The sequence below is a fragment of the Thamnophis sirtalis genome, unplaced genomic scaffold (genome assembly GCF_051295495.1).
Source record: "Thamnophis sirtalis isolate CommonGarterSnake01/CBP01778 unplaced genomic scaffold, rThaSir2_p1.2 scaffold_7, whole genome shotgun sequence".
NCBI classification, from domain to species: domain Eukaryota; kingdom Metazoa; phylum Chordata; class Lepidosauria; order Squamata; family Natricidae; genus Thamnophis; species Thamnophis sirtalis.
The window spans coordinates 64264765-64394641 of NW_028261387.1; the positions used below are offsets into that span (position 1 = coordinate 64264765).

The 129877-nt window shown below is 40.2% G+C and overlaps 1 protein-coding gene across 3 annotated transcripts; it reads left to right on the forward strand.

The window, feature by feature from the left end:
• Positions 1-43495: 43495 nt before the first annotated feature.
• MTCL2 (microtubule crosslinking factor 2) lies at positions 43496-120576 on the forward strand. 3 transcript variants are annotated; one of them, XM_014061103.2, is made up of 15 exons: positions 43496-44493; positions 69659-69883; positions 80485-80643; positions 89921-89983; positions 95464-96693; positions 97846-98013; positions 98517-98642; positions 99169-99420; positions 100641-100748; positions 104122-104289; positions 109704-109955; positions 111309-111380; positions 112235-112305; positions 112885-114307; positions 114975-120576. In XM_014061103.2, exons 1-15 carry the CDS (start codon positions 43732-43734, stop codon positions 115122-115124), a joined length of 5229 nt encoding a protein of 1742 aa, XP_013916578.2. In that variant the 5' UTR covers positions 43496-43731; the 3' UTR covers positions 115125-120576. The 3 variants fall into 3 exon arrangements, with proteins under 3 accessions (XP_013916578.2, XP_013916579.2, XP_013916580.2); XM_014061104.2 differs by having other exon boundaries at positions 43497-44493; positions 97843-98013; XM_014061105.2 differs by having other exon boundaries at positions 43497-44493; positions 97843-98013; positions 99190-99420.
• Positions 120577-129877: the final 9301 nt, after the last annotated feature.

A 129877-nucleotide genomic window follows, 5' to 3' on the forward strand; every position in this document is an offset into this window, starting at 1 on the left:
GTGAAGGGAAATCCACCGCCTATCTTATCAATTGGTTCTACTGACAAACTGCTCTTACTGTGAAGGAGAAAGTTAAGCTATCCTTTCAGATAGCTGGAGCACGGCATTACATACCCTCTATGTTCAGTAGATCTTCAAAGGACTTTATTTCTGATTTTCTAATCATCTTCATTTCTCTTCTCTGAAACTGGAATAATTTCTCCAAATCCATCTTAAAGGGTAGTGCCAAGATCTGGACACTATATTCAGGGTGGATCTTACCAAAACAGAATAAAGTAGAACTATTATATCCCATGATTTGAAAATTACAACTCTGATAACTGCCTTTTTTTGCAGTTCCATCACACTGCTAATTCATATTCTATTTCCAATCTATTTACTATTCCAAAATTGTTTTCATATCTACTACTCCCTGTTCTATACCTGCATCTTGTTTTTTGTTTTTGAAATATATAAGTTTATGATTTTATAAGACAACTGTGACCCATTGGGTCACCCTTTGAGAGAAAGATAATACAGAACGAACATTAAATTTTAGGCTGACCATATTACTCCAATGCTGGATGGCCCCATGATCATTATGAAGGGTATATATCATAAATATAAAAATAATTGTAGTGGCAGATGAATTTCAATAAGAAATCAATATTTACTTCCTGAACAGATGAACTGAAAGACCACAGATGGGCAAAAAAGCAGTGGGAAGAAGAATGACTTTTGACTTCCTGCTGGTTTCCTATTGACTTAACTGGTCGTAATCTGGCAGGGAGCATCAGCAATAACAATCACATGATTGAGGAGATGCTGCAGCAGCTAAAAATTTGCAAATAAAACTTATCTGAACATTGTGGACACTTCAATCCTACAGGAGTCTTATGTCCCAGATGTCAGGGTTCCAAATAGCATCTAAAATTAAATCAGAGTCCAAGGCAAAGTATTGCTAAAAGTTCCAATTTATTAAGAGAGCCATGTTGGCACATCTGGGAAAACCCAAATCTGAAAGCTTCCTGGTTTCCCCACACCGATGGAAATTCATGATCTTGCCCCCACACCCACAAGTTCATCACATGGTCCAATCTTCCACTGCCACGCTGGCAGTTCCACCCATCCAGTTCTGGTCAGGTGCAGAGGGGTAGAGACAAAGGATGACCTTGGCTTTCTAGAAAGGAATTTTATTTTGGCTACATAACATTTACTCCATACAATCCCATCTCCCATTTTCCCACAATAGAAAAGGCATAGTAGAATAATAAAAAGTATGACTGGCCAAAGATCCAAAAGGAATATGGCTGCAGGCCTGACACCAGATTCTTTTTACTCATTCTTTAAGACAGTGGGATTCAGACAGATACCTTGATTCAAAAATTGTTGCCCTAAAATGCACCATTAGAATTAACTTGAGGGTACAAATAAACAGTGAGAATTTTAGCAGTATATAATTCTGAACCCTTACCTCCCATGCCTTAATCTTCTTTTGAATTTGATTTCTTTCTCTAGAATATTCAAACTACTTTTGAATACTTTACAATATTAGGTATCCTACCAAACTTTGTATTACCTGAAAATCCAATAGTTATTCACTTCTCCTCTAAGGCACTGTAAAAATATTAAAGATTATAGGGCCCAGACACCTCTTTCTGCAGTTTGATAAGAACCATTAATACACTCTCTTTAGGCATGGTTTTTGAGTCAGGTATGCATCTATTTGATTGCCATGCCAACTAGCCTTCACATGACTAGCTTGCCACCTTAGCCCAAATTATATACAAAGAAAAGTTAAATTTATGAAACTAGTAAATTTTGAAAAATTAAGCAATAATTGGCTTGGGCACCATCTATTCTAATACTTACCTGTCTGGATATTAAGATCTGCAAGCTGGGGAGACTGAGGATTCTGTTTATTTCAGCAATTACCTGAGTAAACACTCCCTCATCTGTCAATCATTCCTAAATTGTCCCTATTCTGCTTTTCCAAAGGCTGTTTAAAGAAATCATTTATATTTATTGCAGACTTTGGTTTTGGTTTTGGTGGATAAGTTCATTTTAAAAATGGATTTTGTCATTTTAATAATGTACTACTTTTTTTAATTGTCATATTTTCAAACAGGCAGTAGAATATCTTTCTCTATATATAAACAGCATACCGTATTTACATGTGTCTGCTTTAGTGGAGCATTTGTTCTTCTTTGTGACAAATGTAAATATTTACAGTGTATAAAGAATTATAAACAGAATGTGTGTCTGCTATAGTTTGTACAGATTATGATCATTTAATAGTTTTGCATACATATACATACATACATCAGTCTGTGTGTGTGTGTGTGTATGTGTGTGTGTGTAATCTGATGCCTTTCAAATGATTTTCTTAAAACAAGAATTTCACAAACTCTTGTTTAATACACACACATGTACATGCCTATAGTTCTACTCCATAAGTAACTTTATAGCTAAGCACTGAAAAAGAGTGTTTAGCAAGCACAAGTGAAAGGCAAGTGAAGAGAAGACACATCTTACCAGATGGGGCCATAAATATTTATCTCCATTACTCACATCTGGAGAATTCAGCAAGTCCTGCCCACAGTCACATCTGCCCTAATCACCTCCCATTTGGACTACCGTAAGACTCCTTCCATGGGGTTGACTTTGAAGAGCATTTGGACGTTACAGCTGGTACAAAATGCTTTGGGAGATGCATTGGTGGCCAGTTGGCATGTAGGTGTGATTCAAGGTACTTCGCTTTTAGAAAGCATTGCAAGTGTGATGTTTCATTTCCATCACAAGAACCTTTAATCCTTTAATCTTAACACTCGAACGGTAAATACATCCTTCAGCTGAATGAACTCAGGACTGTAGATCTATCTTTCTAACTTTCACTAGATGGCAGCAAAGGCTATAAGATAACCCATCAATTGCATTCTCAAGCCTTGGCACTTGTACAATTCTGATCCGGATTCTTAAGTCAATTGACAATATATAAAGTTGGGTATCGTTAGCCTATTGATGGGTTATCTTTTTTCAGTGGTTTCATGTAAATGTTGAAAAAGTAACAAGGACAAGACAGAACCTTGGGGCATCTCAGGCACACACACTTATCTGACCCTTCCTTAAAAGCACCAACTGAAACTACCCAGTAAGAAAGAAACAGAATCACAGGACAATAGGGACTCCAATGCAGGGCTGAAATCCAGCAGGTTCTCAAAGGTTCTGGAGAACCGGTAGTGGAAATTTTGAGTAGTTCAGAGAACCAGCAAATACCACCTCTGGCTGGCCCCAGAGTGGGGTGGGAATGGAGATTTTGCAGTATTATTTCCCTGGAATGGAATGGGAATGGAGATTTTGCAGCATCCTTCCCCTGCCATGTCCACCAAGACACACCCACAGAACCGATAGTAAAAAAAAATGCACCAATGCCCAATTTTCACAGGGAGCCCAGAAGAACACTATGGTCAGTGGTACTGAACACCAGTAAAAGGTCTAATATGACCAAGAGTGGATATTTCCCTGGCCTAGTGGAATACCAATGTTGCCAAGTATGAACAGAATCTGAAAAAGGTCCAGATAATATGCTTCCTCTATGACAGGGGTGTCAAGCTCGCAGCCCACAGGGTAGATGCATCACATGCTGGCTCCACCCCCACCCAGTTTAGCAAAGAGGAAAAAAGTCCCGATATGTTATGAGATGATGCCTTGACGACGTGAGTTTGACATCCCTTGCTCTATGACATTGTATAGTTTTTCCCACCACCATCTCAGCAATTCAGCCACTACAGCTCAGCCCCTAATTCTGAGGCCCATTGAATAATCCTGGTGGGGTGGTGAGCAACGTGATGCCTGCAGGCAACGTAACCCATATGATTCTCACAGAAAATTTTAAAAATTTTTTTTAAATACCTAGCTAAAATGTCTAAAATATTTGGAGATTTTAGTTATCTCCTGAAATTCTGCAAAAGTCTAGATGAAAAAAAAAATCCATCATGTGAGATTGAATAATTGCATGAGATTTTGACTTTTGGTTAAAAAAATAAAAACCTTTGGCATGTACATGAGCCGAGGTGGCACAGTGGTTAAATGCAGCACTGCAGGCTACTTCAGCTGACTGCAGTTCTGCAGTTCGGCTGTTCAAATCTCACCGGCTCAGGGTTGACTCAGCCTTCCATCCTTCCAAGGTGGGTAAAATGAGGACCCAGATTGTTGTTGGGGGCATTATGCTGACTCTGTAAACCGCTTAGAGAGGGCTGAAAGCCCTATGAAGCGGTATATAAGTCTAACTGCTATTGCTACATGAAAGACTACAGTGATTCTTAAAATTCAGGAGGCAAACTATTTTTGTAGCAATCCAAGAACAATGGTTTTTAAATAGGTTTGTTTAGACTGTGTAGGCTAAATTGGGGATGGCATCCAGGAAAAAAGAGGAATCCTTATAAAATGGGTCCCTTCGGTTACAAAGTCAGAAAATGATGCTATTCATTCAATTTTAATGTAAGCAAAGTAAGGGCAGTGATTGGTTGCTGCATTTCCTTTCTCACCAGTATTTGCACTTCCACTTTGTGGATCGGAAAAATATCTTTCACTCTTAATGTTGTTATGTGTGTGTGTGTGTGTGTGTGTGAGAGAGAGAGAGAGAGAGACATAAACCTGGGCCTCAGAGGCTTGGCACCATTCCAGTTTTAGAGGGAATGGGACAGGGGTGGGTTTCAAAAATTTTTGGAACCTCTTCTGTAGGTGTGGCCTGCTTTCCGGGTCCACTGGTGGAACCTCTTCTAACTGGTTCGGTAGATTTGACGAACTGGTTCTACCGAATAGGTGCAAACTGGTAGGAACCTACCTCTGGAATGGGACAACCTGCAGCAGCCAAATCACCATGGCTAACTTTCCACTAGATAAGTCGCTATGGCCAACTTGCCATGGGATAACTTGCTGTGGGACAATTTAACAATTCTATTTAATTATTTAAAATAAATAAACCTAATTTTAATTTTTGCTACTCGCATTTCATTCTGTCCCTCCTTTTGCATCCTTTCTTTGATATTAGCGTAACTCATGTACCACAGCAAGCTGTCCTGTGGTGAAATGGCTGTGGCAAATTGTCCTGCAGTGAGTTGTGGCAGGTTAGCCATGGTGAATTGTCATAGACCAGGAGTGGGCTCCAGCAGGCACTACTGCCGGTTCGCTTGCGTGTGCATGCACTTGATGCGAGCCGCCCGCACATGCTCAATGCAATAAAAATTGTTCTGCTCATGGTCAGAAGCAAAGAACAAGATGGCGGTGCCTATGGCACCACCCAGAGAACCAATTCAGGGGCGTGGCAGGCCTGGGTCGCTGTTGGTTCCAGTGACCCAGGCCACCAAGCCACTACCAGTTTGCCCGAACTGGTCTGAACCAGTAGGAACCCACCCATTCTAGACCCATTCTAGAAGCTATTATATACTGTTGCTAGTTTAATAACCATATTCAGAACAAAAGAAATATCCTCTGCCATCTTTCAAATCACTCATGTAATAGGTGTGGAATTGCTTTGCACATGAACTGTCCTTGTTCTAAACAAGTACCTACTGCTAGCTTTAGATATATGTCCCAACCCCCCCTCACCTGTTTGATAGGTTGGTGGTTCAGCAAAGGGCGCAGGATGATGCAGGAGGAAGCGTAACAAGCGTCTGGTAAACTTCCTTTCTCTTTGTACTCAGGTGCCCTCTTTTTGTGGACAGATTGCTATGAAGATTAATTGCAAGCTTGCTATAAGTTTGCTGTTCCCTTCGTTGTTGTTCCTGTGACATGCAATGGGAACAGCAGGAGAGAGTGAACTTTGTGGTGATATTGTTGATGATTTGTGTAGCTAATATGCTGCTATGCTGCTAAGAGCTGAGTTGGCAGAACTGAGGCAGAGAAGGTAATCTTTCAAACCTCACAAACAGCAGCTGGAAATACTCAATGAGCCACCGTAAAATTCAAGACTAGCCAAGTATTCGGGCAGCTGGGATAGAAAAGGCTCTTTAATCAATAGTAATAAATAGGAATAGTAATTACTAGCCATTCAACACACCTCAAATCAGAAGCCTAAGGTAGCCAGCTCGCTCACTCACTCAGATGGTGAGGCTGGGCCCGCAACAGTTCACAAGCAGAGCGCTGAGCTAGCTGTTTTATCTTTCAAAAAAGCTCCCCCAGGGCTACCTTGCCATCTGGTAAAAGTGTAGATTCAACCTGCTTCCTGCCCTCCTGATTTGCTTCCTTGTTTCATTATGTATCCCAGAGTTATTCAGAAACGCCATATGCTTTGAAATAGTTGTTGTGGGTTTTATGAAGTATTATGGGAAAGACGTCTTGGCAACAAATATCCATGGTCCTTAATTATATTTTGGATGCGAGCAGTCAGTCAGAGCAGATGTAAAAAGGAAATAGGAACAGGATGTTACAACTCTTCTGGGCTGGTACTAAGCAATCCACTTAAAAGGCACCATGAAGAACGTGGAAAGTTTCCTAGAAAAAATAAATATTGATTAGCATCTCTGCCCTGGCCTGACTAAGGATCTCTAAATTCCAAACCAGGGGAAAGATGTATGTCTTGTTCAGTGGTGGATGCTGCTGGTTTAACTATCGGTTTGATGAGCGCGTGCTTTGTGCAGGCGCATGCCTAAAGCGCTCAAGTGTAACACTGAAAATGGAGCATTTAGAAGCTCAGCTGCTTACCTCACAAGTCAGCAACGGTAAGTAGAACAGTGAGGGGGCAGAGGTGGGTTGCTCTCAGTTCGGCCCGGATTGGGCGAACCAGTAGTAGTGGCAGTGGGAGGTGCAGAAGTGTCACACGCATGTGCGAACACGCCTGTACTGGTAGCAAAAAAGTTGGCAACTCACCACTTCAAGGGGGGTGAGGGGGTGGGATTAGCTGTGCCGTATGATTGAGATGAGCTAGAAAGCAGGAAATAAAGGACGGGGGGGGGCAACTGATCATCAGAGCTACTTGTTTGACTGAACTGCTTCAAACTGGGTGAATACCACCTCTGGTCTTGTTGTGAGACTTCAGCTTTACAATAACGTTTAGGACATTAAAGTGACTAGTCTCTTCCAGAGAATTTTGGAAAGTTTTTCATTGCCTGACATGAATGTTAGTTCACCCTGCAGAGATGAAAGTTTGACCTTAGAATGCAATGTGAAATCCAAATGACTGCCTATCACATTGCCCATAGTCCCTACCATTCCAATAGCTTGTGTCCCATTGCATACAACCTGAGCCTGCAATGGCAGGCCCGCATCCTTGGAATGGAGCTTCACTTCATGCATAGGAAGCACTGTGCTCTGAAAGGATGACTCATTAAGTGCAGAAAGGAAGGGAAGAGGGAGTATGAAGTATCTCAGGAGCCCCGTTATTGTTAGTTTCTAAATTCCAGTTGTCCAATATTCAGATTTGTATAAATGGACGCAAAATTCCTTCAATAGGTACTCGTGTACTGGACCGGACTACCTGAAACCCACCTCTGCTTTAGCCATGGTGGCACAGTGCTTAGAATGCAGTATTACAGGCTAATTCAGTTCATTGCAAGGTTCCTGAGCAGCTCAAGGTTGACTCAGCCTTCCATCCTTCCAAGGTTGGTAAAACGAGGACTCAGATTGTTGGGAGCCATATGTTGACTTTGTAAAGCACTTAGAGAAGGCTGTAAAGCACTATGAAGTGGTATATAAGTTTAAGTGGTATTGCTAAGTGCTGTTGCTATTTACCTTTAAACTATTGAAGCAGCCATGCTGCCTTATAGTCAGGTAGTAGGAGGAACTATTTTAACATTTTAATGCCAGGATTCATGTATATTTTTTTGTCATGGACTCTTAAATTAGACCTGCCCTCCCAAAATGTATTGTCCTCCCTGGTGTGAGAGCAACACTACATGAAGAATATGATCGACTGATAAACAGTCAATTCTATATTCAGTCTTCCATCCCTCCTAAAATAAAGATACTTCCCTGGGAATTCCCATTGACCTATTAAGGCTGACTGAGTCACCCTCTTGAAAGTGGGGGAGGGAAGTGCAGTAAAGTTGTCACACCATGGCTGTGTTAGGGCTAAGGCAGAAAACAAAAACTAGTTATTTTTCCACAAGAAGTGTAGCATAACATTGTTTAAGTCTTGGGTTGGGGGCAAATTTTATGGGGACAAAAGGCAGCCCTAAGTAACAAGGACATTCTGGTTCTGAAAGAAAGTAGCCTTGCTCTGCAATCGGTTCCACCACAAAACCGCGTTCGACTAAAGCGCGCTCGATGAAACCGCGTAGCTGACGTCATCACAGCACGACAACAGCGCGGAGAAAAAAGCACGCTGTAAACGCTAAACCTAAAATTAACCCCTAAACCTAAACCTAACCCCCTAAACCTAATCCTAAACCTAACCCTAAACCTAACCCTTAACCTAACCCTAAACCTAACCCTAAACCTAACCCTTAACCTAACGCTAAACTTAATCCTAACCCTTAACCTAACCCTAACCCTTAACCTAACCCTTAACCTAACCCTAAACCTAACCCTAACCCTAACCCTTAACCTAACCCTAACCCTAACCCTAACCCTTACCTTAACTTGAATCGGCTTGCTTTCAAAGTGCTATTTAAAGCGCCCTTCTTTCTCCGCGCTCGCTGTTGTCGCCCTGCTGATGACGTCAGCGACGTGGTTTAATCGGGCATGCTTTAGTCGAGCGCGGTTTTGTCGTGCCACGCTGCAATCAGCACTGGGGAAGACAGGCGGCCATCTCCCATTTGATGCCTCTACTTTTGGTGGTCTTGCTTAGGGATTGTGGGAGTTGAAATTCAGCACATTTGAAAGGCACAATTGTCCTTCCTCATTTGGTTTCTCCCTTAGACATCCATGATTGTGGTAGCACACGGGTGTCAAACTCACGACATCACGTTGCCGTCATGTGATGCTACACAACGTTTTTCCCATTTGCTGAGCTGGGATGGGCGTGATCTGCGTGTGACGCATCTGGCCCGCAGGCTGCCAATTTGACATCCTGGTCTAGCAGTAGCTTTTAGGTGCACAAATCTTCTCAAAGCTGATGTTGTCCAGGCGTGGTACATTCTGGCATTTTGAGCCAGAAATGCAGCCAATTTTAGTGTGAGTTTTACTTCCAACTAGGCAGGATGAACAAGATACTATTTTTATGGGGAACAATGAGAATTAATATGATAAAAATGAATAATCTCCATTCTCTCAGTCTTATCTTTTTAATTTACAGTATATCTCTCTTCTTTTACTTCTCAAACTGGCTGCTTTCCTAACACTGCTTTTATATTGTTCTACAGTATATATGCAGGTAGTCCTTGATTTACAACCACAATTGTGACCAGAATCTCTGTTCCTAAGCAAAGCAGTTGTTAAGGGAGTCATGCCTAATTTTAAACCCTTTTATTACCATGGTTGTTAAGTGAATCATTGCATTTCATTGAATCTTGCGGTCATTAAGCAAATTCAGCTTCTCCTATTGCTTGTTGGGAGCTGAATGGGAACATCACAAATGGAGCTCGCATGATTTTGTAATTCTGCAACTGTTGTAAATAGATGTCACTTGCCAAATGCTGGGATTTTGATCATATGACCATGGGGATGCTGTGATGGTTATAAGTGCGAGGACTCGTCATAAGTCGTTTTTAAAATGTTACTTTACTTAACTTTATGTAACTTCAAAGGGTCAATGAACGATGGTTTTAAGCCAAGGACTATCTGTACTTCATCTCCTCCACTAGGCAGTGGGTCTCAACCTTCCTAATGCCGCGACCCTTTAATACAGTTCCTCATGTTGTGGTGACCCCCAAGCATAAAATTATTTTATGTTTTTCATATTTTTTCAAAAATATGTATTTTCCGATGGTCTTAGGCGACCATCCAAAGGGGTCCTGACCCACAGGTTGAGAACCACTGCACTAGGGGAATCCTCATCTTTTATCTTTTTCAAGCACTTTTAAATTCCCAAAACATATCCCAAATCTAGTTCATTACAGAATCCTAATAATTGAAATGTCCTGCTCTCCAACTGCATTTTCCAAGCAATTCTTCTGTAAGCTCCTCTAAGCTGAACAGCCTCTTTTTCCAGTTAACATACATGGGATAAGGCCACATATCTGCATTTAAGGTAACTTAGCTTATTGCTTAGCAGTGAATGGTCCTATACTTTCCCCCTTTTTATATAAATAACACTGTTTCCTCAGTTATGGCAAGATTCTGGAGAAAGCATAGCCTTAAATGGTTTCTTAGATCAATCTTCTCCAACAGGATGCCCTTCCACATGTATTGTGCCATCCTGGCTAAAATTTCAGGGAGCTGCAATCCCACAAAATCTGGAAGGTGCTAGGGTTAGGGTGGCTAATTCAAACTTGGTGTCTCTTCAATGTTTCTCTTCTGGTTTGAACTACTATAAAGAGTCTAAGGAAAAAATATATTTATATCTTAAAGTCCCTGGAGAAATACATGTAATAATTTGGTAGTAACTACTCAGTTGATTCCTGTCTCTGTGTGTGTGGTTCATGTGTGAGTAAAATGATCACTAACAACTTCCATGGCAAAGATAATTTAAATCAAATTATAGAATATGTGACTGTGTTTCAGTTGAATATTTATTAGTGTCTTGATTGCCTGTTGTACTGAATAGGCATGATAACATCTCTAATTACATGCTTATACAGTATTCTGTTTTTTCCATTATTTGCTGGAGGCATAAAAATTCCCTTCCAGCCTACTGAAAATTAGACCTGTTTTAAGCATCCAAATACTCATTCACTACTAACCACAGAAAAACAAACCTTAACACTTTGGGGATTGCTCTTAGTAACACTAGAGAGTCACAGGAGGATTCATAGAGGCCAAAACTATATCACCTAGATTTGAATTTTAGTACACAGAGCAGATACAATAATCTTCAGGATCTAGACTTTTTACATGTGATCCCATAATACCCCTCCTATCATAACCACTAAGCTTGCTGTTTGGAATTTATAGAATACCCCAATACATCCTGATGGAATGTATGGAAAAGGCTTAGTGTAGGCTTTATGCTAGCTCAATTATTTCATGCTATCTTGAACTTTTTTTTTAAAGAAAAGCAAGGTATCACCAGGTTAAATAAGACAAAATCCAGATGAAAACATGTGGTAAACTGATTACAGCTGGTCAGCTGTTTGTTATGTATGTGAGTAGCAATTCAGATCAGTTTGCTCATTTACTAAATTCATGACAAAAGTAATTTAAAACCTATTAGAATTCTAGAATTAGAATGTTCTATACCTTGAAGCAGATCCTCAGGTGGTAAGCTGATGATAATGGGGATATAAGATCTAGTTCCTTGTAGGGACTGCTTCCTTTCTGATGACAAGTCACAACTTCCTAAATGAAAATTGGATTAATGCAAACATTATGCCTCAAGTGTGTGATGGGCCCAAATAAGTTTCAGAGGCCCTTGAGAAATTTCTAAGTAATTGAGAGGGCAGGTCTTTTGAGACCTTAGTCAACCTCTAGGACAGTGGTTCTCAACCTTCCCAATGCCGCGACCCTTTAATACAGTTCCTCATGTTGTGGTGACCCCCAAACATAAATTGGTGTCTCGGTTTCTAAAATATATTTTGAAAATATGTGTTTTCCAATGGTCTTAGGCGACCCCTGTGGAAGGGTCGTTTGAACCCCAAAGGGGTCCCGACCCACAGGTTGAGAACCTCTGCTCTAGGAGAAGGAACTGATGGGGCCTCTTACAAGGATTGTTTGCACATAGCTTCTGCTTATGCCCAGTCTAAGTGATCACCTTGGTTTACTAAGGTACTGCACGAGATAAAGATGAAGAATAAATCTGACTGGCATGAATGTGTACCCAAATTCAGGCTATTCTACATTGTGATAGTCACAATATACTTCTCCACTTGAATTTTGGGAGCTGCATTGTCTACCAATCTGTTTTCAGTGCAATCAAGATGATTTGCAATAATTTAGAAATCCTAATAGCTTGACATCAGTCCTGATAGCTTGACATTGGAATATCAGCAGGACAACTCACTTTGGGTAGAATCTCCTTGTCAAAGCAAGTGACTTGAGAACCTAGGCCAAGAGTCTCCAACCCTGTGAGGTAGCAGGGGGGGGGGGGAATTCATAATGGTAGAATTTGGACTGGCATCATATAAACAAGATTGTGGGAATTTGCAAATTCTCCATCAGTTTCTGTCCTCTTTTCACACAAGCAACATAACATGGGATAAAAACTAGAATAGTAATAGAAACAGAGTGCATTGTCAGTTACTCATCATCAACAACTGGGATTACATTGCTGACTGGAGGGAACTACTTAAACCTTATCCTCTCATAGATAATTAATCCACCATTCCATTTTTCCTGTTTCTATTACAAATTACCTCAGTTAATCAGGGTTATTATTGTGAATCTGTGAATTTCTATATAATACAGAGACATTGTGTAGGTCGCTTGCTTTTAACCTGGTGCATACCTTGTTTGTATCATAGTATATATAAAACTATTGGTCTTGAGTTGTTCGAGAAACCATAGTTTAAAAATCCAGTCTTAGCTTGAACCCCACCACAACAGCTTATTAAGGAAGTGCTTATTGCTTTTCCATGGAATGCTTTAAGAAGAAAATGTCATCAGCTGATGTATAGTTAAAGCTAAGACTGGATTTTTAAACTATATATCACAAAAAAAACTAGGCGGGGAGGGGAGGATCATAGGGTAAATGACAGAATGTGATAGACTAACTTTACCTCTAAAGCTCAGAATTCTGAAACATTGGATTGGCTGAAAACCAGCACATCGTTCAAGAGACCCTTGAAAAATGTGGAGTCTTGTTGCTAGGCACAGATGTTGCTATGATAAGAATGAAGAGTGTGCAGAATCTGTATAGTAACACATCCCGTCTTGTTGCTAGGCATAAATGTTACTAGGGCAAGACAAATGGGAAAAGCATAGTAACGGAATAGTCTAAAATTCATATTCACTTGCTGAGTGACTTAAATGTTCTGAAACATTTTTTTTATATTGGGGTTACAGCTGACTGATCATGCATGTTGAATAAATATCTTGACACCTATCAAGATCCTGTTGTGGCTGCTGCTGCTGTCAGCCCTGGAAGTTTTTTTTTTTTTTAAGCAGGTTTCTTTTTCAGAAATCCACATCTCATTGGCTTAAAAAAGATGCATAGATAAGTAGATTACAACAGATATGACAGTTTTTAAATGACATTTCAAGCTTTGGGACTACAGTTGCTACTACCGTAGTTGAAAATTAAAAAAGTTTCCAGCCTTATTATAGCATTTCTTCAAAACAATCACAGAAAAAAATAACCTTGTTTAAATTCAGAGGTTTTTTTTGACTGAAATATTGGAGTAAATGCAGGAGACACATAATTTGCCTCCAGCCATTTGCCCTAGGTGTTTAATGGGCTTTAATGGTTGTAGGAAGTTAAAACCCACCCCTCTCCTAGAAAAATGAATGAATATCCGGGGAAATATTGAAAAGGCAGAATATTGTATTTCCCTGGATCAGAAATGGAGAAGCATGTTTTTAGATAGGAAACAGACTCACTCTTAATATCACCCACCTTTGTCAATGAGCCATTAAAATGCCTGAGTCAGTCTATTCTACATAACAAAGATCCCCACTCAACTCCAGGGTGATGGGATTAAGGCATGATAGTATTATCCCTTTACCCATCTCACCACAGGGCACTTGGGAAGAAGCAATGCTCAACCAAACTTGGACTCAAGATAGTCTACAGAGTTGCTCCTCCATGGCCCCATGGGAGTCTGAAAACCAATCAAAATACAAGATCCATTTTAAAGGCCAGAGACAGCATAAAGCCAGGAACTTTCAGCATCTTGCTCTCTTTTCTTTTTCACCCAACATCTGAAAGCATGTGATACCCATTTTCTGTTCAGGAACTCAGGCCATGTGATCCTGTTCACCATTAAACCATCTTTCCAAGCAGCCTCCATGTTTCCAGTGTCTTTTTCCCTACTTGGAACTGAACCCAGAAGGACATTTGTTCCAACATGGTGAAAGATCAGTGGTACCATCAAAGCATAATTTTAGCTCAAATTCCTGTGCCCATTCAGCTGGATGGAAAGGAAAGGTTTATCACATATTAAAGTAAATACAAGTAAAGCTCATTCCATCTAAAAAATAATCCTTCAGAAGAGAGGGATGGAGGGAGGGGTGGTTTACAAGTGAAGTTAATACCTTTCACTTGGTTGAAACTGGTATTAGTCATGAACTAGAATAAGTGATGGTTGCAATTCTGGGATAGATTAGTAGCAGTGATCCAGGATTGAACACTCTTAAAATAATCAATTCCTGATGTAATTCTTCTTGGGAAGCAGTTTGGAGAGATCCTAGTGAAAAAAAGCCACAAGTATAAAAATAACAAGTAATTACATGTAGGCCTAACTCTTCCTTGTTATTTCTAATTCTGACAACTATTTTATTCTTTTCATTGTTTTTGTGGTTTCCAATGCTATATACTGAAGAACCTCAGAAGCTGCTTTTGATTAAGTCGCTTAAGTTCTGTTAACAATTTATTTTAACAATGGCAGCTCATTCAAATCACCATTCACACATAATCAATTTTATTGTGAGCTGGCGTAATTGCTGAAATGTTGCCAGCAAATTTTCTGTGAAATAATAACAAATAAAAACAATAGTTTATGTATCCATTATGTCCAAACATGGACATAAAATTAGGATATAAGCAACTCAGCTGTTTCACACATTTCATGCAAGTAGTAAGCAAGACATAGAATACACATTTACACAGTATCATTGTTCAAATCACAAGATACCATGTTGGAAGCTATCCACACTCAGTACATTTGTTTTTGTTGTGACATACTATAATAACAACTGGTAATAAAAGATGCCAAGTCCTGAAAAATAAGTTAAAGCTAATGTATAGTAATAAAAATACATATTTACTAAAGAGATGCCAGTCTTGGTTGTGAAGCTGCTGAAAAATTATGCAAGGTATCATAGCACCAATAGGGATAAGTACATCAATCAAGAATAGATCAATAGATTTATAGATCAAGTGATGGACACTGACTGGCAGATATTTAAGAAGCTACATCATTTTAAGCAGAATCACACCATGTTAAGCAACAGTTTGATTAATCGTGGCTTGCTTAAACTACAGTTGGGTAAGTTCACACAAAACCCAGGAAAAGCCATGTGGCAGAGGCCTCTCTTTAGTTGAGAAGCAGGAAGCAGTCAAGCAGGTTCAAGAGTTAGAAGACAATTTCAAGAGATGCCAGAGGAGCACACTTTGTTCACACCATCCCTTTAAGCTCTCAGGGCTGCAGCATTTTTTTAATGGCCTCTCTTTGAAGCTTCGGTCTGTCAAACTATAAATCAAATTATACCATCAAGAAAAAAGATAAGCCAGCTGTGGAGTCCAGTCCTTTTGGTCTTCCCTCTTCAAAGTGGCAAGTCTCAAATGTCAACCTCAGCTGAGGAAGCCCCTGTAGTTTATTTGTTTGTTTTTAACTTTCCAGCTGGCATTCCTCCGAGCCATGGCTGGCTCTCTTTAAAGGATGAGGAACTTTTCCTATAAGGCCTGAGTGGAAATCTCCCTGGCTGAATGACATTATATGACTGCAAACCACCTAGAGACACTTTGGCAAGATGGGCAGCGAAGACATCAAGTAAGTAAGTAAGTAACTAGGAAAATAAGTAATCAAGCAAGCAAACAAGTAAAATCCCCCCCCCAGACTTCAAAGGCTGAAACAGATGCTGCAACAACTGACATCCCAACTAACTCTTCATTCCTGGTCTCTGATTTATGGAAGAACCTGGCTAGTTGGGAAAAAGCGTGACCCGTCAAAACCGCGGTCCACAAAAGCGCGATCGACGAAAGCGCGCATTTGACGTCATCACAACACGACGAAAAAAATTAAAAATTCAAATAAAAATTAAATTAAAGCAAGCAGATTCACATAAAGGTAAGGGTTAGGTTTAGGGTTAGGGTTAGGGTTAGGTTAAGGGTTAGGGTTAGGTTTAGAGCGTTAGGGTTACGTTTAGCGTTAGGTTAAGAGTTAGCGTTAGGTTTAGCATTACGTTAACGGTTAGGTTTAGGGTTAGATTTAGGGTTAGGTTTAGGGTTAGGTTTAGGGTTAGGTTTGGGGGTGTTAGGGTAAGGTTTTTGCTTTATTTTTACATTTTTCGATCACAGCGCGATGTTTTCGTCACGCTGTGATGACGTCAAATGCACGCTTTCGTCAACCACGATTTTGTCATCCGCGGTTTTGTGGTGGAACCGGGAAAAAGTTGGTACAAAGGACAACCACCCTATTTAGGCAAAGCACTCCTTGGGGGAGATGACCTCTTTATGCCTCCCCAAAGTTGCAATTGATTTCCTGATGGAACCTTGTTATTATTGGACTTCAAGTGGGAAATGTAGTACCTACTTCCCTTCCTTCTGTGAGAAAACCCAGGGAGTTTTTTATTCTTTCCATGAATGTCTTTGGAGACTCTTAAGCAGTAGATAATAGCCTAAAGGAGATATTCAGCAGGTTCTGACCAGTTCTGGAGAACCGGTAGCGGAAATTTTGAGTAGTTCGGAGAACCAATAAATACCACCTCGGACTGGCCTCGTTCCCATCTATTCTCTGTCTTCCGAGTCCCAGCTGATCAGGAGAGAATGGGAATTTTGCAGTAACCTTTCCCTGGATTGGGGAGGGAATGGAGATTTTGCAGTTACCTTCCCCTGCCACGCCCACCAACCCACACCCCACCACGCCCACCAAGCCACGCCCACAGAACTGATAGTAAAAAAAAATGAATCACTTGGACCACTGTAATACTCCTCTTTTTAGTACAGTTCCCCCTTCCCATACCAGTATTTCCCAGTGGAGCTTCTTCAGGTTGGATGATCCTCCCCATGCCCCAGGCCTTTTACATTGATCTAGAAACAACAGGATCGCAAGCAAACATCAGCAACTATATACAGCCACGGATTCACATTATGAAGAACAATCTTCCTAGCCCATTCTAAATACCCTTTTGAGATTGTCATTGCCTTCATTGGATTGATTTCAAGGTTATAATTGTTTGTTGGTTATTCATTGTTAGGCTTTGTTCCATAATTTGCTTTTTGATGTTCTTGTTCACTGCCTTGCTGAATCATGGGAATGAATAAATAGAAAAGGTTCATGGTCTAGATGTAAGAAGTTATCACCCAGCCCTCTCCCAGAAAAATGAAATATCCTAGGAAATATTGAAAAGGCAGAATATTTCTCTGGATGTGAAAAGGAAGAAACATGTTTCAAAAAGACAAAGTAACTCTCTATGCAGCTTCCTGCCTCCACCCACTTTGCCTATGAGCCATTAAAGCCTGAGCTAGTCCATTTACATAATAAAGAGTTCTCCCCGTCAGCTCCAGGGGATGGGATTAAGGCATGATAATATTGGCCCTTTAGTACTCAACTGACCACATGGCATCTGAGAATTCAACCAAATCTGAACTCAGCCTAGAGACTTGCCCCTGCATGGACCCATGTGAGTCTGACAACCAATCAGAATACATTTCTGACACAGGAACTGGAGGCAGATAGGTGGAGCCGAACAGATTATAAAAAGTCCTGCAAGCCCCTCCCTCGACCCTTCTTCTTCTTCACCCAACAAGTGGAAGCATGTGATCACCTTTCCCCCCCCCCAGGACCTCCAGCCGTGCGGTCCACCATTAAAAACCATCTTTCTAAGCAGCCTCCATGCCTCCAGTATCTTTTTTCCCCACTTGGAGCCAAACCCAGAAGGACATTTCTTCCAACATAGACTCTGTTATTTATTTATTTTCCACAGTGTATCAGTTGCTCCAATTGAAATTAACCCTCAGCAGCTTCTAGTTCCCATCTTTCTAAACTTACTGAAATGAAACAGGTAACTGTTCTGAACCCCCTCTTCATACACCAAAGCACGCCAAGAAAAAGATACTTCAAGGATTTATTAACACACAGACTAGACCATGGCAGCAATCCAGCACAGACTGACCTTGGCAGCAATCCAGCCTGCCAAGATAGCCACGATAGCTTCTCCAGCTCTAGTAAATACGTTGATTCCTGCGACGAGCTTGTGGAAAGCCATTCCTTTTATAGTCTTGAGAGGAGCCTAATTACCACCAGCTGAGTTCAATTATCTCCTGTGACTGCATAATTGTTCTTTACACCTATTAGCCATCCGTTGCTGGGCATCCAGAACCAACTCCCTTGTCTCCTCCCCACTGCTTCAATGCATGACATCAGGATCACACTCCCTTGTCTCTCCCCACTGCTCCAAGACTTGACCTCGGGAGTACGCTCCCTTTGGTTCTCACCGCTGCTCCAGGCCTCAGGTGCCTCCTGGTGGTCAACGAGCCTCTCTGCGCCCTGCTCGGAGTCGAAACCCTGTCCAGGGTCCTCCACATCCTCCAGAGTTGACTCATAGGGCCCCTCGCTGTCGGAGTCTGGTGGCAGCTCCAATGGCTCCTGCTGGGCCACAACAGTTAACACAGGAAGAAAGTAGTAATAATACAAAAAACAATCAACAAACAATATATAAAAACTAGAAATAAACAAAGAAACATTATGGTAATTGTTGATTACGTTTGATATCGTCCCAAAGGTGCTTTTTCAAGAGGCAACTGGACTTTCTGGGTTTTTTTTAAATGTTATGTCTTCAAAGAAAAACTGGAAAGTCCAGTTGCCTCTTGAAAAAGCACCTTTGGGACAATGATGACCTGGATACAGGAGTGGGTTCTGGCTTCTTCTACTGCCAGTTTGCTCAGGGATGCGCTTTGCGCACGCTTGATGTGCACTATGCACGTATGTGCAGCAGGTTTTTTAAAATGCTTCTGCACATGTGCGGAAGCAAAAAACAAGATGGCGGCACCTATGGCGGTGCCTGGATGACTGAGAATCTCCATAGACATTTGTTTCATATTGTACTGGCCAATGAGTGAAATAAATACCCTGTCCCGCCCAAAAAGAGTTTGTCTACTTTGTCAAGATATAAAATAATACTTTTAGACATTTAATTCTCTATTTCTTTAGTGGCGCAAAAATGGAAGGTGAGTTGAGGATAAAGGGCTGAGATTAGCTATCTGTGCACAGAAATATAAGGGAGTGGAATATATGGTGTATCAGCTTAACGTATTTATGGTCCCTCAGTCTAACCTCAATACATGAGGTCTTTCTTGAATGAGGATAATTAATTACTGTTGTCAAGAAAGAGGAATGGATCAAAGACCAATGAAAGAAACAAATGCAACGAGTGACTGCATTTGATGATTCTTCTAGAGAAAATAGCCCTTCAAAAGGTTCTTTAATTCCTCTGGGCTGTTGAGCAAGACTTCTGCGATGTCTGGAATTCATTTAGCCCAATTTGAATTACATAGATTACTTGTTTATTTAGCAGTTTATGATTGGTTATATGTGTATCACTATGAACTTTTTCAGTAAATCAGCTTCGTTGTTCAGCTGAACAAACTGTGTCCACAATTTATAATGGTCCGTTTTCTTTATTCATTAGTGCTAATAAAAGCTTTGAATCTGATTTTTTTTCTAGCACTATTCCCTTGGGGTTCTCACCCCCCCCCCAACTGCAGACATGGTTTACCTCTTCACTGGAGTTTCAGTACAGCAAAAGTTTTATCAGTGTGTAATTGTCACACAGTGAGGGGCTCCCAAGTGATACCCCTTCCTATTAAAAGGTACAAATTGATTGTTAAACAAACTGCTTGCTTCCTGTTCTGGGAAGAAATACATAATCTTTGACAATTCCCATTTGGAGAAGGTGAATCCAAGAGACTCTGTTGATGGCTGGTAATAACATATACATTTGTAGAGAAAGGACAGACAGAACAAAAGCTTCTGTTGAATAAAAAGCTAATTTTCATTGCAGAATATATTAACTGCATGTTTCTGTGCACATCTATTGTGTGATGTATTTGTTAGGCAAATGGAAAAGCATTAGTTGGCACTGAACAATCCACTACCAAATATGAGGTTTCATGCCGCTTCTAGCTTTAATAAATAAGCTGCCTTATTTTGATTCTGTATTGTATAAAATCATGGTTCCAATCCATACCCACAAAGCCCAGACACTTAGATTTTATTAGATTTATATGTCTACATGGGTTATACAATAGGTGAACTGACTGTGGCTATCCACCAGGTTTTCTGCCCATTCTGAATGTTTTTTAAAAAATCAATTGTTTTTAAATTAAAATAAATAAGAAGGCAGCCATGTAAATCATCAGACCTAGTGTCATTTCTATTCAGCTGGATGCAAAATGGTTCCCTGGGGTATCAGACCTTAAAAATAGTGGATTGATACAAATGATGCTTGTTTTAGGAGTGTGTCAATCTTCCCAGAAAAAAAAGGCAAGAAAACCGTGAATATAAAGTGGAAGGATAACAAGCATTCTATGGGAATATGTCAAGTTGAAGATAGAAAATTCTACAGGTTTGTTTTTTTTTGTAAATTATTTTTGATGGGCCATATTTCCCCAGGACAGACATTTTATAATAGGGTTTGTAATGTGCTTCCATAATTTTTGTGCCTGTGTGTGTGTGTATGTGTGTGTCTGCCAACACACACACACATACACACACACACACCACCACCACCACCACCACCACTACCATCATCACCACCCTGGTCCCAAATGATCAATTATATAATTATATGCTATACTATTCTACAAGCCAGCATATCTTCTTCACCTTAGCGTTGGGAGCTGATTGGGTGAATTTCAGCCACCCATAATATTTCAGCCAAACTTCCTGCAGAAGTGTGTTATGATGGAGAAAATTCCTGAAAAAAGAAATATGATATGAATCCAGCTACAAATAATCCAGTCTTCAAACTGACATCAAATGGGTAGCTATCACTGTACTCTTGTTCTGTGCAGAATTGTGCAGTTCTACAAGAGGACTTTCCATCACTTCGAAAGTGGCTTTGGATCTCTATATTCTCAGGACAATAGTAATGGAATTCAGACAACATATTTCTGGTTCAACTGCAGTGTAGCTGAAACCACAAGGACGCTGGGTTTGTGGAGCAGGGAAAGTTTGCTTTATTGAGTTTACTGCTTTGTCTTATCTTGAGCAACCATGGCTTCACTTCTGCATTGGAGGGAACTCTTGCCTTACCCTTTGTTAGATTAGGCGTTTGCAATTTAGGCAAAACAAGGAAGGATGAAATTAATAATGCTTTGTCTTCTTTCTCCTTCTCTTGGATATGGGGGAGCCAGCAACCAAGTCACCAGGCTGCTATTTTTGAAAACTTCTTTTCCTTCATTCACTTTTCTGTAAAGCAAAGATAAAAAGGCTTGTCTTGTTGCAAGGGCTATAGCTATTCGGGCCAGGGCAGTGCTTTTAGCTCTTCCTTCATGACCATTTCAAACTGGCAAAAGTGCAGATAATTGTGGAGCATGTAGGGTATCTGCCTGGGGAAGGTTGCCTGGCTGTGATTGCATCAGTTAAGCCATCTTCTTGATACACATCCACATAGACTCTCCTATTTTGATAATTTAGAAAGTGGAAATGGTGACACTCTGGAAGTGTTAGGAAAAAATGGGTTTCTTTTGTGTTGGAAATAAAATGGTATTCTGGTCTGAAGAAGTTGAACATTATTGTTCTGCTACATTATGTTCCAAGTTCTACACCTGGGAAAGAAGAACATACACTTGGTGTACATAACTCTATGGAGGAATGAATTAAGTCTGCCAGATAAAATGAGAAGTTCCTCAGATACTTGTTAGAGTTAGACTCGGGAGTTAGGGATGGGGGACCTGATGTTTTCATATGAAGTTGAGGATGGCATCTTATCACCAGTAATGAAATAAGACTCAGCTGCCCATCCATTTCTTAAGTTATCCCTAGTTTACTTACCAATTGACAGACACAGTTAACAGGACTTGAAAATGGATTCTTCTCTACACCAAAGCTGCATTATTTGAGACTCAGAAAGTTCAAGTTGCAGTGAGGCATGACCAACTCCCATCAGGATCATCATATTGAAGCATCTTAGAAAGGGGCTGCGTGATGATTAATCTCTGTACTAATGGCTATGATATGCAATGCCCTTAATCATGGGTATCATCATCTCACTGCATGTTGTCTCCCTGCAAACTGCTAGATTTTGCTCAATGATAACCAGGACTACTGATATGGGTAATCTGTGTATCTGAGATGAGATCCAATGTTAATTCAAAATGACAGCTAATCTCACATGTAGGTATTGCATATCATAATTAAGTCATATCAAACTCTGGATGAGCCACTCAATGTCACTTGGCTGAGTTGGGCAGCTATAGAAATTGAATACATACATAAACAAACAAACAAACAAACAAAAAATACTTATCAAGAAACTGCTTCTTAGAAGAGACTGTATAAGGCAAGTCTTTCCAGTAATTCTCCTATCAAGAAAGAGACTTTCATTACTATTGTCCCAGCAACATATACTGTAGTGCGATAGTTAAATTATGTATTGCCTGAATCAGTCAGCCTAGAGCCTCCAACAGTTTCCATGGCAATAGCTCTTACATGGAAAAGCAGGCTGGGCTGGTAATAAGCATTCTGATAGAAGGAAAGGAATTTAGTATACCCACAGTGGAGCCATTGTGTCACTGTAAGGTAATAATAAGATTGGAAGATGGAAATATTCTGCCTTCGTAAAATAGACAACAACAATGGAACTTGGTAGGAAGAAACAGAAGAAAACAGATCTATATTTCTAGCACTTTAGACATTGCTAATTAACCCAACAATTTTTTGCGATGGATTATAAATGCAATAAATATGATTATATGTATAAGGCAGACAGAACTAAAACTACACCACAATAATAAGACAAAAGTTACTATCCTCAGCAGTAAATACAGGCTCAAATCAAGTAGCCATGGTATCACTATTCAGTTTGGGGACCTGAATTTCACTCTGCTATTGTTTCCAGATCTTCCATTATAACTCGGTGAGAAATTCATCATTTATTGTGTCTATTGGATGAATGGTCAATGGATGGAGAGGGAAGTAGTTCATATTCTGTTCTTTTTCACACTGAAAATCTTCCAGTACTGTACTCCCAGATATAGAGCAGCGTGGTGGTCTAATGGTGAAGACACTCGCCCCCCACTCAGATGGTGGAGAGGTCAATCCTAGGTAGTGACAGAAGTTTCTCTCTCAGGGTACAAAGAGAAAATATTTGTTACAAACTCACTCAGGCATCAGGAAGGGCATCCAGCCAGTAAACACTCCATTCAGTTGCCCCGACTCTACTCTGAATTAAGAGATTACAGGGTTATAAAAAGAAGAAAAAACTTGTATTCACAGAGGTTGGAGGTTTTTAAAGAGATGCTGCTTCCTTCACAGTGTAAAATAAACTGCTGTCTTGAATATCTCTGTAGCCCTGCAACATCTCTGTGCTCCAAGTTGGGGAGGGCTGTATTAAATCCCAATTCTTATTTTCCCTAATTACCCCAGTTGTTTTTATTTATTACGTTTGTGCCCTGCCTTTTCTCCAGGAGCTCAATGCAGCTTACATAGATGTTTCCCTTCATTGCCTAACCCAAATATCCAATAAGGTAGATCATGCTGACACTAACTGACCCCAAATGACCCATTACTGTTAGGTAAGCTCCCCATTGGGAGAGCAAATGCGTTTAGAGAAGCGTTGTGAGAGTTGTGTTGGAGAACACACAAACCAGCATACAGAGACACTGCAGTTTAAATAGGCATTTACTTTCGTGGAAATAGAGGTATCAGAGTCCATCAAACAGTCCAAGTCATACACGGATAAGACAGTCAGTCATCAATGTCTTTCAGTTAAGGGATAATCCAAATAACATAGTCCATAATTATACAAACAGTCTGGTACTCAAAGTTTGCTAGCAGTTGCAAAACTTACAATAGCTCACGGCACTTTCTAACAGCCAGCTTCCAAAACACTCAGATCAGATCAGCCCAGCATCTAACAAACAGAGAGCTAACAGTCATTCTGGCTTCCTCTTATGGCCAATTGAGGAAAACAGCAACTAATCACATTTTACAGTATGATTTAAAGAAACAGGTATAGCATTGCTATATGATTTATATATTGCCAACCCAACCGTTAGATTATATTCCTAACAATTACATTTCTGTGGTTGAGGAGGAGCTTGAACTTCAGTCTCTCAAGGGCTACCTCAACGTATTAGCCACTTTACTCACGCTGACTTATTAAGCTTTACTCTCGTCATCTTTTTTTCCTGGAAAAAAATATTTAAATTGCAACCTGTTTTGGACTAATAAGGATAATTGCCTTAATATAGATGTGGAATTGGGGGGGGGGGATGTGGTGGTCAATATGATCCCATTGCTTTTTATCTGAGTCCTGATAATTGTTCAAAGAGTTTTGTGGTTTAGTAGGATTTTAAAAAGGGATAAATAATTAAATAAAATCTGCACTTCCAGACTTCGTTATCTTCTCTCCAAGTGATTTCATATAAATTGAATAGCATGGAAGTCAAGGAAGATTTTTATATTACATTAGGTGATAACCTGGTGTTGCCCGGATATTTATTTATAGGGGGAAAATGTCAGGACCAAATGTAATTTCTAATGTTGAATTTTCCCCCTTACCAACGGGAACCCCCTTGTGGTGAAGCCATTACCATGGCAACTGCACTGCACTGTACACTAGAAGCCATTTTACGCCAGTACAGTAGAAGCCATTTTAAGGCACAACAGGTTGTATCTTAACAGAACACACCCACCCCGAGGGGTGTTAGAGGTGTCTTACCCCCCCCCCCCAGGTATTTGTTTCCAGAGAGTAAGTGATCTGTATACCAAGTTTGGTTGTAATTTCTCGAGGTGTTCCAGATTTATGCGGGAACATATGCACACACACACCGAGTCATTTATATATATAGAGAGAGATGAATTAATACATGACTTTACCTAACAAAATGTTTAGACAAAAATGACAGACAAAAATACTCAAATTCTGGTCTTGAGACAGATGACTTCAAACCAAACTGGACCAAATCCACAACAACAAAATCAGAGCTTCTTCATCTTAGTTCACTCACAACTTTCTAAAACCTTTTGATTTGATTCTGAAGGATTGTTCCCAAGAAATGTAGGAGTAAGAAAAGACTTTTAAACACAGTGTTTACATACACGACCCTACTATCCCTGACAAATGTCAAATGCAAATTATTTTTATGGGAAAGAACCTGCTTATTCTGTTGGAATTTTTCTTAGGGAACATGCACAGAGTTTCTGCCCAAAAAGCAACCCTACCCAATGAACGAAATTCCTTAATGATACTGCATTTTATCTGAATGTATTGCACATTTTTGCATAAGACAAAGAATAAATGGTTTTTGTAAGTGCTTATGTATACTTGCCTATTTTCTGAGATTAAACCGCATACCTGTAGTGGCTCCAACACACACAAATGCATATAATAACTGGATGCCTTTGTGCATACAGGCAACTGCAAATAATTCCAGCTCTCGTTCACTTGACCAAAGTTTAGAATCCTTTTTGCAAGGATGTTAATTCACCTTCTTACAAATGCCAAGTGAGATCAGAGATGCATGATGGTTGCATAACACAACACTTGACCCTTAAGTAAAAGCTCTTCACAGGCTGTGAAGAAGGACTTTTAGAATCACATAACTTACTGTGTCTTCTGTTATGTTGGTTCCTGGCATATTGCCACCATTAATCACTTGACTTCTTTAATTAGGTTACGAATTCAGATAACTGAAGAAGTCTGCTCCACGTACCTGGGACTCCCTTCCAACTCTGTTATTCTATTCTATTCTATTCTATTCTATTCTATTCTATTCTATTCTATTCTATTCTATTCTATTCTATTCTATTCCTTCCATTTCATTTCATTCCATTCCATTCCACTCTAAACAATATTGAATTTAGTGGACCTTAGTTCTGAGCATATACTGTATATAAGATTGAGAATCTTATAATTAGGTACAGTGTGAATAGAAACTCCATGCTGGCCAAAATATGACCTAATTTCCTATTTTTATCTTTTAATGATGGAAAGCATATGGAAGGCACCAAAAGCATGGCAAGACATTAAACACTTATGTTTTTCATAAAAAGTAAAATGCAGCCTTTTAAAACTTAGCTTGTTAAAGATCTGAAAGATTTGGCAGATTCAGAATTGGTTAGTGTTTGAGTACAGGATTGTTAGAAAATCCCAAGGCTGTGGTAGAGTTAAAAGATAGTAATGTTCAATCACTTCTTTAATTTTTGCCAAGAAAACATCATGGATCTCTCTAGGTAGTCACCAGGAGTCAATTTTGACTTTTTTATCTTAAGAAACATACCTGGGTGGTCAGCAGAGGTGTTTGAAGGCCTAAGGGAAAGGCAATATTCTTCCCTCCCACTGCATATATCACCAGGCACTTTGAATCTTTGATGCTATCCAACTTCTGCGATCTACCTAATGGTAGAAGAGACTGAATAGATAGATAGACGGTAGATGGATGGATGGATGGATAGATGGATGGATGGAGGGAATGGATGTAGGCAAGGGACAGAGTGAAGGAGGGAGAGAGAGAAATCAATATTTCTTCATTTATAGTTTGCAATTTGCTGAGAACCATTTGGTAGGTGCAACAATAGCAAGGTATGGAAATGGGAAGAGCTAAATAGATTTTTTTTTATTTTTTCTGATACTTTTTTTTGTCTCTGATACCTCTGTCTACATTTTCTCTCTCTTATATCTCTCTTTTTTAGATGAAAAATGCAGCTGACTTACTATTTGGAAATATTAAATCAATCAATCAATCAATCAAATTTAGGATGATGATCACAGAAAGTTCAATAATGAACTGCATTCATAAAAGGTTGGCTGTTTTTATGTCAGACCTAGAACTACCTTAGATTCTGCTTCTAGTCTGCTTGGTGTTTGCTAATACCCTGTGTTTTCCCTTTGTTTTTGGAAAAGGCATTTCCATTCACATTCCAGTATATTTCAAGCAGGACTGATTTCTAGTCAATATCTGATGAGGCTTTCTGAAATATATAGATGTTATATCTCTTAAAAATCAGTGCGGGACAATATTTTCCCCACACCTTTTTTCACACCAAGATATGATTTTCTCCCCTAGTCTTTGAAGAAACTTAAAATCTTCCAATAAGCCCTGACTCATCATTGACCTATCCTTAGATAGGTCCCAATCAGGGTTTAAATGAGATTCAAACAATTACTCCATGTTAGGAGAAGGTATGGGGATCATGGAAAATATGCTAACCACATGGAATTTAAAATGCATTTCTCTTTCAGAGTGTTCTAGTTTACCTTCACTCGTCAAGGCTGTTTCATTTACATGTTTAAGAAGAGAAAAATATGTCTGTTTTCTTTCTCCTTGAATGCAGGAAGAAACATAAATGTTAACTGAATAGATCTGGAATACAGATTGTCCAGCCACAATATTGTTACATTTTGCTCCAAATATACTTCAAAAACTTTTCAGTGGATTCATTTGGTATTCAGAAAAGAGTTTTTAATACCGTGTGTGTGTGTGTGTATGTATGTATGTGTTGCATTTGTGCTGATAAATAAACAAAGGGAGACTAGTATAGATAGTATAGATAGTATAGATTTATTTCAAGCTATTTAGCTCTCATCAGTTAGCCATTTCCTTACTGGAATTCGAACCTGGGCTGTTTTACAGGTTAGGCAGTTGTATTAGCCTCTAAGCCACAAGCTCTCCTCCCTTATCAGCTGAGCCAAGGAAATGATTGTTATGTCAAAGCACCCGGTGTGCCCAAATATGGGAGGGAACATATTTGGGCACACCAGGTGCTTTGACATAACACTTAATATGTGTGTGTGTGTGTTGTATAAAATCAATTATGAATGTATATATAGTGCATGTAAACTTCAAATTTTCCTTTCAAAATCATTCAAGAATGCATTCCATTATTTTTTTCCTTGTAAATCACTATAGTAATGCATTTTGAAGAAGAAATTATAACAAATACATTGGCATGCTTAAAATGTGTGTATTTTACAGTCAATAAATAAATAAAAAGTAGTTAAATCTCTTTCCCCTCATTATTTTTCCATTCAGAAACATAAAAAAACTGCAGTATCTTCTAGATTTATCAACAGTTCCAGTGTACTAACTAAACTGAAAAGTTCCCTGATTTGGCTACAACAGTGTAGATTTATATTAACTGAGACCAAAACCTCCTGCTAAGGTATCTAATGATACACTGACACAAAGCTGAGAATAAGAGGACCAAGGAGGTTATATCCCTTTTGATATACTGTACCTGAAAGGATTTTTATAGTGGGTCATGACATTGCCTCCAGAAGTTGTGGGTGCTCCAATACTGGAGGTTTTAAAGAAGAGATTGGACAAACATTTGTCTGAAATGGTATAGGGTTTCCTGTTTGAAAGGAGGGTTGGACTAGAAGACCTCCATGGTCCTTCCAACTCTGTTATTCTGCTCACTTTTGTCCAGATTACAGAAAATTGAAGAATGATATAAAATTATGGAAAAGCATATTTCAGCATTTAAAAAAAAACTTAACTGTTAAATAGTTGTTGGTCAATGGAGTTGGTGGACGTAGTGAATTCCCTTCATTTAGATATGCTCAAGGAGAGGTTCAGCTAATATTTTTAATTGGGCTTCCCACACTGAAGAAGGGTCAGTGACATAAATAGCCTCCATCTACTTCATAATTCTAATGTTACTAAATAGTCTCTAGGATAATTGTTATATAGATTCAAGACTTGAGAAAATAGCCACATAGAGTTCAGGTATGCACAGGACCAAATCTTAAGAAAAATAGAAATGGATAGAGATTTTAAAGGATTGTGAAAACAAGATTTTAGAAACTATAGATGGGGCCAAATAACTGCTTCTAATGCTTGAGGAATTATTGTGGACTGTAGTTCAGATAGACTGGAGTGCATCTTTTGAAAAAGGGTGCTTTATATGAATCTTCTTTGTCCTTGATGGCAATAGTTCCCAATTAGGTGGACATAAATAAGACTGAAATATGAGTGTCCCGCCTTCGTGAAAACTACAGCAACTTAATTAAATGCAGAATAAGTTATTTTTTTTGTTACTTTTTCCCATTATCCTGTTTGCATTCATTTGACTTTAGAATAAGTGGCATCCTGTTATGAGAATTTGGATTCTGACTATGTTTATACACAGTGCTAAGACATCTGGTCTGGTGTAATGCCCAAGTAGATGTTATTCTTAATTCTTTGCAGAATGGGAGACCAAAAATATTCCAATTTGCTTTCTAGCATTCTCTGTTGGCTGCCTTATTAAAGCTAAGAAGGAAACAAAAAGATCAGAACTCATTCTCCTCAGTAGCCAATACCCAAGTAAGCAGCAGTTACCACCAGACAAACAATCAAATAGAAAACAGTACCCTAATCAAGAAAATACCAAGGAGACAAACAATCAAGCAGAAAACAATATCCCAATCAAGGAACACATAAGGAGAAACCACATCCCCCCCCAAACATTGGCAGGGTAAACTATAGTATATCAACAATCTGGAATCTATACTCAGTAGTGCCAATGATGTTACCTAGTCAGCGAATGAAACATTTGCAAGTAAACAGCCAAGCTTAGAAAGCACTAAGGACTTCACGGTTCAGCCCTGAGCTATATATATTCTCTTATGTGTTTCTGACACTATGCAGGACTAGCTGAGAGGGAACTCTGTCATTTAAGTCAAGCTTTGAATGGGAGAGCTCTGAATGAGGGAAATGTGGTCAGTGAAAGAGGATGATTCCCTCTAAAAGAGCATATGTCTGTAATTTATTGTTTTCTATATCCAATGCCCCTAATTAATTGCTACAGATGTAAGGCTCTGTTGGCAAAGGTGCTTTCTTTAGAGAGTGCCTGTCCATATACTTTGATCCCTATTGTTCACATCTGCAAGGCAGATGTAGGTAAATGGTAGTCCAATGACCTCAGTGCATAACACATGTTCTATTTCTGATGACGCATTAAAGCAACAGTGAAAAGAGGAAGGTTCCTTTGTGCAGTTAGGCCTGAAGAGAATTGCAAAAAAGAACTCAAGGAAAAATATGGCACTCGCCTTGCCCCTCTGAGGGGTATGGAATAAATTTAAACCCTTTTTCTCCTCCTACCCAAATGGCTTGAGATGGAAATAAACAAGATAGGGGTTTGTTGCTAAAATAGCTGATACAACAGTTATTCCCAACTGCTCCTTTACAGTGGGGACACAGTACAAAATTGAAAAACTGAACAATCTTTCCATCAAAATACAAATGTCAGACTGCAGGATTAGCCAATCTTCTGCTTCTTTTTTTGGAGGGAGATCTCTCTCTGATTAATGCTGCCCATTGACAGAGGACTGCAATAAGCAACATGCAGTTATATCCATTTTTTGAAGACCAAAAGGTGGAGCATTTTACCTCACTTTGTATCAAATATTTGTCTGCCTACATGGGCAGGAAGTATTGTGGAAGATATATAGGCTGTTTCTAATGATCTGTAAGCTTAGATTGGAGCATGCCTTTTCTCTATCTTACAAGTCTCTCCAGTAGTCTTGATATTAAGTATTGTATGGAGGGATGTATGCGGTGTTCAGGGAGGGGTAGCACCTATGATGTAGGGGCATGTCGTGTCCTTTTAGGACAGCTGGTTTTAGGGCAGCTTTTGGGGCAGCTCATCCACCTTTGGTCCCACCTGTCACTCAACTCTCATCTGTGGCTTCTAGTAGCTGTAGCATGCATGGCGGCCACACCCTGGGCAACAGCTTTGACAGGCTGGCCAAACCAGGTTGAGAGTAGCCATTGAGTCATTAACCTTCGGTGAGATAGGGACTTGTCTATTCTGAGCATATGAAGACAGATTCCGGTGGATTGAGTGGATGAAACCTATTAGTGTAGGACAATAGTCATGAATGCAGTCTCTGCAAGTGATGTGGTACACTAAGAGCAGGGCAAGACACAAAATAACCCCAGTGGTCAACCACTGTTCCCAGCTCATCTCCAACTGTCTTGACTCTTGTCCTGCTAATGGAGCAAGATGGAATCTGGGAAGAGAGAGTGAGGCTGACTCTGCAAACCTTTCCCTCACTTTAATCCAATTCAGGTGCAAGTTTTGATATCCCAGATGTCAAGGTCCTATTTGAATACGATGGACGAACATCATTGTATGGAAGTCTAAGCTCCTGGGACTTCTAAAGGCCACTTAAGCCTACACTGTGGTACACCCTACAATACATCTGTGGGGACCACAGGGTGACATTCCTACAGTCTCAAACTATTTTCTTCCACAATCTCTTTCAATAAAACTCAAACTGTAAGTTAGAAATAACAAGATGCACAGATAAAAAAAATACCTGCAACTGAGAATTGTTTTAAGACTATCTTTTCCTGAATCCTTCACTTTTTCCATAATGTTAGAAGTACAGATGATTGCATATGTTGCATTTCAACAGCTATGAGTAAGGAAGGCTGAGATTATAGAACTATATTAGCACCAAGAGAAGGTCTGTGATAGTATGCATCTGCAATGAGTAACTGGATTAAAGCATTGAGGGAGAAAATATAAAACTCCCGATTGAGAATTATCTCCAAAATTCTTCATCGGGCTAGAAACATATATATGTTTAAAATGGGGGAACAAGAAAGATCTAATGCATCCAGATCTGTTTTTAATCTTGAATCTGAAAGTAATTTCAGATAATACTTCAGATTTACATACAAAGAGAACTGAGTTGCTTCTTATACGTCAGAGGTGTTATTGGATGTGGTGCTTTCCATTATTTCAGGTCCCAGATTCATTCTGCTATTAGCTAATTGACTCATTTGCTACCTGAGCGGATTTGAAAATGACTTATTCCAGGTTCTGCCTTTTGGTCTCCAAAGATTGGATATAACTGCATCAGAGTGGGTTGCTGCAGGTTCGGTCCGGATCGGCTAACCGGTAGTAGCAGTGGTGGGAGGCTCCGCCCACCCACCCGGACGCTTCTGTGCATGCGTGCCTGGAGCACGCATGGGAGCATGCCCAAACTGGTAGTAAAAAAATTAGTAACCCACCTCTGAACTGCATGTTGCTCAAACTCTCCCTGCCACATATTCCCAAACAAATACTGAAATGTCAGATAACTAATATTATTATGGAGAATAAGGAAGTCAAACATGTGAAGTTCTACATTAACAGCTGCTCTTTTTTATGCTCATCCCCAGAATTAAATCTTGGACTTCCTGTTCATTCCTTTTTGACTCAACAGATGTATAGTTGCTTCTTTACAGGCAAAACATTCTGGATTTTTCTACTTCTCTGACCATCTTTTGTCTTTTAATGTATCAAACCAAGATAGCTGTTTTGGGGTCCCATTTTAATATGTGAATGGAAGGATAGTTGCTATTATTAGGAAAAGGGACATACTATGACTCCAAAAAGAGATAGGAGAACCACTTAAGATGATGTGGTAGAAGAGTTCATGGGTTAATATAATTTGAGCGGCTGGTGAACTCTACACAAGTATGATTAGGTCAAAGATGATTAAGATGCTATTCAGCAGGACAGCTCTCAGCCATTCACATGGGGTGGTACTATGTATGCATAACATATCTAGTACTGAGAAGTACTTTGGAACACCTGCTAGTTTGTGAAATGCTGACTTGACATTTTATTGCAGCCTTTATTGCAGTACATGGGTGCTTAAGAGTGGACATTCTCAGTTCTTTAGCCTGATGTTGCAATTTAGTTTACAGATTGCCATTCCAGAAAATTGAATACTGGATCAGTTATCAGTCATACACATTGCACATATTTTTAAATAAAAAGTACAAACATTTGTTTAAGTATATATACCTAGTCTTCATTTTGTCCACTTTCTTGCCAACGTATTTGAGGTAATCAAACAGGGATCATGATTTAATGACCTTACAGCTGTTAGCTACCACACATCTACAAAAGTTGAGCTTCACCTCATTTGAACTTGAACGTCTTTCTGTATGGTAAAGATAACTTATATGAATTTATTCTAGCAAATAAAATATATTTGTTTTCTGTACAGTTTACATGTGAGCCACATTACTGTTGCTCTAAAAATATGTTGCTTGCTTTTCCCACTGATGCACTCCTGTTCTGTGACAAGAATAGTGATAATTGAGCAAGAATTCTGTGAAAGTGCATTTTATCAGGGCAGTCCTAAAATAGAGAAAATCTTTCTCAGGATAAGCAGATGGCTGATGTGTAAGAAAATGAAAATGTCTGAAGCACTTTGTGCTTCAACAGCAAATACTTTGTTCCATTTATAAACACCATACTCCTCCCCCCACTCCCCCCACTCTCTGGCCAAAGCTACATGCACCCATAATTGCTAACCTTTTTTCCCTCTGAAATAATCAAGTAATTTGAAGAGATCACTAGCCCCTTTACAGATCTTGTTCAAAATATTTAGAAGAATAAAGCAAAAGAGAAGATTGGACTTTGCTATTCCACCCCTCCATTCTCCTCATGCATAAAAGCTGGATGACTGGACAGTTGAGTATTATTTAAATAATAATCAGAATAATATTCTCCATATCATCCACAGGCTATAGCAGAATAGTAAATCCACAATCCTGTTACACATCACATTGTACTTTTCTTCATTCTCTCCATCTTCTATCTGTTCACAGGCAACTGTAATTTTAGAGGGTTTTCCTTTGAAGATGTTTTGCTTCTCATTCAAGAAGAAGGAGTCCACATTTTGGACAGAGAGGACCGCTGATTTGAAAGAGGGGTCAAAGAGACCATCTATGTCAAAATTGAACATCCCACTTTCAACAGAGGGGGGGATATGACATCATCTATCTCCAGTCTACAACACAGTCCTTTCAACAGTTCCAAGAAGGCTCTAGACCTATTTGCACCACTCAGGGGACCCTGATGACACAAATAAACTTTCAAGTGGCCTTAACGACTCACTAAAACAATGCAAATGACCACCATTTCCCATCACCCAGTTAGAGCTGAAGAAACTTCTAGGACAAGAAGCGAAATGTCTTCAAAGAAAAATGAGAAAGTCCAGTTGCCTCTTGAAAAAGCACCTTTGAGACCACAGATGTGGTGCTTGATATTACTCTTTTACTCATTTCTTCCATAACAGCATTGCCATCTGTCTGAGCAGTGTTTTGTTTAACCCTGGTGACTTGAAGATATGTAGACCTCAACTCCCAGCTGCCATACTCGATATCTGCAGCATTCTCCATGCTGGCTGAGGAATTCTTAGAGTTGAAGTCCATATATCTTAAATTTGCTAAGGCAGAGAAACCCTGGGTTAGAGGGTCAAGCAGGTGAACATACTTTCTTTCAATTGCAACTCCTCTCACTTTTAGATTCTTGTTTTTATTACTTGCTCTGGCCTGCCTATCAAGAATTTGAATCAGTTGATCCTGAAGTTATTACAGTTGCAGGTTGGATGTACAAAATAAACATCTCCACCCCAAAAATGAAAGGCTGAACAGACGTTTCCTGAAGCAAAACCATATGTTATGTTGTATTGGGTGACACTGTTCTTGGGATACAATGGGACAGTGGTGGGTTTCTACCGGTATGGCCCAGTTCGGCCGAACCAGTAGTGGTATGGTAGCCTGGGCTGCTGGAACCAGCAGCGACCCCAGGCCTGCCATGCCCCTGAACCAGTTCCCTGGTCTCTTCTGCCATCACCGGTATGTTTCTGCACATGCACAGAACAGTTTTCAGTCAACTGCTCATGTGCAGCACTGCATGGTGGGCATGCGCATGAGCGAACTAAGCAGTGCATGTGCAAATCACCCTCTCAGCGAACCAGGAGTAAACTGATTAGGAATCTACCACTGCAGTGGGACCTTGAGTCCCAAACGGCTCAGACCACGAACAATTCAGGTGCTGACCGAAAAATCAGCTAAATGTTGCATTCTGATCACGAACACATCCTCAGGTGCTGAATAAACACAGCCATGGCAATTTTCGCTGCCGCAGTGATTTCCCCTTCTGCACCATTTTTTTTTGTGTGCGCGCATGCGCAGTCAGTCTTGCTTCTGGTCACAAACAAATTGAGTGCTGACCAAAGTTCTGAAACGGATTACGGTCGGCACCCAAGGTCCCACTGTATTGGAGAATTCTTGAAATAACTTGACAGTAGACAATTCTTTTCCATGATTTCCCCAGTACTTCTCCAAAGCCAGCTGTCTTCTGCCAGTTTCACAAACAGACTAAGGGTCTTGCAAATAGTTATGTATTGCTTCTTCTAGGTTTGCTTTTCTTTGGGAGGGTGAGAGGGATAAAATTATTGGAAATATTAATTGGCTGTTGAAATTCACTGAACGGACACTTGGTGAAGGATTGATACAAGTTGGGAGACCACTGCCTTTTTTTTTGTAATGCACGCTTGGAATATTTGAAAAAACTCACTGAAATTTTATACAGTAAAGTGCAGTGTTTTAAGTCCACCCTGATGGCTCAAAGTCAGTGACATACTATATCTAGCAAGATGTAGGTTGTATTTTCATAAAACAAGTAGCCATGCTAACTCAATTTTTTGAGCTTGCCAGGTTAATTGAACCATCAATTAACCTACCATAAGAAGGGTTTGTGCTACACATTAGATTAAAATGTGGCAATGGTTAATATTTAGTTTAGTGTAACATACAATCATAGGCTTTCCTGAGATATATCCATCTCATTACCTTCAAAGTTAAACCTTGTCTGCTCTGCAATCTGCAACCTAGCTTTGATGTGCTTTTCATATGCAAACACTAGATTCCCTAGCTTCATTGTAAATTATTTTGAGGATAGAATTCACATTTTTTTCACATATCATAAACCAATCAGAGCCAAGATATACACAAGATAATTTGTAATTTTAAAAAATGGGATTTGGGGGAGGGGGAGGGGAGGCAGGGAAAGGAAAGGAAAGGAAAGGAAGAAAGAAAGAAAGAAAGAAAGAAAGAAAGAAAGAAAGAAAGAAAGAAAGAAAAGAGAGAGATAGATAGATAATGGAATTGAGCAAGCATAGAAACAAATTTAACCATTTCCTCTTCAAATGTAATCCGGAAGAAAATCCTCTTTGTAACTTAGGACTTCATTTTTAAAAATTTGTGGAAGAGATAGTGAAAAATCCTTCACTGATACCAAGAATAGCTTTTGAGAAAATTGAAATACATTCTTCTTGATGGTTGGGTTCACACAAAGCATTAGATTAGGAATGGGCATAGCAAGATTGGTGAGCAGAGCCATTGTGCTTGTTAACTTGGGTTTATGAACTATGAACAAAGTACACATCTCAGGTGTACTTTGACTGAACTTTATTTTGTGTTAATCCATGGTACTAGTGGAACTAATGGTTCTAGGGTCTCATCTTAGCTTTTATATTATCATGGATAACTCTGAACACAGGATAGGCAGAGACAACCCCAAGTGCATGACTCTTGGTGGCTCAAAGCAGTAAAAACAAAAATACATACGAAATAGAACAAGGAATAAAATACACAGCAGCCAGAGAGTCATATGATGGCCTCAACATAGCCAAAAATGTTCCTGTAATAGTCTGTGAGGATGTCCTTGAGAAGGCAGGAGTGAGGAGCTGCTGCTGCAGGCTAGGCAATGATCAGATAAGAGGCAGTTTTGCCCACAGAAGGAATGGGGGCATGGCAAGCATGTTAGAAGGGACTGATATAAAGCTTTCACAGCATCATGCAGACAGTCTGAGGTGGGGATATAAAACTGGGTATCACCAACACATTAATGATATCTCTCCCAAGACCACTGGATGAACCCACCCAGTGGCTTCATATACTGTGGATGTACATTGGGAAATTTGTTCTTTCAGACTTGCAAAACTGATGTCAGCCCTCCCAAGTAAACAAGACAGGAAACATGACTAGATGAACTAATTTTACTTTATTGTAAGGTTACATTAAACAGAATCATGCACATCTGAAATGACAAACGTCTCACCATCGCTTTTAGCTGCTTGATCCATTAGAACCTCCTAAGTTTCTTTCTCTGTTAAGTCACTGAGGGCATCTGCCTCTCTTGTCTGATTGTTTCTTAGGCAGAATCTCTTCCCTTCATTCTCCAAAGTGCTGGACCACTCCCTAGCATTGACAGTGATTTGAACTGACCCCAGACAAAAGAGAAGAACCAGAACAATAGTGTTCTGCCTACTTCCAATTCCCAAACCAACCCAGAAGGATCCCATGATCAATTATATCAAAGGCCACCAAGAGTTCAAGATGAACAAGAAAGGGCATACCATCCCCATCTTGCTCTTGCCAGAGGTCATCCAACCTAGAAACAAGGAGAAATTTCCTGACAGTGAGAACAATCAACCAATGGTACAGGCAGCCTGGCCACAGAATCAGGCAGAGGTTGCTATGTAGTAGGGAGGCTGGTACAAGAGCAACAATTCAGGAAAGCCGTTAAAACCTGGCTGTTCCGGCAGGCCTGGGGCTGTTGATCTTAGTGTTAAGGTCCAGCCCCGATTAGAACGTATGTGTGTTGTGTATTTTAAACTATTTTTTTTTAACTTATTTTGCTTTTCTCTTTTTTTCTTCTTTCATTGTAAGCCGCCCGGAGTCTTCCGGGATTGGGCGGCCTATAAATTTAATAAATGATTTAATAAATGATGATGAATCTCAACACATGATTTAAAAAATCATCAAAACATGGTGTGCTGTTATAGAGTTGTAGACCATAAACAATATCAGGAGGGGTATGGAAGGAAGTTATGTTACTAACTCCTGAAGCAATATACTAAGAATTTGCATAGCTTTTACACCATGGGTGCATTGCTGTTTATTTCATCTATCCTTCCTGAGCTGTAACAAATCTTTCCCCATAGACTTTGATGATTGTAGTTGACCCATTTTTGATTTATTTGCTTGATATATGATCTAGTGATCAGCATGGACCTATTTCAGCTGGAAATGTATAACCAGAAGTAAGGGAGTAAACTTATCTCATGTCCTCATGATCCTGTAAATATCGGGAGGGCAAATTTGTACTATTTATGCGTGACCCGTCAAAACCGCGCTCGACTAAACCACGCCTGACTAAACCGCGTTGCTGACGTCATCAACAGGGCGACAACAGCCAGCGCGGAGAAAGAAGGGCGCTTTAAATAGCGCTTTGAAAGCAAGCCGATTCAACTTAAGGTAAGGGTTAGGTTTAGGGTTAGGTTTAGGGTTAGGTTTAGGGTTAGGTTTAGGGTTAGGTTAAGGGTTAGGGTTAGGTTTAAGGTTAGGTTAAAGGTTAGGGTTAGGTTTAGGGTTAGGTTAAGGGTTAGGTTTAGGGTTAGGGTTAGGTTTAGGTTTAGGGTTAGGGTTAGGTTAAGGGTTAGGTTTAGGGTTAGGTTTAGGATTAGGTTTAGAGGGGTTAGGTTTAGGTTTAGGGGTTAATTTTAGGTTTAGGGTTTACAGCGTGCTTCTGTCTCCGCGCTATTGTCGCCCTGTTGATGATGTCAGCGACGCGGTTTAGTCGGGCGTGGTTTAGTCGAGCGTGGTTTTGTCGGTGAACCCTATTTATGGCATTGCTTTGCTGCTTCTATTAAATGCTTCTTGTTTAATTTCTAATTGTAATTTTGCTTAATTCAATTTCATGTACAGTCCTTCAAAGAGAACCAAGTTATATGACTCAGTCTATAGCTGTGGTCCTCCAACCTTTTGAACAGGCGGCTGATTCACAGTCCCTCACACTGTTGGGGGGGGGGGGCGGACTGGCTGGGTGGGCATGGCTAGGTGGTCATATGACTGGGTGGGCATGGCCAATTTTGCAGCCCATTTTGTCTTTGTCATTGCTGTCAACAACAATGTTGTTGTTCAATCCTTTTGTTATCTCATCTCTGACTCTTTGTGACTGATGGACATCATTTCATCAGTAACTACTACTTTGAATTCTTTTAAGTTCATGTGTCATCATTCCTAGCTACATTATTTTTGTCAGCTTTTTCCCCCAATCACCTTTCCATCCATCACAGTTTTTAAAATTATGTATCCAAAATATCTAACATTAGTCTTAATTATTAGTGCTTTCAATGAGTCATCAGACCTTACTTCATCTAGTAATGAATGATTTTTTGTTCCTATGGATTAAAATAGCCCCCCAAATTTTTCTTTTAAGGATACAATTCAAGGCCATCATTTTTTTGTTAATCTTTTTGATGGCCAAGTTTTCACACTCATGTTACAACTAAAAAATACCTTGAAAAAAAGTAACTTTGTTGTCATTGTGTTGTTTTTATGCTTTAATATTTGGTCTACATTTGACACTCCAGTTATGTAATGAAGTTGAATTAAATATTTTTAAATTTTAATTTGTGTCTGAGCGTAATTAGATATCACTGATATGTAATCCGTGCCGTGACATTTTAGAGGTGTGTGTGTGTGTGTGTGTAGTGTCGTGATCTCTTTTGTAAAGATGCTATTGCAAGCACACATTCAGGGGTGGGGCTTGGATTGTAGCATTGGGGATACTATTTTGCCTGTTTGACCCCCCCCCCTGCAAATGCCATTGAACCTGTAGTAGACAAAAACATTTTCTAGAATGTGCTATTTTACAAAGAGTTAAAACCATAACAAATATATGTTTACAGATTTCTTCAGTAGAGCATGCTTCATTCGTATAAAAAGCCAGCACTGCCGTATTTTTCTAGGATTAAATTAAAAAACAAAAAACCCAGGAAAAGATTGGTATGTTCCTTATTTTGCTCTCTCTGGTGCTGTCCCTCTTGTATTTTAAAAGGCAGCTATTCTCTGTGCATCAAAACAACTCCAGTATTGATTATGCAAAGAAGGGTATCATGTTATCTGGACTGGAGAAAGGATGAGAAATGGCACCAAAGATAAAATCGACTGGAATATACTTTATTTCAGATTATTAATACTTTCATAATCATTAATAACTGTTAATAAAAATATCAACTCTAGATTCATGAGATGGTCTTTCTGTATTTTTATAGCCTTAATTTGTTACGTTATAAGACAGTGTGGAAAATATGTGTCCCTAAATGTTTTGCTGTTCGAACCACATGGAGAAATGAAGTCTATAGCTATAAGATACTTAAAAAAGAACAGAATGTTATGAATGGTACCTAAGCAACATCTGGAGGACTATACCATCCAATCCAGATATAAATGTTTGTGTGATGTTCTCCATATAAGCATTTATTTATTCTGTTAACCCATGGTTGCCCCCACTGTGTAACTCAGGGTAGTTATACAAACGAACAAACAACAAATAATCTTTTCTTTAAATTTGATTCTTGCTGTGGGAGGTCGCTTGTGCTACTCATTCTGCTCTTTTCTTATCTTCATGAATCAGTGAGGCATCCAAATGGTCTCATCTCAACAGTTATTTTTTCCCCGGAGAGGGGACAGGTACTAAGGAAATAGTTATTGATCGGCATTAGCAATCAAGATGTATCAATTTCCAACTGTAAATACAGATAGTCCTTGACTTATGACCACAATTGAGCCCAGAATTGAGCTGCAGCATCCTTGCAATTGGTCATAACGGTGGGCAGATTGCCAAGTGCCCAGATTTTGTTCATGTGACCGCAGGGTGTTGCAATAATTGTAACTTTGGGAAGAGATCATAATTTTGAACAGTCACTGAACGCATGGTCATAAGTCAAGGACTATCTGTATTTACAGCTGGAAATTGATACATCTTGATTTCTAATGCTGATCAATAACTATTTCCTTAGTACCTGTTCCCTCTCCAGGGAAAAAATAACTGTTGAGATATTGAGATACTACCTGCAGTGGTAAAATTATAGCACCTAGTTTCAAAGCCAACATTAGCTAATAATGCTTAGTGGACCAATATTGAAGACTGAGGCAATATGGCAGATGAAAAGTGTGGTTTTAAAACCAATTTGCAGCTGTATTCCAAGACAACTGTGTTCCTGCCAGGTCTTCTGATGCAATGCAATGATACAGTAGACAGATCCATTGATTGCTTTAGTGTGCTTTGCCAACAGCTGCTGTGTATAAATCATATGACTTCCCGAGAAAGACTGAATACCAGCTTTGATTTACACTTTGAGAATATAACATTTTTGAGATACCCAGCTACAAATTTTAGATAGCAGAAGAGAGCCAGAGAACACATACAAGCAACTATTTCTTTCCAAGATAATTATTCCAATGTTTTCCTAGAAAAAATGGGCTTCATATTATATAGATAGCACAATTTTGCTCTTTCAGAATTTGCATCTTATATATGTTGATATCAGTGGTGGGTTTCAAAAATTGTTCGAACCTACTCTGTGGGTGTGGCCTCCTTTGTGGGAGTGGCTTGCCACCCATGTGACCGGATGGGAGTGGCTTGCCGCCCATGTGACCGGATATGAAGATGCCGACGACACTTGTCAGAACCACCTTAAATTACCTCACAGACAGCACTGGCATGCATAAGAATATGATGTAAACTTGTTTTTTAAAAGGCATCTTTGGTTTGCGTTAAAACAACTTCAACACACACAATGTTCTGATTGCACCACAAACGCAGTAGTCATCCTTACCTTTCACAGAGGCACTGAGTTTTATAAATATGAGCATGATAGTGTAGAATAATCATATCCAAGGACCAGTGGTGGGTTTCAAAATTTTTTGGAACCTCTTCTGTAGGTGTGGCCTGCTTTCCGGGTCCACTGGTGGAACCTCTTCTAACCGGTTCGGTAGCTTTGACGAACCGGTTCTACCAAATAGGTGCGAACTGGTAGGAACCCACCTCTGGTTGATATGTTATTCCAGTTTTTTTCTATTGGCCCATGGTCTATCTTAGTCTCTGAACGTTCAATGTAATCATGTATTGCAATTTTAATTGAACTCTTGGATAACATTCTACTTAGAACAGAAAGTGGATAGAAAAATGCATGGCAAAGCAACTGTGAAAGTACACTGTGATTTTTTTCATGCACCGATGTTTTTGTTTTGTACCACTAGTGGGGAACACAAAGAGTAACTGCCTTGCTAAGTGCACAATAAATCATATCGGACTCAAGTCTATTCAAGATACCATGAATATTGGCTCTCTTGTGTTTTCTTTGGGAATTATTCATATAGCACACGGAGGACATTAGTTTCCTCACATTAGTTCCACCATGACATTCTGGGTGTTGAAGTAGAATATATCTGAAGCAATGGGGAATTGTTTTAACGTGTCTCTTTGCAAAATGGTCTGTTGTGAGGCAAAAAATGTAGGAACTCATCTGAAAACATTTTGTTGCTACTGTATATATTGGGTTTTTGAACTCATTATTTGTATAATCATTTCTTGACTCAATATAATGGCTTCCCCCATCCCCACTTCCCACTGATGCTCAGTTTGAGGCATTTGGGGAAGGTTTGAAGGAGATTTTGCATAATAGAAATAACATGAATCCTTAGTAAAAAAAAATAAGGAACATAGATGGAAAGCAGATGTTTTTCTGTTGAGCAAACTTTCAGAAAGAACAGGAAAATAACCCCAACCATCTAGACCAGTGATGGCGAATCTTTTCAGCACCGATTGCCAAAAAGGGAGTGCCCCTGTGCGGTCATCAGGGCCACAACTCAGAAGAGGAGCAGCCCAGGGGCCATGGGCACTCTGAAAAATAAACTTCTGGTTTCCAGCGTGCACATGCATGTCGGCCAGCTAGTCTTTTGGTTACTGGCACACATGCGTGCACAACGATCAGCTGGCTGGCACGGATGCTCATGCTGGAAAACGGAAGGCCAGCTCTTCCAGTTTCTGGCACTGCCGCACACCTGAAGCCCAGAACAGGAATGGACAATGGCAAGCATGCCAGGCGACATGGCTCCGTGTGCCTCTTTGGCCACGCCTGCTGTAGATTTGCTATCACAGATCTGATCCTTTCCCCCTGCAGAAATAGTTGAACATTATTGCATCCTACATGCACTAGTTGTTCCCTTTCTGGTCTTGTGTGCCACACTGCTCAGAAGTCAGGGCACTGTCTTGCCTCGGTTTCCAGCTGCTGATTGTTTTGATTTCTGTGGGGAAAATTCAACCGTCCTCTTCTTTCCTCCTGGGATTAAAAAAAACAGAATATGGTGGCTTTGGGGTTTTCTTGAGCTACATTTCTTATAATCCTGATGTGCCTGACCACAAGCATGCTCAAAAGCCACGATCTTATATTTTAATCCCAGAGGTAAAGTCGTTCCGACCTCCGTCAGACAGAAGCGCCTCATTAAGGGGACTTTTCGGGGTTTGACGGGGATGCGTGGTGGTGGGTCCAGTCTTTGCTTCCAGGAGATAAACGGATTCGGGGCGCTGCGTCCTTCCTTATCTCTGGATCCATCTCGACCCAAGATCGAGAGAGATGCCCTCTCGGCCGTCCGGAGAGGGAGGTCGCTGTTGCCTCGAGGATCCGAGCGCCCCCTCGGGCGCCTCACTCCGCCTTTTGTTCCCAGACCATGCGCGTCACCGTCTTCGCAGCTGGGCGGGGATACCGAGGACGACGACGACGAGCAGGAGGCGGAGGGAGCCAACCGAGGAACTGTTGCTGCTTGTGGAGCGGCGGAGACGAGCATCATCGCGGCGTGGCGGCAGATTAACGGCCAGCCGAACCTGTTTTCGTCCCCCGAGTCGAGCGAGCCCGCTGGAAGAGCTTGAGCCGTCAGGAGATCCCAGCGCGGAAACGAGGGAGGCGGCTTTCCGGGCCGGGTCATGAGCGGTCCCAGCCCCAGACGGCTCCGAAGGGGCCAGTGAGGAGCCGTCCGGTGCGGGGATGGCAGCAGCGCCGTGCGAGGCGGAACCCAGCCAGCGCTTCGCCCCGGCCCCAGCGCCGCTGCCTCCCGCGCAGCCCGAGAGGAAGAAGCTGCACCGAGCGCCGTCCCCGGCCAGACCCAAGGATGTGCCCGGGTGGTCGCTGGCCAAGAGCCGGCGGGGCAGCCACCCCGGCTCGCCCGTTTTCTTCCCCGGCAAGTCAGCCGTGGGCGGCGGACACTCGCGCCGGGCTGGGAGCGCCAAGGATGGCCGCGGCGAGAAGAAGGGCAAGGCCACGCCGCCGATGGGGTCGCGGGGCTCCGGGAAGGGCTCGGGAGGCCGAGTCGGGGCGAGAGTAAAGGGGCGGAGCCGCCTCCCCGGAGCTGGCGAAGGGGCAGCTGCCTCCGGCGGGGCCGGAAAGGTGCCGTCGGCGCGCTCCCAGCCGCCGCCTGCCCTCAGCCTGACAGACAGCAGCTCGGAGGTCTCGGACTGCAGCGCCTCGGAAGAAGCGAAGCTCCTGTCGCTGCTGGAGCTGGGCGGGCTGAGCGGCGGCGGCAGCGACACGGAGTCCCCACCCAGCAGCAGCGCCCCTGCCCAGCCGGCCAGTGCCTCCGCCGATGGCGTCTCCCCGCTGCCCGAGGACCTGTCGACGGGGGCCTCGCTGGCCAGCAGCCGCCTCCCCCTCAGCACCTCGCTGGCTTTCTCCGACCTCACCGAGGAGCTGCTGGACGCGGGAGTCGCCCGGGAGTTGGAGGAGCTGCGCTCCGAGAACGACTATCTCAAGGTGAGCGGGGTCCGGGTGGAGGGCAGGCTGGGCGGAGATTGAGCAGGCACGAGGCTGTTTTCTCAGGGGAAAAGCCAAACCTTCGATTTTGCACAGCGCAGATTTTGCAAATAATTCTCTCTCCCCCCCCCCCCCCCCGCTCTTCGTCGCCCAGGAAGTCTTTGTAGAAGAGGCACGCCCCTTCCCTCAAAAGATGCTTGTGGGTCGAATCTAAAATCGGGCCTCCCCTACTCCATACTGTTATGTGGAACAATAACTTGTACAATGACTTCTCCCGAGGTGGTGCTCTCCAGAGGTGCTGCTGCTGTAGTGACTGTACAAGTCTGAAGCCTTGGAAAAGGCAGGTTTAGGACACTGCCATCATCTGTGTCCCCCCCCCCCAATTCACCTATCGTCCTATGATGAATTGGCTGCTTTGAGTTGTCCCATTCTGAGACAATGTGGTGCATTCTGGAGAGCACCACATTGTAGAAAGCTTTTCTAGAAGGAAAACCTAGAAACACTTTACCCTTGGTAGATGTTATTGCTACTCATAGAGTTCATGGCCCCTTAGTATTGTTTAAGACATTTACTGCTAAATGTGTGCAACCCCCCCCTCTCCTTCCAATCCTGGAGCAAAAATGGGTCATTGTTGGAATGGTCCTCTTTGTTTTGAAGCAGGTATTCATCAAAACCTATACACCAGGAATATCATGTCCTTTAGCAAGATCTGTTGCCATGTTGAATTCTGTAACCCTTTCATTGATGAGGAATCTAGCTTTACTAGAACAGACACTCATAATAAAACAAATGTTCACCTTTGTAGGATATTGATTATGCGCAGGACATGTATCTTACAACCCTAAAGACACCCACCAGCATCCTAAAACTCCTAATTTACATTATTTTGCCTCGGGAGCATCCAGACTTCATGTTTAAAAGATACACATGCTTTCAAAAGATGTTTTTCCTCCTAAATCTCTTTTGGTTTACTGAAACAGATGTTCTGCAATGCAGTTTCTATCAGTCTTTGGATGTGTCAACAGCTACAATGTCCGGAATTTGAGTCTTTTTGCAACTTATTTCCAAAAAACACCAGAAGGCATTGAATCTGTTATGTTACTTATTAGAAATAAATTATTATATTGATAAATTGCCATAACCACAGCTTTCTGGGTAATATGTAGATTTATTGTGATACAGATGTTTGTTCTTTCTTAGAAACAAAAAGAAAAAGGTTCCTAGTCATATTTAATGGAAGGAATCACACCTGTAACATTGCAGGCACTTCATGCAATGAACAACTGCCTCTTACTGACATAAGAGTTTCCTCTCTGTGGCATCTTAGTTACATATTCCTTATCCCATCAGTCGGACTCACCATATCCTTAAGGAAGGAATTCCATTACCCTCTCACATTTCATTTCAGTGTTTCAAGAATAGGAGACTGTTGAGGTCTAATAAGCAAAAACCTCTTAGGATTTATTAGAGCTTGTTAAAGGTTATTTTATCTCCATGGGAAGCTGCTTCCCTATGGCAATTGCGTATTAAAATTCTAACATCATGTCCTCAGGTTTTGATTGGACAGAGGTTTTCTACAGGATGATTAGGTGCTCTCAGAGTAGTATGACATTAATGTAGAGCAGAAGGGTAATTTGTATCAGCTCTAGCTGTACTGAAGGGCAAGAAGTTGTACAGAATTATAGTTCAGTATGTGTGTATCTTAATGCAAACTTGTTTTTTCTTTGGAGTACCAATTTGATTCTCAATAACTATGTATGTATGTGTATGTATGTCCTGCCCTTATTATTTTTTATAAGTAACTCAAAGCAGATAACATACTTAATACTTTCTTGTCTTATTTTCCCCTGCAATAACAGCAAGCCTGCAAGGTGAGTTTGGCTGAAAGAAACTGACTGCATCACAGTCATCCAAATGGCTTTCATGCCTAAACCAGGACTAGAACTTACAGTCTCATGTTTTCTAGTCTGACCCCTTAATCACTAGACCAAATTAGTCCATGCAGTTTTCTAAGCAACATTTTCAGAAGTTGTTGGCCCTTGCCTTATTGCTACGGCTGATGGAAAGTGACTGGCCAACGTTATCCAGTTTGTTTCTGCTTAAATTACAACTAAATCTCAGGTTTCTCCAATCCTAGTCCTGTGCCTTAATCATTGGGCCAGACTGGCTTTCTGATTCAGAAGCTAAGATACCTTAAATGGAAATCTATCTATCTATCTATCTATCTATCTATCTATCTATCTATCTATCTATCTATCTATCTATCTATCTATCTTATCTATCTATCTATCTATCTATCTATCTATCTATCTATCTATCTATCTATCTATCTATCTATCTATCTATCTATCTATCTATCTATCATGTAGTGGCAACCATATCCCTGAAATGTGCCATGGTAATGATAATTTCCAGGAATGAGGCCATTTTCAGAAATGATAGAGATGATAGAGATGTTTAATAATCTCATGTCCATTGACTCTCTCTCCCTCCCATTGAGAAAATTTTTGCTATCTCTAAAATATGTTTCCTTCATTTAATGGAGGAAAATAGTGCTGGGTGCTATATGAGAGTATATGAGTAATAAGAAATAATTGTGTCTAAGATTTCAGAACTGATTTCCAAAGGCTGTTTGGAGTGGACAGGAACCTACCTGGATATAGGACCTCTCAGCAGCTTTTTAAAGTAGCTGCATCTTTTCCTGGGATTGCATAGCTGCCATTTTTATACTATTTCTGGAGGCAACACAGGATAGTGCATTGCCTTACCTTACATTGCACATAGCAAGTTGTGTATTCATATTCACAGTAGAGAAAGACACCTACGTTTCTGCAAAGATTGTTCACTGTGTGTTTCATTCTTCTGACTGAGTTAAATTAATTGTATGGAAAGCTACTTTGCTGATGTGCCCCTAGAGTGGTTTACAGACATTGCTGGAGTACTATTTGAATAATGTAAAAATATTGCTTGTTAGGAAACCCTGCAGTTTGTGAAAGAGAGGGAATGGGGGAGTAATTGGGTTGTTGCCAGATTCAGTTGCTTCTCTGAGCTATTACTACTGAGCAGTGATGATTTTATTTTTCAGGATTGGGTTGGCATGGTAACAGTAGTATATATTTCCTGAATGGCTGCATGCAACTCTCAGCTTAGAGCGTCTATTAGATCCCTAGAAAAGGCAGAGATTCTTACTGTCTCTGACAGATTTCTGATAGATAGAAAGAAAGAACTCTATAAGTGAATAATAATATAATTAAAATAATTGCATGTGTACATACGTGTAGCAGTTATTGGTTTGCTTTTTTGCACTATTCACTCAATGCATTTTTGTGTGAAAAATTGTAAACACTTCTTGGATACTGAATGAAATTCTTTCTCAAAGATTCCTTATCCATTTTAAAGGGGGATATCCTTACTGCCCTCTTCTCTGGAACAGTGTTTCCCTGATATCACACAGTTTCTGACCCCGTTAGCTTTTTGCGAGGCAATTAAGTTCTGGAGGAAGTCATTTTAGTCTCTCCTGATAAGAAAGAGGTCATGAATGTTCCTTAGTGTCGGACTTTTTTTTTTATTCTAAAGTTATTTTATTACATTGGTCTATCATGTTATTGATTTTTAGTGCTCTTAGTATTTTGGAGGTCTGTAAGATTCTCAGAAGTAGGTATGATCAGAATGTGATATATGATTAGTACAATAAAAATAATTAAAATATTTTGATCTCACCTGTCGTAGTTCTTAGAATTCTAAAATTAAAATACAAATTAATTGGTGGATATACCTGAAGTCTCCTACCTAGGGTCCATTAATTAATATTGTACTTAAGTCAAACATACAAGCTGAGGAAGACAGCAAAACTCAGTTCCCAATGTCCCTAATACAGGTGCTCCTCCAGGTATCCATGAATATCATTTATTTCTGCAAGGAGGATGAGGTTTGTGTCAGATGCAGCCTTCAGCAAACAAGGTTGTGATGCCAGATGTCCTGGAGGCCTTCATGGCGCTGCACAAAGACCCCATTCTGCTAATGCCAAGATGGGTGCATCTGTGTCAGATGAATGATGTCATGGATGTTCTCGGTCTGTCTCTCCACCCTCCTTCACTTCCTTCCAATACCCCTTCTAACAATCTTGTGGATACCTAAACAGAGGGTTGTTTTTATTAAAGAAACTGCAGACAATTGAGATTGACTAAGGAACATAGGAATGGTTGCTAAAGAAAAATGAAAGGTAATTTCTTGGGAGATTGACATAGAGAACTAAGAAGTCTAGTTTGACCAACAAGTGAATTTTTAACATTTATTTAGGGCAGTGTTTTTCAACCACTGTGCCGCGGCACACTAGTGTGCCATGACATAGTGTAAGGTGTGCCGTGGGAAAAACACCTTATATATAGTCAATATAGGCACAGAGTTAAAATTTTTTAACATTTTCTAATGGTGGTGTGCCTTGTGATTTTTTTCATGAAAAAAAGTGTGCCTTTGCACAAAAAAGGTTGAAAAACACTGATAGGGTATATAGAGTACAGAATAATAGAGTTGGATGGGACCTTGCAGGTCTTCTAGTCCAACCCCCTGTTCAGGCAAGAAACCCTGTACCATTTCAGATAGATAGTTGTTCACTCTCTTAAAAGTTTCCAGTGCTGAAGCATTCACATCTTCTGGAGGCAAGTTGTTCTAACTGTCAGGAAATTTTTCCTTACTTCTAGGTTGCTTGTCTCCTTGTCTAGTTTCCATTCATTGCTTCTTGTCCTGCTTTTAGGAAACAATGGATGGAAATTAATCAAGGAGAGAAGCCTATTGGTATATTTGCCTATTGGTATTTCTTGTCTGAGGCATCACCATATTGTTGCTGTATCCTTGGGTGTCCCTTTTCTAACTATCTATGTTCCTGCATATCCACATCTGTACTCTAGTTTTGCAGTGTACAAGCATTTCCAGATATTATGTTCAGATAAATGTTGGTTCCTGCTTTGCCTGCAGGTAATCTGTACTGTGAGACAAAGATTGACTATGTTAAAATCAAATGTAACTGCTCTGTAGAAAATGCTGTTTGATAGTCTAAATATTATACAACTGGTTTAGCATCTAATACCATTTAATATCTGCTTTGTCTTCCTGCAAGCATTTCTGTGGCAAGAAAAAAATAGGGATATCTTAATCAGAGAACTACAATGCTACAGGAAGTGACTGTGATGGGTATCAAGAAGCACTAGACTATAGCACAAATCTCTTTTGACTTACAGGCATAGTTTTTATATCATGGATGCCCACCATTTAATTCGAGACCTGAAGTTTAGGATTTTGAATGCTCAGTATTCAGTGTGAGATTGCAAAGATGTGGTACAAAACCCATTGCATATATTGGATCAGCACAGTTTGTCCTGGTTTTGCAGAATGGTGAAGTTTTTGGCTCCAGGCTGAAGAGTGGTTATGGGAATCCAAATAAAGCCAAATAAAGTAGTGAATTATACCTCCCCTTCCCTTCTAACTAAAGGAAAATTGGCAGGAAGTCAAGATTTCATTTAGGCTGGCCTTTCTCAATATTCTGATAGAAAACGGCTGCAGAGATTCAAAGTTGTCATGGCAGTGTAACAACATTTCATACTAATTAGAAATATAGAAGGGCACTTATGTTACTTTTTTTTGGGTCATGATCCAGCCAGTGTTAAGAGCAATTAAAAGTTAAAACTGTGTGTTTAACAGCATAGTCACTTGCAGGTTTATGTAGAAGTAAATTCCAAGGAATTTGAAAGAACTATTTTCCAGTGGTTACGTTTGTAGTTTACACACACACACACACACACACACACACACACACACACACACACACACACGTATATTGTACACATCACTTCACATATAAGTAAAAGTAAGTCCCAATGAGTTCAAGGTAATTTATTCCTGTATAAGTAATAAAAGTTTGCATGGCTTTGAGAAAGATTAAAATGCAAATCTTGATTAATTCTATATTAAGCATTTTTAATTCTCTTGCTATTCCTTAGTGATTCACCTTTGAATGAGAATTGCTTTTTATCTGCATTTGTACTATTTGTTTATTATAGTAGAAGCTAATTTATCCTCCTATTGATGGAATCCTCCTGTTTAACACCTTGCTCTTAATCTTTTTTTTGCTCCATAGAGATTTTTTGGTGCTGTCATTAACAAGCAGAAAATGACACACATACTTTGCAAGAGATGCTTTACTACATCAGAGCAGCATTTATTTGTCACAGCTCAGTACTAAAGAATGCTATTAAAATAAACTGTGCAAGTGTACTAGAATATAAAAATGAAGAAAGAAAAAAATCACTTCAGTTACTTTCACAATATAGCTTACTTGAAACATTAGAATGTTATTGCTTTCTGTAGTAGTGTAATTCAAGAAATCAAAATGGAGACTATTCAGGTTATTTCCAGCAAAGATCAGGAAAGGAAAGACTTGGAGTATACTTGAGCTACCAATGTTGGTACTAAAAGCTGATTCCATTGTAGATTCTGTTTTGAATTATAGATGTTACATTGGGATGCAGCATAGGAAGCGTATTCCTTCTCCAGCTTTGAAAGAGCTTTTGTTCATTGCTGTTGATGTTGTGATAACAAAATGCCATCTCTTTGCCTTTTGTGAGGTTATGATATCAACCTAGTGCCGTGATGGCAAACCTATGGCACACAGGTGGCACACAGAACCCTCTCTGCGGGTATGTGAGCCTTCTTTCCAGCTCAGCTCCACCGTGCATGTGTGCATGCCTCCCACAGCCAGCTGGTTTTTGGAGCACTGTTGCGCATACAAGTCGCACGCAGGAGAAGTGTGCACATGTGTGGAGGGCAGGGCACATGCATGGGGGAGCAGGGCACGTGTGGGAGGAAGCGTGTGCATGCATGGGGTTGCATGTGAATGCATGGCGGTGGGATGCACGTGTGAGGGTCACGCACACATGCATGGGTCAGGGTGCGCAGGGGTGCACACATTGCATTATGGGTGCACACATGCGTGTGCACTTTCTGCACCCAGTGCCAAAACGGTTAGCAATCCCTGGTCCAATGATAATTGTTTTTCAATTGACAATTGTTGCTAGTAGATGGAAATAGGAAGTTTTTAATTGGGACTGCAATGAGGAGAAAACAATAAGCAAATAAAGGTTTTCTTTCTGTTTTTTCCCCCTAGCCAGTTTGCAGAATATGGGCAAAGAGGTATAAGCTGTTGCATTAGGCTTAATTTTCAGCTTTTATGTATCTGAGGTTACTGTGGGCTAAATAGTTATATTTCCTCTGGGAAATGCATCAGTGTCAAGATGCCTCTGTGGATTTGTTTCGTTCTATATTATTGATCTGAGGAGCACAGCAAGCTTTGGGGAAGTTACGATTGGGCTTTGTGTTTGAAATTCCTTTCCTCATCTTAGTTTACCAGTGGGGGATGGTGGTAGGGGGGAGCAAGTACGCATACGGTGCCTTGCTTTTCCTTTTTGGCCTGTCTTCAGAGACCTACCAAACAAAGCTGACAGGAGAATTGTAGTATTGGGGAGTTGTTATGCAGCCGATGGCTGCCTTGTCATCACAGGGTGTGTGTGTATGTGCGGGGGGAGGAGAACAAGAGCTCCGAGGCCCTGCTCAGCAGAATGGAAAATGTGAGATGTGATACGGCAACAGCTGCAGAGGGATGGGAAGACAAAGAATGGGCACTCGGATTCTATTTGAAAAAAGGGGCGGAGACAGCTGTAAGCCAATCATTTTTCAGACTAGCAGATATATGCATAGATGGGATTCAGTCTGGCATTAGCCCAGGGGTAGCCTGCTCATCTTTAGTCAGGCTGTTCCTTCTTACTGTGATCCACCCTCCCCTTCCGCATGAACAATGACTACCATGGGCCTTTTACCTAGTCCTCCCCTTCCTAGAAAAACAAAACAAAACTAGAGCTTGAGTATAAGCCTGCTTTGTTTTTCTCTTTTCCACAAGTGTGGAACAGATAATACAGCAAAATAAATCTATAAATGTAAATACTCTTGTTTTCTACAAATAAGTACATAAAATCAATGACACTGAATATATACCGTGTATCCTGAGTTTTAAATTTTCATTTAAAGCTTTCTCTCCCTCTTTATTTAACAATATCATAATGGCAATTGAACGTAGCCTTTACAGAAATATAATTTCTGTAACTAGTTTAGTTTGGAAGGCTGGGCATAAAAACCTGCATTATATATAAACTAAAAGTTGTATGTTAAGAGATAACAGTGCATCTCACTGAGCAGAAAAATGACAATCAATACAGCATAATTGTAAACAATGTATCATTTGATTTATGCAGAAAATATGTGATTTATGTATGTTACCTTGTATTGTGCAATACACAATGATAATATAGCTGGTAATATCTTTCATTTTGAATCAATATATTTGCTTTTGTATGGCTTCAAAACTCCTTATTCTTTGACTGTTAATTAATAGAGAAAGTTGTAAATTGCTTGATGCTATTTCCTTCATTTCTCTTCTCCTGTTCATCATTATTTATGAGTTGTTGGTTGATGAGTGTGCAAAAGGGACATGCAAGATAAGTGTTGTGCACTAAAGTATTTAGTTTTTATGTTGCACTGCATTTTAGAAAATTGATAACAGATTTCTTGAATTCTATTGTTAAACATAGATAATGCACCAGTGGTGCAATTAATTATAGTTAATATCAAACAATAATATAATGGAATTTCCAAAGACATGATGGAAATATTGTGCAGCTACAGTAGTCCTATATTGCCCCCTCAGTCATAGAACACAAAGCCATCACTTTATTGAATATGTTCATGGCATACTTGGGATGTTCATATCTATAGTTACAGTTGCATTCACTTCATATGTTAAACCATGTTTACTTTTTTTAATTGTAAACCACTTTGAGAATTTTTTTAATTAATTCAATTGTTAGAGTTTCCACAACATGTTACACCATAATGGGGTGTGTATAACACATGAGGTTAAGTGTGGTTCAGGATGTACGAATGCAGCCTGTATCTTAAGGTAGTACAAGTAATCCTTGATTTACGACCATAATGAAGCCTGAAATTTTCATTGTAACTATGACAGGTGTAAATCAAGGCACCCACGTGACCAATCAGATTTTACAACATTTTTTGTGGCAGTTGTTAAGTGAACACAGTGCTTATTGAGTCAATGCATTCCTGTAGCAGTTTTTTGTCAGAAACTGGATGGAAAAAAAAACCAGTTTCCGACAAAGAAGTTATAAATAACCCCACATGACTGCAGAATACTGCAACTATCTTTAAAGCAGTGTTTCTCAACCTTGACGACTTTAAGTCCTGTGGACTTCAACTCCCAGAATCCTGGCTGGCTGGGGAATTTTGGGAGTTGAAGTCCACAGGACTTAAAGTTGCCAAGGTTAAGAAACACTGCTTTAAAGGCAAGCCAATTGCCAAGCACCTGAACTCTGGTTATGTGACCATGAGGGACAGTGCTGCTATTGGAAATCTAGAATTGGGTCATAAGTACTTTTTGGGTTGCTTTTGCAAGCAACATGTTGTAAAGTGAGGACTACCTGTAAGTCAGGTTATTACTAGAGGTTGTGTTTGCCCCATCCTCACATTATTCCTTCTGAGTACAGGGCAGTTTTAATTTTTCATAGTTTCTTGCCATGTCCAAAATGGGAAACTATGGTTACTGATATGCCAATTGAAACTACACAAAATTCTAAATGGACTTTATGAAGCTGGCTTGTTTGGGTTAATTTGATGACCAGTGTTTTCAATTGTAATTAATTCATGGCAGACTGAGAAATGAGGACGGAATACAGAAATATTTCTGTACCAGGCAAGACTTGATCATGGTTAAGTGAAAGTAGTAATAAAGTTTGTGGGATTATAGATATCATAAGATCTCGCTCCCTCTCCTTCCCTCCCCCCCTTCTGTCTCTCACACTCACATATTTTAATGCTTTTCATTTTCTTCTTGTCTAATCTTGGAGAGAATTGGAACAAGGACTGTTAACTTTCTTACAAATTGTAGTAAAAGACAGATCATAGCCGCAACAGTGGGAGAGATCCAGATGTTTAGATCAGTGATGGGATTCAAAATTTTTACTACTAGTTCTGTGGGCGTGGCTTGGTGGCTATGGCATGGTTTGATATTTTACTGATCTATGCTATATATCACTTCCTCCTGTAGAGCAATTTAACCCAAGCAGTCACACTGAGCCTTTGAATGGCTAGGGTGACTTTCAGAGATCAGAGTTAGAGGGTTCTTTCTTTGCAAGTGAAGTGCTTTATCCTATGGTCAATTCAGGCTGGTTGATAAGCTTTTTGGTTCTTTGCTTACCTTACCTATTTTTATATTACATATGATGTTTTCTCTAACTATCTCAATATTTATATGAATGTATTAAACAAACATCTTCCCTTTACTGGACAGCCAAGACAAACTGCATTCTAGAGAATTCACATTATTGGCCTATCTTGATATCCACTTAAAATAGTTAGAGAACGCATGTTATCCTTTTGTACCCACATTATTGGGACTGAGATACATTATTAAGAGGATAAAATTTGTGCACAGTTCAAAAACAGTAAAGGAAGTAAAGTAATAAGTGAAAAAAGAGGAAAAGAAAGAGGAGAAAAGAAACAAAAGAAAGTTATGAAGAAATGGCTTCCAATTGAATAGCATTTACAAGTACATTTATATATTATCCTCTCATAAAGGTTAAAATGTAATTTACTTCTTTCCATAATCTACCTTTTCTAGTCATCAAACTAGTGGTGGGATTCAATTTTTTTTTACTACCAGTTCTGTGGGTGTGGCATTGTTTGGTTGGCAAGTGAAGGATACTGTAAAATCTCCATTCCCTCCCCACTCCAGGGGAAAGTTACTGCAAAATCCCTATTTCCTCCTGATCAGCTGGAACTTGGGGGCTAGATAATAGATGGGAGCGGGGCCAGTCAGAGGTGGTATTTACCGGTTCTCCGAACTACTCAAAATTTCCGCTACCCGTTCTTCAGAACTGGTCAGAACCTGCTGAATACCACCTCTGCATCAAACCCTTAAATCCCAAGTTCATTTTTTAAATAAAAACATTATAAGAGGATTTAAGTCACCAATAAATATGGTTACTTATTATTATTATTATTATTATTATTATTATTATTATTATTATTATTATTATTATTATTGTCCTTTCCCTCATCAAACAAATCAATTGTTGTTTATTGTAAACTACTCAGAAACTTTGGCTCTTGGACTGTTTAAAAAAATGAATAAATAAAGTGGTCTGTTTGAGGAGTAGCAATAATCTACTTGATCTAGAGTTTCTGGGAGCTCTGCACTCATCAAGATATCTCTGCTGCAGTTTCTTTATAAATCTTTTCTTATTTTATCCTGGTAAATTATAGCAATGTTCCTTCTGCTAGCCTGTGGTTTGGAGTTAATTGAAAGCTGCTGCTTATGTTCTCTTTATTCTCTAAGGAAATGTTCCCTTGTCATTTCTTGAAGTAGTTTTCCCTTTTACAGTGAGAGATCATAAATATACAAGTTGAGTTATTGCTGATAAGGTCAGATTTGTGTAATATTATATTTTACCTTTTTTCAGCTTGAAGCCTCATAACACAACATTTTTCTCCTTTTAGTTTTGTTGAAGTATATTTCCAGTGACAGAAATGTAACATAGGCAATTTGGCATCAGGAAAGTATCTTTAGATTAAAGAGAAAAGTATCTATCTATCTATCTATCTATCTATCTATCTATCTATCTATCTATCTATCTATCTATCTATCTATCTATCTATCCATCCATCCATCCATCCATCCATCCATCCATCCATCCATCCATCCATCCATCCATCTACTTATTTACTAACTAGAGAAAGGATAGTTTTTTCTCCTTCATTAGTACTGATCCTTGTAAAGACTGTGACATGAAATCCATGTAGCATGTACAAACATCTATGGGGGCCACATTTATTTGCTGATACAGTACAAGTTGACTTAAGTGGCTGTGAAGTATCAATTTGTTTGGAAATTATTTGGAGTTCATTGAATCCCTGCATTTGGGATTAGCCACACAATGCCTAAGGAAGCCACTGTGCCTGCCATATTATAATTAAATACCTGCGATCAATTCCTACCTATGGAAGTAATTGGCTTTATGCATTTCAAGGTTTAAATTTAATGGGAGGATAGAGCCAAGGTGGCGCAGTGGTTAAATGCAGCACTGCAGGCTACTTCAGCTGACTGCAGTTCTGCAGTTCGGCTGTTCAAATCTCACCGGCTCAGGGTTGACTCAGCCTTCCATCCTTCCAAGGTGGGTAAAATGAGGACCCGGATTGTTGTTGGGGGCAATATGCTGACTCTGTAAACCGCTTAGAGAGGGCTGAAAGCCCTATGAAGCGGTATATAAGTCTAACTGCTATTGCTATTGATTTGAGAGAGGAATCCGTTTTAGATGTATTTTAAAGGTGAATGGATAACCAGTGAGAGAAGTCATTTGTTGATAGTTATATCTTTATGGAGAGCCAGTTTGGGATAGTGTGGTTAAAGCATCAGAGTAGAAACCAAAAGACCATGAATTCTAGTCTCACCTTAGGCACAAAGCCAGTTGGATGACCTTGGGCCAGTGTTGTGTTTCCATTTTTTTATTACTGGTTTGCTTGTGTGCACAATGCTTCTGCGCATGCGCAGAAGGATCCAGCTGGGTGGGCGGCGCCTACTGCCAGAGCCACTACTGATTTGTCCAATCTGGGCCAAACCGGGAGCAACCCACCTCTGCCTTGGGCCAATCACTTTCTCTCAGTCCTAGGAAGGAGGTAATGGCAAATCACTTCTCAAACACTTTGCCAAGAAAACTATATAAGAATTTGACACGATTGAATGGAAGAAAAATATATATCCAATGTTAAAATACTTTGCTTCATTCTATATGAGTAAATGTAAGTGTTGTTCTTTAATTGTGACCTTTAGTTCCTTCTGGTTCCTCTAGTGTTTAACCTTCAAAGTTTCATTTTATTATATTTTATTGAAGAGAATTAAAAACAAAAACATTTTCCCATGAGAAGGATTCTTAAGATTAATTCCAAAATCTTATTTTGAATTAAACGAGTTGCTTAGTCCATTTGTAACTTTCCAAAATTAAAATTCTATTCACCCTTTTGCTGCTTAATCCAAAATATGTTTTAAAGTAAATCTATTTAAAATTTCTTACCCGTTGCTTAAAATTGTCCATCCAAAGTTTTCTAAAAACTAAAAAGCAGTTAAAAAGCAATATCGCAAAGTGATTAGAAAAAGGAGTAGGGGGACCCAGTGTCGTTATTGAAAGTGTCAACCACAGTTATAGCAAGTTGGTTATTCCCTCATCCCCCCAGAGCTCTATAGAATAGAATAGAATAGAATAGAATAGAATAGAATAGAATAGAATAGAATTCTTTATTGGCCAAGTATGATTGGACGCACAAGGAATTTGTCTTTGGTGCAGAATTTGTCTATGCTCTCAGTGTACATAAAAAGAAAAAAATACATTCAATAAGTATCATAAGATACAACAGTGATACGCAATCAAATCATACTAGGAAACAAATAAAACAATATAAATTGTAGAAATACAAGCAACAAGGTTATAGTCATAAGTGGGAGGAGATAAGTAATAGGAAGGATGAGAATAATAGTAATACAGTCTTAGTAAATAGTTTGACAGTGTTGTGGGAATTAGTTGTTCAGCAGAGTGATGGCATTCTGGAAAAAACTGTCCATGTGTCTAGTTCTGGTGTGCAGTGCCCTATAGCATCGTTTTGAGGGTAGAAGTTGAAACAATTTATGTCCAGGATTTGAGGGGTCTGTAGATATTTTCACAGGCCTCTTTTTGACTCGTGCAGTATACAGGTCCTCAATGGAAAGCAGGTTGGTAGCAATTGTTTTTTATGCAGTTCTAATTATCTGTTAAAGTCTGTGTTTGTTTTGTTTGGTTGCAGTGCCAAATCAGACAGTTATAGAGGTGCAGATGACAGACTCAATAATTCCTCTGTAGAACTGTATCAGTAGCTCCTGTGGCAGTTTGAGCTTTCTGAGTTGGTGCAGAAAGATCATTCTTTGTTGTGCTTTTTTAAATGACATTTTTAATGTTAGGTGTCCATTTTAAGTCTTGAGAAATGAGAAGGTCCTTACCAGTGGTGGGTTTCAATTTTTTTTAGAACTTCTTCTGTAGGTGTGGCCTACTTTGTGGGAGTGGCTTGCCAGACATGTGACTGGGTGGGAGTGGCTTGCTGACCATGTGACTGGGTGGGAGTGGCTTGCCAGCCATGTGACTGCATGGGCATGGCGAACTTGTGAAATCCGCTTAACAATGCTCTTGCTTAGCAACCAAAATGTTGGCTCAGAAACTCTGGCATTTGAAGCACGAAAGTCTTAAAGCTGTCAAGTTACAAGACCCCTGCACCCTAACCCTTTAGGAAAAAAACCCAGGGGTGTTCAAACTTGACAGCTTTAAGACTTGTGGACTTCAACTCCAGAATTCCTCCTTCAGTCATGTTGGCTCAGGAACTCTGGCATTGAAGCACGCAAGTCTTAAAGCTGTCAAGTTACAAGACCCTTGCACCCCTAACTCTTTTGGAAAAAAAACCCAGGGGTGTTCAAACTTGACAGCTTTAAGACTTGTGGACTTCAACTCCCAGAATTCCTCCTTTCGCTCTTCATCTTGATGATGTGCGGACGGGCAGGGAGAGGGAGCTGGAACCGATTCTGAACGGCACTGTAGATTTGTGGAACCTCTTCTATAGAAGAGGTTAGAACTGGTAGGAATCCACCCCTGGTCCCTACTGTTGATACTGTGTTGTCTAGTATTGTAAGAGGTGGTATTATATGAGGGTTTTTCCTAAAATCTACCACCATTTCTACAGTTTTGAGTGTGTTTAGTTCAAGATTGTTCTGGTTGCACCACAAGGCTAGTTGTTCAACCCCCCCCCCTCCATATCTGTATGCAGATTGGTCGAATGACTGTCTTCAGGTTGCCATTTCTTCCTTTGAAATCCACTTTGAAGTGATTTTATTTTCTGTCTGTTTCTTGAATCTGTCTATTCTCCATTCTCTCAATAGTTTGGAGAGATTCAATTCTCTACTGTGATGAAGGTGTTGGACTGGGAAGTCAGGTTCAAATTCACATCTCAGTGAGGTGCTCAGTGGATGTCTTGAGCTAAGCATGCTTGTAGCCCAATTTATGTCACTTAAATATAAGAATTTAATGAGAAATACAGTAAATAAGTGCTATTAGTGTTGATTTATTAGTATACTGAATGTTGGGATGTTAATGATTAGCCATTGATAGGTTCCTCTTTTGGAAAGAGGTAGATTCCTGAATGATTATATTGTTATTTGGTTTTAACTGCTCAACAGAGCTTTGAGTAGATGTGCTTATTCTAATCTTATAATGGTTTGTACACTTTGTCCTAATCATATCACCCTTTTGTTTCCCCTAAGACATCTATTTGCAAATGCCATTTATTATGTCCTTTTATTTATCGACAAGTTTGAACCATTCATGTATAATACAGAAATCCATGGATTGGAATTATAGGTGTATGAACATGTGGTAGACAGGCTGATGGATTTATTGCTAACATTTACATTTCAAGCTGATCCCATAGTTAGTTTTCAATTTGGCCTCCTATTGACCTCTTGGCAACATGCCAGTACAAAGCAACCTTGCATAAAAAGGAGCACAGGGATTTCTGGGTGGGTCTGTTATAAACAGCTGTTTGGAATTACAAGAACCAAATGGATACTGCCTTATTAGTTGCAGAATGCATTACATAACCTATAAGTATGCACACATAAATGAGTTTTGGCATAGCCATTTTCCAGAGTGAGTTTGCAGGATGGTCCAGAGATGGCATTATCACAGCCAATTGGCCTCGAGACTGGGTTGAAGCTGAAGCCACGCCTCTGAGCTCCACCTTTCTGACTCTAGTATCAATCCAGTCTGGCCAAAGAAGAGATTACAATTCTTTGACTCCTGATTCATTTACCATTTCTGGACCCTCCTCAGCTCATCCCTACTTCCTTCCTCACTGAGACCCTACCTCCACCTTATTGTAAGTCCCTGGCAGTGGCTGTGGCTTTTCCAGCTGCCTGGGGATTTGAATTCAGGGCTTGGAGATTCTGGTGGCTTGGCTGCCATTCCGGCGGCCATTTTTAGCTGGCAGCCACGTGGATCGGCACTTGTGGGGGCTAATGGGCCTTGGTTTCCAGCCCTCAGCCCCTGTCACTCTAAAGGACTGTTTTCTTGCTGCTGAGGAGAGTGCAGAGAAGAGCACAAAGGCTACGGTGCTCTGAGGACCCGCGGAAGTGGCTTGGAAGGCACGTAAACTCCCTGGGAAGCCGTGGCAGCCCCATAGCGCTCCAATCCCGGCATTTTGAAATCAGGGCATGTTGCGAGGGGAGTGAAGACCTGCTCTTGCTGCTGAGGTGGAGGTGAGGAACAGATTGTGATGGAAGCGCAAGGAGTGGTCGTAAGTAAGAACCAAGATGGCAGATAGGTCTCCTTCTCCTCCAATGTTCCCTGGAGAGGGGACTTCTAGGCAGCGGCCAGCAGCCTACTGCCTCCTCCAGGAGGCTTAAAGCCTCAGCTGCCACTCGCCCTTCCCGTGCCATCCAGAAGGACAAGCAAAGCAGGCATAAAACCTTAACCAAGACCTTCTCCAGGGGCGAGAGGTTGCCGGCCCTGCAGGACAAGATCAGCCCCTCCCCATCCAGGTCCAGGTAACCCTTGGGCAGTGCTTTGAGGGAGAATTCCCCCCCTAGTTCCCCAGACTCTTTGAGGGCGTTTTTTGGGGAGACTTCCCCTTCGCCTCCTCTCTCTATGGAGGACCAAGACCAGGCAAATGTTCAGGCTGATTTAGATTTGCAAGAGGCCCAGTTGGGGGAGAGGGCTTCTTCCAGGCCCAGCTTGGCACCTCTGCCCATTCGTAGTCAGGCTACAGAGGGCCCTAGCTTGGATTCATTGGATATGGAGGATCTGCCTGTTGGTCTTCAGAATCTTATTGAAAGAGTGATTGACTCTGGTGTTGCTGCAGGCCTGCAGTGGCAGATGCCACGCCCTGCATCTTAGGGCGAGATCACGGCTCCCAAGACCGCTTCATCTCTAGCACGGGCCCCTGCCCAGCTGGTCAGCTGCCCTGTGTCACCATCCCTGGCTAGTGAGGGGTAAGTCATGAGGGATAAGGTTCAGCGGGATCCAGATCTTTTTGAAGATGAGGAGGTTCTGGCTCCTGACCCCCCGCTTTTACAGGGTTGATCCCCTCCAAATTTATTCTGATCCCTTCTGTGCAAGGCACGTGCTACTGCACAGTTGGGGGGCAGTGAGGCAGTCAAGGAAGGGGAGCCAGCAAAGAAGCCGTAGGGCCCAGTTTTTTCTGAGCCTAAGATTGCTAAGGAGGAGATCTCTGCGCCTCATTTATTCTTGGAGGTGGTAAAAAAGCAATGGGAGACTCCTGGGGCTTTCCCAACTCCAGGCAGTAATGTCAGACGGTTCTATAACATCAAACCAGATTTCTGGATCCACCTGTGGTGGCCTTGGCTGCTACAGCCTCGCTTGTGCCCAAAGATATGGCGGACAACCTGAAGGCTGATGACAGGAAGGTGAGGATGACCCTCAGGAGGCCCTTCCAGTCATTGGCTTGGGCAGGGGATTCTATTCGAACCTTTTCCTAGTGCCTAAGTCTTTGGGTGGGTGGGTGGAGGGCCATTTTGGATTTAAAGCTTTTGAGCTTTTGAGTTCTTGGTTTACAGGCGTTTTAAGATGGCCTCTCTCAAGTTCATTTTGGCAGGGATTTGTGAGGGGGAGTCTATGGCATCCATTGAGTCTATGGGGATGTGCAGGCACACCTGCACATCCCCATTCTCCCTGAGCATAGGCGTTTCCTACACTTCTCCTATTTAGGGGTACACTATCAATACAGGGCCCTGCCATTTGGGTTGGCTTTGGCTCCCAGGTCCTTCACCAAGGTGTTAGCGGTAGTTGCTGCCCACCTGAGGGAGGTTCCCATTAGATTTCATTGCTACCTGGATGATATCCTCATCCAGGGGATGTCACCTTCCCAGACAAGGGCGGATCTGCAGCAGGTCATTGATACTCTCCAGAGTTTGGGGTTCTCGGTTAACTTCAAGAAGAGTACCCTTACCCAGACACCCAGATTCTCCATCTGGGGACAGTTATAGATTCCTGTTTGGGTCGAGTTTTTCTTTCCCTGGATCGCAGGTCCAGTTTGTTGAAGTTAGTTAAGCAGATTCGGAGGGATTGTTGTGTTCCCATAGCCCTCCTCTCCAGCTTGCTGGGAAAGTTCATCTCCTGTATCAAGGTGGTTCTGTGGATGCGGCTGAAGGACACTTCAGTGGAGGATGCTCCCATATCAGAGGTCCGATTCCAGCAACTCGATACTCAAGGTGCCAGCTACACACAGGTGCTGATGTTCCTCAAGTGGTGGATGTCCCCAACCTTACTCAGGGGCTGCCATTCAGGGACCAGGAGCGCCTCATTCTGACAATGGACGCCTGTCTGTTCAGCTGGAGGGGCACCCTAGACTCTCAGCTGGCGCAGGGCCGGTGGTCATGGAGCGACATTTGGCACAACATAAATTTCGTGGGCAGAATTTCCTGGTAGTCGTGGATGCCTACTCCCATTGGCATCCTGCTCATGGCATCTGCCACTGCGGAGTCCACCATACGGGCATTGCGGCGGGTGTTCGCCATGCATGGGTTGCTGGACACAGTCGTGACTGACAACGGGCCTCAATTCACTACCGTGGCCTTCCAGAATTTCCTGACCGGGCAAGGGATCCACCACACCCCAACGGCCCCCTACCATCCTGATTGCAATGGCTGAGTGGAACAAGCAGTCTGCTCAGCCAAAGAAGCATAGGGGGACATGGACCGGGGGGATTGGCTGGGCAAGGTGGCGGCTTATCTCCTCGGCTAACACTCCACCCCATGTCCCCTCTCCAACAAAAGCCCTGTGGAGCTGCTGATGGGCCGCTGTTTGCGAACCATCGTAGACAGGCTGCACCCTCTTTATAATGCCATGCAGCCTCGCAGCCTGGGGGTGCCTCAATGCCTCTTCGGGGAGGGCGACCTGGTCTTTGCCAGGAGTTTCTCCAGGGGATCCAAGGTGGGTGCCTGCCACCATCACCAAAGTAACCGGTCCCTGTTCTTATAGGGTCGGACTTCCCGATGGCAGCGAGTGGCAGCTCCACGTGAATCAACTAAGGCGCTGCCTACCCACCGAGGCCTTCTCCCAATCAGGCCTCTCCTGCCTGGCTACCACCTCCTGGCAGCCTGCCCCGGCACCTCCTCAATCTGTTGTGACACCATTTCTGCATCAACCCACCAAGGCCTTCTACCAATCAGACCTCTCCTGCTTGGCCACCACCTTTGGGCAGCCTGCCTAGGCACCTCCTCAAGCCGTTCCATCGCCACTAGTTCACCTACCTGTTCCAAGCTTGCTATCTCTATTGGTAGGCCTGGATGACATCACCTGGAGCTGTACTACCATTGGGGAGGAGCTACTACAGGGATGACCTACCTCGCCGACTGCTCCTCTGCAACTGGTCGTTCTGGGCGGGTCCAGCGCCACTCCGCCTATCTAAGTGAGTATGCATGTGCTCTTACTGCGCATGCATACCCGCTGGTGGGGAAAGAGTGTTAAGTCCCTGACTTGCGACCGGTCCTAGGTCCTCAACTTACGACCAGCTGCAAGTCCTCAATTTACGTCTGACAGCCGGCAACTGCTCAGCTGCACCTGATTGGCTAAGGTGTGGCTGGCTGAGCGCGGGCTGTTTGCACCATTTCCATTGGTCGCTCTGCTTGACAGCTCACGTATAAATAGTTGTCAAGCATGGCGAGGTGCTGAACTCTGTACATAGTTATTCTGGTTAACTGTTCTTTTGAAATAAAGCTGTTCTACTTACCTCAGCCGGTCCAGGTCTCTTCAATCAGTCCAGCATTCAATAGATAGATAGAGAGAAATACAGTAGGTAAGTAGGGAGAGAGAGTGTGTGTGTAGGTAGGTAGAGGGATAGAGAGAGAGAGAAATACAGTAGGTAGGTAGGGAGAGAGAGAAATTTGAAATTTAATAAAATTTGTATGCCGCCCAATCCCATGGGACTCTGGGCGGCTTACAGAACAAGATAAAAAGCATTTAAAAATTAAGAATAAAAATACAGTTGTTAAAATTACACACCATCCATTCTGTCTAAGTGGGGCTGTACATTAATCAACAGCCCCAGTCCTGCCGGACAGCCAGGTTTTGGTGGCTTTTCGGAAGGCCGGGAGAGTGGTAAGGGTCCGGATCTCTATGGGTAGATCATTCCACAGGGCCGGCGCAGCTACAGAGAAGGCCCTACCCCGAGGGGCCGCCAGCTGGCATTGTCCGGCCGACGGCACCCGGAGGAGGCCCAGCCTGTGAGATCTTGTAGGTCATTGGGAGGTATGTGGCAGGAGGCGGTCTCTCAGGTAACCAGGTCCTAAACCATGTAGGGCTATTGAGAGTAGGTAGGTAGGTAGGGAGATGTTTCCAGGTGTATTTATCCATGTGCTGGAGAAGGAGATCGCTGGCAAACCGTAAGACTTTGTTTCTGCTGGCACAGCACTTGATCAATGTAATTCTCATCAGTTAAAGAGCTTTCCGAAAGGAAAAAAAAGTTTTTGCACTCTGCAACCCTCCAAAAAATGGCCCGTTTTTCGCAAAAACGGGCCCATTTTTTTCACTTAAAAGCAATGAATAGCCCTGGGGGGGGGGCTTGCAGAGTGCTCCTGTGGGGGTGCACCTCCCACAAAAGAGCAAAAATCAGCCCATTTTTTGCAAAAACAGGCCCTTTTTTGTCAAAAAAATTGCATGCATAGCCTTATGGAATTTTATAGAGTGCTGCTAGGGGCTGGGGGGGGGGCAAAAACGGCCCATTGTTTGCTTATTTCTGCCCTCCCCAGCTCTCAGGAGCTCTCTGATAGCCCCCATAAGGCTATGCATGGCCATTTTGGTGAAGGGGGCGGGGCTTCGGGAGGCAAAAAATGCTGTATTCGATGTATAAGATGCACCCAGATTTTCAGCTTCTTTTTTTAGGAAAAAAGATGTGTTTTATACTCCGAAAAATACGGTAAATGTTGGATCCTGCAGGTACCAAAAAGATTCCAAAAAGGTGATGCCAAGATAAAAAGGCTATTGCACAGGAATTTGGATATTTTCTGGTAGTAATGTCTTTATTTAATTATAATATAATATACAACACTTAGGTATATTTTTTGTATGCAATATTGATTTCTACTTAAATGACTTAGTGCTTAACAAAGGATCATCCTTTTAGCCCCATTGCCCTGGTTCTGAGAGGGACTGTTTGTTAGTCATTAGGGATACCTTCTGTGGCGCCTCCATCTCAGGGCCAACTTGTTTCTGAGGCAGGCTGAAGCCAGATCTAGATGATCCAACAGGAAACTAATGTTTTCTAATATAAAATGATTCAAATGGAGAGAACTGGGCTTCTGCCTCTTAATTTCCTGAACGTAGCAGCAGCAGAAACTGCTGTTCCTGCCCTGATAAGAGAGCAGCAACTTGCCAGTCTCATTTTCGAATTATGGCACGGGACTACTGCGGGGAGGAAAATGGGAGGAAAGCACATCATTGGGGATGGGAGGAAAAGTGTTATGTAGTGCTGACAGATTGCTGCCACTTCATGCAATAAAGCTACAAACTATTAGAACAAATTATTTTTCTTAGTCTTACATAGGAATAGCTCCCAAAATATTGTTGCCTTCATAAATGAGTGTGCAAAACCCACCTTTGCTCCATTCTCGGACACTAATTACTTTTTTATATAACTCAAACCCAGATTTTAAATTCTAGATCGTTGAACAAACTAATGTAGCTTGGTTTCCACATAATACTACAGAATAGTATAATATCCAGATTCACTCATCACATCAAAGAAAAAAAAATTATATTATGGCTGAATGCATGAACATTGAGAATTCTTTTTCTTGAATTGTGCAGGGAATATTTCTGGAAAAGAAATTAGAACTTTTCCTTTAAGAGATAATGATCTAAAATTTTATCTTTTGAAGGCACATCTAAAAACCAATGTCTTTTTAATGTCAATCTGTCATAGGAAGGAACTGAAACAATGCTTTCCCATTGTGAAGCACTTTAATGATGCACAATATTAATATGTGTGATGCATATTTTGTTTTCAAGTAAGATTGTTTAAAGAAAAAGCCCATCATGGAAAGACCACAGTGTACATTACATGAACAGTTGGAGTTGCTACAAAACCATAACAGCTGTTTAAAAAGAAGAATCTGACATTTGCTCACCGTTATAGATGTTTGTTCCTAACAATAATGATGAATGATAGGTAATGCCAAAATATCACAATGTAAGTTTTGCCCTTTTTGTTTTTGCATTCCCACCATATGCAAGAATATGAGGAGCAGTATTCATCTTGTGGTGTTGTAACATATGTTTAACTTCAGCAGACCTCCATATCAAATCATATCAAACCAACATTTCTGGCCATATATCTGATAATAGTGGGCATTAGCCTAAATGCCCTGGTATTATCTGGTAAGTTGTGTGTACGGTATAGTATTTCCTAACTAATACAAAACATATTTAAAATTTTGCATGCTATATTAGTGTTTCCACATGCATTAAATGTTGCAAACATTTAGTGCTACTGAATTAAATTGTTTCAAAAATTGTGTTAATGACTCATAAAGAAACTGAACAATTGTTCCCATGCCACTTTACTTCATTTTTAAAAAGCCACAAATCAATGTTTGCTAAACATAAGCCAGTACTGTGCTTTGTTTATGCATTTGCATGAATGTATCCCATAAATTGTGGAAACTGCTTCTGTTTGAGAAACATTTAAGATCTTCTGTTGTTTACATAAGTTTGCAAGTTAGTTCAAAACAATATTAAACAAGCAATTGCATTTCTGTGATTGCATTTTGATGGGATCTCCCAGAGAACTTATCTTATTCTTTGAGATAATGCCTTGTATCATGATTGAATGTGACGGGCTGGCTGAGAGGCTGGTTTGGAAAGTCCTTGATCCTTTGTTCACTTGCTCAATATGCAGGCTATTTAATGGATATTGCTCTGATTGGCTTCCTTCTGCAGATCATAAGCAGATAAACCATTAATTCAAAGAAATGGGGAAAAGGGAGGGAGGGTAATTTAACTGGTCCCACCTTCCGAGGGCAAATGTACAAAAAATTTGCACATCTCTCAGAAGGAACAAGGAATGTAGCCAATCAATAGAGGAAATAAGCTAGAGAAATTCTGTCTTCTTGTATGAGAACTGCTGCCAGGAATAATAGACATTGGGATACTAGCCACAATGCTTGTATTACTAGCAACAGACACCTGGAATGGAGAGATCACAAACAAAGAAGACTTTCATATTCTCCTGTGGTTTATGGAATCACCTGTCTTGTGAAATATACAATTTTCTGACACCAGTACATGCAAGGCATTTTGGAATCTAATTTCAGTTTACAGTAATAAGAGTGGTATGTCCCTTGTTAGGTGGCAGCATATGTCTGATCTTGGTGATCCCAAAAGCTAAGCTCTCCGATTGGTGGTGTCATTTTTTCCTTGGTATGCCATCTGCCCTACCCTTTGCAAGTTTTACATACTGTAGTTTTATTTCCTTCTAATCTCCTAAGACTAATTAGTTGGATTGGCATAGGTAGGCTGCTCTCTTGTGCATCCTAGCTTCAGAGGCTTCCATTTGGGATTTTTCCTCTCCAGTCCTGTCTTTTTTTTCTTTCATTAATTTTGCCTTTTGCCCAAATGCTATAGTTGGAGATCTGGAGTGTGAGCGGTTTTTCTTAGTGCTTGTTTATCTACACTTTGCCTTCCTGTACAAGTGACTGATGTTATATTGTTGGAGTTGTGGCATTCCATGCCAGAATTACATCAATAATGCCACTGTGTGCATGTGGCCATTCCCTTCCAGAGAAGAGAATCAGTTCTCTGAATCTCTTCATCTTCGACATAATTATTCACAGGCAGAAACATATCAGATGGAGTTGAGAAAACCTGTTTTGATTTGATCTTTGCAAACTTCACTACAAAGGACTCACATGAACAAAAAATAGTATAAAGTAAGCTGCTAGTAAAATAATATAAATGTTACTATTTATTTTTTTAAAATAATGCAACATAAGATTTTATTTTACACTGGTGGAATGGCATTTATATTCTTAACTCCATGCACAGTCTGCACATGCTATTTTATCTGCAATTCTGAATATTTGTGAGGGAAAGGCTGTACAGTTAGATTAAATAGAAGGATTGTGCAGTGTTCAAGAGTTCATTTCCAATGGTGTTTAGGAGTATTCAGGAGTACAAATTTAACACCTTAAGTTGTTGTGACTTTCCTTGTTATAAAATATTGCAGAGAGACCTTATGTGAAGACCAAAGTGCTATGTACCTTTGTTAGTACTTCATGTGCTATCTCAGAATAGATTTGTGGAGGTTGTCCTCTGGGTTCCTCTTCCATCAAAACAGAGATTGCTTCTACTCAACTGAGAAGGACCTTCAAAACAGAACATCCTTATTATTGTTAAGGCACCAACCTAAACTTGTTCTATTCCCCTAATCCATTTCAACATGCAATAATCTGTATCATAAATAATCAATAAACACAGATAGTCCTCAGCGTATGACAACAATTGTGCCCCAAATTTATGTTGCTGTGAGAAATTTGTTAAGTGAGTTTTGCCCCATTTTGCAATTTTTCTCACCACACTTGTTAAGTGAATCACTGCATTTCTTAAATTAGTAACACGGTTGTTTAAGTGAATCTGGTTTCCCCCTTGACTTTGCTTGCCAGGTCGCAAAAGGGGATCACATGACCCTGGGACACTGCAACTGTCATAAATGTGAGTTCAGTTTGTGGGGATGCTGCAATGGTTGTAAGTGTGAAAAATGGTCATAAGTCACTTTTTCAGTGCTGTTATAACTTTGAACACTCACTAAGTGAACTATTGTAAGTTGACAACTACCTGTAAATACAAATGCACTGTAACTGTTTCATGCACAAGCCCCTCCCACTCCCCAATATTCCCAGGATGCAGGCTGGGTTACTTGTTACTTGTCTTGTCCTTCCTTTGATCACAGTGTTTGTCTTTTCCAGGATGAGATTGAGGAACTACGTGCAGAGATGCTGGAGATGAGAGATGTCTACATGGAAGAAGATGTCTATCAGCTACAGGAGCTAAGGCAACAACTGGATCAAGCCAGTAAGACCTGTCGCATCTTACAGTATCGTTTGCGAAAAGCAGAGCGACGCAGCCTTCGTGTTGCCCAGACAGGCCAGGTGGATGGAGAATTCATCCATAGCCTTGAACAAGATGTCAAGGTGAGCCTGCATTTGCAATTTTTTTCTCCGTTAGAATGAAGAAGTCAGTTGAATGAAGCTGGGATATAAGAAGTTGCTTTCCCTTGTGTTAAACTATTGGTTTTGCAATATAAGGAATGGATTTCTATTATTTAGACCAGGGGTGTCAAACTCAAGGCCCGTGGGCCGGATCCAGCCCGTGATGTGGTCAGATCCGGTCCCCGGGGCCATCCTGATCTACCCAATGTGAAGAGGAAAGATTGGGCTAGCGTGGCTTCGGCCCAGCCTACCCAGTGAGAAGAGAAAACATGCCAGCTGGCCACACCCACCCAGTCACACACACACCCCGCCCAGTCCCCCCGAGGTCAACCACAGCCATGATGCGGCCCTCAGTGAAATTAGGTTTGACACCCTGATTTAGACCATTGCCTATCCAGTCTAGTATTTGGTTGGCATCTATCCAAGATCTTAGACCAAAGGCTTTCTCCCGTCAAATGTCTGAAATCCTATCGTCTGATATAAGAGGAATTGAAACTCTGTTCCAAGGTTGTTGGAATAGTATTGTTTGTTTCTGAGCTATACTAATTTCAATAAGTGCTTATAGTAGATTTAATTTCACATTTTAGAAAAAAACAGCTTCATGTGGAAATCTTGTTGAGAAATTAATCTGATGGTATATTGTCCTTAAAACTAATTGGAGATAATTACTTGGCAAATTGTTGTACTGCTGTAGTATTTCAGTCATTTCTCACAAGAAACCATGGGGTTTCAACAAACTGAGACTGGAGTTATAGTAAAATAAAATAAATTATAAAAAAATAAAATAAATAGTAAAATAAAATGAAATTGGAGGTTTGAAATGCATTTGTTAAATACTTTAACTTTTAGCTTTTTTGTTTTGTGATATTCAATTGGGCAAACTATGAATTATGATGATGCTAATTTTGTATTGCACATGATGCTGAAGGCAATGACTGTTTCTCTTTTTTTGGGGGGGGGATCCATAATAGTTTTCATACAGTCCTGAATGGGCTATTCTGATTTGAGAATCATTAAATTACATAACTACATAATTTTGATACTAGGTTCCCCCCCCCCCCAAAATACAATTGTAACTGGACTGCTTCTTCTGTCTCTGAATTCCTTTCCTTTTGCTTATAATCTCTTCATTGCAGTTTATGTAGTCCTGGAGATAGATACACTAGGGAAAGGTTATTAAAACACGATCCCTTGTCAACTTCAATTAGAATCATGAAAAATAAGCAGCTGACCAAAGGGGCTGAATCCCTCTTTTGAGCTGCTGGAAGATCTTCATTCAGGATGATTGTGCAAGCCAGCTGGATGGAACATATGTTGTTTGGTGTGGCACTTTTCGTTGAAAGGCATGAGAAGGCAACATATTCCAATGGAGGAATGCTTTCTCTTTATTTGGTTAGTAGTCTGGCATCCTGGCTACAACTCATTTACTCAATGATGTAGATATTCAACAGGTGATGGAAATATACACTGCTGTGGTAGAAGAAATTAGTTCAGCATTCCCATGGTGGGTGGTATGACAAAGCTTGCATTTTTGAAGCTACTTGTTCAAGGTTTACGAACACAAGAGGGCTGAGCTTCAGACCTTTACAGGGTGAAACCTCTAAGTCATACCTTCTTCCCAAACAACACAGTTGCCTTTTGCACAAAGGAGTAAGTCTGTTGCCAAGTACCCCGGGTACCAAATGTGAGTGAAATGAAACTTGCATCAGTTTGTGCTGGTTTGTACGGTGTATGGAAGCCAAGATTGAATGTGCAAACCAGTAATCAGACTATTGCTTCTCAAACCTTGAGTAATCTGGAACATAAACTAAGTCTCTGAAGAGAGAAAAATATTACAGGTGTTCAAATGTTTGTGCTGCCATGAATTTACATTTGAATGCTAGTCATGTTTAAGATCTAGGAATCAGAATAACAGTTGTAAGGGACTTTGGATGTCTTCTACTCCAACCTCCTGCTCAAGCAGGAAAACCTATACCATTTCAGACAAACAGTTATCCAAACTGTTCTTGAACGCCTCCAGTGATGGAGCACCCACGGCTTCTGTAGGCACTGGTTAACTGTTTCTCACCATTAGGAAATTTCTCCTTATTTCTAGGTTGCTTCTCTCTTTGATTAGTTTCCATCCATTGTTTCTTGTTTTGACTTCTGGTGCTTTGGCAGCCCCTCAAATATTGCAAAACACTGCTATCATGTCACCCCTAGTCCTTCTGTCTATACTAGACGGTCCCAATTCCCATAACCATCCTTCATATGTTTTAGACTCCAGCCCCCTAATCTTGCTTGTTGATATCTTGGCAGATAGTTTTAGACAAGTCATCATCTCCCAACTTTACCTCCTATTTATAATGTAAGATGATATTTCTGACTTACAGTATCTTGTGCTAAAAGGGTGTTTGTGAAAGTCTCTCCAAAATTGGTCCTTTATGTCATAAAGTAGTTTACTTGCTTCTGGCTTAATGTGTTGGGTCAACTTGGACACTTTGTTTGTAAATGATAGTTTATGTCCTAGCAGCATTGTTCTTTATTCATTCATAGATCAGAACAGTGTGCTATTTCATCCTGTGTGTATGTGCTTTTCTGCAGTTCTAGTTCTTTGTAAACAGTGTGTGCATGTTCATAGTATCACCACATTAGAATTAAAGTTTAATGTAGTTTAGAATTTAGTTTACTATATTCAGATAGCCTGCCGTGCATTTTAAATTACGAGTATTAGATTTGAAGTGATTTTTAAATGCATAGTGGTAATATTTTTAAAAACTGGCTTCTAATTTATAATAACTTTAAATAATGCATTATTTTAATGTGTTTGTGTATTTAAAGCTATTTAATGGATATTAATGGATATTTAATGTTTAATGTAATTTTAATGTGAGGGATTTAAGGATGTCAGAGTTAAAGGTAGAAACATTAGAAAAGTCTGTTTGAAATATGAATGTGTTAGTTTATTCTATGCCTATTAAAGTGCTATAAAAGCAAATTATAATCTCATTTGTATTATATCGAATTGAGGTCTTTTTTTAAATGCTAGAAACGTTGAGGTATCAAATTTTGTATTAGTGATCACAGATTTTAGTATTTGAGTTAAGACTGATGGAATATCTTCCATTTGGAAACAACATCTGGAATTTAAAATGTGCTGTTTTCTCCATAAAACCTTTTGTTTTGCCCATATTGGGCAATCCATGGAATAGTTCTTTTTGGAGTAGGGCATGGGTAGATAATGTTTGTCAGGCTGCAATTCCCCCACTTCTCTTTCCCTACAGCTTGTAACAGCTGCCTTCTGGTTGTCTCAGCTTTCACGGTGATCAAATGTTCTGCTTGAAGAAACAGGAAATAAGTGGAACAACCCCCGTCCTTTGGTGTTGCTAGAGTTTCATACTAAGCTGATTCTATGGAAATAGTTATGGTTTGATTTACCCCTCTACTAGCTCAATTTTCGGTTCTCATGGTCAGGATGTGACTATGGAATTTGTACAAATAACTGCAGAGGGTAAAGTACAGGCCAACCTCTTCCCTATCAGCTGCAGAGCCATGGCCGACTCTTTTTTCCATGGCAGGATCCTTTCTTCTTCCCACCTGTTATGGTGCAGTAATCCTTCACTAATGTCTTCACTGGAAGATATTTGCTTTTAATCTGCGGGCCTTATTCAAGACATTGCACTTTAAATACGGAGACCTTCTCTGACCTCTGTGCATATTCTCCTATATGCATATTCCAAACATACTATTTTCCTATATTTGGAAAGGTTATGCAGAAAATAGTAGCCCAACAACCATCCAGGGCTTCACAAGGGAGCAGATCATTTGGAGTACTGCAAATCAGGGATTAGGCTAGGACACAGCATAGAAACTGCATTATGGTGTTTGTGGATGGCTTTTGGAGAGACTGAGATTGGGAAATGCAATCCTCTTGCTCCTGGCTATCTAGATCAGTGGTTCCCAACCTTTGTGGCTTGGCAGCCTGACTGAAGTGGGGAAGATGGAACCAGGCTGCGCGAGCAGCAAGCCGGTGCACATGCACATACAGTTTGACTGCAAGTTGAGCTGCGCATGTGCGTGTGCACGAGCCCACTGCTCGTGTGAGTCAAGTTATGTGGGTGCCTGCCAGCCTGTTGCTCACATGGCTCGGTTGAGAATGGGCCGCTGCCTAGGTGTTGAAGACCTCTGTTCTAGAAAGCCCTCCATTACGTACATATAATTCTGCTGTTGTGCATTAATAGCCAGTAGGCTACTGGTTGCAATTCATGGTGCTGATTATCGCCTTTAAAGTCCTTCATGGTAAATTACAGGGCTAACTGAGGAACTGCTTGTCTCTAGTTGTTTCTGCCCATCTGGTTTGGTTCAGTAGACTGGATGTGCTCTGGATCCCACCAATTAAATAATGTCATCTCGTGGGGCCAATTAATTGTCTCTACAGTATTGCAATTCTTGCTCTCTGGAATGCCCCCTGCCCCAAGTTTCATATGGCATCCACCTGTATATGGTTCATAGGTGAAGGCTTAACTTGTTCCTCCAGGCCTTGGGAACAGGTTGCTCATGGAGCCCCCACATTTTGTTTTCACGTTTTGAACTTTGCTCTTTGATTTGTTGTATTTTTTTCCTTTTAATAAGCTAGTTATAAGAGACCCAGAGTTGGGAATCCCATAAATAAAATAACAATAAAAATTACAACTAATTATGGAATAAAACTGACAGTCCGTATACATTATCCATGCAGTGGATGCAATATCCCTCATTAGTGTTAATCAGGTAAATTGGCAAGATTGCTATAATATTTGTCAGTTGTAATCCTACCAGTAAGAATGTATTATTGTCACTCCTAACAAAAAGTGTTATTGAACTTTATTATGCCAGTATTGAAGAAAACTACTCAATGTTTCTGTAAATAAGCATTAAAATGAAATATGCTTAATCTGATATAATCTGGTAGTTGAAAAAGAATAATAAAAAGAATAAAAGAATAAAAAGAATAAAAATATAGATACTCCACCAAGCAGCGGTAAACCAACTAGTGGTCCTCGGACCACTGGTGGTCCGGGAGAAAATTTTGGTGGTTTGCATTTTTTATATTGCATTACATCAGGGATCCGCAAACTATGGCCCCGAGCTGGATATGTACAATGTTACTTGTGTTGCTGCAGAGAGTCTCTTCCCCCGGGGTCTTTTTGTGTACCCATAGTGTCAGAGGGGGGCAGAAATTCCGACTTGGGGTCTGCTTCAGCCTCCTGGTGCAGGGCTTTGGGCGAAGGCTGGAGGGAAATGCCGCTGGTGGCAAAGAGCTGGAGGGCCTTGTTCCAGTATCATGGCCAGGAACTGGCTGACCATCTTAGCCCACTGAGCCTCCATGCACCGGTACCTGGAATTGCATTTGCACAAGTCTTCCTTCTACTTGGAAAGCCTATGCTTATAATCCTCAGTGAGGTGCTTCTGCTGAGCCTCCTTCTCGATCAGATCCAATTTGAACTGAGCCAGCTATTTTGCCACCTCTTTCTCGTGTGGGCTGCTTAGCTCCAACAACTGTTTCCTATTGGGGCCCTAAGGAGCCTGGGCGGGTAAAGAGTGGCTGAGAGGGGAGGGACGAGTAGAGGCCGGCAAGGCACCCCTCGACATGAGTGACATCAAGTTGGCTTCACGCATCCAGTCACATGACCACAGCCACGCCCACCCACCCAGTCATTAGGCAGATCATATTAGTGATCCGCAGAATTTAAAATTATGAATTTAGTGGTCCCTGAGCTCCAAAAGGTTGGGGACCCCTGACCTAAAGGATACATAGAAAGGGATAAAAATAAAGCAGAGGCAATCCAAACTCAGAAATAATTTTGGAAGTTGTACAGATACATGGAATGGGAACCAAGAGGACCAGAAGGCAGCTATGGGGGGTGGGGAAACCATCCCAGCTTCGTTTGGCGTCTTGGCTGATATAACCAATGTGACTTAAGGGCTCTTTCCTAGGCTCCCTGTAGTGGTTTCCTGATTTATTGGCAGTGTTCTTCATTGAGACCAGGATCTAAGGATCTTCGGAGTAAACTCTGAAATTTTACCATCTGTTCCTTCTGCCGCTTGCTTTCAGCAAAATGATTTTTTGTGGAGAGGATGAAGTTAATTTCTTCTTTCTCAGTGAGGAGTGTCTTTTCTTTCCCTGCCAAGTGAAACAATAACAACTATGCCCTTAATTATCAAAAAGTCTGCATTGTGATTATGTTATCGCTGAAGAATTCAAACACCAGCTATCCACAGTGGCCAAAACACAATACATTATATTGCCAAAAGGATTCGCTCACCTACCTTTACTCGCATATGAACTTACTGTAAGTGACCTCCCATTCCTAATCCATAGGGTTCAATATGATGTCGGTCCACCCTTTGCAGCTATAACAGCTTTAACTTTTCTGGGAAGGCTGTCCACAAGGTTTAGGAGTGTTTTTATGGGAATTTTTGACCATTCTTCCAGAAGCGCATTTGTGAGGTCACAAACTGATGTTGGACGAGAAGGCCTGGCTCTCAGTCTCCGCTCTAATTCATCCCAAAGGTGGTCTATCAGGTTGAAGTCAGGACTCTGTGCAGGCCAGTCAAGTTCATCCACACCAGACTCTGTCATCCATGTCTTTATGGACCTTGCTTTGTGCACTGGTGCACAGTTATGTTGGAAGAGGAAGGGGCCAGCTCCAAACTGTTCCCACAAAGTTGGGAGCATGGAATTGTCCAAAATGTCTTGGTATGCTGAAGCATTCAGAGTTCCTTTCACTGGAACTAAGGGGCCAAGCCCAGCTCCTGAAAAACAACCCACACCATAATTCACCCTCCTCCAAACTTTACACTTGGCACAAAGCATTTATTTATTTATTTATTTATTTATTTATTTATTTATTTAGTTAGTTAGTTAGTTAGTTAGTTAGTTAGTTATTTAGTTATTTAGTTATTTAGTTATTTAGTTAGTTAGTTAGTTAGTTAGTTAGTTAGTTAGTTAGTTAGTTAGTTTGTATGCCGCCCACTCTCAAAGAGACTCAGGGCGGCTTACAGGTAAAAAGGGAGGGGGGACATACAAGAAATAAAAAACAACATTAAAAATTTCACAACATTCATAACTTAGAATGGGGCTGGATAACTCAACAGCCTCAGGCCTGCCGGAACAGCCAGGTCTTGGTCGCTTTGCGGAAGACCGGAAGAGTAGTAAGGGTCCGGATCTCCATGGGAAGATCGTTCCATAGGGCCGGAGCAGCTACAGAGAAGGCCCTCCCCCGGGGGGTCGCCAGCCGACATTGACTGGCAGATGGAATTCGGAGGAGACCTAGTCTGTGTGATCTTATAGGTCTCTGGGAGGTAACTGGCAGGAGGCAGTCTCTCAGGTAGCCAGGTCCAATACCATGTAGGGCTTTAAAAGTAACGACTAGCACCTTGAAGCGTGTCCGGAGATCAATGGGAAGCCAGTGCAGCTCACGGACGATAGGTGTAACATGGGTGTACCTAGGTACACCACTATCGCTCGGGCGGCTACATTCTGGACTAACAAAAGTCTTCGAACACTCTTCAGGGGCAGCCCCATGTAGAGTGCGTTACAGTAATCCAGTCTTGAGGTGACGAGGGCGTGAGTGACCATCCGAAGGGCCTCCTGGTCCAGATAGGGTCGCAGTCAGACAAGTACCGTTCTCCTAGCAACCACCAAACCCAGACTCGTCCATCAGATTGCCAGATGGAGAAGCGCAAGTTGTCACTTCAGAAAATGTGTCTCCACTGCTCTAGAGTCCAGTGGCGGTGGGCTTTACAACACTGCATCTAACGCTTTCCATTGCACTTGGTGATGTATGGCTTGGATGCAGCTGCTTGGCCATGGAAACCCATTCCATGACGCTCTCTGTGCACTGTTCTTGAGCTAATCTGAAGGCCACATGACATTTGGAGGTCTGTAGCGATTGACTCTGCAGAACGTTGGTGACCTCTTTGCACTATGAGCCTCAGCATCCGCTGACCTCCCTCCGTCAGTTTACGTGACCTACCACTTCGTGGCTGAGTTGCTGTCATTCCCAAACACTTCCACATTCTTATAATACAGCTGACAGTTGACTGTGGAATATTTAGGAGCGAGGAAATTTCACGACTGGATTTGTTGCATAGGTGGCATCCTATGACAGTTCCACGCTGGAATTCACTGAGCTCCTGAGAGCGACCCATTCTTTCACAAATGTTTGTAAAAACATTCTGCATGCCTGGGTACTTGATTTTATCCACTTGTGGCCATGGAAGTGATTGGAACACCTGGTTCTGATTATTTGGATGGGTGAGCAAATACTTTTGGCAATATAGTGTATGTGGGATATGCCAAAAATCTTTGTGAACATATGATTCAGCAGAGATGACACACTCTGTGCTGCTTCTTGGTGGGTGTAGGAATCTATTACTTATTTTTATTTATTATATTTATATCCCATCTTTTCTCCAAGAGTTCAGGGCAGGGAAATGTCCTTTTATTTTACTCCTACAATGAGAGAAACATAAGCTGGGTTGAAAATAAGAGACTGATCTAAAGTTACCCAGTGAATTTGGCTAATGATGGATTTCAACTTGGATCTCTCCAGTTCTAATTCAGTTTCTTGACTAGAACAGATATATCTAGAGAATTAAGGGGATGACCTCTATTGAGACATCCTATCATACTTAGATCAAGGAATTAACTCTACTATGTTCCTCATGGTGTGGGGCTTTGGGTGAAGGCTGGAGGAAAGTGCAGCTGGTGGCAAAGAGCTGAAAGGCCTTGTTCCAGTGGGACTGCATCATGGCCTGGAACTGGCTGACCATCTCAGCCTGATGAGCCTCCAGGTGCCAGTACATGGCCTTGCACTCTCACAAGTCTTCCCTCTGCTTGGAAAGCCTATGCCCATAGTCCTCAATGAAGTACTTCTGTTGAGCCTCCTTCTTGGTAGGATCCAATTTGAACTGATCCAGCTATTTTGCCAATTCTTTCTCATGTGGACTGCTTAGTTCCAACAACTGCTTCCTATTGGGGCCCTAAGGAGTTTGGATGGGTGAGGAGTGGCTGGGAGGGGAGGGGTGAGTAGAGGCCTGCGAGGCACCCCTCGGCGTGAGTGACATCAAGTTGGCCAGGTCCACCCAGTCACTTGACCACCAGCCAGCCAGCTAGTCATTAGGCAGAACATATTAGTGGTCCGCGGGATTTAAAATTATGAGTTTAGTGGTCCCTGAGCTCCAAAAGGTTGGGGACCCCTGTCCTAGGGCATTTAAGTAACTGTTTCTGCATGCAAGGTTAGAGTGCCACAGCATGGTAGAGATTTGAGAGAATAGTTTAGCTGGCACAAATTATACAAAGCTGAGATCTGGTACTTAGTCATCAGTAAGTGGTGTAAGCAAACACGGATATAGAGGGCAGAAACAGACACAAAAGCTCCCCAATCCAAGATCCAGCATGCAGCTCTACACATAAATACAAACTCATACTTGACTAAATGTTTCTTGCCAGATTTTCCTTAATGTTTCTTTCTTACAGGGCTTTCTAAATTTTAGGTCCAACCCTAACATGAAATCTCTCCTTATGTTCTCTGCTTCCTTGCATGGGCCCCTAGTCAGAACAAAGAAAGTCCTAACATCTTTTCTCCTGAATCTCTGTCTCTCATTAGAGTGACTGCATTGAGAAAATTTCCTCAACGAGCCAATAATCCAACAATTAAGACTCTAGTTATTCTACTACATGTGGTCATTGGATTCTATGTTCATAACAGGACTGTACTTGTACTTGGAGTATTTGGTGCCCAAATTGCAAAACTCTATGTCCTGGCCATTTGCTCATGTCAATGATTATGAATCAATCAATAGCTTCTCTTGGACATATGAACTTTTAATTCATGTTCTTCATGAATTCTTATTCTTTTTTTTTTAAAGTCAATCAAACATCAGAAAATAATAGCACTATCCATTTGATTCCCGTTCTATCTGTGGACTGTAAGACATAGGAAGAGATAAACGTGGGAAAGCCTAAATGTACTGGAAATAGGGATTTGCGACTAGATTCCCTATCATTCATATTAACAGCTGCTCATAAAACCTGCTGGTACGTGTATCTGAAACCTTCTGATGCAGCTTATAAATATGTATTCCCTTTCCTGCAACCAGAAGAGGCACTGTTTATGCACCACTGTGGGTGAAAGGTTCACTCTACAAAAGCTGTAATTTTCTTGAGCAGTGCAGTGCAGAAGGGCATAAGAATGGTCATATATTGAATATAGAGGCACATTGCTTATTGCGAAGAAGGGGGGACACCAGGAGGATGTGCAAATAACTTTATTTCCCCCTCCATATTTCCTCTAATTGCAGACATGATCTGTAAAATTAGTGTAAGAATAGCTCATATATTCCTTTTGGTAAGACACACAAAGCCTTGGCACATTATTCACAGACAATGACTCACTTGTGTGTTTCCTGTTTTAGTGATTGCCTTTTGTTAATATATGTAAAATATCTAAATCCTCCAAGTCTGTATTGGTGCATAGATTGTTGATTAACTTGTGCCTGCATGTTGTGTATCAGAACCAAGGACTGAGGTTTGCATTATTCTTGACTGTTGCCTGTAGGTAGCCAAAGATGTCTCTGCACGTCTCCATAATGAACTCGAAGCAGTGGAGAAAAAACGGATTAAACTGGAGGAGGAAAATGAAGACTTGCGCCAACGGCTCATTGAGAGTGATTTGGCTAAGCAAGTGTTACAGAATGAGATGGACAAGCTTAGAGAGGTAAGTTCATTTTTTGGGGGACCATTTCTTAAGCATTTTTATTTACAACTAGCCGATAACCTGGTGTTGGCCAGTGTTTATTTACAAGGGAAAAAATGTTCAGACCAAACATGATTTCTAATGTTGAATTTTCCCCCTTATCAGAGGGAGCCCCCTTGTGGAGTGCTGTGAAGCCGTTACCATGGCAACTCCACTGCACTGTACAGTAGAAGCCAGTACGGCACAACAGGCTGTATCTTAACAGAACACACACCCTGAGGAGTGTTAGGGGTGTCTTACCCTCATAGTATTTTTCTCCAGAGAGTAAGTCATCTGTGTACCAAGTTTGGTTGAAATTGCTCGAAGCGTTCCAGAGTTATGCTGGAATACACACACACACGCTCAGAGCCATATATATATATATGGCTCTGAGCGTGTGTGTGTGTGTGTGTGTATGTATGTGTATATATATATATATATTTTCTCCCAAGGGCTTAAGATCCAGCATTGTAGAAAAGACCATGCAGTGGTTAGGCTGAGAAGGAGTGAGTTGTTCAAAGCTGTCCAATGAATTTGACATTTGAAAGATAATGCCAGCCTGGACTTTGTATTTTCAAATCCAATGTTTATGGATGCTATTATGCTGGGAAGGTTTGACTAGATAGTGAACCCCCAAATATCCAACTGCTGTTTGTTCTGACAAAGTTTCACTGTTGTGATGTCCTTCAGTTCCAAGCCCCAATTCATGCAGGAAATAACTGCAGACAGGAATACTTTGGGAAGCCACAATGGATTTCTAAATGGCTCCCTATATGAGTAAAAATAACAAAGCATTGTTTTCATAGTGGACAGTTTAGTAGACCTCTCTCACGAAATATGTAGGCTAGAAACTACATTTCTAGAAGAGGAATCACCTATTTCTGCAAACTTCTTGAGTATGCAATATAGTTTCTTTGCTGCTTCTGCCATTTCTGTCTGTGTTCCTAACATATATAGAGAAGTTGCTCAAACTGGCAAAAGATGTATAATTCTGACATCTGCAAACAACGGATGAGAATCCAGAATTTTATTCAAGATTGACAACTATCAGCGGTTAGTCCATCAGATTATTTTCTAGTTTGTAGCTTGTTATAATGGCCTGGCTAATTTATGGCTTCCTTCTAACGTTTCCCTTAATAATGTGTATTTCAAGAAAGCAACTGGGAAACATCATGCAGGATACTCCCTTTGGTCAGGATGTCAGTTCTCCCGGATTCTATTTCAAGAGCTGTACATGGCTTTAGCCTAAACCTGTTTCCCTCTAGAGCATGGATGTCAAACTCAATCACATCACAACATGACATAGCATGATGTATCGTGATGTTTTTTGCCTTTGCAGAGCTGGGGTGGGCTTGGCCTGCACGTGATACATCCAGCCCATGGCCCGCCAGTTTGACACCTTTGCCTAGAGAAATTACGGTGATGAATGGCTGCTCCATGGGCTTTAATATTCTCTCTTGTGCTCTGCCTTCTTCTTCTTCTTCTTCTTCTTCTTCTTCTTCTTCTTCTTCTTCTTCTTCTTCTTCTTCTTCTTCTTCTTCTTCTTCTTCATCTTCATCTTCATCTTCTTCATCTTCATTTCTGCAGATGGCAAATGACATTTTGGACTCCTTTTAGGATTAACCAGTTGAAACATTTACTGCGAAGATCAAGGGATGCAAACAGAGAGTCATTGTCAGAGACTGGCATCATTCTTCATTCTAATTAACAGAGGGAGCAACCCTTTCTCCCAACTTAAACAGAACAGAAGCATACATACAAATGTGCTAGCATTGCCTTTCTAGGACGAAATGGAAACTTTGAGCCAAGAGTTTTGTTAAGGTCTAAGTAAAATATTAATATTTTTAAAATATTAAATACACTAAAATAAAACAGTACAGCTTGCTAGGACATCTGAATCCCTGTATAAGGGGGTGGGGGTGGGGAAAAGAGCAGATGGATGTCAAACTAATAATAACTTAGCACCATGCTGTGTTTCTGAGCTGTCAGCAAAACATTCTTCTGTTATCATGATGCTATCCAGATCTATTGACACTGTAGTGAGACACTATAAAGTCCCAAAGCAGCAGAGAAATCAAAATTACTTTAGGTTTGCTGAAGTAATGACAACAAGAGTTCTTAAACTGGTATATTTAGTGAATCCCTAGCCTTGGAATACTATCTTAAGGAAGAGAAATGCCTCCGAGCATGCAAGCACTGCCAGAAAATGAGATTGTAGAATGGAACTATTTGTAAGATTGAGACAGAAGGCCAAAGGTTTATATAGCTGCAGTCACAGCAGACACTTACTATCTGCAACATGGGATTGCTACCCATGTTACCCATGTGAGCGGTGGGTGGGGTCAGCCAGGGGTGGGATTTGAAGGTTCTCTGAACCGGCCATAACGTTAACTATGGGTTCTCCTGAATCAGGGTGAACCCGTAGCAGCCCACCTCTGCTAATATCTGAAGAATTGTCGCACAGAAGAGAGAGTGGACTTGCACTCTGCTGCGCCAAAGGATACAACCACAACCAATAGGTTAAAACTACAAGAAAGAAGTTTCAGGCTAGACATCACAGAGGATTTTGTGATGTATCAGCTGTCAGCCAGGAGAACATGTTGTCACATGAAAGAGTGAATTCTTTGTTACTGAGATCTTCAGACTGAGACTTAACAGTTATCTGTCAGAAATACTCTGTTGGATCCAGTACCATGCAAGGCTTGGACTTGATGATCTTTAGTTAAACGTCTACTCTATTATTCATTGTGTTAATATTATAGTATCACCAGGAAGATCAAGGATATGGAGAATAATAGCAAAGCACAATTATGCAATTACTAACAGTAGTACAGAGAAGCTCCTTGGATGAGAAGCGAAATGTCTTGAAAGAAAAAAACAAGAAAGTCCCATTTGCCTCCTGAAAAAGCACCTTTGGGTGACCAGAATAGGCTATACTTTCAACCTACACAAAGTGGATTGTTCTCTTTCTGGAGCCAAGAACTTGGCCATGAAATTGGATGGTGATCTTTTGGCAGCTGCAGTAAAAATCCACTCTTCTCTCTTGTTCAGCTACATCAGTTTTTCTCTCTGTAGTTGCATATCTCCTTGCATGGTTGTGTTAGGATAATGTTAGTAGTGTTAGAGAGAGCAGAGCAAATGACTGTGGCCAGCTTAGAAACCTTAGCTCTCTTCGTCCACGTTGGATAGGACTGGCAATGTTTCGTCTTGCTTCTCTTTCTAGGCAGCCTGTCCATACAACAAGCAATCTGAGTGGATGTATGATTGGATTCTGCGCAGCCTGAGGGCATGAGCTGAATAGTAAATGGTGAGAGAAGCAGAGACTGCCAGTGAGAGATTAGGGATCATAGGAAGGAGTTGGCTGCTGTATGACAAGATTGGAGTCACATGGTGTGTGCTTTCATAATGTGGACTGCAAAGTTGCATACAGATATGTATTTAGGTTTTTAAAATATTACTATATTTTTATGTTGCCATTTCTTTCCCTCTCTTCCATCTATCCTACCTCTAGAATGCATTTTTTTAAAAATAGATGAGTGTTCTTTTGGAAGAAAAACAGACTATGCAGTTAAAGCTGTACTGTATATGATTTTGCACATGAAACCCTATTTATTTCTCAATGCTGTTAGTACGGTGGCAGGGAAGAAAATATTTGAAATTATTCTTCCACACGATCAATGCTACCTTAGAATTAGTGAAGCCTGCTGGACTTAAATCACAATGTTGTATTCAGGTTCAAACTTTTTAGCCAAGTTTATTAAGCCTAATAAAGACAACTTTAATATCAGGCTTTTCTAGAACACAAGCAGATGCTTTGTAACATCTGAAACAGAGACCAGAATGTCATCCTTCCTCCCATATTTATTCTTACCAGTTAGAATGTTTTGAGCTTATAGATACAATGCCTTTCTATTTTATTACTTTATTTAATACTAGCTGATAAGCCGGCGTTGGCCAGGTATTTAGAGACTTTGAAGCGTTTGTCTGACAAGGAGCCCTCATCCTTCATTATTCTTAGCTTTACCCCTTCTATTTTGACCTAACCAATATGGATATAACACAGAAACTCCTATTAGGTTGCTTGCCAAATCTTTGGAGTTATGAGTTTTCCACTATGTCAAGGCAATAATCCCTCAGGAGGGTACGTCTATACAAAATACACACATTCACGCAAATGTTATTTGATGGTTGTGAGGGAAGCAGTTAGGAAGGGCTAAGGGATTATGTGTTTATTATTCTCCAGATGGAATAAGCATCTCTTATAATTGATCAAATGGTAAAAAGGCCAATTAATTTTCACACTGATGGCCTTTTCCACCTGCGGCTTCATTTGTTTTGCAGCAAAATATTCAGGAGGTCTTGTCTAGGCTTAATGCAGAAGAGATCTTGGATGAATGTCTGGTAGGAGCAATATGATAGTAGTCAAAATCACATTTGTTAGCTTTTCCTATCAGATAAGAATAAATTGCAGCATACATATTTTGAAAAGATCTAGAGAGACAAAGCAATATAGATAGCTCTCAACTTACAATCATTCCCTTAGTAACTGTTCAAAGTTACAATAGCACTGAAAAAAGTGACTTACAACCATTCCTCACACTTACAACTGTCACACCATTCCCACAACCAAGTGATCAAAACTTGGGTGCTTGGTAACTGGCATATCGTTAATGATGGTTGCATGGTCATGTAATTGCCATTTGAGACACTCCCACTGCAAGCAGAGACAATGGGGAAAGCCATAGTTGCTTCACAACTGCATCGTTCACTCAACAACTACAGTGATTCGCTTATAATCATAGGAAGGAGGTTATAAAATGAAGCATGACTCATTTAACAACTGCCTTGTTTAGGAATGGAAAGTTTCAATATCAGTTGCAGTTGTAAGTTGAGGACTACCTATACTATAAAAAATCCAAACCAGATCTGTGGGAACTGGATAGATTTTTACCAGGGAGTGTATTCCTGGACACATAAGTAGACATTTCCCTTTTGTCAGCCTGTAAACATGGAGAAGATCCAATTTTTGTTTTGCACAGCCTTAGCTTGCTCTTATGAAATTACAAACACTATAATTTCTTAAATTACTGCCTCCAGAACTTATTAAATTCTGGGATGAAAATTAATGAGGGATCTATGTAGTTCTGATCCATATATTGCGCTGACAAAGTTTACTTTGCAGTGAATTTTGCGTTCAGCAGATTAATTTTAAGTTGCATAATTATACATTAAATAAATAAAGCTTCTGGCAGCTCCACAGAGAAACAAATATGAACTTTCAAGGGCATAAACAATAACTCCTCCGGAAATATATATCTTTCACTTTCTAATCATCACTATACACACCATAAACCACAAGCACAAGAAAACTGGAATTGTGTTGGAACTATGTCCAACAATCATGATCACATCAAGATTGTAGTAAGTGCTAGTATGAGATAAATTATATTGAGGGCTAGAAATGCTAAACTACCCAAAGGATGACTTCATTGTGTCAGAAAGGACTTGGGCAGCATCCTCCGGCTGCTAGATTGAGTGTTCCAAGGACTTTCTAAGAATGTGCGGAGTTTTAAACAACAGGTTTGTCTTTAATAGGAGTGGCTTGGATCTCTATGTCTTGGCACAGGCATCAGCTTACATTTCACAGCTGATTCTTGGCTGCAAAGCTTTAACACCATCTTTTGAATATCTATCTATCTATCTATCTATCTATCTATCTATCTATCTATCTATCTATCTATCTATCTATCTATCTATCTATCTATCTATCATCTATCATCTATCTACTCAGTTTACTAAACTCTTTCTGGATGTGTTGGAACATTGAAGAGGCAAACCAGTCCCCCCCCCACCGTTTCCTTATAAAGGCTCTTTGATAATATTGGCTATATTTCAAACCACGGGGGCCAGGGCATAGGAAGAAGAAAAACAGATACATTAGAAAAGAAGAAATTACTAGTCAGCATTCACAAGCTTTTGAACTCCAAAAGATGTCTCAATAATAATCTTCTTATATAGTGACTGAATAAATAGAGACCTCAATCTACAACCATTTGTTCAGTATTCGGAGTTATAATGGTGCTGCAAAAAGTGACTTATGACCATTTTTCAAACCTACGACCCTTGCAACATCCCCATAGTCACATGATCAAAATTCAGATGCTTGATGACTGGCTCATATTTATGAGAGTTGCAATGTCCCAGGGTTTTGTAATCACCTTTTGTGGCCTTCTGACAAGTAAAGTCAACAATGAAGCCAGGTTCACTTAACAACCATGTTACTGACTTAACAATTGCAGCGATTCACTTAACAAGTGGCAATATAGGTTGTAAAATGGGGCAAAACCCACTTAAGAACTGTCTTACATAGCAAAGGAAATTTGGGGATCAATTGTGGTCATAAATTGAGGCCTACATGTACCAGATGCATTATAGCATCTGGCGGGCATTTCTTATTTTAGGAGGAATGAAGAAACCTAGTGACAGTGGTATATTTATTTCAGTCTATTTAATCCAGGAGTGTCATTGCATTGCGGGCTGTATCGTGGCATATCAGGATGGTTTTTGCCTTTGTGGAGCTGGCGTGGAGGTGGTTTGGCAGGCTGTATCCAATCTGTGGGCTGCCAGTTTTACAGGCCTGATTAATCCCTGATTGAGTTGGGCTTTAAACCTGATCTATATATGCCAAGACAAATGTAATCCCCCCTGGACTGAATTGTTCCCCAATTCAGTGGGGTATCCATTGGCGACAAGATAATACATGAAGCTGTTAAGGAGGAAGTTGTTTACAAAGAAAAGGAGATTTGTAAATTAATTTTAAATTATGTATTCTTATTGACTTGTTAAAATCTTGGCAATGAATTGATATAAATTCAACAGGATTATATATTTACTTGGTTATCGTCTTGCTCTGGAGGTGACATTCTTAACTGTCATGGATTACAGACATTAATATAGTCCCTTAGCTATCATGTTATCTTGTTAGTAGCCATTATATGAACATGTGATCATACTGCATAACGATCTCATTAGGTGAAAACCACTATATTAAACATTACATTCACCACTGGAAGTTAGTGGTAATTGGCAATTATAGCTGTATGTGTTGGCAATTTATTTTTTTAAAAGGAAGTTTATATTGGTTTTTTAGTCAGTATTACTTATAAATTAATGATCTATAACTGGATATTGGATTTGGGGAGACTCATATTCAAGAGCCATTTGACCATGGAGTTCATTGATGACTTTATGCTAGTGACTGTGTGTGTTTGTGTATGTGTCTGTTTGCAAAGAGGCCTTTGTTATTTAGTTGGTTTTGGATAATAATAGCTTTCGTGACTGTGTATTATTATATAAATGTACTTGTCTTAATCTGATGGTTTCAATGCTTAATTCTTCTAGGATTAGTTTTACCTATTAGTTTTATCTGGAATTTTTAGAGATACTTTGCAACAATAGAGGTAGTTTGCAACAATATCTGGCGGAATGGCAATAATTACTCCTATTTATTCATATTAACTAGTTAATCATAGTTAACTATTATGGATGTTGTGAACTTGATTGCATTATCTTGACAACCACTCCTATACCTTAAGCATAATTTTATTTTAGAAGTCTTAACTTTTTTGCATTTATGAAAAGAGAAAAAATAGAAGCTGTCTTATCCAATTGTCAGTCAGGACAGTTTCTTTTAAAATATATTCCTATGTGAAAAAAAAGTTTTTAATAAGGAGATGAAAGAGAAAGGGCACTCTTAGGTTTATGTAACATTAAGAAACTTGTTTATTTTTAACATCTTGAATTAAAACGGAAAACATCACTTCAATGCACAAGTGGTTTGGAAAATAGAAATGTGACCATTTATCTGAAATCTCTGCATTAAGCTTAGCTTACTTTGCAGCCAAAACTATTAAAATAATACTATATTTTAGGTATTGTTCAGGTTTTTTTTTTGCTTATAATCTGAATGTACATCCCTCAATGAAGAAGCTACAAAGAATTCCAATTGTTTATAACAAAATGCTAGCCTCTAATATGTTAGTGATTTCATACTATTCCCACAAAGCTTATGTTTACTATTAATAAATATGTAGGGTGCATTTCCGTTACTCCCATTAAGTGTCAGTTATGTTCCTTCACTATAAAGGTTTGTAAATTGTTGTAGTAGGTGGTTGCTATTTTTCTCCTTTGTCAAGGAAGTGAAAAACATTGCTGCTATGTTTTGCTACTTTGCAGGAACTGAGCCAATCTAGAGAGACTTCCTTGAGAATTTTAATTACTATTGGTCAATTTCCACCCCCTGAGTTAATATGTAGTGCTTGTGACCATAATTCTATCTTTCCTGCATTATGTCACTCACACAAAGCTTGTTTCCTACTTTGTATGCTGAACTATATTTCCTAAAACAAGTTTTGTATTAAATGCTATCTGATATCACTGATTATGGTGAGAGGTGTAGAACCGGTGTGACATAAGGGGTTGTCTCCTTACAGACAGTAAAGAGACTCAGGTTCTAGTCCATCTCTACTCTATAAATTCCCTGGATAGGTTTGGGTCAGTTATTCTGTCTCAACCAACCTACCTCATGAAGTTGTAGTTGTGGGGATAATATGTAGGGATAATTAGGAGCCCTGGTGGCGCAGTGGTTAAATGCAACATTGCAGACCTGACTGGACTCAAGGTTGACTTAACCTTTCATTTCTCCAAGATCAGTAAAATGAGGGCCCAGATTGTTGGGGGCAATATGCCAATAATGCTGACATTGTAAACTGCCCAGAGAATGCTGTAAAGCACAATAAGGCAGTATATAAGTCTAAATGCTATTGCTGTGATCCTGATGTAAGTTGCCTTGTACTCTTGAGGAAGGGTGAGATACAAGCCTGGCTGATAAACAAGCAAACCAGTGTTTCTCACCCTTGGCAACTTTAAGTTACGTGAACTTCAACTCCCAGAATTCCCCAACCAGCGAGATAACAAAGAAAAACTTCAGTTTCATCTCTGCCTTTTTTTAAACTTCAATTCCTTCCAACTCTGAGAAATTTAGTCTCACTGGTATGTATGCATTGATTCCTGTGGGAAACCATATTTTTTGAAAACTTGGAGGAAATCAAACTCAACTCTGTGAAGCTCACTGGAAGGTGTGGATTTAGTGATCAGAGCTAATATACATTGTAACAGGAAAAAACTGGTTAGATGATTGATGGATGTTAGCAGTGTACAACTGCCATATTTATTTAAAAAATTCTCTCTTCTATTTCAGAATTCTTTAAAGAAAAGGGGATCACGTTCTCTAGGGAAGACAGACAAGAAACCATCTGTCCAGGTACAACAATTCCAATTATTGATATGCTATTGCAATAGAATATCCAGTGAATACTTAATTTCAAAACTGCTTCTTTTTCTTTGGAAAAAAAACCCCAATTGCTTTTTTTGTTTGTTTATATTTTAGGATGGCGTTCTGATATACTTTTTTCATCTTCATCTTGCATTTCAATGACAGAGTAACATATTTTGCATGCAGAAAGGTCCCATTTTTAATCACTGGCATTTCAAGTAAATCTGGCCTCTGATAAGCAGAGTCAAGGAATTTTGTTGACTTAATGCAACAGATATTTGGAAATGGAAATTCCATTAAATGCCAACTTAGCTGTTGCTGCCAAACCAAAAAGTGTATGTTGTAGAGCCTTCATATAATATAGGCACAGATGTACACTTACTAATGCCCTAACATGACCATCTGCTTCAACACGCACTATTTATCAACTGCAACATGCACTGTAAATAATTTTCACTTGCTAACAAATGAAAAGACTATCAGCTATATGTTGTGGATATAGCTGATACTAGCTTGCAAAGGAAGAAAGCTTATGTTGAAAGTATGGGACAATAATACTTTTTCCTTTTGTTTCATTGTTGTTTAAAAGCAGCTCAACCACATCTTTTAATAGAATGTAGAATGTTTGATGCTCTTAGTGTTAATGTTTACATGCTCTGCATGGCATTGACTGACCCTGAATAGCTCTGTAATATCAGAAATCTATTGTTCAAATCCTCCATGAACAATTGTATCACCAGAAAGATGCAGCGATACAAAGGAAATAGGATTCCAGTTCATTGCATTGAGCTGGACTAATTTTTAAATTGAGTTCATACTCTCTCCCTAAGGCCAAAATTGATGTTCCATTCTGGTTGCAATCCTTTGTTAGATCAATAGCTGGAGAAACATAGATGTTTCTGTTGAAACTGAGATATCTTCTTGATTTAGGGCAGTTATGTAATTTTGCATTATGCCCATGTGTTGATCAGAGAAAAAACAGATGTGTCCTTTTGCTTTGCAGGCTAGAATAGATTGAGATAGCAGTAACTTTAGAATAACCTATATTGCACTTTAGTTACCAAGATAATGTTAATGGGACTGGAATCATTCTGTTTTGTGTTCCCAGTGTTCTCGCTCTGTCACTTTACATTACTGGGCTCTTGAATGTTAAATGAAATTAAACTGACCCTTTTAGGAAAATACAAGAATCTTTGATGACAGAGTCCTTGATTCTCATCTGCATGATGGTTTAGAGAAGTTATCATCCACGGATAATACTGCTAAATTTGAGCAGTCCTCTCTTATGCCCAGAAGGTTAGATTCTGATCTTTGAATATAGAATGGAAATTTGGATAACCTGTAGAACTGTTCTGACCTAGGCTTCCTGATACAGTAAAACCACATGATTAAGTCCAGAAACCCTCTTTTTATTTCAAAGGCTGTGAATTATATTCATTCACAGCTCGTAATGAATTCCAAATGGTAGTAAAGAGTTCTACAGCAGACTGCCAAAGTCCTTCAGGATAAGGCTGATAAGCACCCACCTTTATCTTCTTTGAAAATGCGGCCAAAGACTTATTAGCTTGGCAAGGCCACATGGAGTAAAGAGTCCAAATGTATTTTCAGAAAGTAAACTGACCAGCATGAACCAAGTTGCTTCCTACAAAGGCTCATGTGCCTTTGCTCCTCCTTTATGTCCTATGGGAGGGGCCACTCACCTCCAAACCTTACTCCTGAGTTGTCCCTTAACTGTTCTTGCTTTCTGGCAGCTCTGCGCATGCGTGCACTGGGAACAGGAGGAGCCTGTTCCTCTGCCTCGCTGCTGTCTGACTCTGGAGGCTCCGGAGGCAGCACATAACTCCCAAATGGCCCTGGCCCCCTCTCTGCCTCCGATGCAGAGCCCTCGTCTGAGCCTTCCCCAGACCTCCAGGACTGGCCCATGTTCCTCCCCAACTTCTTCACTGTCCGACTTTGCTGCGAGCTCCACAGGCCACCGGCAGACCACAACAGGGACTGAACTCAGTTAAAATTAGAAGCTAAATTCCTTAGCTTCTAAAGTGATGTTTACTCTGTTTTTAAAGTCATAACCAGGGATCAAGGGATTAAACATTTGAATATCTATAGAATGATTAAGTAGATATATGAATATAGGAACAGGGAGATTAGGATCCATTGAGACAAATGTAAAGTTATGCTTTCTAGAAGTACTGTCCTTAACTGATTTATTGCATTCTTTTTTCCTATGATATAGTTTTGCTATTGTTTGGGATATTTTAAAATGTAAGTTATCATGGGTTATGTGTTTATCTAGAACAGGGGTGTCAAACCTGATTTCAATGAGGTCCACATCAGGGTTGTGTTTGACTTTGGGGAGCTGGTGTGGATGTAGCCAGGGTTAGGTGTGGCCAACTCGATGTCACTCATGTGGGGGGGCGCCTGTGGTGGCCTGAGTGCTCTGCCAGTGAAAATGGGCTCTGTTTTTGGCTGCCATGGCTCTTCATTTTAGTCATTACCAGCACATTGTAAAATAGAAGAAACAGGATACTAGAACTTTATAATTAGGAGATAATTCTATTCTCACTAATACTAAATGATATTCCAAATAGGGAAGAGTTCCCAGCTAACACAATGGCATTTTGTTTCCCAATTCTGACTGTTCTAGATAACAAATGACCCTCTACCAGTGCAAATGGAGTTCGGGAGGGCTGCGTGCCCAAAAAACCAAGCTTGGGAGACCATTTTCGCTGGCAGAAGCACTGTGGGCCGGTCCTTCCCTGTTTCTAGTGTGGCCCCGCAGGCCAGATCTAAGTACCCAGTGGGCCGGATCTGGCCTCCGGGCCTTGAATTTTGTATCCCTGCTCTAGAATAATATAAGCTTTGAATAAATAAACAATGCTGTCAAAAGAAAGAAGTAATATATTCCTCAAACAAATTTTACTTCAAGCTCAAGTAAGGTTGAAATCTGGTTCTGCATACTTCTGGGTCTTTGATTTTTAATCACCTTGGTAAAGAGTTTCCAAATGTCCTATTACAGCATATTTCAAATTGAGATCCATGTTCAGAAGAATATGTGTTACTTTTATAGGGGAACTGAGTATGCTGATTGAGCATAGCTGATGTCAGCTAATGATTTATTCCCCAAGCTAAATCCGTTATCATCTAAATTTACTGCACATTGATTGAAGTGCTGGTTGCATGATTTTCAGCATGATTTGGTGCATACAGCCATCCCTGGCTGATCTATAAAGTCAAATAGGGTAGCTCTGAGATCCTGGAAAGTTTTGGTGTGGCAGTAGGGAAAAAATGTCCTGGAAGAAGGCAGTATTCAGCCATTTCCATATTGCTACCAAACAAACTACACAAATGTGGCCACAAATTATCGTGGCAGATTATCTGGACTCTTTTCATTTAGAATTCAGACTGGGATATGGGACAGAAATAGCATTGATTGTTCCTTTAAATGAATTCTGCATGGGTGGGATGGGTAGTGCATCCAACCTCACCCTACTTGACCTCTCAGTGGCTTCTGATGCCATTGACCATGGTACCCTTCTGGATTGGCTCAGAGGGTTGGGGTAGATGGCATAGCATTGTACTGGTTTATTTCATTCCTGTAGGCTCAATTCTAGTCAGTAACAATTGGGAAGGAGAGGGGAGGTTTCACCTGTAGCCGATGTGTGTTGCTTTCAGTGCTTTCTCTTCTCCTTTTCAACATCTACATGAGGTCACCACATGGGGTAATGGTATCATCAGTATGCTGATGATGCCCGATTATATATTTCTAACCCTGGTGAATTAAACAATGCCTTGAACATCTTATCTTAATGCCTGGAGGCTATAAATGTCTGGATGGGGGGGGGGGGAAACAGCTTCAGCTGAACTCTGGCAAAATTAACTAGCTTTGTGTATGGGGACTTGCTGATTCCAGGACTATAAAGTCTTCGGTGCTGGGTGGGATTGCATAACCTCAGGCAGACCCAGTGCACCATCTTGGGGTCCTCGTAGGCTTATGACTCTTATCCCATGAGCAGGGTGGGTGGATAGTTGTGGCTAGGAAGGCCTTTACATAGCGTTGTCTTGTGTGCCAGTTGTCCCTGTTCCTGGATTAGTAGGCCCTGCTTATAGTCACTCATGCACTAATCACCTCTAGCCTGATTACTGCAATGCGCTTTACATGGGGCTTCCCTTGAACAGTATTTGGAAGTTTCATGCGATGCATCCCCCAAAGATTGCACCATTTAAATTTGACACATTTGTGTCATTTTCTTAACAAGGACTATGTTAACATCTATTTTATGTTTTAACAATCCCAAACCCCAAAATTGATGGGAGAAAAAAAAATCTTCCGACCCCTTCCCAGTTGATGTTACATCATCACAGTATCAACTATGTTCCCCAGAGGTCAGACATTAAACATATCAAAATGTATTTCCCCAGTGGAAAAAAAGTTATTTCCCCTGATTAACTCCATTACCCCGATTCCTAAAAGTGTTTCATTTCAGTATTAAAGTCTCCATTGGAATTGGGAACTAATGCATTCAAATTAATAAATAAAGAACAACAAACTGAGGAGAGTAGTTTCGTGTATTTTTGCTGAAATCTCTTGATATTTGAACTTTTTAAAGCAGGGGTGTCCAAACTTGGGTACTTTAAGACTTGTGGACTTCAACTCCCAGAATTCCCCAGCCAGCCATGCTGGCAGAGGAATTCTGGGAGTTGAAGTCCCAAGTTTGGACACCCCTGCTTTAAAGAGATATCCAGCATTTGAACAATCAGATCCAGAAGCAAAGATCTGCTCTGACATGGAGGCAATTATTGAACACAGTTTGTAGGATATGCTCATAATTTCAAGGAAACATAACTACTGGCTTGTCTCAAAGGATAAAAGGAAGAGTCTTTTTTATCTTTAGGGAATTTTTATTCCCCCCTCCCTCCAATTTATGCTGTGTTTGAATCTGGTGCAATAGAAATTTTATAACGAGAATGCAACAACGCAGTACATTTTAAGAATTGAAGAATAGTTGCTTTTTTTCAATTCTGGCTGATGCAACATTAAACCGTTAGTTGTAACTGAATGCTCACAGTGTATTTGACATCTGGAAATAAGGTTTCAATGCTTACTGGAGACATTCTTTTCTTCTGAGGGTTTTCTTAGAGCTTTCATTCCATGAGTTATGTAGGCAGGAAATGGACTAATTTTATAACGGTCTAACGGTCACTTTTAATGAGATAATGTCCCTCAAGGGAAAATGAAAATGTTATCCAAGAGGAACTGATTTGTTTAGGTTTTATGAAAACTTCCAGTTCTCAAACAGTAACCCCAAACTTTAGCTTTTCAGTATAATATCAATATAATAAATTATGGATAGTATGTCAGTGTTAATCTTTGTGCCATGAAAGAGCAGTAGTCTTTCTAATATACAGTGATTTGTTTAAAGCACCATTCTCTTTTGGTAATGCTTGCACCATTTCTTTTTTGATCCTAGGAGGACAATGCAGATCTCAAATGTCAGTTGCATTTTGCTAAGGAGGAATCTGCTCTAATGTGTAAAAAGCTATCCAAGTTAGCCAAAGAGAATGACAGTATGAAGGATGAGCTGACAAAATATCAGTCCTTGTATGGCGACCTGGAAAGCTCTCTCTCCATTGAAGAGTTGGCTGACTCGCCTCACTCTAGAGAAGCCGAACTGAAGGTCCACTTGAAACTTGTTGAAGAAGAAGCCAATATTCTGAGCCGTAAAATAGTGGAGCTTGAGGTTGAAAATCGAGGACTGAGGGCAGAGATGGATGACATGAAGGGGCAGGGCGATAAAGACCTTTTGGGACAAGATATCCAGTTGGCTTTCTCCATGACAAACAATGGAGACTCTGGGGAGAGTGTGGCAGAACTCAGGCGGCACTTGCAGTTTGTGGAAGAAGAGGCAGACCTGCTGAGGCGTTCATTGATGGAGCTGGAGGAACAGAATAAGCTCCTCATGAATGAGCTCAATAAGTACAAGTCAGATCATGATCTGGATATCACTTTATCTGAGGACAGCTGTTCCGTGATCAGCGAGACCTCTCAAGAAGAACTGGCCACGGCCAAGGTCCAAATCAGTGAGCTTAGTGGCAAAGTTAAGAAGCTGCAGTACGAGAACCGTGTGCTACTCTCTAACTTGCAACGTTGTGACCTTGCCTCTTGCCATACCACCCGGCCCATGCTGGAGACAGATGCTGAAGCTGGTGATTCGGCCTTGTGCATCCCAACTTCGCTTTGGAAAGAAATTCCTAATGGGGGAGAAAATGATGCAAAGGAGAAAATACCTAGCAATGGCTTCAGCAAAACTCACGAAAGCAGCCCCAACCAGCTTTTCAAATGTAAAGACTTTGAGACCCTCCTTGACATCCGAGATCAGGCTGCTCTTGTCAGCAAAGCTATCGACGTCCTGATTTCTGATGCCAATGGCTTTACCTCTAACCTCAAACTCTGCATGGACAATGACTGTACACAGTTGGTTCTGAGTGAGGCAATGGACAATGAGAATACTACAGACTCTAAGCTGATCAATGCTATTTTGATGCGGCTTGGAGTCCTGCAACAGGAGCTAAACACCTTTATGAAAAAAGTGGACCATATTGGTGGCTGCATGAAAGACCAGCAGGACTCCCTACCAGGTTCCAGCTCCCAGGACTCCACCAAAGAAGCTCTACGAAAAAGTCATGGTGCTGAATTCCAGGTGAGGGTTTCTCTGAGTTGTTGACAGTGACTCCCTTGCAGTTATGATTGCTTTATTTGCTGTACAGTACTGTTTTTTCTTGCCTTAACCAACCAGAACCTGACCCTGTTAATGTAACTTCCTTTTTCTACTTTCTCAGAGTGAAATGACAAACTAACAACTAGTTCACTGCATGGAACTGAGGCCACTAACAAGATAGGACTCTGGTTTGACAGAATGTGCATGGGACAGGAGATTGCCTAGGCAAATGCATATTATATTGTAACCCCAACCCCAAATCTAGTTCATATGTAGGGTAGAAAAATGAAATCATAACCCTGCCAGAAGGGGATTGCATTACAAGATAATCAAGATCACGTTCCATGACCTTTCCAAATCATTTCCGCATATTGATAGATTTGCCCTGGAATAGTACCAATTTAAAGCAATTCTCCAAAGTCAATTCTGTAAGAGAAAACATTAGTTTCCAAGGTTTTTGTCTGACACAGTCATTTTGGAGAGGTTTACTGAGATAACTTTGCCATATGGTGAATATAATTTGAATATTTGCCAGATGCATGCATTTTCCCCCCTTTTAGACTGGAGGGATGGAAGTATGCTTGAAACTTCACCTCTACAGACAAACTCTGTGTTTGTCTTGACTAAGATAATTACCTACTTGGGAATTTTCAATCTTGCAGACCGGACCCTGATGTAGCAAGATAAAATGTAGGGGCCCAAGCTGGATATGAAATGCCATGGCTCTTGTGGGAAATGGTTTGAGAGAATGGCTGGATTGCAACCTCCTGAAGCACACTCCAAATTTTCAGAGTTCTATTTTTGTGCATGCACTGGCCCCCTCTGTTATTCCAGCTAGCCACACCCTCACCCCTAGCACTGCATGGCACCATAACTGGTGTTTGCACATTTTTTCCCTCTCTCTCTTTTTCCCCTCCCCAAACAATCCAGCCCACATGTCTGCTCATTTTGTGTCTCCTTTTATTTTCCACTTTATCTTCTGCCACAGTAGTGAAGCTCCTCTTCCTCTTCATCCTTTTTGTTGTCTTGTAGCTCTCTTTATTGTTCCTGAGACCCATTTGTTTTGTTTTTGTTCTTTCTTTTCTTTTCTATTCTTTTGGTTCGTTCTCATTAACTTGCCCATGCATGCAGCAGTCTGACTTTAGGGAGGCCCCAGACTGGGATGTCGGGGAGAGCAGGCCCTCTGATCTGTATCGCAGTTGCAGCAGCAACACTGCCACCATCAATTCAGAAGCCAACATGGGACTTGACCGGAGCTACAAGACATACCAACGAGAAGAGAAGGATTCTTACATGTCTGAGGTATGTGATGATGTTCCTAAAGGAAGAGAGGGGACTCTGGAAAGAGTTACTTGACTGGGAAAATATCAGTTAATTAATTATATATGAGAGGGTGGGGAATAAAGGCAATGTTCCCATTCACCCACCTTTGCATTTTCATTTCTGCTAAACCTTTGGGGGAAAAGCCAAATTGTACTATGTAGATACTAACATGTCAGAGATCTCAGTAATCAGCAGTATGTTAAGTTGATTAATAACACTATGATTCAATCTGGTGTCCATCCGATTTGATGGGTTGCATCACTTTGTTGGCTACAGTTCATGATGTCTGAGCCAGCATAACACATTGGGAGAGCACCATATTGAGGAAAAATGAAGTATAAAATAGAAAGGATTTGAAGGAAGATTTACTGGCTTCTTGTGCAAAATTGCAATTTGGAACTTTTCAGTTGCAGGATTACAATATACAATAAACTGAACCGTGATACCTTCTCTGACTATTGGCTGTTATACCCTTCTTGCAGATCAAGGAACTACAACTAGTTCTTTCTGAAGCTAATGAGAGTTTGAGGGGCCTACAGGAACAACTTTCCCAAGAAAGGCAGCTGAGGAAAGAGGAAGCAGAGAACTTCACACAGAAAGTCTGCCAGGTTAGTGGGATTTGTTTGGAGTCAAATTCTGGGATGCAAGAAGAGCTTGCAGCAAACATATAAGAGAGCATGGATGCAAACCTAGTCCCTGTGCTGCTTCAACCATTTTGCAGTTGGATGCAAGCCCAGAATAATTATGTTCTGCCCCCTCTAGTTGCCAAAAAATAAGCAAATGCTTTTAGTTGGTGTCTCTATACGTTGGAAATGTATTGCCATGAATCGGTATATAGCAAGTGTACAGTCATACTTACCTACTTGGCAAGTATTTGATGACTCTCAGGTCTTTAGCCAGAATTTGTGGAATGAACTCTGGATGCTTCCAAACAGGTGGACTGATGTCTGAAACCTTTGGTTATTTCTTTCTCCCAAACCAGCATTATTCTGAACAACATGGCACAGAAAATATTCATGCCTCCCATACATTAGCTTTTTCTTGTCCATACGCTTGCTTTCTTTGATTAAATTAACCGGCTTTGCTGGTAACCCACCCCCACTCCCACCTCACTCTGTTGTGTAATGTTCTCAGTTTCTTCCCGTGTTTCATCAGCTAAAGGATGATCACCAGAAGGCTCTCCTGAGAAGAGAATTTGAGCTGCAGAGCCTGAATCTTCAGAGGAGGTTGGAGCAGAAGTTCTGGAGCCAGGAGAAGAACCTTCTGGTACAAGAATCCCAACAGTTCAAGCAGAATTTCCTGCTTCTTTTTATGAAGCTCAAGTGGTTTCTGAAGCATTGGAGGCAGGGGAAAACCTTGCAAAATGAATGCAGTGATTTCTTGGAGGTATAGTAATGTTTAACCTTGAACTTCTACATCTGTGTAATCAAAATCTTCAATTGACTCTAACAGAGATAACTGGGACATTCGCCTTGAGTGTACTCTGTTTTTTTGGTTAATATCTTTTATCATTTTAAGACAAGGTTGTGTGCAATCATAATTTAGGCTCTGTCAAACATGCAAGGAATAAGCCTTATATCCATTCCTTCTTATCTTTTTTCAAGTCCTTCACTCTTTGAAGGCAAGAGTTATTATGTAGCTTTTGGCATTAGATCATTTACACCATAGCATATCTTGGGAAAGGTCAGCAATTGAGATGCAAGGCTTAAATCAGCATTGTTTAAATTCTTCATGTATATGTCAAGTCAACTTTGGCTAGAACATACATTCTATTTATCCCCCTTTCCACTTTAAAAATGGGGAATATATGGTCTTTGACACCCTGTAAAACTACAGCTCATCAACAAAGCCAGTAGCCAGAGATGTTACACTTCAACATTTGGAAGGAAGGACTGCAGGAAGAACAATCACAAGTGACATAAAAATCAGGTGTAGACTCAAGCATGCATTTTTACTTTATTAAATTATGGTATGGGAATTGATCTGCAGCAAGGCTTTTTCATGAATGGAGAAAGCATGCTGCTGTAAAAAGAACTCTGTAGTAGCATCTCTACCCTTCTTTACATCCTGCTAGCCTCATTCTTGCCCCGCCTCTTATTTTATTTTCAACACTGGATGCAGAAGGAATTATTTTACCTGACTGATAAAGTTTTATCAAGTTGTCTTGGCTCTGGATGTAAGGAGAAGCAACGCCACATTAGATGAACAAAACAGTCTCTCATCATTATCAGAGCAACATATTCATGCTAATTGAAATAGAATGCATAGTTTGTGTGCAGCTGAAAAATTTCAGGCTTGGCAACAACAGCTTCTTTATATGCCAGTTTGATGATTCTTTCCAGGCACAAATGTCTAGAAAGGTGCCTGGTACAGAAACATGAGTGAGAGGATGATACCGAACATAGTTGTTATGACATGACATGGCAACGTCTCTGGGTGGCTGCTGCTTATTGTGGCATCCCATTTTGAGTGATAGAATTGGCCTTTTGACAGTTCTCAACCTGTCACCTCTGCTTGAAGGGGCCAGTAGGTTGTTTTCAGACAACAAAGCTAACGATTTAGTTATGATAGGCTTCTACTCACTGTTTTGCTTTTTTTTTTTTTAGGTGAATAGCATGAAAGAACTATATTTGCTGATTGAAGAAGAAGAACTAAGCCCACAGCAGCAAGCTGATAATAAGACATACACTGGAGATTTTTGGTCTCAGAACATGGTAAGATGGAATAGGAGACCAATGGAATGAGGAATCCATTCTGTATGAAACTTGTGATCATTTACAGTCCCTCTTAAATACTTAATGTTTGGCACTTCTCTGAATAGAATAGAATAACAGAGTTTGAAGAGACATTGGAGGTCTTCTAGTCCAACCCTCTGCTTAGGCAGGAAACCCTACACCACTTCAGACAAATGGTTATCCAACATCTTCTTAAAAACTTCAAGTGTTGGAGTATTCACAACTTCTGCAGGCAAGTTGTTCCACTGATTAATTGTTGTAACTGTCAGGAAATTTCTCCTTAATTCTAGGTTGCTTCTCTCTTTGATTAGTTTCCATCCATTGCTTCTTGAATCCTTCTTCTTTGTAGCAGCCCCTGAGATATTGGAACACTGCTATTATGTCTCTCCTAGTTCTTCTTTTCATCAAACTAGATGTGCCCAGTTCCTGCAACTGTTCTTCATGTTTTAGCCTTATCCCCTAATCATCTTTGTTGCTCTTTTCTGCACTTTTTCTAGAGTTTCAATGTCTTTTTTACATCATGGCGACCAAAACTGAATACAGTATTCCAAGTGTGGCCTTACCAAGGCATTATAAAGTGGTATTACCACTTCACGTGATCTTGATTCTATCCTTCTGAATTAGTTGAATTTGAATGTATGAGCTGAACTGAGTGAAAAATATGCTGAAGTGATGTAATAGTTTTGTTTGTGGCACCTACACAAAACTTTCATATCATCACAAACTGTAGGCTTTTGCTGATGAGTTGACCCATTCAGATGTAATCAATGTTCAGGTATCAAAGCATCCTGGCCATAATGTTCTCTTCCCATTGGGATATGATGAAAAAATCTGCAGAAGGATTTGTGAGAAGAAAAGCTGCAGCTGAGGAGTGAAACGGTGAAGGGGTAGAGGGCTTGTCTCATCCCTCTGCTGCTACTTGTTCTTTTTTTGTCCAGAGATTCAGGAATATATAAATCTGCCTTGTTTTTATTTTTCATTGTTTACTTTCTGAACCAAAAGCTTCATTTATATATGCATTCAATAACCATGTATATCTACAAACTCAAGGTTTAGCTTGGCAGATTAGTTTTGAATTGTTCTCAGATCTCAGAAACACATTTATTTCTATAGTTACAACAAGGCTTGGCAAGTTCCTGATAGTTAGCTTCTCATAGCTTTTTTGCACTTTATAGTTGAGTGCCATCACTTGATCCAATTCAAATGTTTTTGGAACCCCTTTGTGTTTTGACAAATATCTCTTGTGTTGCCTTATAAGTCTTCCATTCCATAAGTTGCAAATTATCACAACAAACATCTGTTTCTATGGCATGCTTTGAGGGGTCTTACATATTTCATCTTTCCTAAATCTCCATTTATACCCAAATGCATAGGAGGCAGCATGCATACAGCATATGATTCAAACAACTGAAAATTAATATGTATAATAATTACATGGGATGTTGGTAACAATATGATGGGAGGGATAGAGTACATTTGTGACATTCTGATGGTCCAATTTTTAGCTGAAGCTAACAGCTTCAGCTAAAAAGATAGACGGCCCATATAAAGTTGCATACAAACGTTTAGACACTTCTGATTACATTGGATATTTTGGTGAACCTCTAAATGAACATGAGCTGGCTTAGCCTCTATATAGTACAAACTCAATATCGTTTTGCAAATTTGAAACCATATTATTTAAATATGACTGTTTTCAGATTTATAAGAAAACAACAATTTGATGGTGGGTGTTGAATTTTTTATGGCAAGGGGGAAATACCATGAGTTAAATGTAAGCTGTTACAAGATGCAAAAGAAAGAGGAGTATTGGATCTACCTGATTTTAAATTATATTTTGTATCTTATTATTTAGTTTAGATGAAAGCATTGCTGAGAAATAGAAGGCCTTTGGAATTAGAAAGACATGATCTGAGATTTGAGTGGGATATTTGTAGTATATTTGTAGTATAACAAAGGGATATTTGTAGTACAACAAAACTAAGGTTAATGTAGATTTTAAAAATCATTTTGTCAGATGTGCCATATTGATATAAATACAAATCTAGGTTGTGCCACAAACCCCTTTATGAATTTCTATACAAGAAGCATTTTATAGAGGAGAAATGATAACTAAACACAAACAGTTAACTACTTATGAGATATTAGAATTCTTTCAAGGGGTCTGTAAAATATAAACCAAGGGGAGATTTGGTAGCAAATGGATATACTAGTCAATGGATTTCTTACATACAATTATTATAAAGATTCAAAGTAGACAAAATAATGTATGATTCTGGACACTTTGAGTCAAATACAAATACATGCACTAATTTAGATGATCTGAAAGATTAATATACAATTGAAATCAGAGTCTTTTCTTTTGGGATTGATGAACAAATTGCTGGAACAAAGCCATGGAACTTTGTTTTTTATATATGACCTCATCAATATTATTATATGTAGAAAATTGGAAAAATTCAACACTAGCCACAATGGAGGAATAATTGGTGAAGATGATGGAACATGCAGAGATGGCTAAATTGATGTCCTTAATGAAAGAGAGGGAACATCTATGTTTATTAACAATGGGAAACCCCTTATAGATTTTCTTGCATAAAACAGACAAAAATAAACTTTAAATTATGGTTTTGATGATTAAAAGAAATAGATAACAAGAAAAAGAAAGATTTTTTCTTATAATCATAGAGTAAGAGGTAATTTTTATTAGTACTTATAATTGCTGTAAAGAAAAACAGAAGCAAAAAAATGAATAAATTGCATAAGATATGCTGTGCAGTCTTTCCTACTGTATTTAAAAACTGTTTTTATATTTATAGCCCACCCTATCTTCAAAGAATTATAATAGCAATAGCACTTACTTATATACCGCTTTACAGTGCTGTCCAGCCCTCTCTAAGCATTTTATAGAGTCAGCATTTTTACCCCCAACAATCTGGATCGTCATTTTACCCACCTCGGAAGGATGGAAGGCTAAGTCAACCTTGAGCCTGGTGGGATTTGAACTGTCAAATTGCAGGCAGCTGGCAATCAGCAGAAGTAGCCTGTAGTACTGCACTCTAACCACTGTGCCACCAAGGCTCATAATGGTAAAAAGTATCTCTTTTCCTGAATAATGAACCTTTGAGGTAGGTTAGTTGAGAGAGAATGATTTAGTCAAAGCAAATTTGAATTTGGGGCACTTTGGTCCTAGTCCAACATCATACCACACTGCTTTTCAACATTGGTTTTGGCATGCTGCTCCTTCAAAATTCTTTTCTTTCTGAAGCTGACATAGTTTGGTAACTCTTTCTTTAGTCCACTATATTGCACAATATGAATGAACATATTTTTTCTTTTTATATTTTTTTAGCCCAATGAATATACCAAGACCTTGTCAGATATGAAGGTGATCTTGAAGGAGCTATGCACAGAACTACAGGAAGAGAGGAGAGGCATGAACGAACTTCAGCAACAGTTTGCCAAAGCCAAAGCCACCTGGGAGATGGAGAGAACTGAACTCAAGTGTCTTATCACTCAGGTTAGAATCCAAGAAACATCTTTAGGTCCAGATGCCAAGTCGATCAAATAAACTTAAAAAATAGTTTCTCCATTGTAATGTAATACAGATAGATGGCAATTGCTATGTTTGTAATTGCTGCAAAGAAGATTGAAAGACGCTTTTTTTAGATTATTTTCCTTTTCTTGCTTTTTTGTTAGTGTTTATTTTTTTACTCTTTTATTATCTTTTCCTATTCTTCTATGTGTCTGTAGTTTTTAATTTTTTTTGTCAAATCTTTTAATAAAAGGTTTAAAAAATGGAACTTATGAATTGAGTCTTAAGACAGCATGGATAATTTTTGAGGGTCCTGGATGTAAGAGTTCTAATAAGCCATGCTTCTCTGCTGTCAAATCCCTGCCTGATTGTATTGCTCTTATACAGGAGGAACAAATCTAAACCTTCTGCTATAAATGAATGCAACCAGGATTCTTTGATAGCCACAGAGGAGGCTTAAATGCTCCTCATTTTAAAATAATATTTTTTTGTTGAGAAAACGCGTGAGAAAAATTGTTGGCACAAAAAGCAAGTGAAGCCAGAGATTGAAAAGAGTAACCTGAAGAGAGAGCATTTAGTACACAGAGTAGATAGACTGAGGGAGCTGTTTAAATTAACATAATGGGAGATGGAAGAAAAATCCTCTTTTCCACAGTAGTCTTGAATAGTGGCATTAATTCTTTGCCCCAGCCAAGCCTACTGCCTTGAGATATACTGTCAAGCCAGAAGTTATAATCTATTAGACAGGAAGCACAGTAAACTGAGAAAGGCTGTTATATGGTTATCCCAGCATGTGGCTTACTTTTCTAGGCATTGGGACAAGAAACAGCATGTCATCTTGTATTCTGAAATATATGCTACATATGAATCATATAATATATTTCAAGGCCTGCAAATATATAAACCTGTGTTCTTTGGTTATTTTGAAGATTTTTTTTTAAAAAAAACTTTGGTTGCTACTACAAAAACAGTCATTATGCACAATGCCTCTGCAAATGCTTAGTGAGGTCAATGTTTTAGCCATTGAATCTAGAAGTCTTGACAATTACTTGAGAGGTAGGTCACCAACCTGCCTGCCTGTTTCCTTGCCTGATTCGTGAACATTAAAAAGCGATTCCATTGCATCAACTGGAATATTTTCAAAAATTAAGCATATAGCATCACAGATAAAACAAACAGAATAATTGCATTAAAAAGCTGTAAGGAACCATATAAACACTATAAAACATGGTTCAAAATATCAATAAAGCAGCAGATAATAACATTTAGAAGAGCAATTGTTGTTTGTGATGACAAAAGCTGGCATCCCTTGTCTCTTTCCTTCCACTCTCCCACCCCAGCATGAGGTGATGGATAACATTGCTTTGTAGCTCATATAGAAGTTGATCAAAGTTGATAATGGGCTGTAGAGAGGTAGGCAGATTGAAAGGGGGGGTTTCCTCTCATATCTTTTAAGCACAAAACCAGAGAAGAAGAAACTTCCATGAGCAGAGATTTCCTCCCCCGCCCCTTCAGTTAAGACGAGCAAATGAAATGCTCACTAATGAGCTTTAGGTTAGGTTACTCACCTCAGTTGAGAAATTACCCATAAGGTGTCTCTGCAGTGCCCAGACTAAAAGAATGAATAGCAGCCTGCTGTTACAAGAAGACAGATGCAAGAACATAAGAAGAGCCTGAGAAAAACTGTTAGGGAATTTCACCTTGGGTTTTGAGAAGGTTCCTCCTTTTCAATGATGGCATGCATGGGCCATACTGTATATTAGGTAGTATAGGCAGAGGTCGGTTGCTCCCAGTTCGGCTGAACTGGTAGTGGTGATGTGGCCTGGGTCACAGAACCGGCAGCAACCCAGGCTTGCCATGCCCCCAAACTGGTTCCCCTGGTTTCTTCTGCCATTGCTGGCATGTTTCAGTGCATGCACAGAACAGTTTTCAGTCAACTGAGCATGCTCAAGCAATGCGTGGCGGGCCCGAAGTGAACCGGTAGCAACCAGTACAGGAACCCACCCCTGAATATAGGGGGAAGTTTTGGAGGTTGCAATGTCCGGTGAGGATCTTTTGTCTAAACTAAAACTATTCAGTTTGTGCTGCCCAACCTGCATTGCAATTCACATGGGAATTGACTAAAGGTTGCTAATGAGTTATTCTGTAAAATGGTAGACAAAGCTGCAAAAGAAACAAGTTACAAGTACTTTCTAAATACAATAAGTGAGACAATAGTGAGAGCAGTCTAAAATGTACTAAAATGGCAGTAGGCATTTCAAAATGCTATGGTTGGTTGTACAGTATTTGTAATTCTGCTAAAGGTTGCCTCTTATTTATTTGTCCAATTTTGTATAGCCTTTTCCTCTATGCTGGCATTTGATAAGTGTAGGCACTGTTGCAGAGTTAGTAACTGCTTACAATTTACTGTATTTCTGATTACATACAAAGAAAGGGATGATAGTGAGACTCTTGCAAACTGGTATTATTTCTGTCCCTTTCAACAACTGCCTGAAGGTTATAATGATGAAGCCCCAAGAAACGACCCACTTGTTAGTAATTTACTCTGGAGATGCCATTATTACATTTTTCATGGATTCCCCCAGATGCCTGCTACCAGTCACTTACCCAGAATGGCATCTGCATTAAACTGCTATTATTCATAAATGTAACTATCTTGTCCAATTATTATCCGAGTAGAATAATAATTTCCTCTTCAGCTGTCTGAGCTGTCAGTTTGCAAGGGAGCCTAGGGAGAAGTCTTTTAGAATTAATTCACTCTTCTCTGGAACTGCTGCAGAAGTGCAGATCTGTGGCTTTTGCAGCTAGTATTCCACCCCTGTGTCCTTAATATCTTAGTCTCTGGTTGCACAAGTATACCATGGAAAAGAATCTTTGGATTATTCGTGATTTGGAAATTCCTTATTACTACTTCTCTTAGCTTGTTTAATCTCTCACAATAAGAGCCAACGGTCAGACAGGAGCCAGATTGTTAACCCCCATCCCCCACAAGGATTCTCCCTATGTTCAAGCTAATCTTCCTAAGTGACAAATTACTGCACTTTTTAAAAAAAAGATTTCACTCCTAGCTGTTTCATCAAAGGCTGCAATCTCATTTTCATCAATGGATTTCTTTTGACTTCTGGGTGACCACATCTCCATTCCATTAGGCATATGGCTTGCGATGAATGTCATGAGTTTGGGGATTTGCCTGCACCAAGACAACTGATTGCTTTAATGAGCTCATCATTCCCAAGACTTCATCACATGCTCTGTTTAGGTTTAGTAGTTGCTTTAGTAATGTCTTCCTTTTTAATAGCCTTTCTTAATAGCAGCAGAGATTTACAGTTTGATAGAAATATGGATTTAGGACTCGAATGGATCTATTCTAATTATTTGTTACTCATCACTTTTCTTCCCGATTTGGCAGTGGTCCTGTTATTTGTGGATTTTTCTCACAGTTTATTAAGAGTTGGAAACCAACTCCCTAATAAAAGCTTTATTTCCATCTGTTACAGGAATAATGTTTTTGTGTGATACAGGGGTGGGTTATGGTTGCCACTACTGCCGGTTCACTCAGGGACGCACCACATGCATATGCGCAGTGCAACAAAAATTGCTCTGCACATGCGCAGAAGACAAAAGCAAGATGGTGGCACCTATGGCGCCGCCAAGAGAACCGGTTCAGGGGTGTGGCAGGCCTGAGTCGCTGCCGGTTCTAGTGACCCAGGCCAAATTACTACCTGTAGGAACTCACCTCTGGTGTGATATCAGAATCTTGTCTGTTATCTTACTCTTCTGTGATAAATGCTTGTATTTTTTTCTCCTTAATTTCCAAGAAAATCAAGCTTCTCACATGATTCCTATTAGGACGGGGCAGGGAAGGAATTTCTGGTGTGTGTGTGTGTGTGTGTGTGTGTGTGTATACATATATAATTTTTTTTCTTTTGGTGAACGGCCAGGAATTGTGAAAGAAAAAAGGACACGATTTTACCATTCAATTTAAACATAAGAAAAAATATTGCGGTCCAGTAGATTATGGGGTCTCTGAAAGGCTTGAGCTTTACCTCATTTTGACTGAGTAATCGACCTTTCTTTTCTGCTTTTGGAGGAAGAACATGAAATGCTCTATCCCCCATATCCTAATCCGTCATTTTTACCATGAAATCCTGGAATCAGCCTGTTTTTATACTGCCTGACTTTATGACTTCATAAAGGACAGTTCCAGCTTAGTCTTCCTTCAAAATATGCAGAAAATATATGAACTTCAAAATGTGATATTGCTGTTGAAGATTGAGGCTACAAACAGATTTTTATTTCATTCATAAATTCCCAGGAGCTCAAAAACTTGAGAAATCATATGAAATCATATTGGCAAGAGGGGAAAGGTGGTAGAGCAAATTTGCAGCATAAAATTGAATTCGGAACAAAGAAACTAGAGAAAAGGTGATCAAAGCAATCCTAATCACGCTGTGGCCTGGTGCTAAAAAACCTGAATTACTCTAGGAAGTGAATTTGGCAGTTTTAGTGCCATCCAGCCACCCCAAATTGTTCTCTGTATAGTAGGTAGTTAATGTTATCCCAATAGGGTGGGATTACAACTCTCATAATCCACAACTTCCGTAATCTTAATTATTTACTAATAGCATTGGGGAGTAGCGGTGCTACCTCCTGATTGCTGGTTTAGTTTATTTCTTCCCACTCTAATCCCAGGATTTCATAGACCTTCTCTAGCCTGCTGCCTCATCACATATGTCAGACAATATCATTCTAATCTACAATGACCGCTTGGATGGGACCAAGTCTATAACAAAAGCTTTAAAGAGGGAAATAAGGCAGAAGACTGAAATGGTCTTGCTCTTCCAAAACTGCATTTATTTATTTTATTTTAGGAAATTTATATTGCCGCCTATTCTCACATGGCGACTGCAAGAATATAAAAAAACTCATATAAAAAACAGTAAAACTAATAAAAGAGAGAATCATATAATAAATTAAGAGCCTCAGTGGCACAGTGGTTAGAGTGCAATATTGCAGGCTACTTTTGCTGACTGGCGGCTGCCTGCAATTTAGCAGTTCAGATCCCACCAGGCTCAAGTTTGACTCAGCCTTCCATCTTTCCAAGGTGGGTAAAATGAGGACCCAGATTGTTGGGGGCGATATGCTGACTCTGTAAACCATTTAGAGAGGGCTGTAAAGCACTGTGAAGCGGTATATAAGTATAAGTGCTATTGCTAATAAAATAATATAATAAAATAATCCTACACACACACACTCGCCCCAGTGACAACACATCACACGAGCCATTTAATGGGATCCATCCCACTCTGTGTTCCCCCGGCCTGCTGGCAGAACCAGGTCTTCAGTGCCTTCTGGATGCCTTAGTTTTAATTTTTTTTTTTTTTTTTTGGTCCTTGCAGTTAGAAACTAAGACTGGGAAAGGGCCAGCAGAACGTGCTCTTTCTGAGTGGAAAACTGCTCTGAAGAGGGAACGGGAAGAGCATCAGCATCTCTTAGCTGAATCATATAGTGCTGTTATGGACCTGACCAAGCAACTTCAAATCAATGAGAAGAACTGGGACCAGGAAAAGCTGGAACTCTTGGACCATTTTAAGGATGAACAACAGCAGGCTGAGCAACAGGTGAAAGAACTGCAGAATAAAATTAACCAGGTAGGAACCAAGAATGTGTGTGAAATCTATCTTGTCCTCCTAGCTCACGATTTTTTTAAATTAGTGTGATTTTAATACTGCATACTGGATGAGAGTCATGTGTCTTTAAGAATATGCATGTCAGCATTCCAAATATCATGCAGAATTAAATCAGAGTCCCAGGCAGAGCTATCCTTAAAGTTCCAATTTAATAAGACAGACATGTTGGCAACAAACTCTGGAATCCCAAATCTAAAAGCTTCCTGGGATTCCACCCAGTTGAAAGTTCATGATCTTATCCTCACACCCATAAATCCATCACATGGTCCAATTTTCTTCGGCCACGCTGGCATCTCCACCTATCTGGTTCCGGTCAAGTGCAGAGGTGCAGAGACAAAAGATGACCTTGGGCTTCTAGAAAGGAATGACAACAACACATTCTACAATTCTACTCCTTACTATTCCCCCTCCCAATTATTACACTAATGAAACAGCATAATGAAATAATAGAGAGTGTGGCAGGCCAAAGATCCTAAAAAGGAATATGATTGCAGGCCTGACAATGCATAGCACAAAATGACCTTGAACTCAAGCAACTCTTTAGCATTGGAGTAGTAATTCATAATTTTTGGATTCCCTCTTTTTGTCTTCCTATCCAGCTTCTTAGGATTGTTGTGAGGAGACAAACCACATGATCCCTATTAGGAAAAACGGCAGGATGAAAATACTGTATAAATAATAATAAACAATGGCAAAGAGACGGAACAGGCATCTCTGTGCTAAAAATAAAGTAAATCACGTTATCCAATTCCTGTGAGATCACACAAAAGAATGCTAAAATGGTGCATAGGTTGGCTATATAGATTGCCAGGTGCACTTTCAGTTATTATGGCTGTTTTTTCACAATATGGTTAACCTAGTTCGTCAATCCCCTTTTAGCAGCAGATGCCAGTAGTATGATAGATGCACAGTGAAACCAGGCGTGGTCTTCCATCTACCTCAAGTGAATGTCACTTCCTAAGGATTATTTTTTTTAACATTAGCAAATGACTAAAGTAAAAACCCTATGGTTGACTTGATTGGAGTTGGCAGCTCCATGGGCAAAGTTGGGAGTGGCTTACTTCGCTATCTCATCCTTCTGCTTGTGAGCTGTGTGTGAAAAAAACAGGAGAGAGAGAGAGAAAGAGAGAGAGAGAGAGAGAGGGAGGGAGGGACACACACAGAAAGAGACAGAGAGCTATCCTAAAGCAGTCGTGAATTTGCCAAATCAGGAGGTCTCCACAGATACTGTTGAAGTAGATAAGAATATGAAGGACAAATAAGTGCTTATGAGCTGGCTGAGCATTTGATAACTTTGTTTTGTAAACCCTTCAGCTTCAGAAAGGTGCCAACCGATGGGCCTTAAAAGCCTCTGAAATGGAGAAGCATGGTGGTAGCTGGAAAGAGGTGAGCTGAATAAACATATTTTATTCCAATTGCAAGATCAATAAGAAGAGCCAATATTGGACTTATTATGATTTAGAGCAAGGGCATCAAATGACGGACCAAGGGCCAGATGCATCATGTGCAGGCCACCTCCACCCCAGCTCTACAAATGAGAAAAAGATCCCAAAGTGTCACATGACGGCAACTCAGCGAGTTTGACATCTGTGATTCAGAGGCTGCCCAATTCTGGATGGTGTACCTTTTAAAAGCAGGAAAGATTAAAATAGGAGTACAGGTCATAGGCATCCAGAAGAAAAGAGCATAATGAGAAATAAACAGAAATCACATAGGGATTCGATAACCCCAAGACCTGGGAGAACAAGCAATTTTCAATCACTTTCTGAACTGTTTAAGTGGGAGCCTTATAGTGTTTGAGAGAGAGAGAGAGAGAACGGGGGGGGGGGGGGGAGATGGAGAGAGAGAGAGAGAGAGAGATGGATATAAGCTATATTCATAGGCTGGAAATAAAGGGTAGGTAATTATCACATCCAGAGATGTGAACTTTCTAATGTCTTTTGACTAGATTCCCAGCACTAGATAGATCTTAGTGTGATCCAGCAAGCGTGCAAAGTTTAAGACTCTTTCTAAAAAAACAGATAACATTTTGGCAATTCTGGATTTCTGGTTTATACTTTCATTACTCATTTAAGCATCCTGTGTCTTAGAACTCTTTTTTTTACTATTTAAAGGCAAACAAGTAAAGTTTTAAATTCATATACAGAACTGATACACCTCTTATTTTATCTGAGTTTCTCTACACCTGACACAAGATCATAAAAGCACAGTTGATAAAAGCTTCTTTTATGTTTTTTCAGACCCTCAATGAGAAAATCACTGACAAAGAGACAGCTTCTGAAATTGATATCAAAGGAAGTAATTTAAAAAGGTAGGATAACTGTTGACAGATGACCAGTCTATTTTTAGTGGACATCTACATTTCATATTCAAAAGCATATTTTAGACACCATTTTCATTATTTTATGTGCACATAAGAATCTCTATCTTACTATGACACCATCGGTGATTTGTATATTAGCATAAAATATTCGAGAATATCATTTTTGTGATCAAAAGCAAGTAGCATGTAAAAGTTTTTTTAGACCAATAACCCAGAGCATACTACTGCTTTTATTCCACTCCCATGCTGAAAAATGTAACTTTGATGATGACACTGTTTTTAAATACAGAATTATTAATATAAGCACTGAGTTTTCTCATTGGCAAAGTAGCATAAGGCATGAGAAATTGAATCAGGTCTACAAATTCCACCAACTTTCTATATATTCTCATGATAACACATATTTTTGCTGCATCCTTAGACATGTTAAAAAGATTAATTGGAAAATGACAGGGAAACTGACAGAATTGACAGGGGGTGGGGAAGTAAATATCACTTAGGTAGGACACATAAAATTCTCAGTCCAAAAGTTAGGTTGTTACTCATTGCTTTCTCTTGTCTGTTTAGGACAAAGTCAGTTTCCTCCATGTCTGAATTTGAAAGTTTGCTTGACTGCTCTCCTTATCTTCCTGGCAAAAGCAGCACTGTGATCATAGACAATACCCATAACAGAAAGGGACCTGCAACTACACAGAAGTTGCCAGACCCTGCTGGGATCATTCCTGAGAACTTTGCTTGTGTGAACAGTAAGCAATCTACACCCGAGAGCCTGGCCTCAGAGAAGCTGGATGCTTCCCCTTGTGAATGCATTCAGACAAATAACTTACCCACATTGGAACAGACTCAGAAACAAATGCAGAGGAGCTATACGGCTCCAGACAAGACTGGGATCCGCATATACTATAGCCCACCTGTTGTCCGCAGGTTGGAAGCTCCTCTAGTGCACAACAGAGAGGAGAAGATCATGGTTGAGCCTGGTTTCTTATTCACAATGGCTAAGCCCAAGGAGGAGTCAGACAGCTCAGAAAACATGTATAGTCGGTGGTTGTGTAACTTCTCCAAGCAGCATCGGGAATTACTTGATGGTAGCCCTGTTAGTGAGAAAGCCGTAACTCCGGTGTCCAAATTCCCACCATCTCTGCATGGCCTTGAAATTTCTGGCAACATGAGTGATGACATGAAAGAAATCACCAATTGTGTTCGTCAGGCTATTCGTTCCAGTTCCCTAGAAAGAAAGGTGAAGAGCACCTCTAGCCAGACAGTGGGATTGGCCAATGTTGGTACCCAGACTATACAGACGGTCAGCATTGGTTTGCAGACAGACATACCCAGAGGAAGCATCCATAGTACTAAGAGCTGGTCTCCACGAAGCTCCTCCCTTGTGTCTGTGCGCACCAAGCAGATTTCAACATCTCTGGACAAAGTCCATTCCAGGATTGAACGGCCCTGTTGCTCTCCCAAATATGGTTCTCCCAAACTACAAAGAAGATCATCATCTAAGCTGGATAATTCCAAGGATCGAAGCTTGTGGAACCTCCATCAGAGTAAGCAAAATGGCTCAGCTTGGGCTCGGTCCACCACTACTAGAGACAGCCCGGTTCTAAACAACATTAACGATGGCTTGTCTAGCTTATTCAATGTCGTGGAGCATTCTGGGAGCACCGAGTCGATATGGAAGCCAGGATGCCAGGAAAGTAAAGCCAAGCCAGAAGCACCTAAATATGGTATAGTGCAAGAGTTTTTCCGGAATGTGTGTGGTAGAACTCAAAGTCCCACTTTGGTTCCTGACAAGAAAGACCCAGTTGGAGGGGACAACAGTAACAAGAAGCCAGAACCTTCCTCAGCAATGCTGCAGCTTTTGGAAAACACCTCCAAAAAACCTACAAAGCAGAGCTGCAATGAGGAACCAAAGCTGTCCAGTCTAAGCCAAGGTGGCAAGGACAGAACCTTAAAGGAGATTGATGCTGTTTCTGCTACTATTGCCAACGAGGTAATATGTATTACAAGATATGAGGTATATCCCTTAATAGCAGAAGCAAATGAGTTTCTAGCCCCCTCCCCAACGAATTAAAGTATAGCCTAGGATATTTTCCATCTACTAAAAAGGTGAAGGCCAAAACACAAACATGTCAATGACTTTCATAATAGTTTGGTATGGACTGCACAGTAGTTAAAAAAATTCAGATGAATCTAGTAGTCATATTTGCCTAGGAGGCTCATGGAAGATACTTATTCTAACTGCATGAAACCAAGGAATGTATTAATATGTTCCTTTGACACTTCACTTTTTTCCAGATCAGGATTCATTTATAATGTAGACGTTGATTTCACTAACTACTTTTCTTTTTTCATATAATGCCTGTTTTAGGAATGAAGTTACAGGCAAGTGGTTATTAATAACTTGAAGTAAAGCTAACTAGATATCAGGACATACGTAAAATAGAAGTTGGGCATACATTGCACACAGTTATCTTTTATATATTCCATTTTATTTGTTCAGAATAATTGAAGTATACAGATCTTTGACAAATAGATCTAATTTCATACTGGATATATGGGATGAGATAATGTGAAGATTCCTGCTCTTAACCGCCATCTCAAGTCTTCAATTGAACCTGCTCCTTTTCACTCATTGTTTTCTCCCCTCCCCTTTATAGGATATTGCTTGTGATTGCAGCTCTCAGTCGTTGACTTCCTGTTTTTCTCGGTCATCGCGTTCATCTGGCCGACATTCCCCTTCTAAGTGCAAATTGCATCCCTCCGATGGCAGCCGGGTGGAGGAGAAAATAGGGCCCTCAAGTGAGTGAGAGGACTACAACTGATGATGGAAGAACAACTCTGCCATGAAGCTACCAATCTCTTCGGCAGTTCTAGGACTGGCTGTTCCTGAGCCAGCCACAGCTAAGGAATAATGCTCTTTCATGGTGGGAGCAATATCTTCTATCTTCTTGTAGCTCATTGAGAAGATCTGCAATACCGAACCTACATGGCATAGCCAGGGACAGAATGAAAGCCTCTCTAGGTTGTGGGCTCTTGTCCCTGGAAACCTTTCTATTCCTACCTGCCCCTTTGAGCAGTGAGAGCTGAATGCTGTGCTGTGGTTCATGACGTTGGATGTTTGCGTGCCTGCGAGTGAGTTCTATTTCCCAATTCAAGGAGATGCCTTTTTTTCCATTTAGGAACAGCATTAAGGGAAAAGGCATTGGGGGAATATTATGAGCTGGTGTATTGTGCTGACTGCCTGCTTCGTCTGTAGGAAAGAAGGCACCAGAGATTAAGAGATGCTGCTTTCAAGGATCAGATGCTTATACAGAGAGAGAGAGAAGGAGAGCAGACTGAGGAGAGGCTTTGCTTAGGAATTCTGCTCTAATATAAGCTTGAATAAGCAAGCTGAACTCAGATCAATTCTGTTTTGTCATTATATCAGGATGGATAGCTAAACCTCAGGCATGATCAGCCTACAACACTATTCAGCCTCGCATCCAGCCTGCTAGATACTGGCCAATTTTAATCTAGTGTAATGAACACCAACAATCACACCAGGTCTCAGTAAAAAAAAAAAGGGTGTGTGTGTGTGTTTGGGGGGGTAGGATCAGTACATTTTATTGTCCACTTTTAGCAATCTGCAGTAAGCACCAGGGAAAACATGGCACACCTTGTTTTCCTGACCCTATGCATCAGACTTCCCGTGACAACTGAAAACGGAGCTGGATTTTAGGTAGTAGGTATCTTCTTTCTAGTTTAGAACAAGTATTGGCCACCATTTCTGTGCTTGAATGGCCAGAGTATGGGTAAATCTAGGAAATTTAAAACCACAAAATGCTGAAATCTTCATGTCTCCACACTGCCTTATTTCCCTACTGCAGGTGATGGTGCTATAGTTCTTAAAAGAAATTATTTCAATCTTTTTCTTATAAAAATGCCAGTATCTTTGTGATCCACAGACTTCTGTGTTTTAAGGTGTGGGTATGAGAGCTGAATAAGCACAGGCCTGATAAAACATTCCAGATTCTTGGGAAGACTGTGTGCAGCTATTCACCTTAAGCACAGAACATCTCACAGTTGTCTTACCTAACACTCCGTTCACTAAACAACCTACTGCCTAGTAGATCCTTACATTCCTTTTCTGCAGAGGGTTAAGACAGAAGGGGAAATAGTACTCCAACTGAATTTGTAGCACAGTCCTGTTAATGCAGGCTCTTGTAAGTCTTTTTTAGGATCCCTAAAACAAAAGGAAATCACTCCGTGACCTCAGTACAGGTAGTTCTTGGTTAACAACTGTAATTGGGATTGAAATCTCTATTGCTAAGCAGTGTGCTGTAAAGCCAATATCACATGACAGTGCTGCTTAGCAACAGCAGTTCTGGCAGCCCCTAGTTACCATTGTTAAGCAAGGATCTCATGTGATCACAGCTTCCAGTCAGCTTCCCCATTGACTTTGCTTGTGGGAAGCAGGAAAGGCAGGCTGCAAATCATGAACATGTGAATGGATGAAACTTGCAACGTCAGAAATCTGGGCAGGATAAAGGCTGCACAGCATACCATATGGATTCTCTCTAGCCCCTTTATTAATAGTTCTGCTCCAAATAGTTTGACTAGAGGAGGTCGGGGCATTAGAATGGAGGGGTTGGCAACACGAGCTGTTGTGGCTGAAGATGGGAAGCCACACAATTCCTTTAAACAAATACATTTTAAATAAGTAAGCAACTTAAGCTGCTCCCTAAGTGCCTCTCCCATCAGGGCACATTGGAGGAATTTCATCAACCGGTGCAGCCAGCTCATTTTAAAGCCCTACTGCTAGCTACTCACCCAACCAAAATTGTTCTTACTATGTTCCACTTTCAGAGATTAGCCTAAAGTAGGGTATACAGAATCCTGATTACTTTTGCGTAATTTCTCTCTAGTGTTCCAAATAGCCTGCATATAGGTCAATGGCAAATTTAGAATAAAACTCTCTCTTGACTTGACAGCTATTGCAAATGGAACTTCTGATTCGAAACAGTTTTTTAAATGTGCTGTACTTCCCAATTGCTTTCACATGAAAAAGGACACATTTGCTCATTTTTTTTACAAAACTGCTCTCCAATAAAGATGTAGTCAAACTATGATTGGTTAGCCTAAAGAGAAGAGGGAAAAACATTTTTTTTCTGGCTTTTCACATTACTAATTGAGATTCAGCTTTGGGAAATCTAAAACTAAGTTGCCTTTCAAAATCCTTGCAGACACTTTCTAATGCTCTTCTAGAAGTTGTGCAAATTTTGAATGATTTTCAATACATTGCTTCATTTATATCTTGCACTTCATGTTTTTTATTTTTCACTACTGCAAAAAAATGACTTTTGTCATTTGCATGACAAAATTCAGGAGTTTTTAGTCCAGTTCACTGTCAAAATAATTAGAACTGTAGGAATGAAATGTCTCCACTATCTTGTTATTAATGGGTTGCTTTGAGTGGGGGCATGCCTGGTGAATGTTTGCAGTCATAAAAACCCACTCTAAATTCTTTTGCAATTTAACCTGGATTTTGCAAGGTATAAATGATGCTGAACATATTTATTTATTTTACCTAATTTATTCTCAAGTAGAACCCCAAGGGGAGGGTTATGTATTAGAAAGTAGGGCCTCTTTCTTAGCCCTTGGAGAACTCCGCCGAGCCAATCTTCTGTCACCTCAGAGTTTCCAGGATCACCCATTCCATTATCCACATCTTCTAAGCATGTCTTCACTTCCATAAAGGCTAGAAGTCTATTGCACTGAACATCCATTTCAGCTGTAACCTTAATAGGAATACCAGACCACAGTCCAAATAGGAGAAGGATGGAGATTATTTCATCAGCTGTTTGCCCCATTTTGCATTTCTCGCTGAGAAGCAGTCCCCTAATAGTTAAAGTGGAATGGTTGTGTATCTTTCTACTTACAAAGTCATTTAGGAGACTTGGAATTCTTTGTGAGTTAGTTCTCAGATAATATCAGTTGCTTTGGTTCTCCTGAATGTTCTAATCCATTCTGTAATTCTTTGCCCCTACCAAATATTAACTGAAAGAGAAGAAGACTCAATTCACAAAGTAATTTAGGAAGGGATTGTTCTCCTGGGACTCCATTAGGGATATCTAAAAAAGTTTTTGCTTAGTTTTTGCCCACTGAATGATGGCTACCTATTCTTTTGCAGCTTACCTTCCTATTTGGACTCAAAGGTCCAGGTTGCTAGTCCTAATTAAGAAAGTGCTTTAGAAAACATAACCTGCAGCTTCAGCTGTGAATATTTTCTCAGAAATAAGTGGCTGTCGTGGAATTTGCTTGTGGGCAAATTTACTATACTATAGCTGAAGATGAAAGATGGAAACAAAATAAGTTAGGAAATTTGACAATTTCACACCAGGTAGCATGACTCTTGAATTCAAGCAGAAAAGTGAAATTAACTTGGCTAATCTGTTTGTAGCTGATACCTTTATTATTTACAGGAGTCTCCCTGTGGCTTAGTCAGACTAGGAACAGAAGTAGTAGAAAAAGCTACAACCAATCAAGTTTGTTTCATCCCCACCCCATATGCACCAGCCATTATCTGTCTTTAAGCAGATATTAATCCTGACATTTATTTGGTATTTAAAAGTAACTCTTCAATCATGCTTTCTAACTGAACAGGTCATGCTTTGAACAGTACTACAGCTGAGGAATCCCTTATAACACTGAGTTTCTTTAAATAATGGTATACTCTAAATTTACATTAGGGTTGATGAACCAGGTAGAAGATAACTAAAACAAATATACCTATTTAATTATGGATTTTCAGGTGTAGAACAGCTAGCCTCAATCTTGCACATCAGTGCATAAACTCACATTTTTCTCAGGGAAGGCAACCAACTGTTAATATCAAAGTGGGAGATTCTTTCAAAAGACTAGAAAGGGTACTGAGGGGAATCCAAATAAAAGTAACACTGCCAAATGCCTTTAGGTATCTCCGGATAAAAGTCAATGTTATTTGCAAAGGATGCTGCATGTCATTGCCAGTTAAACAGCAGTGAGGCTCATGGGCATCATTTGGGGGAGGGGAGGGGGTCAAAGAAGGGGCAAGGGATTAAACTGCAAACATTGCAAGCTAACACATTTTCATCAGACGTTGGCTTGCAAGCATCATCCCAGTGGAATTTGCATCAATTGTGGCTTGCTAAAACTGTTGCTAGTAAGCATGTAACACTCCCTACGGAAAGGGAAACCACCAGCATGATGTTGCTTACACTCTTATAGAATCGGTTCCCAATTTACCTTAATTGCATTCAAATGCAAAATAATGTGATGTTTTCTGTATTTAACTTAAAACATTAATAGCTTGAGATATTCTTGGATGAATTTTTATTGAGTACTAGACAGCCAAACCTGAATAATAGGCAGCTAATGAAGAGTAGTGGGCCAAAATGGAGGGAAAGGCATCAGAGAAGAACTTCAAGTACACGATCCTATATTCTCCGATCACATGAGACTCGATATATTCAAGTCTTGAGGGCTACAGGCTCACAGCTCAACTTCATTAGCCTCAATACCAGTGAACAGTGATCTCCTGTACCTAGGTAGCTGAGGAAAATTATTTGGCAGGTTAGCAAGTTCCATGCAAATCTCATGCCTACAGCCTTGTTCTTTACCTATGCCCGGTTGAAGGTGTGTTCCAATTGCTACTAGGAATCTAATGGCTTTTGACACCTAGGCTGCACCATCTTCACCAAGCGCCTACTGTTCCAGGAAAACAAAGATACTGTCCTCCTAGCTCTTAATGTTGTTATCCACATACAGTATTGGATAGAGGCTGGGCCTGTTTTCACACGAAGTACAGCACACAAAGCAGACACTAGCAACTAACCAATAACAACCCAGCCTGGGTAGGTTTTCTAGGGCAGCCTCTTTCTCTTCGCTGCATGAGTTTGTAAATCGGGGTGGGCAAGGGATGAAATTTACAATGATTGCTAACTTGTGGTGTAAATACTTCTTTTTGGGGGGTGGTTTTTAGTATTTTCATTGGGAACCCCTTCCTTTTTTACTTCTACTTTGGGGGTTGTTTTCTCTGTTTTTGTTTTCATTTTTATCGATGCCTTTTAATTATTTGTAAATTTTAAAAGTTTTGTCTTATTTTGTAAATAATTGTTCTGAATATTTCCGAGTATGGAGTTAATGGAAACTGGGACATTTTTGTCATTTACAAGTAACAACCCTGTGCCTCAGACAAGATTTGTTTAGCATCCCTTTTGCCAATAAAGTCTGAATCACCAAGTCGTCTTGATGCTTATTCCTGTTGCATGTTGCATGTTGATAGAAATCTGGTGACCAAAAGGCACCCAAAAAGATATGGACGATGTGCCACACAAATGTTTTCATGGAATGCTCTTATCATTTTCTGATTTGGAAAAAGAAATCTCAGCAAGATCAGCACTGTGTCTGCACATGATAGCCATTCTATCCCACTCTCCTATCAAAACTGCATGGAGATAATTCAGCTACTAGATTTCTTCCCTACCCAGCGGATTAAGTCAATTATGTCCTATTTTTCTGCACCCCTTTCTCCAAGGAAAGATGTCTGTACCTGAAGGTGTTGCAATTTCTCTATTTCTCATCCACCTTAGATCTTAGTTCACAGCTTCCTTTTCTGTACCTGAATGTGCAAAAGAATCCTTGCAAAACTCCACATGTCTATACTGCTGAAAGGTGAATTTGAATGTATTTGTCCATTGTTCTCTTTTCATTTTCACATCTCTAAGTATGAATACCATTAATTTGTGCCTGGGTGAGTATGAAGAGGACATACAATAAGGGCATATATGAAGACAAACTAATTTCAACTGAGTTTTGTGTTGCCAAATGTTTAAATCTTAAATCAGGCATTTTTAAAAGATAACCCAAGAGCTGAAGAAGTGCAAATGGTTCTCTTAAGCTATTTTCCTGCTTCTTGTTACCTCCCTGTTTGTCTTCCTGCAGAGTACCATGTGCATATTGAAACCCCTGGCATAAAAACAATGTGGGGAATGCATTATTTAGTGGACTGAGTCAAATTACAGACTTCTGAGATGGCTTTTAATTAATGAGAGTGAAAATGGTGCACTCAGGGCTTTGTGTTTGCTCTCGAAAGCAAGAGAATAGGTCAGGGGATTGTCTGACAAATAATATGGAAGAGTAAATCTCATTTTGCTTCCAAGCTGAAGAGGATTGTCCCAGACATTGTCTGGCCAGTCACCAGAGGTCTGGATGATAGGTACACCTCCCAGGTGGGGTGGGGGTGGAGGGTGAACATGGAAAAGGTATTAGTGGGAAATACTTTACTGGCTTCCCCAAACAGTCTCCTGAAAGCAGCATTTATTAGTTGCTTTTAATAACCAATCAAAATAATATGAAGAATATGTTAATGTTTGTAGTAAATAAGTTTTCAAAATCATGTAATTTCCCATATTTTATTCTATTTCCCATATAGGTTGGTTGTAAATGAACAAATTTTGATTGCATCTTTTATTTTTACTTTCCAGGTTCTCATTTTAAATACATAAAGACACCATTCTAGTGTAATCTCCTGAGCTTGTCTAACTAAAGAAAGCGTCTGGCTACACAATTTGCCCCATGAGAGTTCTGCCATACTTCAAAATGTCTAGCATGAATTATGTTGCCAAGAATGTATCCTATTTCATACGCACATATGTGGGGGGAAAAATCATAAAGAATGTATGGCAAAAATGTTCTTTGGAACAGGAAGGGCACTAACCTATATTTGTCTGCAACATTTTTAACCAAATTGGCTTTTCCCAGAATCATATGGCAGTGTAGATAAAGTTGTACAATTGCAGGAAAAAGCATGCCCTTTTGTGCTTTTGAATCCAAAATTTTGGACAGTCATAGTAACTTAACATAGGCCTAGTCGTTTGCCAGCTTAAACATTCGTATTTTCGCTACACACTGAAAAAAATGCTTACACTCAGCCTGTTGATACTCGGTAGCTTTTCTTCTGGATTTTTATTTTGGCATTGAAGGATAGCATAAATCTATGTCATAGCACGCAGAACACTAGCTTTCTGATTTAATTTTCCTCATTTGATCAAAAGAAACCCTGATCAAAATAAACATTGCTCTTCCTTAGATTCAAGTTGATTATTTAACCATTACTTATATTTGACTGGCACCCTTTGTGTATGTTTATAGAAAGCATTTATTATGCATGTGTCACTTGTACAAAGACTTGAGTTATGTTTTGCCCCACTCTGCAAATTATTCGTTGTTCATATTCTCATGTAGGAGGCAGCCAGGAATTTGTTTCTCTGTAGAAAGCCAGTCTTCAACTCTGTCACTAGTGCTAGCAGTTGGAGCAGATGCCATACAAGGGAGTGGGCTTTGAGTACAAAGTACGTGCCCCATCAAGTGTGAATGGTATGTACATATACAATTTGGTATGCACTCTGTAAAAACTTGCATGTTTACAGCTCCATTTTTGGAGATTAATTACAGAGTAAGAAGAGACACTGGATGACTTTTGTGGTTTGCTTCTGATTAACAGTAGGATAAAGGAAGAGCATCTCTGCTCCTCTTGGTAGAAAATTCCATGTGAAGGCAAATATACAGGTCTCAGTATAATGTTGCAGGATCCAATTTGAGCCAGTCACCAGCACCAAAGGTTTAGTTTTCTGAGCTTTTGGATCCATGCTGGTACTCCCCCACTTAGGGAATTTCTCACTGGGCTGTTCTATGCTTAGTATTTATGGGCTGTTCTATGTGTAGTAATTGGAATGTTGATGGCCAACTATTAAGTCATTGGTTGTGCTACAGCAAACACCCCAATTATGGTAACAACTAAAAGATGCACACAGCCAGGCACCATATAAATACTACACATAGAACAGCCTAGTTCATACATTCTGGTGTGAAATAGGTTCCCTGAGGATGGGCTCTGAAGCTCGGAAGACTAAACCTATAGTTCCAGTGATCAACCCAGATTGGATCCTGCAATGTTCCATGTCTTCTGTCTTGTTAGCTTGCTTCTACAAAGAAAGCCTCACCCCCCATTTAAAGCACATGATCTGGCTGCTACTGTACCTTTAGTACTCCAACAGTACTGTCAAAAAAGTTTCTTAGGTTTTGAGAGCCTCTCATTCCAGATATTTATACCACTCCCTTTGGTTTAGTTCTCTGAAACCAGTCCTGTGCTCTGTCACTGCATTTCTTGGCCAAGAGGACCATAATAAGTCATTTTGGATTGAGTTCAGTCCAGTGGTGGGATTCAAATAATTTAACAACCGGTTCTCTGCCCTAATGACCAGCTGGGTAGGTGTGGCTCGGTGGTCATGTGACTGTGTGGGTGTGGCCAACTCAATGTCACTCAGGTCAATGGGCGATTAACCAGAGAGGCAGTTTTTGTAAGCAAAAAAGATTAGACTAGAAACAACATCAGAATGTTTCCTTCCTGACTTCCTTACAGGATTAGCCCTGTAAAGTGGAAAAAAAAACAAAATGAGATTTCTTCCAACAACCAGTTCTCTGAACTGTTTAGAAATATAACAACCGGTTCTCTCAAATAGGTGCGAGCTGGCTGAATCCCACCACTGGTTCAGTCTCTTTAACAAATAGATTTGGAAAGGGCTACCTTACCCATCATTCAGCTTAAATAGTTACTGTAGTTTGTTACATAGCCAACTATTTAAGGTACCAAAGATTTTGGAGACCATAAAGTTCCTATTCATATTTATTTGAACTGATTTATTGCCTCCCGACTGGAATATATGTGGAAAGGGCTTGTGCTGGACTAGGGAGGATTCCTTGGTTACATGAATATATGCTTGCTTTCTTTTTTTGATTGATTATGACATAAGCCGTCATGAGAGCATGAGGAAGATGGGGAAGAAATGGGAGACAACATCTGGAAAACCTTCAGAGGCTGTACAAAATCCCTTGGAGGTTGTTGTATGGCCTGCAGGTCAAAACCTGTGCACCCTGAATTGAGCATCCTCTTGAATGCATACATTCCATGTACTCTAATCCAGCGCACAATAGGTTGTGTAGTTTAAGCTGCAAATGTACAATTTTCTCATCTATTTTATAGGTACTATAAAAGTTTTATTTTTAGTGTTTATGCTACTTTCCTAAAAGAGACATTTTTTTTCATAATACATTCAATTAGATAAAAATAATGTACACCCCTAATTTTGTTCAGTAATTAGACTGTTTTCACAGGCAAGCAAATATTTTAACAGGTCTTAGTGCAAGATAGGTGTGAAAGGCTTCCTTTGAAGCTACATCATAACTCACCTTTTGAAATCGTTTGTGTTTCAATTAAAGGAAAGCAGGTAGGCACTGCTGTTCACTGTTCTCTCCTAATTATGGTCTTGGGCTATTACAGTATTTGTAACAGTCAATTCTCCACTTGGAAGAATGTTCAATAAGCAACATACCTACTACCTAGAGGCATCTTTTAGGATCTTATTCTATTGAAGACATTATTATGTCTAGATTGGCGGGGTTGCTCAGTGGAGATATAGTGGTGGCTCAGTGGTTAGAATGCAATACTGCAGGGTAGTGCCAGCTGCCAGAAGTTTGGCAGTTCGAATCTCACCGGCTCAAGGTTGACTCAGCCTTCCATCCTTCCGAGGTCAATGAAATGAAGACCCAGATTATTGGTCGCAATATGCCGACTCTGTAAACCGCTTAGAGAGGGCTGTAAAAGCACTGTGAAGCAGTATATAAGTCTAAGTGCTATTGCTATTAGCTAAAGTATGCTCATACAAACAAGTCCAGTTCTTCTCAACTTGTCCTGTAGAGCAGTGTTTTTCAACCACTGTGCCGCGGCACACTAGTGTGCGGTGACATAGTGTAAGGTGTGCCGTGGGAAAATTACTTTATATATAGTCAATATAGGCACAGAGTTAATTTTTTTTAACATTTTCTAATGGTGGTGTGCCTCGTGATTTTTTTCATGAAAAAAGTGTGCCTTTGCACAAAAAAGGTTGAAAAATACTGCTGTAGAGAACTGATCTATTCCTTTAATTAACCTTTCCAAGCTTGTTTATCTTTGGATATGTAGGATTAGAATCTGTAAATTGGAAATTATGGGACACATAATTGAAAACACGTGGAGAGCACCATGGTTGGGAAAACAGAATTACATATCATAGAAGCCTATCATAGTTTATTATATCTGAAAAATACATATTTTTCACAAATAGTCACCGATCCTCTTCATGCCCTTAACCAGTTTCTGGATGCTGACTGATCATAAGTGAATATTCAATATTTGGTGAAAACTGTTTTAGTCCGGCCAGAGACTTGCCTGTGTGGTTATTAAAGAGTAGAATGACTGGGTTTGCACATTGGGCTATTTTGTAGGGGAGGGAGAATGGCTTTGATTCAATCTTGACTCCTGGTGACTCCATGCACAAATCTATGGACTTCTCCTGGCAACCTTTTCAGGAGTGGCTTTCCATCGCTTCCAAACTGAGAGAAAGTGACTGATCCAAAGTCACCCAGTTGGCTTTGTGCCTATGGCAAGACTACAACCCAGTTTCCTAGTTTCCAGTCTTGATGATTTTAATTACTGCACCAAAGTGGTTCTTATTGTTTGATCAACATTTATTGAATTAAATCATAATAGGTGATGGGTACAAGTAACATACTAAGCCTTAAATAAGGATTTACAAACTACAATGCTTGGAATCATACAATGTACTCAGTGGTGGGATTCAAATAATTTAACAACTGGTTCTCTGCCCTAATGATTTCTTCCAACAACCAGTTCCCCAGCTGCTCGGAAAGTTAACAACTGGTTCTCCCGAAGTGGTGCGAATTGGCTGAATCCCACCACTGAATGTACTACAGAAAAAAAATAGGAAGTTTGAATCCAGTTAAACTGTTAGTTGAACTTCCATCATCTAAATACAGTATCAGAAAATATTTTGGGAAGAAATGGTCTTTTTTCTATGTTACTCTCAGGGACAGAAGCAAAGAGACTGAATACAGCGCCCAACTATTCAAAGGGAAAAGGTAAAATCTCAGAGTACAGAGGAAAATGAATTCACCTGCTGGATTTCTTCTGAGTGTGAGACATTGCTTTGAGGACTCATGCACAAGGTCATTCATTTCTATGACTAGAGATGCTACATCTGTATTTTTTCAGTCTACCAGTTTCTTCGTCAGGTTCTAGAGACTAGAGGTTGGGTGTCAAAAACACACATTGTTAACACTTCCTTCCGGGCCAATAGAATACCTCCCTTTATATAGTTGGGTATCCTAGTCTGTCATTAGAAAAAAATAATTCTAATAAGTTAATGAAAATACACAGCTACATGAATGAGTAAGATGCCCAGAGCAAGCAATTTTTAAAAATGGGAATATTAGTTCAATGAATCGGCCTAAGCAGTCCTTTGTTCAGCAAAGTCTTTGAGAGTTTCTTAAGAGAAAGAGATTTATGATTCATGTAACGCTTCAATAATTCATCTTTCATATAGACCTATTTCTGTGGTAATGATGTTTACAAAGACAACTTAAAATTGGAATCACTATATGAATTCTTAAGGATTAAAAGGATTTGCAGATTTGAGTATTAATCTGTCTCCATTTATTCAACCCTAAAGCTAGATTTCTAAATGTTATCAAAGTTTCTGTGTAAATATTACATGTGCATAAACTGTAGCCATGCTAAAAAGCTAGACTAACTTCTCAGATGCACTGACTTCAACTCAGTTGTTTGGTTTCAGGCTCTGTTAGTAACCCAAAAAACAAAAACGCACTAGAGAAATTTCTTACAAACTAATTCTGTATTTGTGTGGCATTTTGTATTGTCTGAATACAACTTGCATTTAGTGTATAGCCCAATCCATATTTTGCAGTGGTGCTATTCAGACAGTTCTATCCAGCGGCGGGAGGATCCGTCCACCCACCCGGACGTCATCACAACCCATTTTTGAAGCTCTGCACATGCACGGAAGATCCTGTGCATACACAGAGGTGGTTTGTGTGAGCAAAGCGAGCGCACACAAACACACACATTTGCGAACCAGTAGCGAAGGTAAGTTGATTTCACCCTTGATATTTTGCCATTTCTTCTACCGGGATTTTGTAAGACGGTTTGCTAAAATTTACATATACTATCCGCTTTGTATTCCATTATTACCATTTCAAATTCCTAGAAATGTTGTCACCTGGTTTTAAATCTTGGCAGTCTCTCCTCCATCCCACCCCCCCACCGCTAATTTAATTGCTGTTTCCTCTTCACTTATTCCTAGCCTTAAGCTCTGGACTGGATTTCTGTCCTCCATTTTCTTGACTTCTACATCTATGATACCATTTTTGTCCCTTCCTTTTGTCTGATCTATTCTTTCGCAATAAGTTGTGCCCTTCAGCAGTTTCATTCCTTTCAGAAATTTTGCTTCACTAGATTTCAGTAATGCCTGTTAAATCATATATAGCATGCTCTCCTGCATTAAGACTTATAGTTCTTCTTGCAACAAAAAATAGTAGAGTTAGAAGTGACCTCAAAGGTAATCTAGTGCAGTGTCCTACTTTAGTAGTGAATTTATTGTAAGTCGGTGACTATTAATAAATAGATTCCACCCCCTTTTTTTCTTAATAGGTTTGGGGGGGTTGTGTCTTGAGACAACTTTTGACTCCTGGTGATTGTCTGGGCTCATCCCTGAATTTTTCTTGACAAAGCTTTTTGGATGTAGTTTGCTATTGTCTCCTTCCCAAGACTGCAAGAATCCAACGTTCACCCAGTTAGCTTCATGCCTAAGGCAAAACTAGAAGGCTTATTCTCCTGTTTTCTAGCCTGATACGTTAACCACTACATTAAACTGTTTCTCTTTGTATTTTCAGTTTTTACTTTTTTCCTTTAAGATTAAAGATTGTTTAGATTAAAAGTAATGTTTTAACTTATTAAAAAATCTAAATCTTTTTCCTTTAAGATTGTTTAGTTAAAAATAATCTTATAACTTTTTAAAAAAATCTAGTGCAACATCCTGCTCAGTGCAGGATTTGTAGAAGTACTTTCGACAGATGCTATCCAACTTCTCTTTGAAGACCTCCAATGAAGGGAAACATAGGAACTTCTTCCACTCAATGACAGTTCTTGCCATCAGGAAATTCTTCTTGAAACACCTTCCCTGCACTTTTTAACCCAATGGTTCTAGTTCTACCCTCTAAGATAACCAAAGCCTAATCTATTCGCTCTTCTAAGTGACAGTCATTCCATTATTTGTACACTGTTATGTCATCTCAAATACGTTTTCTGTAGGTTAAATGTATTCAGATTCTTTAATGTTGTTAATGTATTAATTAATTTGATTTATATGGCTGCCCATTTCACTGTAGTGACTCTAGATGGCTAACATCAAATAAAAACATTCAATATAAAATAACCAACCACTAAGAGCAAACCTAATCAACAAGATCAATCAGAATAGCGCTGGAAGGGACCTTGGAGGTCTTCTAGTCCAGCCCCCTGAACAAGCAGAAGACTCCGTATCATTTCAGATAAGTAGTTGTCCACTCTTTTCTTAAAAACCTCCAGTGATGAAGTACCCACAATTTCTGAAGGCAAGATGTTTCACTGGTTAATTGTCCTCACTGATAGGAAGTTTCTCCTTAATTCCAGGTTGCTTCTCTCCTTGATTAGTTTCCATCCATTGTTTCTTGTCTTGCCTTCTGATGCTTTGGAAAATAAGTTGTCCCCCTCTTCTTAATAGTAGGCCCTCAAACATGGAACGCTGCTATCATGACACCTCTAGTCCTTTTTTTTTGTCTAGGCTGATTATACCCAGTTCCTGCAACCGTTCTTCATATGTTTTTGTGTCCAGGCCTTTGATCATCTTAGCTGCTCTTCTTTGCACTTTTTCCAAAGTCTCAACATATTTTTTGTAATGGGGTGACTAAAACTGGATGCAGTATTCCAGGTGTGGCCTTACTGAGCATTTATAAAGTGGTACTAATACTTCAGGTGATTTAGATTCTATGCCTCTGTTTATACAACCCAGGATTGTATTAGCTTTTCTGGCTACCGCCGCATCTCGGGTTTATCATAAGGCTTGGTTTTCAGAACCTCACACCATTTTGGTACCCCTCTTCTAAACTCTCTCTAGTTCAGTGTTTCTCAACCTTGGCAACTTGAAGATGTCTGGACCTCAACTCCCAGAATTCCCCAGCCAGCATTCGCTGGCTGGGGAATTCTGGGAGTTGAAGTCCAGATATCTTCAAGTTGCCAAGGTTGAGAAACACTGCTCTAGTTTATCACTGTGTTTTTTTGAATTATAATAACCAGAATAGATTGTATTTTGCAATCCAGGTTACCTCCTTCTGCATGAGTCTTTGTTTGTCAGACTACAGGACTTTATGCTTATCTCTCTTAAAGTTCACCTTGTTTATTCTTGCTTACTTTCTAAACTGACTAGATATTTTTGAAACATACTGTGTACCAGTCTCTGGCATGTCACCATTCTCCCTCTAGTGCAGGGTTCAGTTTCGAGAGGCTTCCAAAGAAACGTTCTAAAAAAAAAACTTTCTAAATGCATTCTCCCCAGAAAATGAATTCTTCTCCCAGCTCTTGTGTTTTTCC

Bases quoted from the DNA above. Each gene is read 5' to 3' on its own strand.
- MTCL2 (XM_014061104.2), top strand. From the start codon at position 43,732: ATGGCAGCAGCGCCGTGCGAGGCGGAACCCAGCCAGCGCTTCGCCCCG. The intron at 109,956-111,308 runs GTAGGAACCAAG...TAAACCCTTCAG, and splicing joins TGCAGAATAAAATTAACCAG to CTTCAGAAAGGTGCCAACCG. The intron at 111,381-112,234 runs GTGAGCTGAATA...ATGTTTTTTCAG, and splicing joins ATGGTGGTAGCTGGAAAGAG to ACCCTCAATGAGAAAATCAC.